Below are 101230 nucleotides of genomic sequence, written 5' to 3'. Positions count from 1 at the left end.
GCTTACAGACGAAGAAGAAGAACAAAATGAAGACTCTGGAGTGGCCTAGTCAGAGTCCTGACCTGAATCCTGTTGAGATGCTGTGGCACGACCTTAAAAAGGCAGTTCATGCTCGAAAACCCTCCAATGTGGCTGAATTACAACAATTCTGCAAAGATGAGTGGGCCAAAATTCCTCCATAGCGCTGTAAAAGACTCATTGCAAGTTATCGCAAATGCTTGATTGCAGTTGTTGCTGCTAAGGGTGGCCCAAACAGTTATTAGGTTTAGGGGGCAATCACTTTTTCACACAGGGCCATGTAGGTTTGGATTTTGTTTTCCCTTAATAATAACAACCTTTATTTAAAAACTGCATTTTGTGTTTACTTGTGTTATCTTTGACTAATATTTAAATTTGTTTGATGATCTGAAACATTTAAGTGTGACAAACATGCAAAAAATAAGAAATCAACAAGGGGGCAAACACTTTTGCACACCACTGTACATTTCTTTAACCCTTTACATAATCAAAGCCAAATAGACACACAAGTATTGTCTTTACTTTAGAATATTATAAAACAACATGAAATCTTTGATGATGGCTAAATAGACCAGTTTCCAGAGCATGACAGACTTACAAAAGATTTGTGTTTAGGGTTGATAACTAATATAGAACTACAGAACAGGGTGTGGGTTTAGAGAACCGATGTAATAAATCAAAGGTCCTCACTGGTTTCCAAAGACAAATGTGTGTGTGTGCAGTGGGAGAAGGACCAGAGGAGAAGCAGAGAGCACCCAGAGGACGCTGCAAGGGGCGGAACGGCCCCTGCCGGGCCCGAGCCTCAGGACGGATGGATGGAAGGATTGTGTTGACAAGGGGGAAAGACGAAGAGGAGGAGGAGAGGCAGCTACACATTCAGCAGGGAGGCTGAGAGCATCGGCCAGAAACTCATCAAACCAGTGGAAACACCTCCAACAGCCCAGCAACAGCAGGACGCGTGTGTGTGTATGATGTGGATGCTCATGTTTTAGGGAGCCAGCGGTGTGTGTGTTTGTGTGTGAGCTTGGAGAAGTCGGGGATGTTTCTGGGTGATGGATGGGAGTGTTGAGGGAGGCTTCGTTCAACCATTGTTCATTAGTAAAGTACACAACTGCCCTGCCTAATTGCTCAGCCATAATGTCAGACTGCGATGAATGATTACAACCAGCGCTGACCTATTCCTTCCATCAGTGCTGAGGAAGACTTCCCCTTATCATCCCCCCGAGGGACAAAGGAGGAGACAACATACTGTGTGCATACTTCAAGAGTGTAGTCTGTCTTTCTAAACAAAGTTGTAGGAACACTTTTTATTTACAAAATATAAATAATTACATCTTTAGTTTGATCCTTATGTCATTCTGACAATTTGTGGGGTCATACAAAATGGCATATGTTATATGATGTATAATTCAATTCAGGTTTATTTATATGGCGCCAATTCATAACAGAAGTTATCTCATTACACTTTCCTATAGAGCAGGTCAAGACCGTACTCTTTATATTATTTACAGAGACCCAACAAATCCCACCATGAGCAAGCACTTGGTGACAGTGGCAAGGAAAAACTTCCTTTAAGAGGCAGAAACCTTGGACAGAACCAGACTCAATGGTGGGATATATGGTGGGATATATATATATATATATATCCCACCATATATCCCACCATTGAGTCTGGTTCTATATATATATATATATATATATATATATATATATATATATATATATATATATATATATATATATATATATATATATATATATATGCAGGTTACTTTATTATTCATTTTGCATGTGTGTGTGTGTGTGTGTGTGTGTGTGTGTGTGTGTGTGCTGATATTCATGCCTTGCTCTTACACCTTCCTAACTATGATAAAGTAGGCCCGGTCCTGTCATGGATGCTGCCCTACTCCCACTGCCCAGGCATCTGCCTCCTCTGCCTCTGCCATCAGGACTGGATCTGGTTCAGATTGCCTAGGCTTCAGGGAGGATTGGAGGGGGGGGATCCAATGAGTGGGCTCTGGTTTGGGCTTGAAACCAGTCCTGGGGCCACTTTGGCTGGAGGAGAGGGAGGTTGGGAGGCCGCCATGCCCACATGGGTTATGATGAAGGAGGTGGAGGTGGATGAAGACAAGGAGCTGAAACATCAGGTGAAGTTGGGGGGCACATGCTGCTGTCAGTCTGCTTCCACTCTCTTACACACACACACACACACACACACACACACACACCTCCCACTCTGTCTTGGGAACAGTGGAGTGTCATCTGGGAGGGTGTGTGGATTGTGTGTGTGTGTGTGTGTGTGTGTGTGTGTGTGTGTGTTGGGGGGGTAGTTAGGTATGGGTGCACTGGGTGTCATCCCACGGAGGGAAGGCAGAAATCTCCCCTGCTAAATCCACTCATCTGATCTCATCTGTCAATCTTTCACAAGTCATGTGTTGGTGGAGGGGAGGCTGTGCAGGCTGCTGTGGATGTGTTAGTCATGAGTGATGAAACTGATATTGTCACATCCAGCACCGCAAATCACAGCATATAGGTCTATTTCATCTCCTTACAACTTAGTTTGATGCCCTACAGCCTTCAAACCATAGCAGGAAGTACAGATCAGCAGGGGCTGCAGGTACCACTAACTCACATCTCACTGCAGACTCTCGGGATATCTGTCAGTAGTACAGTTATTATCAATACAGGCTATGAATTTACTACATCTGGTACACTGGCTATGTGCAAGTAATGAGCCTCATTTGACCTTAACTTGTGCATAGAAATGAATAAAGTTGTCCCAAACTCGCAGAAACTGTGACGCACAAATTTTTGAACCTTGTGGTGAGTTATACGTTATATATGCTTCTTTTAGGCAATATTATTAGGAAACACTCCAGAAACTTTCATTGTTATATGGATGATACCCAATTATATCTATTGATCAAGCCAGGTGAAACTAATCAGCTAGGTCAAATTCAAGCATGCCTTAAGGACATAAAATCCAGGGTGACCTGCAATTTTCTGATGTTTAACTCTGACAAATCTGAAGTTATTGTACTTGGTCCCAAACACGTCATTATCTAAAGATATAGTTGCTTCTAGATGGCATTGCCCTGGCCTCCAGCAGCACCATAGGGAACCTCGGCATTATCTTTGATCAGATCCTTTAACTCCCACATGAAACAAACTTCAAGGACTGCTGAAAAATGAGTCCATGCATTTGTTATTTCTAGGCTGGATTATTGCAATTCCTTATTATCAGCTGTCCGAATATGTACCTTAAGACTCTCCAGTTGATCCAGAATGCTGCGGCATATGTACTAAGAAAAGAGATCATATTTCTCCAATATTAGCTTCTCTGCACTAGCTCCCTGTAAAATCCAGAATAGAATTTAAAATCCTTCTCCTCACCTACAAAGCCCTTAATGGTCAGGCGCCATTGTATCTTAAAGAGCTCATAATACCCTATTACCCCTCTAGAACACTGCGCTCCTAGAACACGTTATTACTCCACTCCCAGAATGCAGGGTTACTTGTGGTTCCCAGAGTCTCCAAAAGTAGAATGGGAGCCAGAGCCATCAGTTATCAAGCTGCTCTCCTGCGGAATCAGGTCCCAGTTTGGATTCGGGAGGCAGACACCATCTACACATTTAGGAGTAGGCTTAAGACTTTCTTCTTTGATAAAGCTCATAGTTAGGGCTGATTCAGGTGAGTCCTGAACCATCCCTTAATTATGCTGCTATAGGCCTAGACTGCCAGGAGACTTCCCATGATGCACTGAGCTCCTCCTCCCCATCTGTATGCATTCTTATCCCATTAATGCATGTTACTAACTCAACATCTTCTCTCACCCGTAGTTTTGTGCTTTCTCGTCTCTCTCCTCTCTCCTTCTGTTGCTTTCAGCAGGTATTTCTGCCTCTGGAGCTGCAGAGTCTGGATCTGTGATTGTGGGCCACTTGCTGCCCCCGTATTCCTGCTCGACAACTGCTACTACACTTATTATTAGTCTTATTATTATTAGTCTTATTATTATTGCTATCGTTATTATTACTATTATTATTTTTATTAATATTATTATCATTAACATTACTATTACTTGACATCTGTATGTGGAATTTGCATTGTGCTACTGTGCGCTATCTTACCTCCTGCTCTCTCTCAACCCAACCGGCAGCGGTGGATGGCCGCTCACCCTGAGTGTGGTTCTGCTCGAGGTTTCTGCCTCTTAAAGGAAATTTTTCCTTGCCACTGTCACCAAGTGCTTGCTCATGGTGGAAATTGTTGTGTCTCTTATAAAATATATTCCAACAGAGTAAGTTTTTTTTTAAATCCTCTACTGCACGTATTATGGTCTTTCATTAAAAAAAGTTTTATCCTATTTTGTTTAATGATTGATGCTGTCTGATCCTTGATAAAAATTTGTCACCGTGGATCAAAACGTGGATGACCTACACTCAATACTGTGCCTGAACAAATCCTGTGTAGACACAGAAGACTAAAGCCGTTGCTGCTCTGCTAATGTGCTGCTCTTGCTACGCCTACTGTGTAAACAATGTCTTTTTTGTTTTATATTCACTGTGTGCATCAATTTCCATTTTTTTGGAACCGTTAAGTTCCTGTTCCCATTACCTTAATACCATACTTGACAGCTGACAGATGTTTCTTGGTTACTAATTTAAATCAGACCACTTGTATTTTCCCATTTTCATGTGGATTCAGCAACATGCTACTGGCTCACCGGTGCCTGTCTGCCAGACCGTAGGCCTGGTGGAAGACAAGAGCCAAACTGTTATACAGTTTGTTCAACTATAATAATAATAAAAATAGTACTTTGATAATAATGAAGTGAAGCTGGTGAGCTAGTTAAGGTAAGTCAACTTGAGCTGTCACACCCACATGGAATACTCTTGGTGGTGTACTTTAGCCACCAGTGCTCGCTCTTTTGCGGCATATCTGCTGGCATACCACTCACCTGAAATCTAACTGTCACTTGCTACTGCGCTTCATATAGAATTTCCACCCCAGCGTCCACCTGTAGGCTTTGAGTCTACTGTTCCCTAGGGTCAAAGTTACAGTATTATTATTGTCACTTCCCACTCCCTGCTTTGCTTAACTTGATATTTCCTTGTGGGAAGGGATGAACTTTAACACTAGAACAGCCACGATGGTCATTTTGACCGTTTTGAAATTTATATGTGCAATAACTTTGTTGAATAAAAAAATACAATCTTGCTGGTACCTGACTTTTCCTAAAAGTGTTTGTATTTTTTATTTACAATAGGTTTTATATAAATTACACAAAAGGCAACGAAAATATGATAATTTTTACCTATTTCGGCCATACATGGTCATATTGACAGCAGTGAATTTCGCGCTATTCTATTGTTCTATTGTGCTGGCCCCACAGCACACACAAAGCGCAACATTGGAGAGGCGCTCACAGCCTTCTTGTGTGTGTTTGACGATGGCATGCTGAAACACATCAGGGACTGCACTGTGGCTGAGGCACATCAGCACCGTGGTGACAGCTCATGACCTGACAGTGGCTGAACTGAAAGCCTTCGTAGCCCTGTTATATATCCGTGGAACACAGGGAGCAAAAAACATGGAGTTGGACAGCCTTTGGTCGGAAAAATGGGGCTTTACGTTATTCATGGAAACCATGGCCAGAAATCGCTTCAAGGAGATAATGAGATTCCTGCGGTTCAATAAAAAAAGAGACCTGACGTGTGCGTTTGCAGGATGACAAGTTTGCCCTGGTATCAGCCACTTGGAGCATAGATGGATAACATTAAGCACCAAATCATTGAAAATAACTGAAAACAGCCCATAAAGCATCCTGTGTGGGCCCAGCACCTGCAGGCAACCCAGCTTTTTCTTCTGCTTTTACAGGAGTTTGTGCAACCATGCAGACCTCCTGACAGACACTTCCACACCTGTTTACTGTAGCTGTATGCACTGTGCTCAGTTGTTTCACATTGTATTGCTGTTGAATGTCTGCCTGCCTGTGCTTCTCAGCTGATTAATGCAGATGGAACTTGGCTGAGTCCATGGCTGCTACCAATGTCAGAGTAATGATGCTACATCCCTATACACACACACGCACATGCACAAATACACCCACACACACCTCTGAGGAGTGTCCCGCAATGCATCACTGTGGACATTAAGTGATGATGGAACACAAGCAAACAGGGATTTGCGACTAAGACACACACACACACACACACACAGCTCTAGTGTGAGTGTTCTAGAAAGGGGAGGAGGTGATGGTGGGGAGTTCAGAAGGGTGGGGTGTGAGGAGGGCAGTTCTCTTCAATTCTAGGTGATTCACGTTTGAAGTGGGCTTGCAAAATTGCTTTATGGAAAGTGGCGAGCAGCTCGGCAGGAACATTAGGTGGGAAGCAGCAGGGAGGCGGCCTTTCATTAGGGAGCTCTGCTCCGCCTTTATTACCGGGATTTGGAGTTTTATAGTTATCATTATTTGCGATAGAATTATAATTCGCATATATCTGCTAGTCAGCTCTTTAGGTTTGGGACACTGGGAGTCTGTGTGACTGAATCCCTGAGTGGTTTCTGAGGTGATCTGTACAAGGTTAACCATTTCCCCTCCTCTGTGTGCTGTGTGTTCAGAGCTCAGGCTGTGGTCACGCTGTCAGCTCATTCATCGGCCTCGGCGGGTAACGTCTCAGAGGTTTCCGTGGCCAGGTGGGAGCGGCTGGCATTGGCGAGGCAGTGCTGAGTGATCTCTGACTGAAGCCTTGTCTGAGTCTCCATCAGAAACTCATCCTGTTGATCACACACAAAAACACAACCATGAAAATCTTCAATATAGCATAGGATAGCATAGCAAATGCTAAAAAAATGTGAGGAGGAACCATTCATATACACACATACAAATGACACACATAACTACATCTCACAGGAAACCGGACTTCCTTTTCTTTGTTTTGTTCTGTGATGAATAATGAAAAAACCTTGATCCTTGATTTGTGTAATTCTTTTCACAAGGGTTCCCTTGACAAGGCAAAAGTTTCTTTACAATGCAACAATTGTACAGGGAACAACAATTTTAATTATTTCTGTTGTTTATGGATCAGACAACATCATATTTTTGCCTTTTGCATGGTCACTTGGTCAGATTGGGCAATCATAGAGTCATAAATTCTTGCTGTGACTTGGCAGACTACAAGTTGGACCCCTACCCATCTTTCACGACCTGCACATAGGTGATCAGAAAGGAGATGTCAGGGCCCAACTACACTTTTCGACCTGACAGCACCAACAAGATATTTACTGTTTCTCCTTTCTGTGTTTAAAATTGTGCTTGGAGGAGCGCTCTATGCTCCAATTGGTCAACATCATGGAAGTCAAACTCAGTAAGAGAAGGCAAAAAATGTTTGTAGCACTACTCTTTTTGTTAGGACTTTGCAAGGCGTCCCAGATACTGCAGTGGTTGTCTTGTCTTCCACTGTCTTCCACTACGACACATTTAACAGGATAAAAAGAGCAATAGTTGTGCTCATTTTCATTCCTAATGCCCCACATCTGTCAGATCGTCTGACTACTCGTGTTTCTTGTGCCGTGGAATGCTTTTTTAGTGATGTCACCATGTTCCCAGAACTCAGCAATTAATTTGATAAGTACAGTGTTATTATTACTAATATTGAAATGATGGCAGAAAATATGAAAATAAGACCGAAATGTTGTCCTTAGGAAAGGTCATTGCTTCATTAAAATCAAAATGCTTCATCCCACTGGGAGCATGAATGTGCTCAAATAACAATCAGCTCATCACATTATAAATCATCTTTTGCGCAAAACTGCCATTTTGTCCTGAAGGTGGCACTTAGGGAAACCCAAGAAAATGTGGTCTAAAATGGAAAGGGCTCATTCTCCAGGGAGAATATATGTGCATCAATTCCACGGCAGCCTGCCTGTTATATTTTTATATTTCTTGTGGAAATGTTCAAGGGACACGAGTGATCAAGTGTGCTTTTATATGTTGGCTAGTCACCCCAAATGACATTTGATTTGATACATTTATGTAACCGCCCCCGAGTTCAAGATGAGTTTTATTTGATTCTTTATTATAGTGACTAACTATCTGCTATACATTTAAACGTACACTAGTTCTGCTCAAGCACTCATAGCTCTCTCCTTCTTTTAACGACTTTCTCGCTAATCCCACAGTTTACACGCTATTCATTTTTGCTAGCTACCGTTCTTTAGGTTAGCAGCTAGCAATGGCTTTTCTCTCTCCCTCTCCCTCTCCTGCTCTCTCTTGTTCAGTGTGTCAAATGTTTAGCTATTCCTCTGCCTCCTTTAGTGATAATGGTACGTGTAATAAATGTAGTTTATTTGTAGCATTGGAGGCGAGGCTTAGTGAATTGGAAACACGGTTCTGCACCATGGGAACTCAATCATTAGCTGCTGTAGTTAGCCAGCCCCCAGTAGATGCGGACCGACCAGAGGTAGCTCTTGTTAGCTGTCTCCTGGCAGCTCCCGAGCAGCCAGGAAACCAGGGACGCTGGGTGACTGTCCGAAGGAAGCATAGCCCTAAGCAGAAGCCCACGGTTCACCACCAACCTGTTCACATTTCTAACAAGTTCTCCCCACTCAGCGATACACCCGCTGAAAAACCAACTCTGATTACTGGCAGCTCTATTTTGAGAAACGTGAAGTTAGCGACACCAGCGACCATAGTCAAATGTATTCCTGGGGCCAGAGCGGGCGACGCTGAATCCTATTTAAAACTGCTGGCTAAGGATAAGCATAAATACAGTAAGATTGTTATTCATGTCAGCGGTAATGACTCCCGATTACGCTAATCGGAGGTCACTAAAGTTAATGTTGAATCGGTGTGTACATATGCATAGACAATGTAGGACTCCGTAGTTTTCTCTGGGCCCCTGCCAAACCTGACTAGTGATGACATGTTTGATTTTATTAGTGGACCTAAACCAATTCTATTTGTGTACCACAAGCGTTTTTATCAAGTTAAGTCCTTAAAACAGATAAAGTAATTATTGTAGGTGATTTCAATATTCAGGACATTGAAAATGATGTCTTAGTACTGCGTTTATCTCATTATTAGATTTGATTGGCTTTTGTCAGAGTGTAGATGAAGCCACTCACTGTTTTAACCACACCCTCGATCTTGTTCTGGTATATGGCATTGAAATTGAACATTAAATAGTTCAAACTATCTAGTTCCACAGAATCCTTCATGATCAGGCCATTATTTAATAACTTTTGAGCTCCTATTGCAGGACTACACGCCATTAGGCAAAAACTCTTACTCTAGATGTCTATCTGATATTGCTGTGGCAAAATTCAAGGAAGCGATCCCATCTGCATTTAATTCAGTGCTATGTCTCAATATAACAGGATGCCTATGCTAATTTCAGCCCCTCCCAAATTGACCATCTTGTTGATAGCGCTGCAGGTTCACTGCGAACGACACTCGATTCTATCGCCCCTCTACAAAAGAAGATAATAAAACAAAGAAGGTTAGTTCCGTGGTATAACCCCCAAACCTGCAAATTAAAGCAAACTTCACCAAAACTTGAAAGGAAATGGCGTTCCAACAACCTGGAAGAATCTCGTTTAGTCTGGCAAGACAGTCTTAAAACATACAGAAAGGCCCTCCGTAATGCCAGAGCAGCTCATCATTAATAGAGGAAAATAAAAACAACCCCAAGTTTCTTTTCAGCACTGTACCCAGGCTGACAGAGAGTCATAACTCTATTGAACCATGTATTCCTATAGCCCTCAGTAGTAATGAGCTTAGAAACAACTGTAAAACCTGATATATATTTTGACTGCTCCTATCGACCTTCTTCAACTACAACGATTACGACGATACGCAACATTGCAAAAATCAGGCACATCCTGTCTCAAAATGATGCCGAAAACCTAGTGCATGCATTTGTAACTTCCAGGTTGGATTATTGCAATTCCTTATTATCAGGCTCCCCGAATATGTCCCTTAAGACTCTCCAGTTGATCCAGAATGCTGCGGCTTCTCTGCACTATATTAGCTTCTCTGCACTGGCTCCCTGTAAAATCCAGAATAGAATTTAAAATCCTTCTCCTCACCTACAAAGCTCTTAATGGTAAGGCACCATAGTACATAATACTTCTGTCACTTTCAGCAGGTATTTCTGCCTCCGGAGCTGCAGAGACTGGATCTGTGGGCCACCTGCTGCTCCCGTGTTGCTGCTCGACAACTGCTACTACAGTTGTTGTTATTGGCTCTGTTACTAATACTATCATTATTTTTTCCTATAGCTGTCATTCCTATTATTTATTATTAATTTATTAATATTACTACTACAATTACATTACTGTTATTTAAAAAAATTCTAGGTGGTATTTCCATTGTGCCTCCCTCTCCCCAACCCCACCACCCCTCCCCCAAAACCTCTCTCTCTCTCTCTCTCTCTAAACCTCTCTGTCTTTCTCTCTCTCTCTCTCTCTCTCTCTCTCTCTCTCTCTCTCTCTCTCTCTCTCTCTCCAAACCTATCTCTCTCTCTCTTTCTCTCTCATAACCTAACACAGCAGCGGCGGATGGCCGCCCACCATTGAGTCTGGTTCTGTCCAAGGTTTCGGCCTGATAAAAGGAAGTTTTTCCTTGCCACTGTTGCCAAATGCTTGCTCATGGTGGGATTTGTTGGATCTCTGTAAATAATATTATGAAGAGTACAGTCAAGACAAAGTGCAATGAGATAACTTCTGTTATGAATTGGTGCTATATAAATAAAATTGAATTGAATTGAAGTTTGTGATGGATGAGACATTTTACAGGAAAAGAGAGGTACGGTGATGTAGAAATACTCTAAATGTTTGTTTTTTGACATATTTGGCATGTAGCAAAAGATAAATGAATAGTTAACACAAGGACGCAGGATTAGAACTTCTCAAGCACACACAGTATAACAAATTAAACTAGCACAAACCTAACCTTAAATTACTCACTTTGTACTGTATTTCATGAGAGAAGCTGGGTTTTTATATAGAAATAATATAGTCAGTTCTTACAGCCACCATCTAGTGGCCATTAGAGGGACCATAGCTTTGCAGTTGGCTGCTGCTTGGACAAACAATCCATCAACCAGTGTCACAAATATACTCCAGTATTTCGACTCCACGTCAACCGGAGCCCTGGACTGTAGCCTGTAAGGACAGACATGGTTCAAATCGCCTGCTTCCTCTACCTTCACCTCAGGACCTCCTGCTGGCCAACAGGTTTGACATCCTGGATATGCAGGACTTTCCTACACTGGAGGGACGCTCCCTTTTTCCAGCGGTCAAGTCTTCCTCCTCCTCTCGCCGCAAGTTACTGAAATGAGGCCGTGATCAGGATAAGCTCTGGAGGTCTCATTTGTCCTGAGACGACAGAGAACACCTCTGCTAAGAAGGCCCCCTCTCTGCAGCTGTCCCCAGACACAACTATCCCAGGGACAGCTGATGGAACTCAGCGGCCTCCACGATCATCGACTCTGCCTCCTCTCACCCCCCCAACTATGCTGATAGTTGGAGATTCCATAGTAAGGAATATCTGCTTCGTTAATGCGGTGACACACTGCTTTCCCGGAACTACGACCCCCAACATCCTCGAAAACCACCACGGACTTCTGGCTGCACTCCCAACAACGATCACGAAAATCATAGTCGGCACCAATGACACCGCCCGTCAGCAATCGGAGCTGACCAATGTAGACTTCATCCACCTCTTTGACCTGCTCAACAGCAACGGAAGGCATGCTTTCATTTCGGGTTCAATTCCTACACTGGGTCGTGAAACTGGCCGTTTTAGCAGGATCCTCAGCCTTCATACCTGGCTCTAGTCTGTCTGTAGCATCCATGATGTTGGTTTTATTCACAATTTTAACTTATTCTGGGATTGTTCTTCCTTGTTTGCACGAGATGGTCTCCACCCAAACAAGTCATGTTGTTGCATGCTGGCGGCTAACCTGCAGGACGCTGTGCTGTCCTCCTCACGTAGTTGACTATTTACATCACCTGTTTCCCCTCACTCTTCTTCTTCTCTTCTCTGCCCACCATAAACAGCCACGCACCCTCTGTTGTCACTAACTCCCCCTTGTGGACTGTTCATAGTGCTGCTATTTAGAGCCCAGATCCCTCTAGTGCTACTTTTAAAATTCCTGTGGTAATTTGCATAGGTCCTTAATACGAAACAGACACAGCCGACACAGCAATAAAAATAACTTAATAAAGATCCGGGCCAGAACCCTACCTCCACTCTCAACCTCAAATCTGAACCAGCACAGACTTTTTAAGATGGCTCTTCTCAATGTGAGATCCCTCTCTAACAAAATGTTTATTTTAAATGATTTTATCTCTTCTACTGATTTAGATTTTATGTTCTTAACAGTATCCTGGTTACGTCCTGGTGATCACAGTCAGCTGGCTGAATTGTGCCCTCCAGATTATGACTGCTTTTTAGATATGGATCACCCGCTCAGGGATTCTTTGAACAATTTTTCTGCTGTAACTCACTCGCCTGAACTCACAGACATCATGTCTCTTATGAGAGTATCCCCCAGCCCTCTGGACAAAATCCCAACTCGGTTTTTATTGGAAGTTATGGATTGTATTGCGGCGCTTTTGCTAATTATTTTTAACAGCTCGCTGTCTACTGGCTGCGTCCCAGATTACTTTAAAACAGCTTGTGTTCAGCCAGTCCTAAAAAAACCTAGGCTTGATCCCACCCTCCTGGATAACTATCGCCCAATCTCCAAACTGCCTTTTATTTCAAAGATTCTCGAAAAACTTGTATCTAAGCAGCTTCTTGCTGTTGTGGAAAACAATAATACCTTTGAAAAGTTCCAATCTGGCTTTCGTCAACACCACAGCACTGAAACAGCCCTTCTCAAAGTCACTAATGACCTTTTAATGAATGCAGATGCAGGCATGTGTTCAATTCTTGTGCTGCGGGACTTAAGTGGTGCCTTTGACACAACTGATCATGGCATTCTTTTAGATAGGCTGAGACACTGGGTGGGCATATCTGGCACTGCACTAGACTGGTTCTCATTTTATCTGTCCAATAGGAAATTCTGTGTCAGCATTAATAACTTCATGTCATCCTTCTCCCATATCAAGTACGGTGTCCCTCAAGGTTCAATTCTGGGACCAATACTGTTCTCCTTATACATGCTTCTCTTGGGCGATGTAATCTGCAGACATGGCATTTCTTTTCATTGTTATGTGGATGACACGCAGTTGTACCTCCCTGTCAAGCCCACTGACCTTAGTACGCTGAGTTCTCTGCAGGACTGCCTGTCTGACATAAAAAATTGGATGTCGATAAATTTTCTTCAGCTCAACTCAAATAAAACTGAAATCCTTGTTATTGGGCCCCAACACATCACTAAACAAATACTAATCTACTGGTAACCTGTCACACAGCCTGTTGCAAGAAATCTTGGTGTCCTGTTTGATAACAATTTATGTTTTGAGCAACATGTCACTAAGCTTGCCCAATCATGTTTTTATCACCTGAGAAACATTGCAAAAATCTGATCTATTTTAAATCTTAGTGATGCAGAAACTGTTGTACAAGCTTTTATCTCCTCACGCCTTGATTATTGTAACAGCCTGTTCACTTGTCTTGATCAAAAAACTTTGACACGACTGCAGACTGTACAGAACTCAGCTGCTCGGCTTTAAACCAGGACCAAGAAGTACGACCACATCACATCTGTTTTAGCCTCTTTATATCGGCTCCCTGTTTGTTTTAGGATTGATTTTAAGATCTTACAGATTATTTTCAAGGCTCTTCATGGCCTGGCTTTTTTATCAGAAAGCAGATCCTGATTTTACCTGATTTTACCTTTTGGCTGTTTATTTTATTGCTTTTGTGTATTTTATGTATTTTATTTCTTTATATTTCATCATTCACTGTGATATTTTATTTTATTCTCTTGTTGTGAAGCACTTTGTACTTTATCGTAGAAAAGGTTTCAGTCGTAGTCATCTGGACACTGTTTTCAGAATCAAGACGTTTCGGCTCCCATCCGGAAGTCATTCTCAATAGTGAAAAAATTGGACGGGAACTGGAAATTTAAGCTACTCTGAGTTACATAAGCCCTGCCCTCAGGAAGGAATCTGCCTGAGTATCTGTTAATAGCTAGTTACACCTGAAACTGACCTAATAGTTTCAAGATGGCCCAGTAATCAGTAATCAGGCCTATTGTTCTCTGGCTGCATCTACTTCATTGCTGTTAATTATTTCCAGTTCCCGTCCCATTTTTTCACAATTGAGAATGACTTCCGGATGGGAGCCGAAACGTCTTGATTCTGAAAACAGTGTCCAGATGACTACGACTGAAACCTCCTGGACGAATGAGGGACTACACCGTCCCACTTTGTACTTTGTTTTGACAGGTGCTCTATGAATAAAGTTATTTATTATTATATAAACATTATTATAAAAACATAAAGGCATGAAATTAAAAGCAAAAAAGGCAAAATACTGTATATATACAATTTTAAAAGCTTATTGGAATTACATTGATTACATATCCCAGTTACATAACCTGTTTGGCTTGTGTAGACTATTATTTTCTTTCTACCGATAGTTCCTGACTCGGAAACTCACACCAAAACAATCTAGATTGATAAACAGCACTACAGGTAAGAGTAAAAATATGGATTTTTGATTTTGGGTTGAACTGTCCCTTTAAAATGAGGCAATGTCTATTTGTGAGCCACTCAAATTATTTTTAGAAGAAGCAGAAACCTAAAGCTAAAGTAGAAATAAGAAATAAAAATCAACCCGTCACCCCTCCGATTTATAATGTGACCTCTGTGGGGTTCCGACCCCCATGTTGGGAAACACTCCCATATTCCCTTTCTGTCATCAATAATAACTGACTATTCCTCACTGACTACAGTAAATTCGCTTTCAAAGATTTTTTTGTCATTAAGTGTGATATAGCCTTCCAAAATCAAATCTTTTAAAAACACTCCAGCTGCCTTAAAAATTAACCTTTTCCTTAGCACAAAATAAACTTAACTTTCTAAGCTGCAGCATGCTCTTCTCTTTTCTCCTCCCTCCCTCCTTTCTGTTCACCTCCCCCTCCTCCCACCCTCCTCCCCTCAGTGGCGGCGGTCTGCAGCAGAGCAGTTAATAAAGAGATTGATTATCGGCCTGTCAGGAAGTGACAGTTGGATAGGGCTGCTCTGCGTGAATGACAGGGGGCATGCTCACCACGCAGCAGCCTGCCTGACACACACACACACACACACACACACACACACCCAGATGCCTATGCCAACACTGGGGGTAGGTGAGGTGGTGGAGGAGGAGGATGTGGGGGTGCTGGATGGGTGAGAGGCGGGCGTGTGGAGAACAGAAATGCAGCCTTCTGCTGGTGGAAGAGGTTTGTCTGTGTGTGTGTGTGTGTGTGTGTGTGTGTGGGTATGGGAGTGGGGGGGGTCAGAGTTCACAGCCATTGCCTTCTGGACAGAGAGAAAGAGGGTTGCCAATGACACCATACACAGGAGCCAAAGGGATCAAAAAAGACTCAGGAACACACATTCACCCTCACATAAACACACACACACACACACACACACACACACACACACACACACACACACATGCTGCTGGGTATCTGTGAACACACAGTACAAACACACACAGAATACAAGACAAACCCAGGATACAGCTGATTTATACACTCACATCCTACAGCACACACACAGAAACACTGCTTGTTTCTCACCAGTGGGTGACCACAAAACCTCAAACACACAAACTCAGCTACCCAGGGACCAGGGACAGCTCTGAGCTGTGAGGTACTTTTGGTGTAGTGGCCAAGGTTGAATTTGCTGATCATGTGACCTGCTGGGGCCCAAAAGGTTTTCCTTTACACAATGACTATAAAAGAAGTGTCTGTAAAAAGATGAATCCATTTTTCGGAGCGTCACAAATACTCTGAAGTGAATCTTTGTAGTTTCACAAACTGATACATTAAGTCCAATAAAAATGAAAAAGTTTCAAAGAGTCATATCAGTCAAATAATTTCATGCAATTCATGTGTGCGGGGAGCCAGCAGGAAGTCAGCCCAGCCAGAGGAGGACTCTAATGCTCATGCTCTATGGGCCCAACAATGCAGAAGGCCGAAGAACTTTCTCGGCACACGCGTTTGGTGAGCAACTGTCGCTGGAATGAACTGAGCGCCATTTTGGAACACTTGATGGAGTTCTTTTAGTAGATCTACGGTCCACACACAAGAAACCAGTGATAACATGTGAAGGGCAAACATGGGGATCCTTCTCTAGACAGCTGTGTAACTAACATTACTTAGTCAGTTAACTGACTTCATGACTCAACCATTTTCCCATAATGCCACTTGTGGCCACAGTGCTGCTCATCAGCAAAAGCTACAGAGGCCTGCTTCAATTGTCATTTTCAATGTAACTTGAAGATTTGGGCCTTCAGGCCTGACGCGGCCTTCTTAAAGTTCTCTGCCTGATTTTGTTACAGCACTCCCAAAATCCAAAAGTAAAATCAGGAAGTGTACCTTTAACAGAAGTAGCTACTTATGTGCAGACATTTGTGTATTTTGCACACAGAATTTTATACAGTTCACTAATAACTGCATGTAATTATCAGAAAGGAAAATGCACAAAGGGTAAGCATATTATGACTATAGCTAATGACTATATTTGATATTAAACTTTCTAAAAGAAATGATGAAGATGAAATGATCATTTTCTGATTTTCAATTCAATTCAGTTTTATTTATACAGCGCCAAATCATAACAGAAGTTATCTCACTGCACATTTCCTACAGAGCAGGTCTAGACCGCACTCTTTATAATATTAATTACAGAGACCCAACAGATCCCACCATGAGCAAGCACTTGGCGATGGAATGTCTTTAAATCACCTTTTCAACCTGATCGATGAATCTTTCATTCTTTCAGTACGCTGCTTTATGTATGTATTCATTCTGTAAAACAGATGTGTCACTACAACCTTAACCCAAACCTTACATGCCTCACCCTACTCTTACCCTAACCCTATCTTAGCCCTACAAGTGAATGGCTAACCTGGGGGGACCAGTTGTTTGTCCACAAAAGGGAGGTGAGTCCCCATAATGTGTGTGAACAGATTTTGCCTCCACAACACAATTCATACACGTATACACACCTACTTACATATACATGCACAAACAACTGAATTAAACCTGGCCTCCTATGGCATCGGTGGCAACTGGTAGAAGCAGATCTGCCACCACTCCCACCTCTCCCATAGCCCTGAATGCTTCCACAGAAGAGGGGGCAGAGGTGGGGAGTGTGTGGTTGTTATACCTCATACCTCACTCATCGTTCAAAGGGAAAAAGAGTGGAGGAGGAGGGCGGGGTAGCTTTCCCTGCTCCTTGTCTTGGAGACGAGAAGAGAACTCAGCCAGGCTCTCCTCCTGGACAGTTGGTGGACTTTTTCTTTTTGCACTTATTTGTATAATTGCACATGAAGTGGAGAGAGCAGTATTAAATGTCAGTATGTCTCCAGCCTGTCTCCACAGTCACATGGGATTATTTTGGCAGTGCTACGGCTCAAAACAACCACAGTCAACATATAGCGAGTAGCAGTGAGGAGCATATGCCATGTAATGAGGCTGACAAGGTGAACACAAAGGAACAAGCTGCCCTCCCCCCTGTGGAAAGAGCCCCGGGTGCTTTAGCTAAAGGAAACATCTGACCAGAGTAAAGCACGAGATGTCAGAGGCCATTTTGGGTGGTAAAATGATCATATATGTGTTATATTTCATGCCCTATGTTAAATGTAATTTTGACATAGCACTATATCAGAATAAGTCTGGTGATATTCTATTTTTTCTTGTCAATAAATCTTGTGTGCAGATCCAAACCAGCAGTGAATGTATCTACCAACAAGTGTGTGAGTCACAGCTGATGGATCTTCTTCCTCCATTGTTATATTAAAACTCATCAGCGAGCTGCTCTGCTGCACTGGGTGACATGTTGCTTCATCACCATGAACACACACACTGTAGTTTATTCTGACTCAGTCCCACACACACCGTCCTGCTGCCCCAAACACTCACTACAGCACCACATGTGGATTCATCCGCCGCTGGAAATAGTCCCCAACAGATGCTCTGTTTCCTCCTGTTGGTTTGATAAAAACTACAGCGAGCAGCTGTTTGAGGAAACTACTGAGCCTTTAAAAAAACAACCATATATTTGTGAGCTGCTTTAAAGATTTACGTCTTCTGTAGGAACCAATGGGCTCGGAGCTGAGAGCCGCACACAGGGAAGGGAAGTCAGAATGTACTGAGAGATGGACTAATGCAATGGTTCTCAACCATTTTTGTTTGTGACTCTAAGTTAGCAATATTTACTCATGAGTTGTGAGCAGTTCAACCAAAGTGATTTTCCTTTCTTTCCTAGAGAGGTAAAAGTATCCAGCAGAAAATAGAAGTAAAAAAAAAAAAACTACATATACATATATATATATATATATATATATATATATATATATATATATATATATATATATATATATATATATATATATATATCATCTTGTGGTGCCTCATATTTATCTGCTGGTTGGGAACCTGTGGGCTAACACATTACTGATTTGTTTTTTTTCATGGGATTTATTGACAATAAAGAAAATAAAGACTATCACTAACCTTATCCTTTAAATATTAACATACACACCAGCAAGCCACCGTAGTAAAAAATGTTTTTGTGTAAATAGATATGGCTAGAAGATTTGAAAAACAACAACAATCAGGGGGTTCACACATCTGCTGTTGGAGATCATGTGATATGATCCAGAACAGCTACTAAATGGAGCTTGTGGTGAGACTATTCTCTCAACTGCTGTTTCTAAGGTCAATAAACTTCCAACCTCAGCATGTAATACCTGACAAAATAATCTTAACTCAGGGTCCACTAATTGGCTTTTTTGCATGCTTGTAAACTACTGTTCCCAAAGTCAAGAGTGAACCGTCACATTCATGTAATAAATGTAATAAACTGTGCTTAAGTGTAGCCATATCTACAGGGCACCACTGGTGTTGGCGTGAAAGCGTCAGGGGCCCAGAGTTGAACAGAGAATATACATTTTTATTGCGTCAAAACAAGACCTGTTTTCAAGGTGCCCAATATTTCTAGTGGAGTTTTTTTAATTTTTCATTATTCTTAATTAGGAATTACATTTATAACCTCCATCTGACATTGTGACAGACTGAACTCCACTGAACTCATTTGGCCGTTCAGTGTCACTGCTTTGTTTCTGCATTGACCCTTTCCCCCAGTTTCTTTCTTGCAGTTTTTGCATCAAGAAGCATCTTTGACACGGTCTAGTCATTGTGTATGTGCCGAATGTTCCACTTCCTCCCTATTAATGATATTTTGGCATCTGATTCCTTCTTGTACATTTTGATGTGTAAAATCACTGTACAGCTCATGGGAATGTCATGCCTTAATATCTTTTTTCCCTACATGGAGTAGAGGTGCCAGACTTTCAGCAAAGCAAAACTAATTTACTGATTTCACAAACACACCCACTCCTTCCCCCAATCCACACTACGGATTTTTTTTGCACTTGATCGGAAAGTGGAACAATCAATACCTCTATATTGAGACAGCGGTCTGCTCAGCCTGGAATCAAGATGTTTTGTTTTTTTCCTGACAGAGAGGCGGAGAGTGTTTCACACCCAGAGAGGAGGAATACGAGTGTGGGAGGAGGAGAAAGAGACGCAGATGGACAAGTGCTTTTACGGCTGAGTCTTCCTCTGGCTCGGTGCCACGGCCACAGACTCTCTTTGTTTGCCCGGCTACTAAACTAATAGAGATAAAGGCAGGTTCCTGCTGGCCCTGAATTAGAAAGTCATTAAGGGATTCAAACACACATGGGAGCGCACACACACACACACATTTAAATGTACACATGTACATAAGTGTAGAAATGCAAAAGTACTCATGCATGCATGCACAAAAACACTCTGTATGTGTGAACAATTTCAGCGTCTGCTTCTGCAAAATCAATACAGAGCACAACCTCAAAATGACACACACACACTTCCACACCTTCTGTCAGTGCTAGAAATCCAAACAAAGTCTTGTTTCCCAACTTGATGACAGGGGGAACTCCTTTTTTGTCACCACACAATTACACACAATCACATTCCTCTCCATTTTCTGCCTTGTCAAAATTTTAATGTGAGTGTCAAGGGCTCCATTTGACTGGTTGGTATGTGTGTGTGTGTGTGTGTGTTTTCTATTATTATATTTCAACCAGGGCTGAGAGACATCTTTGAAGGCCAATACTGAAAGTGCTGGTTCTCAGTGTACCAATATTAATTATCACCAATTATTTTTAAAGGAGCAATTACCAACCTGGGGGTCGAGATCCGGGGTGATTAGGAAAAACTAAATGCATCTAACACTGGTCACAAACCATAGACATGTACCTGTGACGAGGAGGCTGAATTATCTATGGCTTCATTCTATGGTCACTAGAAAAAAAGTTGGGCATCACTGCTTTAAAGGTGCAATGTGTAAGAATTGCAAGATGCTGATCACCTGTCAAATTCATACTTCAAACAAATAGGGGGCAGCATATCACCAGAGTAACTGCTAACTGCTGCTAACTGTAGCTGCCGTTAGCTAGTTAGCTCAGTTAGCCGTGGAGCTAGTAGTGGTCCTATTAGCTGACTGTGCCCGGACTGGGAGCTCGGAGCACCTGGGAAGTGTTGGTGTTTAGCACAGGAGCTTTGGGCCGCCAGAAGGAGGTTTTCAGGCCTGGGCTGAGGGGGACCCACCGGTGGGGAGTAGTGCTAGAATGGGCACCAGAACTGGAGCTGGGCGACCTTGCAATGGAACCGGGCTCAGCAGCCTCCCAGTAAACATGGCCGGACCGGAACTGAACACAGCCTCAGAGACCGACGGAGGCCAGCTATACTGTCAGACTTTCACCTCTTGAAGTACGAAGTGGTATTACACAGACAACATGGTTCGGGGCTAGCTGGTTAGCATGCTAACGTCAGTAGATATTTCTGCAACACAATACTTAGACGTCTTTGACATTAACGTCAAAACTGTTGAATTCTGTTGATAAATGTAGTCCATTTTGAATGTTTTAAACTAATACTCTTACACATTGCACCTTTAAAGGATAAGTCTGGTGTTCCATATTTCTCTTACTTACTCTCTGTGGCTTCAAGCCCATTGGTTCCCACTGAAGACGTATATCTTTAAAAACTGCTCACAATTATATAGTTTCATTTTTCGAAAAAGACTCAAACAGGAGGATTAATCCACATCTGGTGCGCTATATGTATATGTGGGATTGAGTCCAAATAAACTACAGTGTGTGTGTTTCACTTTACAGGTGGCTGTGGCTTAGTGGTAGAGCGGGTCGTCCACCAATCGGAAGGCTTCCCCCAGCCCACATGTCAAAGTGTCCTTGGGCAAGACACTGAACCCCAAATTGTGCCTTCGGTGTGAGTGTGTGTGACTGATCAGTTTCTTTCATTCGTACACTGATGAGCACCTGCCATCAGTGTCTGAATGGGGTGAATATGATACGTAGTGTGAAGCACTTTGAGTAGTCGGACTACTCAAGTACAGTCCATTTAAAGGAATGTGCGGCTCACTGATGTGTTTTAATAGTTTCTGGACAACAGTGGAGCTCTGCGGCTCAGAGGAAGAAGATATATCAGACTTTCACACAATAGTTGTTAGTAGATACATTCATTGTTGGTTAGGCTCTGCACGTGGGATTTGTTGACAGGCAGACAAATATAGAATATCACCAGACTGATCCTTTAACGGCATCCAAAACATAAATAACCTCCACCGATAAACAGTGATTTTACTTAGGTAAAAGTAACAATAAACTCTGTACTTGGTGAAAAATACAAAAAAAGTATTATCATAATAATGTACTATATATATAGTTGGGTAGACAGATCTACAACAACCCATCATATTTTAGAAGTTAATCATATGTTTAACAGTGCATGCAAAATTTGAATCTCTAGAGTAACGAGTAACTGAAGCTGTCAAATAAATGTAGCGCAGTAAAAAGTACAATATTTGCCTCCAAAATGTAGTGAAGTGGAAGTTGAAAGTGGCACAAAATGGAAATACTAAAATAAAGTGCAAGTACCTTAAAACTGTTAAATACACTACTTGAGTAAATGTACTTAATTACTTTCCACCACTGCCAAAAAAAATTCCACAGCATAACACATGGTTGTGTGTGTGTGTTACAATCCACAGTGAGCAAGGACACACCGGTAACAAAAAAACAAGACAAGGAAAGGAACAGCAGAGGAGTGATCAAGACAGGCAACAAGATGGCAGTAGAAGACAACTACAATCCTCATTTTCACATATTTGAATATTAATAGTGACCAGCTTTAAGTGAAAGAAAGCTAAGTGTTGAGTCTTCTAATGTGCAGTGAATGTCATACATTTTTTAGCATTTCAATCGTGGATCGTGCCATTAAAGTGACATTGAAAACTCTCAGATCAAAACCTTTATCAGCTTGTTACAAAAATGTATTTACCTGAATATCCTGGCATGTCAGGTATGCCAGGCCATATTTTCTGCAGCGGTGGTCGATATTGAACCCTAATTTCAACAAGACGACATTTGGGAGGTTCTGATGTGAAAACTCTGCCCCCTTCCTCCTCGCCTGATGTTTTGACGTGGGAGCGCCTCAGCCTCTCTCTGTCTCTCTGTCGTCTCAACATGAGTTAAGATGGCTGCGCGGTGGCTGCCGGGAACGAGCGTTTAAAGCTCTCCGAGGTCCAGGCGGCTTAAAGTAGCTCATTTGTTAGCTCTGCATTCCCAAAGACAACCTTACAAATGGAGCCACTATCCAATTATTATTAGCAGGGAGGAAAGAGGCAACGGCTCCAATCTGTTAGCCTGGCTCAGGACGGACCGGCACACTGTAACACACACGGAAGGGTCAACGGGGTCAGAGGAAAGCTGATGCATGGGGAGGCGTGTTTTCAATGTGGTGAATGTTGAATGAAGTCTTATTTTGAAATCAGCACAGAGATAAAATGATGAAGAAGATGGTCTTTGTCGAATGTGAACATGTGCAGGTTCAGAGGTGGATCAATTTTAACATTTACACACACACACACACACACACGCACAAAGCATAACAATACCTGTGCCTAAACCAGGGCTCACAGAGCATTAAAATGTGTTCGGAAAAAAAGAGAAAAGGAGAAGGAAACAGCATATGGAAGCCCCAGCAGAGGCATTCTTATTTCTATCTGTGAAAATTCATTACGGATTCTCACAATGAGTGTGTGTGAGAATTCGCCGTTTGTTCTCGTCTCGGGCTAAACAAAGGCACATGTGCTCGTTTTCAGAGCGGGATGCGGCGTGGCCTGATTTCAAAGGCACAACTTGAAAGACGACAGACAGCTATTTACAATATTTATACATTTAGGATGCTGATACTATGCATATTACATGTCTGTCTTCCACTGTGTGTGTGTGTGTGTGTGTGTGTGTGTGTGTGTGTGTGTGTTAGAGACGACAACAGCGGGGAAGGGAATCGCTGATGAAAAAAGGTTACTTTGGAAATTCTCTGATAATTGGTGCCTTAAAAGGAGCTCATTTTTAACTATGTCACCACGACTGCTCGATGACAATTAATCTGTTTGCGGCTGCTTCCTTGGCATCTGTGCCAATTACTTTATATGCTAATATATGTAAATGACATCTCAGATGCCAGTTTCAAGTGTTATGCGAGTGGCGTATTGTGTCTTTTTTTTTTTTAAGTCATATTGTTGAGGCTGATCAACAATGCAAGTGCTTTAAATTTGGAGGTGTGTAAGTTATTAATTTCCTCCCCGGCTCAGTAAAACAGAAAACACTGCAACCGACACATTTACTGACTCACATATGATACATTTCAAATGAATTCCAGGATTTGTCATTCTGTTTTTTCCCTGAATTTGCCTCCTGTCAGGCTGTAAAAGTCTTTAAATAAAATATTAATTTACACAGAAGATAATTGCACAGTTTGTACATATGAAATAAACAAAACGTGCAAAGCAAAAAAATGAAGAAAAAGTCTTGTCAGGTTTTGCAGAGCAGTCTTTATGGGAGAAACGGACCACACTAACAATGTGATATATTATTAAAAATGCAATAACATTCATTTTTAAATCTAATTCTGCAAAAAATGACGGTTCATTTGACAGTTTTCTGTTTTTGTTAAATACTAATAAAAACGGCCTCCCAGATTTTGGTTAGGTTTAGGTTTTGGTTGCATGGTGATTTTTTGTACATACAGTGACAAAGAAGACAATTTATTTTCCTATGTGTTAGTATGAATTTCTTTTGATTACACTGCTGGATGATACCGGTCCTAATTAAAATGCCCCAAACAACTCAAAGATTAGCATAAACCTAGCATGAAGGCTCTCTGCCTGGGTAACACTTTATTTTAACCCCCTCTATTTAGCACTTAACAGTTTATACACTACACACTACGATGTAGATGTAGGCAAATATAAGGACATTTTTGTAAGAGTTTATTCATGTATTTCTCAATGATTATAGCCCCCCCAACACCGTTAATCTACAAATGTATGTCGTTGTGTGCACATGTATAGATTCCTGTGGGTGTACTTGTGCATGCATGTAGTGTATGTTTTAAATTTCTATGTGGATAAACCTGTAGATGTTTGGAAGATGTCTGTATATTATGTTTATGGGTTGGGGGGGGTGTAACCAAATTCGGATAAATGATTTTGACATGAACAGATAATATGCAGAAGTCAGTCAAATCGAAACACACAGAAATCAGACACTGGCTGCAGAAATGATGTGAATTTACAGTAAGAAGTATACAGTTTCTCAAAATGTATTCATGTATTGAAATACTGCGCATACCTGTGAAAATATTCTTACAGAAAGTGAATCAAGAAATAATTGCAAAAAAATTAAAAATGTTGTCTAAACGTACAAAAACTTTGCCTCAATAAAATACAGTCTAAAACTGGCAAATGTAGGATTTACATCAGTAAATATCTCATTAAAGATAGAAACCACAAACCTGAGCAGGCATTTGATATCAGTTTTTGGTACTGATGTTTGATACCCAGCCGTGGAAGTCGCAGTACATTCCTCTGCATCAGAGAATCACAGTTTGACCCAGTTAGGTGTTTCGGTTAAAGCCTCCACACATTCTCACAGACTGTACATAACAGCATTAAGTCAATCAGCTGCGATCCCTCATCGGGAACCCTGAACAGCTCGTACTGTACAACAAACTGTGCTTCACTCTGTTATTCAGTGGAGGTGGAGTAACGCTGAGGAAATGTTAATGAATGCACTTTGAGCATATTCACAGAGCCCTTTTCTCTTTCTATAAATGGCAGTAATTACCAGCAGGCACACAGAGCTGCTTTAGATGCTTTTCTATTGTTCCGTCCCTTCCACGTCTCTTCCACGTCCTCTGCCCTGTCTGCAGCCTTCCATCACTCCAACTGAAGATGTCACTGTTGTATACCAAATATCTGCTCTCTGAAGTTGTGTGTGTCACATGAGAGAATATGTTTTCATGTTCATCAGTGAGAAACAAAGCTATGTTGTATTTAAGGCGTTTGACTGTGAAGTTTTGACAATGCAGGGGGTACAACAACAAAACAAAGAAATCCATTAGAATTAATCCAGCTGGGTGATCTTTAAATAAGAGATAATCACATTAATGTAAACTCAATACAACTAAATTACATTTTCAAATTTGAATGTTGAGCAAATAACGATAAATTGCGTTAAAGGGCAATTTTAAGGTATGAAAACTTATTTTCTTGTTATTTTGCACTTATTTAGTCCTAAAAATGACCTTCACTGTGCACTGCAGGTTCACATGCAGTACACAGGGATTTAACATGGCCTATGAAAATATTGAAAATAATAGGTATTATTCCAGAGCTGAAGTATTCAGTACAACAATTCCGAAAATGACGCGTGTGACTAGCGTTCAAGGGAGGGGGGGGGGTGCGCACACACATGCATTGTTATCCGGCTTCACTGCAGTCTGCTACTGTGCATGTTGGGGTGTTTTTTTGGTAATTACAACATCAACATATTTGGGAAGTTATGACTTGATAATTATATTGAAGTTCACCGAGAGATGATTAAAAAGAGAAAGAGTCAAAATAAGAGTCACAGGAATGGAAACAAGACGCTGAACATGAGACGCTCCAAATATGGTGTGTGAATAAAACAGAAACTATTCCTCTGACCCTGTATGCATACACAAAAACACACACCTTTGCACATTTTACTTTCACTCTTGTCAGGGTATTTGAGTAGATTTGACATCTTATGTGAGGTGACTGATTTTTGTTAAATTGCTCTGTTTTGTACTGCAGTTTGGTTGATGACTTTTGTGGAATTTATTCACAGCAGCTTGGCCTGTAGCCCGGTTGATGTCGAGCTTGCTTAAAGGGCTGAGGAATATTGAGAAATTGAGAAATCAGGAATAAAATATTGATACATATTGATATATTCATCGATATCAGTATTTAACAGATACATATTCAATTGTTGGTCACAGATCACAGATGTGTTTCCCACATTTTAGATAAGTTCTATTCAGTGTGCAGAATAGTGTTGTGTTCAGGACCAACTGACTTGACCAAAAGGATAGTCATCTATAATTAACACAATGACCACAGTTGTTTGGGTGCATGACAAGAGATACTGAATTATTATTTTCATGAATGAACCTGAGAATGAAACATGCTCCGGGCAGTAAATCCAGTTCCATTTAAAATGCTTTAATTGATCTCCACTTCATGATAATTCCAAAAAGTGGCACAGACTGTGCAAACTTAGGACCCATGAAAGTTATTCTGTCTCCTTGGTGCAACACCATGTCGTCCTAATCTTAAAATTACAGGTGAGACCGAGACGAGACACGACTGACTGTGATGAAGATGCATTAAAGGTATTTCAAGGTAAATGCACTGCATTCATAAAGCGCTTTATAGCGCATGCCACCCTTTCACACACACATGCATACGCTGATGGCAGAGGTGCTGACCTGCTCAGCAGGAGCGGTTCGGGGTTCAGTGCCTTACTCAGACAGTTGGACACTCTCTGGAGGAGCCGGGGATCGAACCAGGACGATCGAACCGCTCGACCTCCTGAGCCATATCTGACAGAGATACTGACACTGAGAAATCACTAAAAGGTCCCAGTCCTAGTGATGGCTGGATTAACCCAGCTGGGGACCCTGGGGCAAAAATAAGATATGGGCCCCTTTGACCCCCCCACCCACCTCACCCCAGAATCCTGATATATCGTATATATCTCTGAGCCGCAGAGCTCCACTGTTGTCCAGAAACTGTTAAAACACATCAGCGAGCCGCTCTGCTGCACTGGCTGACATGTTCCTCCATCACCACAAACACACACACTGTAGTTTATTCTGACTCCGCCCCACACACACCGTCCTGCTGCCCCAAACACTCACTACAGCACCACATGTGGATTCATCCGCCGCTGGAAATAGTCCCCAAAAAAATGTCCTCCTGTTTGAGTAACGTTTGCTAAAAACTATAGTGAGCAGCTGTTTAAATTACTGAAGCCTTTTGTAAAAATGAAACCATATATTTGTGAGCTGTTTGTAAAGCTGTACGGGAGCCAACGGGCTGAGAGGCGCAGACAGGGAAGGGAAGTCAGAAAGAGAGCGATTTGTTGACAATGACAAAAATATAGAATAACACCAGCCTTATCCTTTAAACAAATTAAACAAGTTTGTATGTGAATATATTCCATGTGAGCAGAATAACTTAACTAAATAACTTAAATAATAAAGATAGCAAAACTAGTCTGTGGTCCGGAGGCAGTTGCCCACTTTGTCTGGTTGGTGATCCAGCCTTGGTCGTATGCTAGTAGCAGCTGGCTCCTCTGTGGCCTCACAACGCCCCACTACGAGTACACACACCTACCTGCTCTTTCTCTCTCTCCAGCCGACCCTGCATTTATCAGGCTGTGTGACTTTCTAATCCCTCTCTTTAGCAGCGGTGTGTGAAAGCAAACACTCCCCCGTGTGATCATGGAGGGCCCCGGGCTGCTGATTATCTGGAGACCACCGCAGAGACCCCCGGCCATGCTCTCCCAAGCCAGCAGCGCTTTCATTCTGCCTAATTGATCTTTACACTTTTAAAACTTTTTCCCCTCCCTAAATCAACACAGGTAAAGCACTCTGCTTGGATGTCCTGATTACACTCCATCTGGTCCTTTTTTCTTTTCTTTTTTTAACTGGATGTTGCTGATGTTGACAGATTCTTCTTTCTTTCTTTCTTTCTTTCTTTCTTTCTTTCTTTCTTTCTTTCTTTCTTTCTTTCTTTCTTTCTTTCTTTCTTTCTTTCTTTCTTTAAATTGAACTCTTGAAATGTGGAAGCAGAATTTTGTGAAAAATAACAAAACAACAACCATACACCTAATATGTTCAGACATTAATGTTCCCCTCAGGATGAACCGTAATAACTTTGGTGAGCGCCATCATCAGGTCAACATTTTACTTTTCCAATACTTTGGTTTATGACTAAATACCTGCAAAACTAATGACCCTCTCATCAGACAACTGTTCTTTCTCTGTAGTGCTAATTAGCTCATTTCAGCTCGCTAACATGGTAAACAGTGTGTCCAGACCATAGACTGTATAAACGAAGTGGACGACGTCACTGTGACGTCACCCATCGGTTTGGGGACTACTGTTTTGAAGCCTCGAGGCTGGCATTTTGGCCTTCGCCATCTTGGTTTTTTGCAGCCAGTGACCGGGAGTGACCATATTTGGACGAGGGGGTGGAGCTGGGGAGCATAGCAAGTTATCAGCTAATGGTAGCGCTAGCTAGGTTAGCAAGGTCCATCTGTACTTCACGTTAACTGTGATGTTAATTGCGATGCTAATTTTGGCTAGCGAAAAACAGGCTTGGGTCAAATCGACACAAAGGGTCCAGCAGATCCACACAGATGATGAGGCGATTCGCTTCACTATCTGTCTGAACCCACGTTGAGCAAGATGGTGAGCATGGTAAACATTATACATGCAAAACATCAGCATTTAGCTCACAGCTCCACTAGTGTGGCTGTAGACTCTGAGTCTTCTGTATCTATCCGCCATTACGTCCATTAAAAACAATCTGACTGAACCACAAAGAAAAAATCAAAGGCACTTTTTATCTGCTCTCTTTCTTCTTTTCAACAAGCTTAAGAATGTCCGAGACTCCACTGTCACTCCCAAAGCTGTTTGAGTTTCCTCTTCAGCTTTCCTGACGTTCCTCAGTGCCACCTCTCTAAGGCATTTAATGACTTTGAGTGAGTCGACAGCGGCCGTGGCGCTACCTGTGATTGGGTCTTTACGCAGGTGAATATGCAATCCAGGGCTCTGTAAAAAGCCTCCGCGTCCGTGACTTTTCCCAAATGGACTCCCTGAGGGCAAACCCTGCAGACTGCCTCACCATTAGTTTTATCTCTGTGTTGTCTGTAAGAGTGGCTGAATTACAGACTGTTTCAAAAGTCATACTTCTCACGCAAAACAGAGCGCCACCCCCCAAGTCTTGTGCACTATGGCATTTAGTTCCACCCTAAAATTGGAATATGGAAGATGGGATTAAAGGTTGGTTTTCAAATGCCCTTTGTGTATGTTTTCTACTGTTAGGACAGAGCCAGAGGAGATAGTGTAGAGAGATATCATCAGCTGATGGCAGCTGGTATTCATCAGCACACAGCAATTATCTGATAAAGTCATTAGTAAATATATGCAAACATTTTTCATACATGTACTTGCAGTTTATGTGAGTACATGTATGTTGGTGGGTGCTATATATAGTATGTATGCGCACATGTATACAAATGTATTTCAAATGTAGAGGGACAGGCTGAGGAGAAAGGACTGCAGCCTGTGTGACGGAGTCGTTTCAGCAGCTTCCGTCTGAGCTGAGCTGCCACATGTACGCAAATGTTTCAGCAGACAACAGTCACCCTCGACTCATTCTCCCAGATTAACCAGCCAGATTCAGATAACATTTACAATAATCCACATTGCTTTCCCTTTTCTCCCGCACTGAAAACCTTTGGCTTTGATTGCTTAGTGAGAACAGTGCTCTTGTTTTGTGCCAGAAAGCAATACGGAACAAATCTGAAGTGGTCACTCACAACATAAACTAGTGTAAATATTAATAATAAAAATAATGACCTATTAAGGAAAATAAATAATAACATTTTGATGTAAAATGTTTGTAGCATATTGAAAAACCAACAATTACAGAGGGAAGTGTCTTTCTGTTGTTTTTTTACTTCTTTGGACTGTGCACTCGCCACTGAGCACCTAATAAACCAGCTATGACATTAAATGGACAGCAGCCTTCCCCTAGCTTTATGAAATGTGAAATACACTAAAAGGTCCTCCTTATTAATCATTTAAATTCATAGTACAGACAAAAGTAATAATGACAGACTACTCACTATTACAACCACATCGCTACCGTCACCATTCAGAATCAGAATCAGATCAGAATCAGAAATCCTTTATTGATCCCCGAGGGGAAACTCAGCTGACTGTCAGTCAGGGCACACAGGAAGAGAAGCACTGAGCCAATCAGAATATAATACACTATAATACAGGTCAGATACATTAAGTACAAAGTATAATAGTAAAATAAGTGCATGTACTGTCCAGTTAAGTGTAGCTTATTAAGATGATTATGAGACGGTGGATATTGCACAGCAGTAATAGAAGTATGAATAAATATCAATAAATTGATACAGAGTATATTGCACCGGAGTATTAAACAGTTTCCTTAGGGGCACATGCATTGCTCATGCAGCATTCATCTGACTTTCATATACATGATGATCAACTATGCTTTCTCAAAAGCTTGAGTGCAGTATATCCCTTCCAAAGCACTCATCCTCTCATTTCAGCAGATGCTTATTAGTTGGTTACATGCAACGCTTTCAAACTTTTAAAAACGTGGTCACATGGAGGGGTCATAGAAAAGTCTCTGGGAAAATACGCTTTCTTTCCAAGAGTGACATGGATATCAATCTCACGTCTCAAAGTCACTTCAGTACATAAACAGTAAGTGAACACATCACTGTTCATTTGGCCGCAACGTTCAGTGCTGATTCTTCTTCGTTCAGCAGTACGTTCAGTCTGTTTGAGGTCCAAGCGGTTACGTTCAGTTAGCACAAAACTCGGCCTGTACAAGCACTGTACGTAAGGTTAATAGCTGAGCAGCCTGGCGTCGATGACAGCGTTAGCAGACTATCACGCTCTTAATATGCTTTTAACGAGGAAGTAACGTACTGTGTGTCACGACAACAGCTCAACCTCACTGTGATGACACATAAGAACCACAAGAAGCTCCAGCATGCAACTCCCCCAAAAACCACAAGTTGGAGTTTTTACATGAAACATTTGAGATACAACTTGTTAATTAGTGAGCTTTAGAGCTATTGGTAGTTTTTTTACTTTGGACAGAGCCAGGCTAGCTGTTTCCCCTCTTAGCTAGCCATAGCTACAGTACGCTAGCCTAAATTCCTTCTGACTCCAACTCTGTACTTAATGCACAGACTTGATTGATATTGTACACAGGTACAGTACGTACTGAAGCTAGGCTTTGGGTTTACCTGAAAAACTCTGGTTTTGTGGTAATCTAAAGAACAACACACTGTCATCACCACCATGCTATCACCCATCCAGCCACACCGTCACCTTGCCGCAACCTCACTACGGACATGCTGCCACTGGCCCCGTTATTACAACCACATCGCTACCGTCATTAATGAATTTCACTGTCATCACTGCCATCTCATAATTAGTGCACATCCTATGTGGGATAGATGCCAGATCAGCTTCATACCCACCACGCATATTCATGCTCCAATATGACATGTGCGTGTGTAATGTGTTTCTGTATAGCAGTTTGCAAATATGTAATACTGTATATGCTTGCAAACTGCTATGCATGACATGCATAATGGCTGCTTTCTATTTCGTTTCTATTTTCCATTGTAACTAAAAGCCACCACCCCACACACGCATAATCTGCAAGAGGAAATTTTTCCCACCTCACCTTCCCGCTATCTAAGCTACACAGATTCTCAAAACTGTACAAGCATCTGTACTGTGCTGTACTGGACTGTTTAAAGAGTGTATAACCCATTGATCCCCGATGGGGTGAACCAGGGGCCGACTGCAGTGAAGCCTAAACTACAGACACTGAATTTGGCTAGCCTCCTGTCAGTGCTTTAATAAGCTGCCTAGCGACACAGTGCGGCACAGGGATTGCCAGGACGCTGGTGTCTGCTGCCAGGTGATTGGGGAGTGTTTCTCTGACCTGTCCAACAGAGCGAAGGGAGGACTGGCATCTGCTTTAACAAGGCTGCCCACTCTTCATTCACCATGTCACCCCCCCACTCACCAAGCTGTGGAATGGGCACTGGCACTGGAGGAAAGGTGGCAGAGGTAACAGCTGGCTGCAGCCATGGCAGCATGGCTGTGGCATGACCACAGCTTTATTAGTGGCATCCAGGACACCAGCTGATCCTCTCCTAGGGTCCCTGTCACACTGATGTCTTCATCACTAAGCTGAGCAGACAGGCCAGGCCTCCCAGCCAGTGGAGGTGACAACAAATCCAATTACCTCCCCTCCATGGTGCCTAGACCAGCCTTGTGGGGGGACAGACATAAAGCTTACTGTATTTCATATGCTGTAACACATCAAATTCGGGACAAAGAAATGTCTTTTTGACTTGCTACATTAAAGCCTTTCAGCTATGTGGGCTGAAAATGTAAAATCTGACCTAAGGACAGCAATGCAGACCAGACCACAAAACCAAACTCTAAACAGTTTTTCCTCTGAGGAGCATGAATGTGGACAGCATTTCACAGCATTTGTGAACTGCTGATTATATCATAGCAATCAATCTTGGATGCTGAAACTTTAATGTATGGCTGGTACCGGGTTTAAGATTCCAGATCCCACCTAATTCAGTAGGGTCCGTGGTCCATTAAAATATCAACAATACATTTAATGAAAATCCAGCCAATAGATACAGTATCTTGCGTACAAAATAACTCTGGGTGACACAAGAGAAAAGCTCATTTGTGTACACAATGTAAAGCATTCATCCTCTTCTGGTAGATGAATGTGCTCATTGAATTTTATGGCAACCCGGGTGAAGATATCTTGTAATAGACCAAAGTGTGTCTAGAGTTCTGCAGGGGCCGAAAACTGAGACCTGAACCTGGCTTGTTCCCTGCTTCTTTAGGACCAGATGCAACTGGATCTCATTGGCATTGCCAAATTTGAGACCTGAACCTGACCGGAGACCTAAAGCTATATGTTTGCATTATTTCAGCCATTACTGTACATTAGCTAGCTAGGCTAATACAACGCATTGGCTACACATCATCTTTTCCCCTTTCCAACAGGCATTCCGTGTATTCTTGCAACACATGACACCCATGGATACAGATGATTGGCACAGTCAGAGAGGCAAAGAGAAACATTTCTTAATAAATTACATTTGTATATAACCAGATCCGACCCTAACCTGAGCCCAAGTTTTACGCAACAAAGCGGTTCAAACTTGACCTGAAACCTGATACTTTGTCAGGGCCCGTCAGGTATGTGTCAGGCAGCAGAGCGCTAGTGTCGGCAGACATGCCATCACAAACTGTTGGTATGAGAGTATGATGCATGTCAAAACACCAGTGCCTATTGTTTTATATATAAATCCACACCGGCAGCATTGAGATGTCAATGTTTTAGGATATTTCACTGTCCTATTTTGCAGCATCAACTCTGCAGAGCTACTTCTGTTCAGCACATCCATTGTGTGCTATGGCAATGAATGATGAGCGTGACATTATGCAACATGGCTGGTGTGGAAAAAGAAATACAAAAAGATTTCTTTCTCAAACAAAATTGACACTTGTTCCGATTAACAAAGCTAGATTCTAGAGTATTATAGAGTACTCTAGTATCAAACAACCGCATTACTGTGTAAATATCCTGAAAGTCACTGCTGAGACACTGTCCAATAAAAGCATGTCCCTCCTTAAAGAGCCAGGTTTGACTGTGGCCTTGAATGTGCCCAAACTTGTTTCACCCCATTTAGGTCCTTCTTTTATTTCCACATCAAGTAGGGGGGATGTGGAGGTTGACAAAACACAAACCTAATGAGCTGACATTGGCCCAGTGTTCAAATCCAGCTAGTGTCCTGCTTTTAAACATTAATTCAATTAAATCTCCATAAACAAATTGGTTCCTACTGATGGTCGGGGACGGAACATGCTAAGTGCTGATCATCGCAGGCCAGTATTGATCTGCAATCGGCACAGCTGTCCTCTGTGTGGATTGAGGTGAAGGAGAGGGGAAACATGTCTGGCAGTGAGGATGGAAGCCTTGAATGGCGAGAAAAGCAAAAGGAGGCAAACCGCCAAAGCAGAAATCCTGAGCCGTTATGTTTTCCCTCACTCTGTCAGTCTCCTCTTTCCATCAGAGCCTTGCACTGTGTTGGAGTCTCACCTTATAATCCACAGAGCTTTAGTGTCGGGAGTTTCACCTTCAGTCGGTGACTTTGGTGCCCAACCGGAGAAGATCATTCATCACTTCCTCTCCTGACATCCCTCCATACAGGGATGGGATGATCGATCCATGAGTGAAAAAAAGAGGGGATACTTGGAGGGTGTGTGTATGCCGAGAGAGTTGGAGGGGCTCTCACTTTTAAAGGTGGTTGAAGTCTTGCCAAGATATTTCATATTCATGGTTAAATATTCAGCGCGCATGGTGGACAGGGGCAATTTCTGCAGTCAGCCCGCCATTCAAAAGTGAAAGGGATGTTGCTTGTGGATGAAGGGAGTGAGAGAGATAGACACGCATGGGGCTTCATGGTAGTCAGATGAGAGGCTGCCAGCTGCTGATGGGTGACTGTTTGAGCGTGGCGCCTCAGGACATGCCCGTTGAAAGGCGATGCGATCCGATACCCCCACTTATGCGGGGCTTATATACATATGCCCCCTTATGCAGAGGAGGCCCATATCAATTGCAGAACTTCCAGTGTTTTGGTCATTATGCCAAGTTGTTTGAGCGAGCGTCTTGCATGTCTGAATGGGGAATGTGGACTTACTGGGCTATGACCACTGAGAAAAGCCTCCTCTGCATAAAACGACCTTGTGGCTGCTCAAAAATGTTGAATCGCACTGTCTGGTGTGTGTCGGCAAAGCTGCTAAGTGAACAAAGTTTTGATAAAGCAACTTAGTTTCTCCACTGAAACTATACATTTGGTGTATTATAGGTATATGTGGCCTGGGCTCACTAGGGATTAGAGAAAAATAATGGTAAATGGTAAATGGACTGTACTTATATAGCACCTTTCTAGCCTTTCTGACTACTCAAAGCGCTTCATATAACATATACAATAACCATATTACTATACAATATTATACAAGCAGACAATGACCATATCTTCTGAAGTGGGAGTGGGTCGGATGAGCAACAAAATCCTTAGGTTAAAGGGTCCGCTAACCCAAATTACAAAAAAAACACGTTTCCTCACTTTTACTTCTAATGGTGTCTTACCATACGGATAGTTTTGTCCAGATTTAAAGCCATACGTCTATAAGATTTCTGCCTAAACCCAAATACAATGGAGGTGAATGGAATTTACTGGTCCCCACTATAGGGACTATTACTTCCGTTGAAAGTAGTTTCAATGAAAACTGTTCACAGCAAGATATGTGTATTATCCAGTGACCGGAACATTGTGCTGCTGTTACATTTTTTAGATGTAATTCTTCAATGCTGTGAGCACCACAAATTAAATTCTGTTAACCTCCATTGTGGAGGGGTGGGGCGAAGGCATAAGCCTAAGAGAGTGATACTGTATCGCATAGCTAGACACCACCAGAGGTAAGGGTGAGTGAAGTTTCTTTCTTTCTATTTATATTTTTTTTTTTCATTCAGGTGACCAATCCTTTTAATTAAGCTGTGCCAGTGGTAAACCAGTGTTTCAGTCTACACTCATCAGAGCTCATTGACACTTTGGGTTGATCAGAGGCATAAAGATGGTTGGACACAATAACATGAACAATTGTATAATATAATTACATATAATTATTCTAAAAAGATGGAGCAAGAATGAATACTACCTGTTTGAAGCTTATATTAGCCATATAATGTGCACAGCTAAAACCCCAACTTGTTGTTGATATCAATCTTGTTATGTCACCCTCAGAAAGAAAGCAAATAAGTGTATTTCCCAAAATGTTGATCTATTACTCTTTATTACACAGCTTTGTTGAATACTCGATTCTGACTGGTCATTTAAGGCATTCAATGTCTGTTATTTCTGAAGAGCAGACCGCTGCTATGAATTACAGACCGTTGCTATGGACGCAGTTCTGACTCTTGAGTCCAGTCATATCAATCCGCAGAAAGAAGTCCTGTGGCAAAATTAAAAGAAAAAAATGATTTTTAAATCAATATTTGGTGTCAAATTCACTCAATTCTTAATTTCTTTAGTAAGTATCCGTGTAATAAGCGGAATAATGTACAGCGAGCCAGTCATTATTGCGAAATTAACCAAATAATGACTTACATGATGTATGATTGAAACCCACAGAACCTTATTTTGAATTCTATTTGAGATCAAGTACATTACAGGGAAATAAAATGACGCATAAAACATCTAGAATTTCTCATTTCATGTAAAGGTGCAGCTTTAGGTTGATAATTTAACTTAGTAGTGTGGATCAGTTTCAGTGAATTACTGGAACAAGCATAAAGAGACTATATATGTAACATTTTTTTTTTTTTTACAGTTTTGTAACTTTAAGCTACTTGAGGGGGAAATTGAGGGACATGATCATTTCTAAAGAGGTTTCAAACGACACTTGTTAACACTATGTGGTAAGTGTGGATATGCAAAAGTTCTGTTACAGTTTGACTGTGACAATATGAACACTTTAAAAAGACTGAGTAGTGTTTCCTTGTTCCCACCTACTCTCCTGACTGTCAGCTTTCCATCACCTCCACTTACTGAGAGGATAAAAAACACATCCCTTCTTCCTGTGATAGTGCAGGTCACACCTCTTGGTTTGGAAGAGTGGAAGTGATTAAAAATGACAAGGAGACATGTCGAGTGTTATTCATCAAAGAGCTCCACCTCGCTCCGTATCAGAACCAGCCGGTCCACAGGGGGAACCGGGGCGGGAAGTGACTCCACTCCCCTCCGGCTCCAATCCAGACCTTGAAATGCTGTTTCCCCCCCTTCCCCTGACTACACGTCCAAGTGATTACACTACACCCCCAACCACTCACTCACACACAAACACACATGCAGGCGCACACACAAGCTCAGAGGGGCTAATTAAGGCTTAAATATGCAAATGAGAGCCGCAGTAAATTACACAGCTGGCAAATATGCCTGTTTTTGCCTGAAAATACATCAGGAGTGCAGCGAGGAGTGTGTTGCTGCTGTTGTTGTTGTGTTTGCAGAGAGACAGGGATTGCCCCCCAACACCATCTCCCCCTCAGCAACCCAAGCCCCCTTGTCTGCTGGAGTGACTCATCCAGCTTTGTCCCTTTCAGAGGTATCAGGAGGAAAAGTTGACTCTCTGCACAAGTAATGTTGCATTTTAGTGAGGGACACAACAGGAATTTCGTGGCTTTGAATATTAATGTTCTATAGACTGATAATATGACGCTCATATCAGTAAGTCTGTAAGGTCCAGCTTTGATTTAATAGCAGACTCACTGAAAACCTGACATGACACTTAATTTCCTTGGTACATTGTATTTACTTATTCAAATGTTCGAATATGGTTTTCAAAAATGTATTCTTTGTTTGGGAGACTATACAGTCTGCTACTCTTGAATGCTAATTAGGTGGACAGGTCACAATGTAATCCAAAAATGTTAAATAAAATTAAAACTAATGATAAACTTTTTAACATTAAGGGGTCAGTTCCCCCAACCACACAAATAAAGATTTCTGGTGTTATCCATCCAGGCAGATAGTTTCTGTTCGCCCAGGGTTTGAGATATCCGACTGAGATTTCTGCCTCCAGCCCAAAACAATGGAGGTGAAAAAAATTTTGGTTGTGGAGCTCAAAGCATTGAAAAATTACATAAAAAACAAAACAAACTGGTTTAATTTTTCAGAAACAGCATCCTGGTATCCTGGATAATCCACAGACCTCACTGTCAACAGTTTTCAATATTCGGTATTTGAATCAGGGCCATAGCTACAACTGAGGACACTGAGGTCATGTCCTCTGTATGTTTTTCTGGAAAATTTGTGATTTTACAAATTTGGGGGAAAGACTGGGTTACAAACCTGGCAAAGCATACAATGGCCCCAAGCTCCAGACCCCACGGGGCCCCAAAAACCCCAGGTTCAATTTGTGTGAATTGGTTGAAATTTGATTAATTGCAAATTTGTTTAGGGTTAGGATTAGTACAATGTAAGCACAACATCAACTAAAAGTCCAAATTTAGTTTTAAGACCTGAATTACAGTATTTTTGTTTATTTTGTGCTCACGAGTTACATATTCCAAAATAAAATTTTTTTAATTAAATTGCCCCACATTAATTGACACAAAGAAAACCTAGGGGCAAGTAGTATTCTTTGCAGGTAGTATACGACTTTTAACCACTTTTGTCCACTTTTAAGATTCAGTATCTGCCAACAAAATAATTATATTCCAGTCAGTGTTGAGAAGGCTATGCTAAATAACCACCATGAAATATAAAATAAAATAAAGGCCAATCCCAAATACAGGCCGGGTGGATAAACTCCTGGTGCCTGTCATATAGTGTACATGCCAACTAAGCATAATGTACATTTCCACCTCTTTAATTTAATAAATTCAACAATATAATCATGCTATTTTCAACAATGTTCTGGATTACTCATCAAGTGTTATTGTCCTATTTCAGTCACTGCAGGTGTACATGTGTTAATGTCCCAGCCTAACTGTATTTTGTAGTAACATACAACATACAAAGCATCAGGGTTCACTCAGTTGCCACAAAGGAGAGATAGAGAAATCTTTAGCCAAATAAATGTGATTATTCTGAGCAGCATGCATGGGAATCAATTACAATATACGAATATATTTCTCGCCTTTTCCCCGATGGCCTGAATAGACCACTAAATTTGTCGCTAGTCACTTTTTTAGAAATAAAGTCACTAAAAGGGTCTGAAAAGTCACTAAATCTAGCGAGAAAGTCGCCAAGTTGGTAACACTAGGAGCTGCCTGAGCCCCGCCCACGGTGAAACTCCTCACAGAAGCAGCGCGACCAGAAATGACAGCAAAATGTGTCTCAGCAGAGTTTTTCCTGTTCATTCAGCTTAGCCTCCGCGAAAACACGCTTAAGCACTGCGCCTCAAGTCTGATATTGGTAGGGAAAACCCTGCTGTTTATTCTGGCATCATGTTAGCAACATTCTTATGTAAACAAACACGCATGTAAACACAACGCGCAATATCGAGGTCAGCAAAAATGATCGAGGTCACGTCTATATCGTACAATAAGTCGATAACGTAATTATCGCTACAGGACTGGGTGAACTGACCCTTTAAAATGTTAAATAAACTACTTTTATCCAACTATAAAGCTGAATGGGGTAGAAATAGAGCCCCAATGGTCACGGACGTGTTATATCATCCAGCTGTTGCTTTTTCCATGACCTTGATACTCGTAATGATACCGTGTGTTAGGTTACAAGACAGTATACTTTAACTATGCTAATACAGATTAAGACCAGGATGTCATTTATCGTGTTTGTATGCACACATCACCCATCCTGTCTGTCGCTTGGTCATACATTTTGACTACAGTTTGGTCCAAGGTTGGGAACCATTCAGATACATCATAGAATACGACGTTTTCTATTTGTTGGATACTGTTGTGTAAAAAATTTTTACGTACTACAAGAGCACATATTTTAATTCTGGATTAAATAAGTGTTATTTAAGTGTTATAAGTGTGTAAACTCTCTTAACTTCTGTATCTCTTCCTGTCCTCCATTAAAGGGTGAATTTCTTTTCTTAGGTCATCAAAAATGAGACGTTCTCTGATTATTCACTTGGTTAAACAGTCTTTCCATTACGCTCTCCGAACTAGCTGTATTGTGTGGTGTGGTTCCAGTAGGCGACTGACTGATCTGGTAGCAGTGTGAACCCTGATCCCCCTGACTGCTCGGAGCCATTCCCCACTGGCCTCTGAGGCGTTGCTGAAAGGTTTGTTCTGCCTGGTTTCTGTTGTCTGCCTACGTACTCTGTTCCCCAGAGCACCGGTGTCATCATGATGCAACTGAAACCTGAGTGCCAACTGCATGCATGGTCAGGCCGTCCTGTCACCTAGCCACCCTACTGGGACTGACCGTGACAGGAAGGGTGCCTGAAAATATACCAAGAGACCGCTTTGTTTCGTGCTGTTCCTAAAATAAGAATCCATGCTCCTTCAAATGGTGCTCTCTGTGCAGTACATTTCCCACAGCAGTCTCTCCACACACCCATCCAAACACATGTATCTTTTCTCAGATGTCACTCCCGTACCGCTCACATTAACGGAAGTGTAATCTAAAGCCAGTACACTAAACTGAGGTGTGAACAGTCAAGGTTGTTGGATGAAATAAAGAATAGCCAGAGCTGATCCATTCAGGGATATCAACAGATATCAGACATCAACAGATCTGATTTCCATAGCCATGTTTCATTATGGCTACATATTCGAAGCTCGCTACAACCCTTATGTGGAAAAGTACTAAAGAATAAACATCACAAAAACAATGTGGAAAGAGAAGGGCTGCATCTCTTTTGGGGGTTGACAGTAGCCTTTGAAGTTATAGTATTGATTTTTTTCGTCTAGTTCTATTAAAGAAAGGTTGACTGTATTTCATCCTTAACCTTGATATATTGCTAATTGTCATTATTTGTATCCAAAAGTTGGCTGTTTCTCACTGGAGATCAATCATGGTCAAACAAGGCCAAGCTCTGTGAGTCTGTACTTAGGTGGTGCTTTGAGCTAATGCTAACATCCACAAGGTAACATGTTCACAATGACAATCACAATAACATGTTTAATGTTACCTGATCATGGCACTACATAGAAAAAATCAGGGGATCACCAAACGTGATTACAGCTCAAGACCTTGAATATCTGCACCAAATTTCATGGGAATTCTTCCAACAGTTTTCAAGATATTTTAATCTAAACTAACAAACCAATAGAGCAATACATTTCTAAACTAACAAAAACTAATCTCATCAAAGAACATTTCAGTACGATCTGGGTTGAAAAACAGTTAACCAGTCCGTTAATACAATCTAATTAGTGCTATATCAAGTGATATTTGCTACATAATTGACATATAATACTGTAGACATGAACTTACAGTTCAGCAATATTGCAGTGTGTCTGGGATAAATATTCAGAGATATGTTTGCATCTAAAAGCCAACTAAGACAACACACATTCATAATGAAAGTTGCAGTATTGTACACATCTATTGCTTGTGTTTCTTGTCAATGGCCCTCCAAATATTAGCTATGGCAAAAGGTTCTCACATTAACCTTAAAGTCTGTCACATTGTCAAGGCTGGATTACCAAAGTGGGCAAAGTGAGCAACCTCTCTGGGGCCCCAAAGGCCCCAGGTTCACTCTGGCAGTTAGCTTGTGGTTTATTTAATCAACTGCACATTTGTTTGGGAATTTGAACCACAAAAGTACACTGAAATGATAAGGGCTTTAATGCAGGTGTCACATTTTTACCTCATCTTCAGGCCTGTCTTTTAGAGGGGCCCTGAGTCAAAATTCAATATTTTCAATATTGTTCTTACAGGTGCATAATCCTCAATAACTTGATGTTATTTTATTTTATATTATATGAGCACAAGCTCATTGATAACACAACTGGGGCAGGGTAGAATCCCATAATAGGAGTACTGTGACCAATTATATAAACATATAATTGAATTGACACATTTCTGACAATGTCAACAAAAACTGAACATTCTAAACTTTGTAAAGGTAGAATTCATGGCAGGGCTGTTCCATTAAATTGCAATAGATTGTACAGGTGAACATAATTAAGTGGCGACCTGGTATGTGTAAAGGCTTTGTTCAACAAAGTAGAATAAAGTTAGTAAATATGCCATTACTCTTTAAGCATTAAAATACATTGTTGTCCCTTTGGCTTCCTCTCAAAGAACTGTAACCGCTCCTGTCATCCCCCTCCACAGGACCACTGAAACAAGCTACTGAACCTCCTTCCTGTTGCCTCCCCTTCCTGCGCGCGCACACACACACACACACACACACACACACTGCTGTAATTATCACTCAGTGAGACAATCACTCTCTAACAGCTACACCTTGCTGACATGCGACATTCAGGAGAGGACACTCTCTCTTATCACTGAACTCCTCTGCTGGAGAACAGCTGACAGGACGCTCACGTTGGCCAAATCCAAAACCAAATATTTAAGCATCAAACAGGTAAACAGGCTCGCTCGCCCAACGCACGATAAAGAGAGCGCTGGGCAGGGGGAAGTTTAGTTCATTAGCTGGGTTGACAGAGTCCCCTGATAAGGATGTATAAACAGCTCCACCTTGCAATGGCTACAGAGAGAACTTGCCCCTCGGAAAAGGCTGCGTTCCACTAGGGCCAGGGTGCATGAATATTTTAGATGGGTAAATAATTAATAATTAACAGCAAACAGGCCAGTGATCAAATGGAGCAGTGTGGCAACAGACATGAAAAATCTGACTCTTGTAAACAAAGACAAGAGGACCCAGATTTCCGCCCCTCTTGCCACCTTCTTCTCTCGCCTTTTAAATATGCGCATCTTCAATCGTCCCCCGCATCGTCGTAAAACCACACACATACAAAAGGCACATGTATGAACACACAAACTCCATATCAGCGACTCTGTCAAACACACACAAAGTACTGCCTAACCCCCTCTGTCACTCACTCACATTCATACCCACATTTATTTTCCTTCAGAAGAATGAAATTTTCACGTATTCCTTGGCGACCCGGGGAATGTGACTGAGCGAGAACACTTGATCTGGCCACCCGCTGTTTTCTGATGGAAAGATTTGCTTTTTAATACAATCGTCACTCCTCCCACCTGGATATGCCACGCCAAGACAAATCCCAGCTGTGTGACTCCAAAACCTGACAGAGCTTAAAAATTCCCTTATTACCATTCCCTTAAAATACCCAGCCACACTAACTCCCACCAATAGTGGAAATGCTAATCACGTCTCTTGGCGGCTTAGAGGAGCATGAAAACAGAGCCGCCAATATGGAGGCTTTAGTGCATGTGCAAAAAGTGAGGAAGAAGAAGAAGACGAAGAAGTCCCAGCTATAATGACACACATTCACAGAAGCGTCATGGCTCTTAAAAGCTGCTTCTCCAAAATCTGGCACATCTTGCCGCTTGACTTTAGCCAGAGGAAACATTTCATAAAAATCAGACTTAATCGTGTAAACAACACGCAGACAAACAGAAAACCACTGCAAACTAAAATAAAACAACTTTGGAAGCTGTGCACGGATCGCCTTCAGAGTTAATTTTAAAGTAAGCATTCCGTTCCTTGGAGATTTTAATTAATGCTTTAATATGCAAATAAGTTAGCAGAGATAAAATCATGACAAACAGATGGCAAGTGTGGGTAATTATTTTGTGATTCCAGCAGGGGCATGTATTAAAGTTATGGCATCGTTTTCCTCGGGCCTCTGCAGCCATGGATGGTAGAGAGAGAAAAAACAAAACAAGTATCACTGATGAACTGAGACACAAATGACTTACTTTTGTCTCCAAGTGACAAATCTGTGACCACAGTGCGTCTGAATATATCAAATGGTAAATGGACTGTACTTATATAGCGCCTTTCTAGTCTTTTCAAAGCGCTTCAGCTACATATCACATTCACACGCCGCTGGTGCCAACTGCTCATCAGTTCAAAGGAAGTAAATGATTCACACACACAGCCCTCAGGAGTAATTTGGGGTTCAGTATCTTGCCCAGTGTTCAGTGTCTTGCACTTTGACATGTGGGCTGGGGGAAGTTGGGATTGAACCACCGGCCTTCTGATTGGTGGACGACCCGCTCTACCACTAAGCCACAAAGGAACATTTAAATGAAAGCACCAATAGTCATTTAAATGACTGCAGAGCTGAAACACAGCGTGAATTTATTTTACTATGACAGCACTACCAGTAGCCCTTTCTGCTTCCACCAGGCGGGTGGAAGTCAATAACAGAAATCACCATTTATAAGACCAGGGCCCTGTTCTTCAAATGTGGCTTAACTAATTCAGGCTAACATGCTGTTACCAGGCTAAAATCATCCTATGTATTCTCATCCAGCTAATTTGGTTCTTTGAAAGCAGTTTGAGGATTGATTTGTTGATCCTGGATGAAATTATCTTGAATAACAGTGTGCTCTTATTTTGAAATAAAGCCAACCTGCGTAGAGAGTTGAAACCATGATCATCATTTATAAGATTGGCTGAGTGCTGATCATGTGATTGCAGGTACATAGGGTAGGTGTGTTGGGAACCCTCCCAACATGCTCTGGGGCAACAGATTCATGGACACAAGTCTCATTTTATGTGTTCCTGAGTTGTTACCGGGATCATTTGTTCTACATTGTGCTCCACAATGTTTCCACTGTTTCCACACTTTGATCACTGTTAAACAGCAGATATTACCAGTGAATGTTGTCAGACTACAGGTGATGCTGGTGCATGATTGGTGGGCGTTTCCAGTGGATGTTCAAGACACTTTTGCGCTCTTTAACAGCCTTTCCGAGAGTCTTTCTTTTTTAGGGGGCGGGGGTTACTAGGTTTATCTGCAAAATGATCACTAGGATAATGATTTTGGATCAGATTCAAACTTAGACATCCCACCAATATAATTTCATTTTGCATGTGTGGACTGGGTTTAGCAGCAGTAAATGACTTCTATTGCCAGTCCTGATGTCAATGATCTGCATTGGAAATTACACAAGGGGATGCCATGTCCCTCTGCTTTGTCAGTGAATTTACTACTACTGACTTTACTCTCTGTATGAAATGTGTTATGTAATAAAGTTGCCTTGCCTTCAATGCAATTCATTCAACACTTAATATCAGAAAACTTTTTAACTCCGTCCAGCTGATGCAACACCAGCGTAGGCCGGGATAGCAATCAAGTGGACCCACTATCGCGCAGTGATTCGCAGACAGTGGTGACGTTACTGGTACACTGTTAGCGTAAAGTGTATTTAGGGCAAGCAGTGAAATTTAGGCACAACGATAAGAAGAACGGCTTACACCAAGTACGACTCGGTTCCAATCGTATCAAAGAGCCGTTGAAAAGAATCGGATCGCTCGCGAACGAACAAAACATCACTAAAGTGAAACCTTACTAAAATTCTCTTAAATTGCAGTTTTAACTGAATGAACAATGTTCAGCAAAGTGAGTTATGCAGTTAATCATTGAATCTGAAGTTTTAGTGTTCAAATGACACATGCCACATGAACTGCCACATGTTCTGGTTTCATCTGTTTTCTAAGTTAGAGTCTTTTATTTGAGTTTATTTCTTTTGGCTCACAGTATTTCAAACTACATTTGGTTTGGTTCTTTTTGTTAACAAACTTTTATTTATTTTAAATGTTTATTTTATTTAGTTTTAGCATGTGTAAGTATAGGTAACTGTTCATTATGAAAACTGAATTGTGATAATTACAGATCACAGTGATCTTTCAATAACCTGCATGTTCTCTTCTAAAATCATAATTATATCAACAGTCTTTCATTATAAATCGAAGAAGGCAGCCATTTGTATTTGAAAATCACTTCATGAACGTGGTCCAGCCTATAGCCTCTTGGTCCTGATCCAGCTAAATGTCATTAAGCCTGCACCTTTGCAGCTTTGGGCTTAAGGACTTGTTGCTCTGACAACAGTTCCAGATGAATTTTAAACCAGCTTCAAAGACTCGTGCCAATTCGTCAACATTCTAATCTGGATAACTCGGCTGTCCACGTCTGAAGAGGCCCTGGTAATGTTTTTAGGCCTTCAATAATCCCGTTGACAAAACAATCTGCCCACAGGCTCTAAGTAGTACAGTAGCTGCTCTGGAGTTTTCAATCATATCACATGATCTTCAGCAGCAGATGGAGTTTGTCAGTTGTCATGGATGTCATAGATCCATGACAACTGAGCCCTTCAAGGACTTATCGTCCATGTTGACTTAAAAATCGAGATTGGAAGTTTATTCTTGAACTTGAAAACAGTGGTTGACAAAAATTTGCCAACAGGCACCCGTCCACACGTTGAGTGTCCATAAGCAAGACACTGAACCCCAAGTTAGTCCCTACGGGCAGGCCAGCGCCTTGCACCGGTGTGTGAGCCTGTGTGCAAAAACGCTTTGCTGGTTGGGTAGAAAAGCACTATATAAGTGCAGTCCATTTACCATCTGCAGTTCCTTGACAACTGGGCAAACTCCATCTGCGAATGAATATGATCAAAAGCTCCAGAACAGCTACTAATGGACCTTATGGTAATAGAAGACAGTATGTCTAAAATCATGGAACTAACCAGTACCCAAAATTACAGCTCTGTCTACATCACTGTATAAATGCTACAATTGTCTGAGAACAAGCCAGATGTGAACAACCATTTACAATCCAGTGATCCAACACATAACGAAGTTGGTGACTTAGCTGTGTTTTAACAGCAGGGGATTCCGATCGGTAACTACAATGATAGCTGCACCTACTTGCTCCTGTGGGGGTATGTGGTCCAAATCCAGGCTAGCAAGAGAGTGGTTGATCCTCAGGGCCAGACACAAGGCCATCAGGCCTCCAACCTTCACCTCATTCTGACGGAGGTCCAGCCGCTGAATCTGACGACTCTCTGCGAGGAACTCTGCCAACGCCACAGCACCTTCACCGCAGAAAACACGTGACGTCGAAATGTTAGAGCGGGCTAGCTTAGTAGCTTACCTGGGTAGTTGCAGGGCTAGTTTGATCTTGAAAACCTTACTTGGCTAGCTACCTTAAATCACCTACTTGACAGCAGTTTTTAGGATAGCTATGACTCCATAACATTTCTTTTACTCCCTGACTCTTTCACCGTGCTTTGGTTGAAAGCTCACATAACAAGAAAATCTATCGTTCGGCTTCAGCTACAAATTAGAGCATTACAGGGAGGCGACGAATTAAAATGATTCATCTGCGAGTCATTAAAGATACAGTATGTGCAGAGAGCAAAACGGCCCATTTTAGGGCAAACAGGCTAAAGGTAATTTAAAATGTCCCAGGGGAAATTACCAGTTTAAAAACACAAAATTGATTATCTCTTTTTAGATACGTTGATTGACAGAAATTAATTGGCAATTATACTGATAATTGATTAAAAATTTTGTAAGCAGAAATTCCAAATAATCGGTCCACCTTTTTCAAACGTGAATATTATCTGTCTTTTATAGTCTTCTACAATAGCAAACTCAATATCTTTCAGTTTTAGACTATTGGTTGGACAAAACAAACTATTTAAAAATGCACTTTTTCACTTTTTTTGACATTTTATATAATTATTAATCAGGGAAATAAATGGCAGATTATTTGATAATGAAAATGATTGTTAGCTGCAGCCTGTCTCTATTCGAAACTAAACAGGCATGCAAGTAGTTAATATGAAACCAAAGCTGTATCACTGATATCAGCATTTATTTGAACCCAGATTTAAATATGCTGCAAAACAAACAGAAATGCAACAGCATTAGTTTGTTAATTTGGTCACCAAATTGTGACAAAATTCAACATCATTATTATAAAAAAATCTATTTTATTAAAATCTGATTTAAAACAATAAAATACTAATTATTGTAACAGGCCTAATCTTGATGAAATGACTGTACTGTGTGTCTCCTTCAGCTGTAAATTCACAAAAATTGTGCTGCATATAAAAGACATGCTGCATATGTATTGTACCTTCACAGGTGATGTTGGCTTGGGCCAGGCTGAGCTGCAGCACTGAGCAGTTCACCATCAGAGGCTCCCTGATGACCTGGATCCCCTCGTTTCCCAGGAGGTTCTCACCCAAATCCAGGACCTGCAGGACCTTCAACACTGGCTGCAAAAAAGGTCAAAACCCGAGGTCACGTTGATAAGCATTCATCTCAGCTTTTACTTTGGATTAAACACAACTCAAACTGGATCCAGGGACTTTTGGTACCAACAAAAACTGAAGAATTTGAATCCCTGATTTCAGATTTTAAAGTATGTCACTCTAAGTGAGTTCAAATGACTTTAGCTGACAATGAAGCTTTGCAGGGCTGTTCAATTACAGATTCAACTGGGCCAGATTTTAAAACCAGGAAATGTAGATGGGCCAGACATCTTCAGGGCCTATTTAAAACCTTTTGTTTAGTTTTTGGTAATGACACATTTTAAACAAATGCAAATTAATGTAGTAAAAAATGGCGGTAAAATAAACAAGTACTTGCCGGTCCAGGCAGGGTTAAACTGACGGTTCAGGGTTGACAGAGACATATTTTCAGCAGAGCACTTCCTGCTTGTGACTGTCGGCAGCCAGATGTGTTGAAAAGCTGCTCAGCTGGTCGGAGCTCACGTGAGGAAACGCTGATCTGTGAAAGATGTGATCGGCGGCGGCGCTACATCCGTAAACAATCTGCCCGATCGGTACTGAGCATGTGCAGCTCTCAGCAGAGATGAGAAGGAAGCGAGATGGCTCACTCGTTAGCTGCTTGCATACACTTTATATGTAGTTTATTTATTTTGTCATATATCAGATTTATGTACGCCGGGCCACTCGGAGGCTGCTGCTGGGCCGGATGTGGCCCGCGGGCCGCCAGTTGAACAGGCCGGCTTTAGACTGTGTAGGATGCTACTTTCAGTGTGCAAGTGAGTGTAGAAAGGCTGAGAAGTTTATTCATTTATTATCATTATTATTATGCGGTGATTATTATTCCTTTTCAGAATGTTTCCTCTCATGTTCAATGCTCAGAACTTCTGTTTCCACTCTCCAGAGCCACATTAGCATTGAAGGTTGATTAGTTGGTGCATAAAGCTGGGGGTGTCTGGGGCACAAGAGGCCCATGTTGCCCAACAGCTTAAAGAGGAACATGCCACCCACTCCTCGGTTGCCCCCTCGCCTCGCCACCCTTGTTAAATTCCTCTGGTCAGAGGGAGTGCGGGGGAGGAAAGGAAGCCAGAAAAGGCAACCGACAGACCCGGAGAGCGTCTTCTTCTGAGTTAATTTGCACCGTGGTGACAACAAACACACTTGAGAGAGGCCCCCCCCCCCAAGTCGCAGTACACAGAGGAAACACTACATCCAACGCGTGGCGAGAAGCTTCTCCGGTGAAGAGGGGAGGAGGAGAGGGAGGAAGAGCATCTCGAATGGATATGCACAAGGGATAATAGCAGACAATTAAAGAGGCGACTGCGTGGTTGAGAGTGTGTGAGAGTCAAGCATGGTTGAAGCCTGTCAAACGTAAACCACGGGAGGGTTGGAGTGAGAAGTTTGAGGGGGGTAGGAGTGTGAAACCACCAAAAACACAGTATGCTTTCACACATGACATGCTGGCTTTAAACAAAAAAAACAAAAAAAAAACAGCAGAAGCACGACATATTCACCTCACAATAATCATTTTTAGAACTTTTTAGAACAATAAGTAAATTAGCTAAATTCTAGAATTGGAAGTCAAGTGGATTTTGGCCCACATTTGCTCCCCTTGTCCTAGGACTTCAAAAGACAAGCCAACAAGCCACGAGGATAGAGAGAAAAAGCACATACACCAACCAGAAAGGTTAATAACAGCTCTCCTCGTCATCATATTCGACACGACCAGCTACGGGTCTAATTATCATCATTATGGCCTGCAAGGACATCTACTTATCCTCGTGAGTGGCAGGCCGTATGAGCACCCCTCCTTAACACACATCTATTATTTAATCAAACTGTTCCTTCTTTTGGTAGCACTGGAGAAGACAGGGTGTGTGTGAGCGAACCAGGCAGGCCTTTAATTTCTAGCCTTTTGACTTCCACAATCGCCACTCACATGACAGGAAGGAACGCATGTTATTAGGAGTGTACAATGAAACATGTGGAGGCGGGACGTTTTCAGAGCGGGAATTCTCTGGATGAGGCTCAGCGCTCTTCATTTCCTCAGTACTGGATAGAGGAAAGCAGCTATCAGTCAGCCAGTGTAGCTCAGCTAGTGCAAAGCTAATAGGGCTGTTCCTATCACTTCATGCTCAGAAGTGGAATCAAGTGATGGTAAATGGTGAATGGACTGTACTTATATAGTGCCTTTCTAGTCTTTCTGACTACTCAAAGTGGATATCCAAGTTCCAGAGTTTTTCACTTGTGTTTTCCTGGAATAGTGTTTCCTTCGTGAGCTGTGGTGGAGGGACAGAAACACAAAGAGGGAATTCGGTACTAAAAAGACTGTAACTTCGGAAGATATCCACTTGATTTGTCCAGCTCAGACTGCTGGAGCCTCATGTCCTGCATCACTTACATTAGAAGCGCATTAGAAAGGAATCTCTTGATCATAGTGGTAACCTAGCTCCTGTAACTAATTATTTTACCTTAGAATTATAAGTAACAACTTATTTTAAGAATGAGTAATGATCCATGGTCCATGTGATAGGTAAGATAGCAAACACATTTTATCAGCCTACCACAGCTAAAGTTAGCGGTATTAAAGTTACCTCGTGAAGAAAATGTAGGCCTCATTATGCTTCCTGGTTGGATCCCACTGCCTGAACATCAACAAGCCCTCCATTTGAACCATACAGAGGCCTTTATATGCATTGCTGTTTGACACAGTGTCATTCTTAAAGTTACCACCAGATGGCACCAAAGTAAGGAATTATATATTATATAAAGTCTTACACAAAGTGGCCTTTATTTATTTATCGTACTTTTTGCTCTATTGCACCACTTAATTATAACGCAATGTGTTTCAACATGCCTCGTCCGTCCATTGTCCTACAGGCCGGGATCATGGCGCTGAGTATGCTTACAACACATGTGCCGCTGGTAGACAAAGACTGGAGACAACATTCAGTCTGCAGCTTCTGGCTGAAGGCATTTCTGCTTAAAGAAAAGGTCTGTTCTTTGGCATTGGAATATATTTATATGCTGACTGTTGGCATTAATTGATTTTGTTCCAAGCTAAAAGCTGCTATTATGTTCCTCACCAGAGCCTCGGCCAGATGGACCATGCCATTTGCAGTGATCTGGTTGTTCCTCAGCAGTAAGACCTTCAGACCTGCCGTCTGCCGCCTCAGACCATCACACAGCTCCTCCAAACCTGGATATTAATTAAAAAAAAACTCAAATGAAACATGAAAATATGGTAATTAGCAGAATGTGTTCACCTTCACTGCTTGTCTATGTTTGTGTTTGTAAGCTTAATGGCACTGACAGATGTTTAGTGGGAGTGTTGCTGCAGTGCTACTTATGACTTGAGCGCCAGTAACTATGAAGGAGGTTGCTATGTGCTTAACCTTTTCACATATCTAAATTAATTATATAATATTAAAGCTGGACTGAAAGTTTGCAAAGAGTGATGATCCCTCCCAACATATTTACCTATCCTGTTGCGTCGCTGTTTTTCCTTGTAAGCTGCTGTAATTAATAATACTTACATAAGATTATGTGTCACACTTGTAACCAACTTCTGCGAACATTTGCTCGGCCTCTTCTTCACACAATGTAAATTATGAAAATTTAGAAATGCATTTTGTGACGAAACTATTTTGCCTCAGGTTTAAAGGAATAGTGCGACAAACAAGAAACAATGTGTTAATTAGTGAGCTTTAGAGGTGCAGGTACAAGGAGGAAACAGCTAGTCTGGCTCTGTTCAAGGTTAAAAAGCAAAGCTACCAACACCTCTTTTTCCCTGCAATGTCTCAAACTTAGTATATAGCCTTATTTCATTGTTATTTTATGTCCACATCATTCAGCACTCACCACACCAGACATGTCCTCCATTAAATACATTTCATAAATAGGATGAACCCATGGGTTCTCAGTTAGACGAGTGCTCTTGTAGACCCACATAATGATGAAGACATGACTTTTTATATATCAATTTTTCACTGTGCAACATTGAATAAATACATATTTTTGTTCTGTAACAAAGATGAACATCCCACCGGCATCTGCTACTGCATTGTAGCTGAGCTCCAGTGTCTCTAAAGTGGTGTTGTAGCGTAGCAGGTCTCCTAGCTGCAGGGCGTCCTGGTAGCTGTTCAGCAGGTTGTTGGTAAGATGGAGCTCTTGCAAAGCCTTGTTTGACTTCAGTGCACCAACTACAAGCAGCAACAAAAGAAAAGAGTGCTCAAAAGATTAGGAACAGGATCCAAAATTGAAATTACTCCCTTAAAGTACAATTATTATCCTCAAACTTTTGAATTAGTTTGATATGGAAAGCTGCCTGACAATACTAGCAAACATTATTTTTGTAATTTGTAAATTTGTAATTTGACTTATAAGTACTTAATCAACTTTGTCAGTGCTTTTCCATTTAGAAATCAATATTAAAGGAAGATTCTGGTATTTTTCAGCCTTGGTTTTATTCTTAATTGTGGCTATTCTGACTATGAGGCATGCTAACTTTGCACTCACCACCTCCATTGTAAAAAATTCAACAAAGGCGGACTGCAAAAAATGCATTTCCATATGCAGTTACCTCCAACAGCTTATCTAAAAACTCAACAAACACAATTTCCTTTTTTAAAGATTTCTTTTTTGGCATTTGCTATTATTTCACAGTCAGTGTAGTGAGACAGGAACATAGGGAGAGAGAGGAGTATTGCGACAGTTTGACTTTTTTCTGTTTTTAGGAGTGCCAGACAGGTTAGTCAGTCCAGTCAGTCAGTGAACCCAGTGCTGGTTTTCCAGGATTGAGCTGCTGGTAGTGCGAGAGCTGGCTTCCGTAAACAAAGCGACTGAGAAGACAGGCGGATAGTGAGCTGTGGTGTGAACGAGCTGAGGAAAATGACAGCCTCTTGATGACGACGGATGGGTGAAAGATAACGATATGAGGGATTAAATGGGCTCACTTTTCTTTACTTTCGCACAATGAGGATTTTGCTCCGCCCAATATCACTCCTCTGCACCGCTGAATGGGTGTTTCCGGGGGTGTATGCAAGTGGCAAAGTATGATATGCAGCAAAGGTGCCCCGACCGAGAATCTATCCATGGACGTTGCGGTTATGTGGTGTGCACCTTAACCATTAGGTTACTAGGGGACCTTGCTAAATACAATTTCTCTGTTTTAATTATGTATGTACAATTTAAGTTTATCTGGAAAGCATTAGCAGCCTCTCACTGCTTGTCCCTCTAATTGTTTTTACCAGAGTCTGTGTTCTCTGAATCGCTGTAATGGAGTGCAAAGTAGGAATGACCCATGGCCACAATTATGAGAAAAAAACCTGGAACATTTTCTTTGCTAACAGTGCAAGAGACTAATGATTTTTGAAAATTATTCTGAGCTGAGTAAGTATCCTGAGTTGTAAGCTTTGTCCACTGATCCTAATTAAGATACGACAGTGCAGAGGTCGTTGGTGGAAGGCCAGTTGGGGACCAGGTCCTTGTCACAGGGATAATGTGAAGCTCCTGCATGTTACACACAACTGGTGACCCTCCTCTGTCATGGTGGTTGAGTGCGAGGCAACGGGGATAGGACCCAAATGCAGATGATGCACACAGACCGGTACCGTTCAATGATTTATTGCCACAATGAAGATATATACAGGCCTACAGGCAGGAAGGAACAGGTACAAGGTCTGAATCACGGTAAGGTTCAGGTTCTGGTGGCTTGAAAGCAAAGGTACAAAGCACATGGCAACTTAGACGATCTGGCAGAGTACTAGTGGAAATGAACCAGTATATGTCCTACTGGGCTGATTAGGGGGAAATGGGAACAGGTGAGCAGGTGGGTGGGGAAGGTCAGGTGACTGGGACTGGAGGGAAAGGGGTTATTGCAGGGAGTGGCTGGATGTGGGAGTGAGGTGACTGGGACAGGAGAAAAAGTCAGAGGGCGGTGGATAGGTGGAAAATGGCAATGAATGGGTTTGACGAAGTGGGAATATGGCTGGAGGGAGGGACAGAGAGGCAGAATTACTTCAGAACAACAGAGAAGCTAGCAGTGATGTGAGGACTGGAGTGTATGGAATTTTGCTCTTCTAAATTTGGATGGAACCACCTCCCCACCCCCCCAATTAAGACTGTTTTAAATTGATTTTAGATATGATCCATCGTACAAGCATGTCCTCTGAGTGCCAAACATGGGGCCTCCAGGTTGTAACTGCGATAGACTGATTGATGGTGAGCATGAAAACGAGAGCACAGCAGGAATCGCCGCCTCCTGCAATTACTGCGGTAAAGATCAAGTGGACTCCTTCAGCATTCTAACATGAAGGAGCCATTGTTGAAGCCAGAGTTGTGACTCTTCAGCGAAAGAGACCTTACAAAACACCTGTCAAAGACCCTCTCTTCAAAATGTCAGTGTGTACGCCATTGTTAGAATCTTTTCATTATGGCACTTTATCACATCTTTAATGGTGATATCTTGTATTTATATGTGTGTTGTGGGCATTCCCTGTGTATTTGTGTAATGTGTACTGTACTGTGGTACACATGTGTCCGTATTGCCTGGGCCCTAGTTGCCCTTGCATCCAGATCGATGCCGCAGATTTGATCAAGCCTGTTGGGCTGCATGTGGAATGCCAACATTGTCATCAGGCACAGTGGGAGCCAAATGTTGGAATCGGTGGGATTGATCCGGTCGACTCCACTGCGAGCGCCCAATCCCGCAATCAGAGGCCCCTCCGATCGAAGGCAATGATCCTCAGCTGGGACCCCCCGCCGGGAGAGAAGAAGGGGAGGTAGCAGCAGGCTCAGTAAAGGCAGAGAGGATGGGGTGGGATGAGAGATGTACGTGGGAGGAGGAGGTGGGTTGTGAGACCCCAAAATATCAAAGAGATCCAGGAAAAGGCTGAAAATGTTGGAGGAACAAGTTGCTGTCGGGAAGAGTGGGCAGCATACTGCGTCCATGTGGTTCTTTCTCTGCTCCCAGCTGAGACGAGATGAGAGGCTGCGTTCACTATTTAGATGTTTTTGTCCCAACGAGAAGTCAGAAACAGAGATTGTTTTAAGATGACATCTGGTCATGTGCTACAATTAAAAAACAGCATTTTATTATATTATATTTTTATTTATCTAATAATGAAAATGGATATAAAGTGAGAAAATGACTGCTCCAAAATTACTGCTACATCACTATGCAGCTGAGCACCTTCAGCCTATTATTAACTACCCCTTATGCACATGACTGTCCGTGTATGTGTGTGTGTGTGTGCATCTGCCCATTCATGTACAGCACTCAACCCCCCTCTGAGTGTTGGTTTCACCCATAGTAAGTGTATTTATGTGTGTATACTCATCTAGTAGTTGTGTATGTGTATGTGTGCATGGGGGGGGGGTCATGTGACCCCACCAGTATCCCACTCCCCCATTCCCCTTCTCCATCGCCATGGATACAGTTCAGAGATACAACAACAGGCAATCAATGAAGGTCAGAGAGCACAGACCTCGCCGGAGTCGCTGTACTTTGTTACTTTGTTTTTTCAAATGACATGTTTAATCATTTGTGGGTAACAAATAAGTGTTCATATGCTGTAAGTGTGTGTGTACAAGTGGTGTGTGTGTGTGGAGATCAACTGTACAATTTAAAAAAAATAAGTATGTATCTCAGGTTATACTTTTGTTTGAGAGAGTACACATGCCTACAGAGTGTATAGTAAATACCTGTGTGTGTGTGTGTGTGTGTGTGTGTGTTTGTGTGTCCTGGCTGCCAGAGCCTTTATAGATGTGTGCAGCGGTGTGTAAAGTGACAGGTAAGAGATTAGGCCTCTAATCCGGGTCCAGACCTGCAGAGAGGATCACCGGTCAAAATCTGGTCCTGCTGGCCACAGGACACACACACACAAACACACATTTACACACATGAATTGATACTCACAGTCCACACAGAAATTATTTAACAAACAAACATGATCTCAGTGTACCATGAGTGAGTATTCAGAAGCTGGCGTGCTCAGTGAGGAAATATTGCTTGTGTGTGTGTGTGTGTGTGTGTGTGCGTGTGCATCTTACCCAGTGTGTATAGTGGCATGCCGCTGAGCTGGGCATTGTGAAGGTGCAGCACTGTGAGCCGGCTGGTCAGCAGAGCTTTAGATAGAGACTGGGCCGGGTAGTCAACCAAGGGCACATTACACACATCCAGTCTGCACAGACGCACACTCTGAAACACACAAACACATTGTGCAGAAATACAGTGAATACAGACAAATGCACAAAGAAACAGCTCAAGATGCATCAAAATGTCTAATCTGCCCAAAAGCAGAGAACAAACAAAAGAAGGAGAGGATTAATGGTGAAAGAAAGAGAAAGAGAAAGAATGAGAGAGCGTCGAAAGAAAAGTGCAGGTGGTGGTGGTGAGTAGTTACACTCTAACACTGGACTGCCTGTCTGAGAGGAAACCAGGAGGAAGAACAAAACAAGCCTGAGTGATGGGACGGTCGGGCCGATACTGTAGGAACATATGGGCCGTCACGGGCATGGGTTTGGGATAGTGCTGGTGGTAGACGTAGGAGGTTTTGATAGGTGTAGAACGGTACTGGGAGTAGCTGGGGAGAGATCTGGGAGGTACATAAGTAGATATGAGGAGGTTTGGTGAGAAGAGTGGAATAAAGTAACTAAAAATCAAAATAATGAAATAACTAAATGTCAAAGTGTTTAACTTGAATGATGCTTCAGGTTCAATTTTGTCACTCTGATAAAACCTGCACTATCTTTCAGAAAATAATTTTATATTCTACTAATGTGCTGAGAAAAAATAATTGCTGCCTGGATTATTATGTTCAGTGGCAATGGTTTTTTTGTGTCCAGCAGTCTCCTCTCTGTTAGCTCTGTGTTTGGTCTCCAGCAGCTCCTGAGGGAAATATCCGGCTCTTCAGCTGCTAAATGCTCCACTATGTTCACCAGCTGCTCTCTGACTGCGTCTGTCTGCTGTTTGCTGCTCAGCAGCTCGTGTTCAGCAGCGTTATCACAGCTTCTTCACTGAAAACAGCTGCTGCTGCTGGAAACAAGGCTGATGAGAGAGGAGTTTGTGGGCCGATATCTAAAACAACAAACTAAAAGAGGCTAAAACAGTCTGCAGAGCTGAGGGGACCTGCAGAGTTGGTGACACCTTTCTCATGTAGTCATTTGATTCATTTTTAGACTAAAAAGTACTAATTAGTGCAGCAGCCAAGACAACGATCTTTCCCTAACATCACACAAGTGATTTAAGTTACCTAAACATAACCATAAAAAAACAGAAATACACTGGCAGTGAACGGTTTTCAGATTCAGTATTATAAAAACTGTAAAACTGGCAGTTAACTGACAGTTACAGTAGCAAGCCAGCTAGCTTGGAGGGCTATTGTGACTGGCATGTGCCCGGATGGCAGTTAGCTTGCCAGATGCAGCAGTCCCTACATCACCATTCCCGTACCACCAGTTTCACAGCTGAACTTTCGTTGTGCCACTCTCGGGTCTGACCGGGGATTTACTGTGTTTACCGTTGCTTTGTCTTTAATTCCATTCTGTTTTCATGAGACCGTGAGACGTGACTGTATTGCCCTCCGTAGATGAATTTCATCTTGGCTATATGAGCTCACAACATCAGACAGCACATTGTGTTGCTTTCCCAAAGAAATGTCAATTTTGCCAATTTGACAAGACAAATGTCAGTTCTCTTTTAAAGCATCAGAGCAGAGATGAGTCCTCACATTTCTGACTAAATAATATGAACTCGAAGTCATGCTCAAAGTCCTTACATTGTTTTCCCTCATCCCGTCCCGCTTTGATCACACAGAACACAAAAGTCAGTCAGTAGTAATATTTGGACTCAGACCGATTGCTTCTCACCTCACAGCTAATCAGTTATGCCTGCTAATGCTATCAGTGATGCGGCAGTAATGCAGCGTGTGTGTTTTGATGTGTTTATGCTCGTGTTCGCATTGGGGGAACTTCTCACCCTGTTTGCTCTGGCCTGCATCTTCAATCCATGTAATGTGCAACAAACTCACTTTCTAGGCTCTACATTATCCCCCGGAGAAAGCCCACAAGAAGAGATTACTATTCCACAGCGTCAGCCAACCTGCTTTATCAAATGAGCGAGGGCCCTCCAACACGATGTTCCCATACTGCTGTTGTCAGAAATGTCAAGATGCGTTGTAGATTCATAGTACAAAATCATATCCAGCAAGGACGATGCTCCCTGGAAGAAAAAAAAATAGTGAAGGAGAAAAAAATGAAGAAAGCAAGGCCCAAATTTGACAGGAATGTTATGAAGTTCTTTTGGCAGGAAAAAAATAGCCTCTAATCTGATACAGGGGAAGGCCTGAATATGAAACTGTGTTGGAATTGGAAGACGAAGATGAGGAAAATAAGTTTTGCTCATAAAACTCACATTTTCTTCCAGTTGGGCTGCCTGCAGATTGATGAAATCAAAGTGCAGCGATTTCAGGACGACTTCCAGAGCTTCACAGGAGCGGTGGTCTAATCGCTCACCTTGATAGAGGCAAGCAATCAAACGGAAGATAATTGGGAGGCTGTTTGCTAACAGGCAAAATTGCACGGCTCTAAATGTGTTTTATCCTTTTCCTGAAATGAACATTTCAGCAAAAATCACGACAAAACAACTTCCTTTATAGGTAAAGTTTATCTGTGTGTGTGTGTATGTTTTCTTTTAATAATGTGCTGAGACTTAATCAGAAACAGAGAAAGAGAAACAATGATGACAGCTCCAGTTAGAAGGAACAGGACGCAGTTTATCATGATTGGACTTCCAAGATGTGAATGCTCAAGTGTCCATTGATTACTGACTGTCTGCAGAACATTGTAATCAATAAAATAACTCACTTGTATACAACAACTGAACTCCCCAAACCTCTAAATGTAGTCTGATTACTTTACCTCCAAAAGTATATTGAGTATGGAATGAACAATTTAACAATATACATAATATAAATTATCTAATATATAACACACACATATATACATATATATATATATATATATATATATACACACACACACACACACATATATATATATATATATATATATATATATATATATGTATGTGTGTGTGTGTGTGTGTGTGTATGTACAGTGGTGTGCAAAAGTGTTTGCCCCCTTCCTGATTTCTTATTTTTTTGCAAAAATGATTGCCCCCTAAACCTAATAACTGGTTGGGCCACCCTTAGCAGCAACAACTGCAATCAAGCGTTTGCGATAACTTGCAATGAGTCTTTTACAGCGCTATGGAGGAATTTTGGCCCACTCACCTTTGCAGAATTGTTGTAATTCAGCCACTATGGAGGGTTTTCGAGCATGAACTGCCTTTTTAAGGTCATGCCACAGCATCTCAATAGGATTCAGGTCAGGACTTTGACTAGGCCACCCCAAAGTCTTCATTTTGTTCCTCCTCAGCCATTCAGAGGTGGACTTGCTGGTGTGTTTTGGATCATTGTCCTGCTGCAGAACCCAAGTTCGCTTCAGCTTGAGGTCACGAACAGATGGCCGGACATTCTCCTTCAGGAGTTTTTGGTAGACAGCAGAATCCATGGTTCTATTTATCCCAGCAAGTCTTCCAGGTCCTGAAGCAGCAAAACAGCCCCAGGCCATCACACTACCACCACCATATTTTACTGTTGGTATGATGTTCTTTTTCTGAAATGCGGTGTTACTTTTACGCCAGATGTAATGGGACACACACCTTCCAAAAAGTTCAACTTTTGTCTCGTCAGTCCACAGAGTATTTTCCCAAAAGTCTTGGGGATCATCAAGATGTTTTCTGGCAAAAATGAGACGAGCCTTAATGTTTTTTTTGCTCAGTGATGGTTTTCGTCTTGGAACTCTGTCATGCAGGCCATTTTTGCCCAGTCTCTTTCTTATGGTGAAGTCATGAACACTGACCTTAACTGAGGCAAGTGAGGCCTGCAGTTCTTTGGATGTTGTTGTGGGGTCTTTTGTGACCTCTTGGATGAGTCGTCACTGCGCTCTTGGGGTAATTTTGGTCGGCCGGCCACTCCTGGGAAGGTTCACCACTGTTCCATGTTTTCGCCATTTGTGGATAATGGCTCTCACTGTGGTTCGCTGGAGTCCCAAAGCTTTAGAAATGGCTTTATAACCTTTTCCAGACTGATAGATCTCAATTACTTTCTTTCTCATTTGTTCCTGAATTTCTTTGGATCTCGGCATGATATCTAGCTTTTGAAGATCTTTTGGTCTACTTCACTTTGTCAGGCAGGTCCTATTTAAGGGATTTCATGATTGAGAACAGGTGTGGCAGTAATCCGGCCTGGGTGTGGCTCGAGAAATTGAACTGAGCTGTGATAAACCACAGTTAAGTTATGTTTTAACAGGTGGGACAATCACTTTTTCACACAGGGCCATGTAGGTTTGGATTTTGTTTTCCCTTAATAATAACAACCTTTATTTAAAAACTGCATTTTGTTTTTACTTGTGTTATCTTTGACTAATATTTAAATTTGTTTGATGATTAAACATTTAAGTGTGACAAACATGCAAAAAAAAAATAAATCAGGAAGGGGGAAAACACTTTTTCACACCAGTGTGTATATATATATATATATATATATATACACACACACACATATATATATATATATATGTGTGTGTGTGTGTGTGTGCGCAAGTGTTGAGTTACTTGTAGTTTAATTGAGTAGTTCCATTTGATACTACTTTCTACCCCCACTCCACTACATATCAGAGGGAAATATTATATTTTTACTCCACTACATGTATATGATGATGATTTTTAACACAAAACATTTGATAATATTGTAAAATGTGAAGAATTATTATTGATTAAACAACCCGATGGTATATAAAGTAGCTAAAAGCTCCACCTTGACAAGCTACAACATTAAAAGACTGCTTAGATATGAGACAATATAATACAGACAGTAATCATATACAGTAACATTGACATGATCATGATGTGTTTTTTACTTTTGACTCCATATGTACAATATACACTAATATAATACCATTTTACTAGATTTTCCTACATACTGTATTTTCGATAGTATATTTTAGCTTAGTAAGATTTTGAATGTAGCACTTTAACTGAAAGTGAGTATTTTTTACTCTGTGGTATTGTGCCGCTCCCATCGTCCCCTGCAGTGTGATGCACCCCTTCGTACTGTTCACTGTTTTCTTTTTTCATTGTACTTTACATTTCTATCCTTGTAATTTATAACATATGTAACACAATAACACTGATGCACCTTTCTGTACACTTTTTACATAGAATTATTGTAATATACAAACATGCAACTTTTTTATTGATTGCTTTTCATTTGGAACTTTGTGACTGGTACCCTACACTTTTACTCATGTGTCACACACTTTTTTGTACCTTGCATCTCCCTTTTTTTTGTTTTTTTTTTACTTTTACTGCTGTTGTATTCTGCTTTATTTTAGCATGTATGTACATGTTAGGGGTGTAAAGGTGATACAGGGCGTTCAGTTCAGTCAGTGACTTTCTCTGCCCTGTAAACCAAATAATTACTGATATTACTTCTAATCCTATTCTTTTTAAGTGATCATCAGGGATCACTGTCACCATTTTGTAATCTGATTACTGTGATGTGTTGCTCCTTCATAGCTCATGTGTTTTTAAGTAATCTTATATGTGATGTGTGTTCATTAATGCATTTAAGGAATTACAGTTAAGATCTGGTAATCTGATTACTGTTGCTCCCTAACCCTGATCAGGAGTCACACTGTGACAAATCCATGTGACTTTTAAGACTCTCTCTCTCTCTCTCTCTCTCTCTCTCGGTTAATTCTTATCTCCCCAGCCAAGAAGGGGGGAATGATAATTACTATCATAATTATTTCCAAAATGACTTTTTTCCCGGTGTTTTAACAATAATCACTTAACTGAGCGATGGCAGAGGGTGTGTGGGGTGGAAGGGAGAGCCATCTGAAATCCCATTTTTCTAATCCGCCCTGCGTCGGGAAGATAATAAGGCAGCGACACCCGGAGTCAGATGTCATCATTGCGTGACGACAGAGACGCCCATCATGGCATCGCACACAACTTCACAGTGCTGCTGGATGCAGACACGCCTGCTGATGAACTTCTACACTCGTGAGAAGTTTTAAGACCTTCAAAGTGATAATATTCTGTCCAGCGCTCACATGTACAAGAAATCTGACTTTGGATTTAGGATTTAAAGGAGAATTAGGTTTAGTTTAATGTAAGAACCAGAATTTGAATTTAGTTTAGGGTTAGAATTTGGGTTAAGATTTGGATTTGAATTAGGATTAGTTTTAGTTGAATGTAGGGGATGCAATCAAATACATCTTAAATTGTATTAATTGGGTTTAGAGTAAAATGTACAGGATTACGTTTAATTTAATGTAAGGGTTACATTAAAATTTTGTTTAGGATTAGGAGTTATATTTAGGGTTAGCATTTGAACTGGGATTAGATTTGAGTCGGGGTAATGGTTATGACTAAGTGAATTTAATATCAGGCACTGATTCAGGTTTCACTTAGTGCTAGGGTTGAGATTAATGTAAGGCCAGGATAAGCATTAGGTTTACAGTTAAGATTTGGGTTAGGAAATCAGATGGTTTGAAGGATTTTGTTATTTTGTTATGGTGTTATTTTCTTCTTGGTGACCTGCCGTATTCTGTGGGCTTTCATACATTCACACATTCCTAGGAAATTCTTGAAAAATTTGAAACTGCATCAGGTAGAAGTGTCATTTTGTAAGCCAACCCAGCAGTTATCTCCACTCACGGTTTTATGGCAGATTGCCAATGGAAGCTGCATTGTGTTTTTGAGAAACACATGAAAATAAGTAATTAACTGCAGCAAACAAAGGATATGCACTCATTTTGGTTCTCACGATCATTTCAATAAATCCACACACTTGACTTGTGGATTTATGTTTATTTTATTTATTGTGTGTGAAGAACGTTGAGATACAGGATCAGAAATATCCCACCGAGGTTCGTTATTAACTGACGTCAGGAGTGTTTTCTTCTTTGTGTAAAAATTGTAAAATGATCTCAGATATTTTTGGTCTGTTATTACGTATTTTCTATAATTACACTTGAATATGTAAAACATTACAAACTCATTCTGTGTATTATGGATGTCACATAAAGTCCTCAATCATGTTTAATAATGACAGAGTGAGGCGTTCAGCTTACCTTTGAGATCCAGACATTTCACACTGCCACCTACACACACACCCTGCTGAGAGAGAGACAGAGAGGGGTAGAAGCAGGAGGCGCCAACACACACACACACACACACACACACACACACACACACACACACGGCCTCTCCATCCATGCCACACTGTACCGGTTTGATCAGGCAGGCTTATTGGACGCCAGAGCATGAATTATGAATTTCACACAGTTTACCGCCGCCGTTGATGGTGACACGCCGTCCTAATTAACCAGTGTATAATAATTAGAAACAGCTGGTCATCAGTTGATGTGTTCATTTGCCAGAGCCAGTGTTCCACATACATCTAATTTGACTGCATCAATCGCGGGAGGTGGCAGATTTGTGCACATGGTGGAAAACACAGATTTCTTTTTCTAGTGACAAGCAAAACAGGGGACGCTTCCTTTTCTAAAATGAGATTCTGTGACTGGGGTTGGGCTCATATATGGAGCTGGTTTTTGAACACCTCTGAGTGACAGCGACCAAAAAGTTATTTATGCTGGTGTTTAATGGCAGTAATGTGTCTGGAATGGACTCTTCATTGATTAGGGCAGGCTGAGGCCAGCAGCTGCTACCCTGAAAGAAGTTCACCAGTCTGGATTCAAATGAGGACTGCTGCCTGATGATCAGATGCTGTTTCGAAGAATTGGCCTATAAGAACACAGCTTTGGGAGATATTTGGATGTTTAGCATGAAAACTGAATATTAATTTAAAACAGCAGTTAGTGGAAGCATCGATTACCACCAGGGGGCCCTCAAAGTGAGCAAATGAAAGATATCACTGGCTTCCCCTGTTCATTTTCATTTTCTGCAGCTTTCACAGGAAGGAAATTGTACTAAACATATTGTTGAAGCTCTTATTGTGTTTATTTCTTTTATTTGAATGCGTTTAATTGTAGTAGATTGTTGTTCTACACATTACAGCTATTGTTGTGTTTACTTTGCTTTGAAAAACAACCAGTCAATCAGCCTCGTCTCTGAACACAGAAGGCTCTGCCACGGACAACCGCTGTGGCTGCGCACGCACACGTGTGTGTGCATGTGTGTGTGCGTGCGTGTGCGTGTGCGCGTGTGCGTGCGTGCGTGTGTGTGTGCGTGTGTGTGCGTGTGTGTGTGTGTGTGTGTGTGTGTGTGTGTGTGTGTGTGTGTGTGTGTGCGTGCGTGCGTGCGTGTGTGTGTGTGTGCGTGTGTGTGTTCTTGCCTTTCTCTTTAAAGTGGGAGGGGCTGAAAAAGGTGTTGTCGTATATTTCCGTGCACCAATCAGGATTAAGCAGCATTAAAATCAAAATGTGATGACAGTGGTGAGGCTGTTGGCTGCTGTTGCCAGGCCACGCCCACACAGCGGGCGGAGCAGATCAGCTGACTTTGTGATTGTTAAACTCCTAATAAATAATAAGCTCGACCTTTGATTTTTGCGTATTTTGCTAATAATCTAATAATTAATATGTAAGTACACCACATTTCTAGGGCCACTTCATAATATTAAATTAGACAGCCACTGACACTTTCTCTGGTTGTTTTTACCAACATTAAAGCAGAGGGGGTGTGAGGAGCCCGGGCCCTGCCGGCCCTTCATGTCAGTCGAACCCTGGCTTTCTGACTGGCTGCCCTACACCGACCCAGCTTGGCTGGCTTATTGAATTGCCGCCTTCTTATTTGCGAGCAGCGCCTTTTTTCCTCTCTTGTTGCTAAATATGATTCATTGTTCAAAGGGACACGGGGAGTACAAAAGGACTTGGAAGGCTTCCCTCGCTCGGCTGTCATGCTGCAGAGAGGAGAGCAAGGCGGGAGACAAAAAGACGGCGGCCATAATGTGCTCCTGTTGAAAGAATTAGACAGATCAATGGGACATAAACTGCACTGTTTATGTATACAAGAGGCTGGTGTGTAATTGGTAGAGGTGGCTGAATTTCCCTCTGTAATCATCTTAACTGACACACACACACACACACACACACACACACACACACACACTTACGCACTGAGCGAATGTGTGTATGCTTTAACACACAGAGCTTTATATATAAATAAAGCTGGTTTTCTGTCACTGTGCGCTCAGACAGGAAGGAGCGGAGGTGCAACATCACCTCACTTGAGATTGATTAAATATTTCTTTATTAATTTGATCCAAAATTATACCATTATACCAAAAATATATGATAAAGATATCATCAATCCGTTGCATGAACGCATGAATTCTGTTTGTTTTGGTTTTTAATATTTCAGCCTTTTATTTGGAAGATTGGCGTCTTTTAAAAATGTGCCATATGGGTAAAAAAAAATCTGATTTATCTACAATTATTAGGTGAAAACAAGCAACATATGCATTAGAAAAGCTGCAATTAACATACATATGGTCCCTTGTTTCTTTATATATTAATTCAATAACTTTTAAAATATCGGTTTTTATTCTGTGTAGCACCTGCTGTTTTTCAGCACTGCCTTTGCATAAGAAATAGGATCTGTACGTGTGCCTACAGGTCGCTCCCTCCTGCTCCTTCCTTCCACCCTACACTACGTGCACGTACACGGCAAATATTCTATTCAGTTCTGTGTGGTGGCTGTAGACTGCTGTTCCATGCCCTGTGTGAGTATTACAGCAAAAACACTGAGCGGGGACATCATTTCCCATCATACACATCTCCGTCATTGAGCATGGTGTTAGCCTGCCGTGAGATGACCAATGCAAAATCAGTTTAGGAATATATTCAGTATGGAAATAAAGTCTTTGAACCATCAATTATGCTCCATTAGACTTTCATGCAGATGTGTGTATTTTTTCCATTTATCTCCGCCTCTGCCACATATGGCTCTGCTTCCCCCCAAAATGCAACTTTACCCCCACTTCAGCTCCTTATTCGAGTCCTCATAAACATGTCATCAGTTATTACAATGTGTAAAAATTCAAATACATATACATGGGATCCAAAAACAGAAGACAACAGCATCAGAGGGCTGACTTATTGTGCTCGGGTGGAACGCCGTTAGTGGTTTGGTGCGGAGTAAAGGCATGTTTGGGTGGTGTTGGATGTCCAGCTTGCTCCGTCCGTCTCTTTCACTGACTCTGTATGCATCTCTGTCACTCAGGAGTTTGTGTGGTCTGTCTCAACAACAACAGTAAGAAGAAGAGCTCACTGTGTGCTGGCGTCCGGCTGGCGACTGCTCGGCAACGCGGCTTGTTTGTGGCACAGAGCCAATGAACGACGCTCAATAAGAACGTGCAAGCAACTGGCATATCACACTCCCAAACACACACACGCAGAGAAGGAGAAAGAAACACACACGCAGCACTTCCTCCTCCTCACTGGAAATACAGTGGCGGCTGTTTTTCATCTTAATGAATTTCTGAACTTGTTCGTTCCCTCTCCTCTCGCCGCTGCCTCGTGGTGAAAGACGGAAACCGAAGGCGCCGGCTGCCAAATCAATTGATGTGTCAGGAGGGAGAGAGGACAAAATGGAGTGATAAAAAGAAAAGCGTTCCCTCCCTCACACACAGGCAGCAGGAGAAGACAGAGAGGGGCGATCTGGTTTCCAAACTTGACTTCCACAGAAGTCATCTCTGGTGCATTCACCATTCTTCACTCAGCCGTCCAGAGCGGTTCTGCCTCTCCGGGTGGCTTTGTATTAAAAACTGTTTGAGCGCACCATTTTTCTCCTTAGCCCATTTAATTAACTGACAAAAAATATAAATAAATATATATTTGTATGTATTTTTCACGTGCATTTCCAGAGCTCTTAGGGGTTAAAAATCACCCCAACATTTTCCTTTCAGCATCTTTTCTGCAATAAAGGATAAATTATTTAAAATAACACGACCTTTTATCTCACACCCTTTGAAGGCAGCAAATTAAAAATGTAAATTGGGAGCTAATTAATATGCAAATGTATTCGTTCGCTGTTAACAATTAGCAATTAAAGCTGCAGTGTCTAGAAAGAGCACAGACAAAATTAGTAACTTAATTTATCATTTAAAAAAGAGATCTAAAAACGTACATAAAATTCTAATTGACTTTCACAGTATTTCCAACTGTCACTGCCTTTGTTCATCCGCACTGCTTTTGAAATATATGATAGCGTGCGTTTAGCGACTTAATTAATGCCACTTTGTGTAAAATATACTGGCCCCTTAAATGGCTGATGTCAAAAATAATGTACACATTCAAGGCTGAGTGGCGAGTGCTCGGGTGGAAGGGTGTGTGTGTGTGTGTGTGTGTGTGTGTGTGTGTGTGTGTTTTCAGAGGGTGTGCACGTCGCGTCGTACAGCTTTAGCAGTCTGATCTGTGCGTTTAACTGAATTAGCTGAATTTTAGATTTAGTTCTGCAAGTTCCTCACTATGTGATTCTGTCAGCGTTCATATTGGAGGGACAGGCTGTATCCATTTTGATGCACAATTATTTATGATTTTCTTTTAAAACATCATCTAAAATACGTAGTCAGTACAATAACTTGAATTAATTTAGACTTTTGGTAACACTTCTGAATCTGGGTCATGCGTTCATGTCCCCCTCTCGCAGGCTGGGGGCGTCACCAGGGTCCGTTCACCGATCAATCTTTGTTTCGCTCTAATTTAAAAAACCCTAAGAGCTTACATAGCTCCAAAATAATGAATCGATGGTAAAAAGAGAATATAGCAATGAATCCAGACAAGACATAAGAGCCAGTTATGCATCCGCAGACATGCACACAGGGCGGTAGCTGCAGCGGAGCCACTTTGCTGGGAATCTGGCGTTAGCAACATGTACAAGTAACACGCTGCCTTTTCCGTCTCTTCTTCCATGATGGACAGATCCATACCAAAGCATTCTACTTGGATCCTCAAATGCTGCTCATGTGGTTCCTCCCAGACATTCAGTGCACAAGCTGGGTCACTTAGTCACGCTCCACTCCTGGGTGCTCACACCTACTGTTCCCCACAAGTGTCAAATGTGTGGAAACGTCCAACAAACAACAGTGAGGACTGCGAGCAGCACACACTGCACTCCGTCCTCCTCCACACTGGGAAGGAGACACAGATCTGAAAACACAACGACTCCAGGAGGTACGTGAGAGAACACTATCTGTGTGTTTGGAATGTGGGTGAACTGAACCTGTAAACCTCTATGGAGCCTATACTGTATATGCTACAAATGCAGTCATTTGGGGGAGTTATGAAGTAAACAGGGGCAATCTACAGCAACTACAAATAATTAAAATCCCATCAACGTATTGTTTCCGTATGTTTCTGTAAACAGCAGGCGCCGAGCGTCTCCCCGGTGTGAACCCTCGGTGAGTCCAGGCCTGTAATATTATCCTACTTACAAAAGCACTCATATTACTTGTGCGACCACCCGACCATGCAAATTCAATTCAGCCTAATAGTGCACCACCAATAGTGCATCACACATGCCATTCAGTTTAACTGCAACTGCTCCGAATTCAATTAGAGGTAGAGAATGTAAAATAGACTATTTTACACGTCGACGAGGGTCTGCTCTTCTTCAGTTATGCATGCTGTTTCCCAAACGGCGTTAAAGCAAAATCATCTAAAAGTACAATGGAAAAGCTGTGGAGTCAGTGTGTTTTAAATAAAGCATGTTGTGGCTGTGTGTGTGTGTGTGTGTGTGTGTGTGTGTGTGTGGACCGTCTGAATGACAGAGTGGAGTGTGTTAGCGGCGGGTCCCGTGGTGTTCCTCTTCCCGACCCATACTCCCCGCTTCTCCCTTTTCCGTGTGATCGCCGCGGCTGCCGCTGTACGCCGTTTCATATGCACCACTGAGCGGCCCGTTATCGCCGTCTCGGCCTGTAATGAGAGGAGAGACATATGTCCGGTCCCCCTGCTGTTTCCTGATAAGCGCTCGCATTCAGACGCATGCAGGAACACTCCTCCACCTCCTCCACCTCCTCCTAGTGCTCTCTGGGCTTTTATTTTGCATGCAAAACCTGCTAACAACCACCAAGGTGTAAGTGTGGCACTTACTTAGTGACATTTACCTTGCTGCTGACTACTCGGGGGGGGCAATAACAATCAGCATGCATTAAATTTAAAAGAAAAAAATGTTCCCTTTAGAATTATGCAGGCTGGGAGAGCTATAGCCTTCTGTGAACACGCGTGTGTGTGTGTGTGTCGGCAGACTTCCGCAGTGCAACATTAATGCTAATCAGAAGAGCTGAGAAAGCAGCGGTGGTCTGTAAAAACACATTTTCTCTTGTCTTTTCATTTGTGGAGGGATTGGCTCTCTTCTCCCCCCTCCTCAGAGGGATTAATCCCAGGAAAATAACATTTGTGAGTATTGAATCTGACCCGATGAATGTGAGAGAGGCACACTGTCATGTAAGGCCGTTAGCTGTAGGATAAATAATGAAAGTTAAGTTGTGGTAATTGATTTCTCTTCAGTCCACTCAACTGAATAATCTGCAAGGGAAACATCCACTAAGCTATTCATTAGAAGATTTGCCAACATGCAACTAATTCCGAGCTTATTCTCCAAACATCATGGGAAGAATACAAACTCATCGTCGGAGCTTGCTTGATTTAGAGTCCTTTTGTGTTTGGAGGGTTGGAAAATACTTCACCTAAAACCTAAAAACTACAGGGTTTAATTCTCTGTAAAGTGAAACTAATCAATCAATAAATCAGTCATAAGAAGGAATCCATCGATTGAACGCCACGCCAACAGGTAGACAGATATATGTGATGTAAATTCTGGAGGATCATGTGTGAAGGAGCAGAGCGCACTGTGATAAGTCTGGGTAAAAAAGAGCTTTCTCTTAAATACATCCAGTGATTTCAGTGCAAAGTAAAAGATCTTTACTTTGGAATTAATCACAAAAAAAATCAGACTTTGGTCACATGACCAATGTCATGACATGCCCTCATGCTTTGTTTACAGGATAAATCCATTTTCGTTGATCTATTCTGTTAACATGATGATCTTCTAGATCTGGGGGGTTCTTTAAACGTTGCAGATGTTTGCTTTGGCCATCAGTGGGGGCGTGCTGGCGATGGGAACAGAGTGGTGAGGAAGATGCCTGGATGAGAGTAACAGAGTAACTGTGACGGTCAGCAGAAATGATTCCTTAAAGATGTATTCAAACCTAAAAATGAAGCAGAACTGAACCAAAAGTCGACATTACTGTAAGCTATTTCTCTGGATGTGATGATTTAAGAGCTTTGCTGCCGACTTCTTCTGAAAGGGTGATGAGCTGTGTCTTAGGAAGGGAGTGGCAGAATGTATCTGAAGTGGCTGAAACAGAGACAAAGTTTGCAACATAATGTTATATGTAAGAAGTTGACAAATGTTGTTTGACCGCTGCAGCGGTGTTTCTGGTGGACTCACTGTATGGCAGTAAACCCACGTGGGCACGACATAAACCACAAGCACAGCTACTGCAGTCATTGATGCACGCTACCAGTGAGTATATGCTACCGTGAGCATGTGCCTGTGCATATGTGTGTTTGCATACATACATATGTGCTTGTGTGTATGTGTGCATACGCGTGTGCGTGTGCGTGTGTGTCTGGGGAGAATCTTGTAAATGTGGGATTGTGGGAAGGGTAGGCGTAATAAACTACGGTTTCAGTCTTTGCTATAATCTCTGACACTGAGTCATTTTTTTGTCGCTCTGTAAGCACTTGGGTACTTTTCAGTTTTTATTCATTTTAACTTAAATACCAAAATAATGATCGATCAATCAATCGATCGATCAATCAATCAAAAAATGCCATTGTCTCCCTGGGGAAGCTTGAACCAACCTCATAGGACCACCTGTATTAGCTACTAATGTGTCTCACAGTTATTTTTCAATTTGAATATAAATCACTGCAGTTAAGCTCTTCCCTCGTGCCAAAACAGTCGTGTAGAGACGGAGCTTGATCATCTCAATTATGTTTCTAATCACAGAGAGAGCCAAACAGAAACAGAGCGGGGAGACGCAGACTTCACAGTTTGCACAGTGAAATTAGAGAGTTTAAGCATGGCGGCCTTAGACCCCGCTGGCTTCAACCTATTATTGTTTACCACTCCTATGAAGATGTCACCACCAGCAATACTGTTTTATCCACTTACAACATTTCAAAGGAGTGCAAAGGGGCCCAAGGGTGCAATAAAAAAAGCTTTAAATATTCTATAATAACACTGGTCCTCGGGGGAATTGCCCCTCGCCTGAAGAGACCTAATTTAATAAATTTACTCTTTAGGCGTTCGTCTTTTCGTTTTGCATCGTCTTATTATGGATTCATTCGCATGCAGCCCTTTTGGTCTAAATATTGCCCCTCTTAGCTAATGCTTAACCATACATATTTTACTCTTTCAGGAGGACCACCTACATTAGTTTCTAATGCAACTGGGTTCATTAGCACCTCGGAGATAATACAGCGGCTGTATGCTTAATGTAAGCACTGCTAAGTCTCTAATTTTCCACAAATAATTCCCCTTGATCTCAAGTAAAATTTATGCGGGGGGGGCAGGCGTGCTTTAACATGGCTCGTCCAAGTAAAGTAAGTAATGAATTATAAATGGCAGACTGTTTCAAGTGTGGCTAAGAGAGAATAAGTGAGTTTATTTTATTGGAGAGGGAGAGAATATGTGTGTGTCACTGAGAAAGAGATGTTTTTTCATGCTTGCACTAGAGACTAGTGTATGCAAGTGTGACTGTGACGTATGTGTGAAAAATAATAGACCAATATGCGATTTCTGATATCAGTATGACCTATGTAGAATTAACCATTCTGAGAGCAACAGCTGCAAATCTTTTTCTTTTCATTTTATTTCAGGGGAGAATAAGCAATAAAGACAATTAGAAGGCTTTTATTTTAGAGGTGGCACTATCGCATGCAAAGTCAATAAAAGACGTGAGAGGCCATGACGAGATGCGAATTAGCATCTAGGTAAGTCAGTACATTGTTGAACTTCTATTGTAGAGAATTGGGAAGCTGTTGACCACATTCAATTTTTCCTACGTTTTGTTTGAAGTTCCCTGAACGTAGTTGTGTGCAGTAGAAAATATTATGAAAACTAACTATCTTCTGTTTGATGAGGGAATCAAATTGAGTGTGACTGGTTGTGGCCAGGTTGTTGCTCCTGAGCATTAGAGGACATTTGCATAAAGTGCCCCTGGGTGCCGTTTGAGTCTTTGAGGTTGCGTTGGGTGGTGCCAGCATGTTTTAGAGAGTTCACTTCACAATGAATGTTATCCTTTGACATCTCCAGTGTCTGAGTCGTATGAGTGAACTTACTGTGCGTTCAGACCAAAAACAGCCTTGCATTAAAAAAAGCAAGGGGTCGTGTTGCTTCAGGCACCGGTGAAACAATGAAATACGATCCGGGAAGTCTGAATAACAGATCCGTGGATTTGAAGGCTTATCAGACGCCTACAAGTTATCACAGTGTAGAGCTGCAATAAACGATTTTCATTATTGATTAATCTGCCGAATGTTTTCTCGATTAATCGATTTGTCTATAAAATTTAACAAAATAGTGAAAAATGCTCATCATAATTTGCCACAGCCCAAGGTGACATCTTCAAATGTCTTAAAATGTCACTTTACTATCATGTATGACAAAGAAATGCATCAAATCCTCACATTTCAGAAGCTGGAACCAGTTTGTCACTTTTGCTTAAAAAATGACTGAAACAAACATTTGATTATCAAACAACAGTTGCTGCTTAATTAACTGCTGCTAACTGCCACTAACTAGTTAGCTCAGTTAGCTGCGCAGCTAACTTAGCAGCCCTAGTACAGGAGCTTTGGACCGCCAGGGTGGAGGAGGATTTCAGGCCCAGGACGGGGGGGGGGCACAGCAGGGAATTCTGGCGGGCGCCGGGATGGGCAGCAGAACCGGAGCGGGGCGAGCGGGCAATGGTACCGGGCTCGGCAGCCTCCCAGTGAACAAGGCCAGAACGGGACCGAACACAGCCAGTCTGGGACAGACGGAGGCCAGTTTGACGACAGGGAACACGGCACCGGGATGATTTACTCCGGACTCTGACTCCGGGGCGACGAAGACACGGCGGGTTCAGGAAGGTACAGGAGAGGCGTCAAGCGGGAGAGGAGCGTGACGGAGGTCGGACATCAGAGAGGCACAGTTCGCTTGTGGAGCCAGAATATTTTTCACATCTAACATGGTGAATTAGGATTTATTTCGACCAAACCAGAGTTGGTGACTGTTGGAACAGTGGACAGACTAACTAAGACAGTTCTGGCGAGTTTGAATTTGTGTTTAACGATGAGAACAAGGCAATTAAGCTGCTCTTAGTTCAGTAAAAGAGAGAAACTTTAGACTTTTTAGACTTAGAATTTAGAAGGTGTACGGTTGTATTTTTCTGTTTAATAAGGAAAATAGGTGTACAAATATTTCCTCTTCTTGACATTATATGAGTTTATTTTGTTTATTTATTAGACTAAAAAGCTAAAAAAGCACAAACCAACTGATAAAAGAAAAAAGTATGAATCACAGAAAGGAAAGTGATTATCATCAGGTCAGTCAATGCTACAATAAATGTGTAAATGAATAATCACCTCCCTCAATATTAATTTACAAAAAGTGTCGTACACCGTTGTGCATGTGTTGTTTACGGCTGTGGATTATTCGCATTGACACTACCTCGAGCCCTGCAGTGAACCTGCTCTTGGCCTCTTGCTTGGAGAGGCGATGCTGTTATGCTCTGCAGCAATAAGCCTGATTGAGGCTGATGGACCCAAATTATTCAAATTATCCAAGGAATTTCAGTACGTGTGTGTACTGTGTCACAGTGAGTATGTATACGTATATTATGTGTCGGGGCTCCAAAATCAGTGTTTCTGTGTGTTTCTGTAAGTGCCGTTACATGAAGGTGCCTTTGTTTCAGAAAACCTTGAGTTTGCAGTCAGATATGCTCTGACAGTGCATGCGGCCTGAGTTGCACTGGGTTATATTGTTGAGTTCTGAAATATCACTGCATGGTATAGTTATTTTATGAGCAGAGTTGCTGATGTTGCATAGGCTTACACACACTTCTTTTAAAGATGTATTTCACTTTGCAGGTTTCATCAGGTTGGAGTTTAGACCTCTAGCATGAGGATCTGTGGTCACTATTTGTATTAAAACAAGTTAGCAGTTATGGTCGCATTTTAGTCTTTTGGTCATTTGGTGATGGTGGCACGTGCAGATGCGGTGGCCAGTAGTGGTGACTTTGCTACATTTTTGTTTTAATTTGGTGTTGTTTGGCGCCTTTATTGCTGAAGCCTGTATTACCTATGATAGAAATACACTCATCAGCATTGGAAAAGGAAGCGAGGGGATTGGATTAAGTGAAGCGGACCCTGGAACGATCACTGCCCATCTTGACCAACCAGCCAGGTTCCAGCCGGACCAAGCGCCACAGCGGCCACTGCCACCGGCCCAGGAAGAGAGCCGGGATAAGAGCTAAGCTAACCCAGCTTGGACCTAAGGCTGCTCAAAATGGGCTAACTCAGCAACAGGGTCTCAGAGACTGTTGTGCCCACATCTTACAGAGACCTGGCTCCACCACAACATCCCAGATCAAAACCATTGCACTCGACGGGCGGACCACATTCCACGCTGAAAGAACGCTGGACTCTGGCAAGACGAGGGGAGTTCAATCTGATTGGAGTTCAATCCAGAAATAATGGTTTCCTACCTGGGATGTCATCTCGTTACCTATTAGATTCATTTTGTGGCCCCTTGTGGGGGGGCCCTGAACCACTGAGTCACTGAGTGGCTATAATCGCCTGAGCTACTAAAGGTGTGCCTGTTAATGAACAGAGATCGCGTTTGTTTATTACTGTATCGTTTCAACCTACCAGTGTCCATTAACAAGACTAGTACAGACCGCACAGCCTGAGCCCAGTTTGCCTGCTGCAGACATATTTTGGAGATCTGACACAGATCAGCACAAGCTAGATTATTTTTTTTTTTTTACAATATTTTCATAATACTGCTCTATCCTGCATTTCTGCTCACACTTTATATCCTGCACTTGTACATGTGTAATGACAATAAAGTTGAACCTAATGAATCTAATCTAGTTCATGCCACGTTTTGAGCCTTGTTTCGGACCCTCGGTTCAAGGACGCGACGTTGGAGCTGGACAAGCCCTCGCTTTATCGTAGCCAAAAACAAGACGCGCTAGTATTGGGAGGACCTTGAGACGAGTCTGAAACGGGATATACGCTGTACCCAATGAGAGCGCAACAGCAAACAGGGGCAGGAAGGAGGGAGGCAGCAGACACACACACACACACACACACACACACACACACACACACACACACAGTGACTTCTCATGTTTTCACTGACTATCAAAATCACTTGCTCCAGTCCCCAGGTCATCATGATAACATGTATCATGTTACGCTAACATGATACTATAACTGATAACTGACTGATAGTATGAGTAATACAGCAGTCTGATTTTGTAGCACAATTACTGTTCTTCAGCAGGGATACACATCTTGGCACAATGTTGGGAAATACAGTAACTTAGTGTGCAGCAGAATGAACAGAACAGCACCACCCACAGAAACGCAAACTTTACAGTACCACCTCATGCTGTTTGACTGACATGTACAAAGCCCAACCCTGATCTGTGAAGCAGTGTACCTGGAGCTGTTGCAGGATGTGCGCTCTAGGCTGGACCCGGTGTCTGGTGCAGCTCTGCTGGTAGGCCACCATTACCTCTGTCAAGGTGAGGCAGCTGTCAACTAAAATAGAAGAATCCACTCATTCAGTGCTTTAATGTGCCTGCATCCCAGTGAGCCACCAGCAACCATTCACAAGTGCTTCAGGGGCTCACAAATGCCATACGGTAAACTGTGCTGTGCTTTGTGTGTGTGTGTGTGTGTGTGTGTGTGCTACAGGGAAGATGGCAGTCAGTGAGGAGTGACAAGGACATGAACGTCTGTCTGAACAATAAATCAACCAATCAGGCATCTCGATTTATCAACCACAGCCTTATGGGATGGAAGATTCCAGATGTGAGAGACTACAGAGGATTTTACAACTGAAACACTTAAAGATTTTGATCCTTGTGTATCCTTCCAAAGCTGGATTGCATTGCAAACGGTTTTAGCTTAATACGTTTTAGGGGTGATTCAACAAAGATAAATAAATAATAAATACATTGAAATTTCAGTTTTAGCTGTGACTTCAGGTCAGAAGAACTAGTTATGGAAATGATACCTAAAAAGATTAAACTAACAGTGGATCACAGTATGTTTTTAATTATTTATCTAGGGGCAAAATAAAAGAAAGGATGTGTTGTGTTTTAAGGAGGATAGTTTGTACTTTGTATTTCTAATTCTCTTCACTAGAGCGGGACTCATTTTAGGAGGTGATTATCTTAAAGACTGGAAGCAGGGGGAACAGCTACCCTCTGTTCAAAGTTCAAAAATAAACCTAACAGCTCTAAAGAGCACTAATTAACACATTTGGTCTCGTGTGTTTATATGTAGACAGAAATGGAAAAATGACAGTTTGTGGTTTTAGGGGAGCTATGTTGTGTAATGCTTTCTTGGTGAGGAACAGCTTATCCATCCACCCAGCTGCGTCAGGTCTGTGTGCTAAGTGAAGCTAATCGCCCTGACTCATCATGTATTTATTAAATGTCTAACTAGGCCTTAGGCATAGGAACAGTATTTAGTAAATGTGCTTCTTTATTATTTTACCCAGTCAGATGTAGAGACTGATATCGATTCACTATTTATGTCCCGGGACGGTCCCGGGAAGTGCTACGGCAACGGCTGCACATGCAGCTGCAGCGGCCTGTAGCTCCTTCAAACTCCGCGACCTTTGAGTTTTTATCTGTTATCTTATGTTTTTCCAGCTTTATTGCTGAAACACGGATTACCTATCCATCGGAAAAGGAAGCCGGGCTTTGGACGAAAGAGCTGCGGCGCAGACACCACCCGCCCCGGGAGGAGAGGACGAGCCGGGAGAGCAGCCAAATGGGAAATCAGACACTGCTGTGCCCACATCTCTGCAGAGGATCAAGCACTCGACTGAAGGAGCGCAAGACTCCGGCGGGGTGAGGGGAGGAGGACTGTGTGTCAGGCGCAGTCAAAGTGGACGGACGCGGTTTCCAGATGCAGATCCAGAACATGTTATGTGACGATAACAACCATATTATTACCGTCGCTATCTTGTTGCTGCTGCCTTGCATTCCCCCTGACTTATTTCCTGGGGGTATCCGTGTATGTACACATGGAAATAACTGTAGGATATATATATGTTGTATGTGTGTAGCATGAAGGGACTACTAACTTCATTTCATTTTCCAACCTTGTGTTGTATAAGGATCAATAAATGACCTTGTGCCTTGGAACAGTTCTGGGACATGGTAGCCTAGCTTAGAACGTTGCTGTTGCAGTTATTAGAGTTCGTTCTGCAAGCATCTCAAAAGCGTTGTGGCAGCTTTGAGCACTCCTGGATGTCCCGGGGTCGAGCTAGCTAAAAAGATGGTAAATTTGACAACTTTTATACTATATTTCAACTGGTGATTAGCGGTCAAGGGGTCATTTCAGCCTGATGGTGGCCCTTGCGGAATAGTCGGAGGGGTCATCAAATACAATGTACGCAGCAAATGTCAGAGCAGTCTGCTCTGCAGTAGTCGAAATAGCTCTCACGCTTTACCAAAGCCTTGGACCAAATGACCAACTCTGTGCCCTGCTGGCAACCAGTAGTGTGGGAAAAACTATAAACTGTTGCATTTATGTAGAATTTAATTATGAAACTAATATCAGCTTTTATTGACCTGATATTAATCTAAAACAAGCCACACACTATCATCCAGTAAGACGCAGTCAGTGAGAATATAGACAATGAGGGAATATAGTGAGTGTTCACCAAAAGTACTAGTGGTGAAAAGGTGTTCATATTATATAGGAAAATGCAGACACTTTAAATATTTAGCATTTTTTGTTAAACGATGTATAGGTGAAACCCTCAGATGCAGATACAGACCACAGGTCTCCAAAATGCCATCACGACATCATTATGATGTTAAATCAGACTTACCCTTTCTGTCCGCGCTCCTGTGCTCGGCAAAGCCGGAGACTATCTGTTCGTCAGGGGGGAAGGACACACGCTTCTCCCCTCTACTGCTCTTCTTCTGGTGCTTGGTGGGCTTTTCTGCTGCCTCATCATTGGCACTACAGCTGGTCATCCCTCTGTTCGGGACTCCACCGCCGAGCTTTCAATGGGACTTTGAAAGCAAAGGGTCGGTTCACTTCAAGCGGTGAACACTCGATGTGTCGACAGCCGCCGTGGCCTATGACCTCCGGGAGCCATGGCAACAGTTGCTGAAGTGATACGAGCTTAATGATGGAGCAGAAACGAGTGCAACAGCTGATCGGCCCTCTTGAACGTGAAGTGCAGCTCTCTCCACTCTGTGATCACTTGGAAAGACAAGACACTAAAGGAACAATATCTTATTCATGAGCTGTGCACTGGGTTGCAAGTGAAACCCGATATGTTTGGATCAAATTACACATTCAAAATAGGTAAGGCTGTGCACATTTCCAGCAGCACTGAGGATAGCATGCAATCAGATGGGCAGGTAGTAAAGGCATATCGAGGTCTGTCTGGCACCAGGGTTGTTCCTGAAGGAGGCCGCATATACGCGAGCGTGCGCAGGCGTGCGCGCAGCGTGCGCAGGCGTGCGCGTGCGCGCGCGCGCGCAGGCGTGGCGCAGGCGCGCGCGCGCAGGCGCGTCGCGCGGCGCGCGCGCAGGGCGCGCGCGCGCGCGCAGCGTCGCGCGCGCGTCGCGCAGAGCGTGCGCAGGCGTGCGCAGGCGTGCGCAGGCGTCGCGCAGGCGCGCGCAGGCGTCTTGCAGAGCGCGCGCGAGCGCGTGCGCGCGTCTTGCGCGTCGAGGCCCAGGGTGGCATACGTGTTACGTTGAGGCGTGATGTCTTGTTTAAAAAACACGCTGTACTTACCCTGACTTTGATATTTCCATACCACCTTTATTCCTGTTTAAAGCTGCACCACTCAATATTTTCATATTAACAGTACATCAAATGACTACTGTATGTGTAATGTGAAATGAAGAATCAGATAATTATCTGCAGTTCCCTCAGCGCTACTGAGCGTTTTAGCCTATTTTAGGTCTTTGTTTTGGTTTTCTGGAACTCCACTCTTGTTTTTGGCTACAATCAAATCAAACATCGTAGCCGAATCCGTACGTGATAACTTGTTTGATATTTTGGGACCGCTGTCGCCGAGGTCAAGATGTGTCTGAACCCCCCAAACAGTTATCACCTGACAGCAACCTGACGCCTGATACATGCCAAAATAATAAGAATGGAGCTCGTTCCCCTAAGGTTTGCACTGGGAACACGCTTACAGATGGAGCTATATTCCTCTACTTTTCTCCTTTTTTATCCGCTGTTGACATGCCAAAGAAAATAACCTGAGGCTACAATCACATCAATCAAAAACTCTGGAAGCATGAAGGACAAGTCAGCAGCAAAAGAAGTAAGCAATCCAAAATCTACACAAAGTGGACTGTCCAAGAGCATTCTGAACAGGGAGCCAGATGTTTGAGGCATTAACAAATTCCAAATGTAGTCACATAACTTGCAGTGCGGTGTTATCTTGTACTGATCAACAATTTTGGACATGAAGGAATGAGAATGATAGTCAACACTTCTGTAATCTGTGAAAGTGTTCTGAACTTTTTCTTTCATGGCAGTAATGATGTCATACTCTGTGCCACATCGGGGGCTTTCCTCAGCGGTCCAGCTGGCCTGACTCACGTGACAGTGTGATGCCCAGCTGGTCCTTGCTGAACTTCCTGCAGCTGCACTTGTGTCTGCTCAGTATCTGACTAAAGCAAGCGTCTCAGACACAGCAGCGCTTTCAGCTAAAGGCCAGTCAACGGCAGCGTGAGCGTGCTGACGTTTACCTCTGCTGGGTAAACCGGCTCAGTGTTCGCATGCCATAAACCAAGTACTGGACAAAAGTTAAGCTTGGACCTGACGATAGAGAGAGATCACCAAAGTGATTACAATTCACCCTGAGGGGAACATGAATGTCCTAGCAATCCATCCGACAGCTGTAGAGCTGGTCCGACCCGGCCGGACCCACAGCGGCGGACCGGGACGGCCACCGCGTCCCACTGCGACTTTTCAGCACACACGTTTGGCAAAACCTCTGTCGTAATATACGCAGCGTAACCGACCAATAGAATAGCAAAGTGCCGTGACGCCACTTCCTGACCGGTAGTTTTGCGGGAAGTTTGGTCCTCACACATCTGAACGTGCAGTCAACACCAAACAACAAAGTCAAGGTGTGTATTCATCTCATAATTTAACGAAACGTGTAAGACGTGTTTACTGACAACGTCGCAGATATCCACGAGCTTCTGTGCTAAACGTCGCCATGTAACCTAGCAGCTAACGAGACAGCGCGGTTAGCATGACAACCAGTTAGCTCATCAACATTTAGAAAAACGGAGCGTTAATTTACCCGGTTCACCACGTAGCGTGGCGTTTCTCGACCCACTCTGCCCGTAACCGCTGTTTTGTTTTAAGGCAGGGGCTGTTACCTTTGCACTAACGTTACACCCACTGGTAACTCCTGGTAACTAACGTTAAAGCGATGTTGAACTCGGGGTGTGGTTAACGTTAGCTAACTTCACTGGTAAACACAAGAACATGATATCCATGTAGCATCGCAACATCATATGAGACCTCGTTGGTATGCTCACAGAGTACAGTTTAGCTCTATGCAACGTTAACTAACGCTACACTTTAAAAACCATACATCTACGATGCACTCGCCTACAAAGCGCAGAATAGCACTAAAGCTACAGATGACTGTGCGCCGCAGATGCCTCCTAAAGCCAAGGCGGCGGGGAAAGGCAGAGCTCCAGCTAAGAGGCAGCTGGCAGAGGAGTTCCCACCCGGAGAGGTCCTGACAGACACTGGGAAGAAGGCCTGGAAGCTGGGGGCTCCAGTCGGCCAAGGGGGCTTCGGTCTCATATATTTGGGTAAGACTAGATGGAAGGCTGATGACGCAGTTCAAAGGTCAGACTATAAATGGTTTGACTGCATTTGTATCACTCATCAGACTTCGGTTTTCTTAGGCAAAACTCAAGACACCAACATTTGTAATGCTTAGCTATTTCATGTATTTAAATGCAACGTTGTACAGTGCAAGATAAAACCTGCAAAGTCTGACATTTCAGCATTTTTTTGAGTGCTACTACATCTTGAAATGATTCCTTTTCTTGATCCCCAGCTGATGAGAATTCTGCAAAAGCCGTGGGTGCGGATGCTCGCTATGTCATCAAAGTGGTAAGACTCTGAGCAACCTCAAAAACATGAACTGAAAAGGTTTTGTTTAAAATGTTTTTTTCTTTCATATACTAGACATCACATGTGCACTTCCGTAAAACGGCAAATACTGCCTCCTAGATATGAGCACAGCCCACTTAGTTTCAGTTACATGCTGTTCACAGTTTCTGCTTTGCTTTACGAAGTTGCCAAATCAGTTTTGCTCTTTGCAGTATGATAATACTGCAACAATTACCCAGTTCACGTACATTTTTCTCTAGTCACAGTGTGAGTGGACCATAGATACCGTGGGATAGCACAAGCAAGTGGTCAGATTGTGCTTTGGCAAGATCAAGTACATCATTTGACTGGAAAGAGTTAAGACCAGTCAGACCCTGACGGGATTTCTTCAGAAGTGTTACTTAGTTAAACCAGTCTGGCTGGCTCATCTACTGTAAAGATCAACACTCAGAGTGAAAGGTGCCAGTGAATTCAGCACAGTGCCACTGAGTCAGAAGATAAATCACATTTAATAATGGCGATCTCCTAGTTTATTGATATTTAAGGCAGTGGACTTATAATATCCTTAGATTCTCAACTTTACAAAAATGGCCAAATCAAGTGAAAGAAGAAAGAAGTTTTATACAGAAATATTCCTCAATGTTAGTATCATCAGTATCAGGGCCAATCGAGGCATATTTTCATGGATCGATATTAGCTAAGATATAGCTCAGAAAATCGGATCCTTTCTTTAATGTACTCTACTGTGTTTTGTCCACCTCAGCCTGCTCTCCGTAATGACAGCCGGGCTCTACAGTGCAGTGTTTCACTGCATATGTGAGTGAAACTTGTTTGGTTGCACCGTTGGTTGACTCTGTGTTGGCAAAATACACAGATTCTCTCAACTCTGACGGTAGCAAATCTGCATCGCTCCTCTCTTATTAGCAAAGCTTAGAGTACAAAACATTCAGGTAGCTGCTTCTCAGTTTTAAATTAAAATGACAAACGTCTCCGGCGGCAGGTCCCATCAGTTGTCACTAATTAACGTTGATTCAGTGGATAACTCGAGGACAGAACAAAATGAAACGTAGCTGGTGTCGGGTTTGCGTGCTCTCTGCAGCCGGTGTCTGTCCTCCTGTCCTCCTAAAGAATCCCTCTGTAGCACCACTGTGCAATCGTGTTTCTGTAGTTCCAACAAAGTCACACGTCTTCTCTCAAGCTGATCGCTTCACGTCAATTTCAGGAGCCGCGCCCTCCCAATGAACCTTTCCTCAATATCACATCAGTAATTTAAGCCTAAGCCTTCGATACTCGGATCAGGATCAAGGCCACAAAACTGGATTCGGAGATGACAGTGTCACCTGGCTGATCAGTGTAGTGAATCAGTGATTTCACTCATTTAGTGCACTTTCTCCTTCATTTTTGCCTGTGCCTTTTCTGTTGTCATTTTCACCGAGCAAAGACCGTGGCGTGCATAACCAGCCTGTTCAGTCAGGTGGCTTTACGGCCTGTACAGCGTAGGGTTGGCCAGTGTGGCGAATCAATTTGTCAGCCGGCAGAGATTTTGCCTCATTGTTTATGTCGTCGCAGTACATCCGAACTGCTTCATCTTTATAACTTGAATAGGGCTATAACTATTATTGTCATTATTGATTAATCTGCCGATTATTGTCCCAATTAATCATTTGATCTATAAAATAGTGAAAAATGTCCATCACAAGTCCCAGGTGTCCAGGATTCTGATGTCGATTCACTAATTAATTGACGAATTGTTTGTTTGGATTACCTTTTACATGAATGCTGTAGTTCTACTGTTTACTTCCCAGTTGTTGAGCCAGTGATACGTTTCCAGAGTTGTCAAAACACGTCTCGTGCTATCAGAAACCGCTGTGTCTGATAAACCTTCAAACTCATGAATGTGTCAGTCACACTGGACTTTCTGACTTGTTTCATCTGTATACCTGCGCCTTGTTTCTGCAGTGCTATTTCTGATCTAAACACCTGGACATAAACGTACCTGTTCTTTTGTCCACAGGAGCCCAGTGATAATGGACCACTGTTCTCTGAGCTCAAGTTTTACATGAGAGCTGCTAAGCCTGATCTGAGTAAGCCACCTCATCATTCCTAATAAACACACACACACAAACACCTAGAAGTATGTCACTAAGCCAGAGTTAGCCTTGTGATCATAACACAACATAGTCTCTCACCACCAGGGCAAACAAATAAAAGAAAGCCAACTTTCTTAATTAAAAAAGACAATCTTGTAGCTGAGGCACGGAGGGGCTCTGCAGAGGAAGGGAAGCTTTTGGTGGCAGCGCCGCTGGCCCCCGGGCCACAGCTTTGCATTTTATATAATAACAATTCAAATGTCAGTCTCCCCTGACAATTAACTGTTATATTACTAAGGAACCAAAGGCTCATATTTTATTCATGCTGGAATCTCACGTTGTTGGTAAATATTTGTCCCAGCAGCAGATTAGCTTGCGGCTGTGCCCCCCACCACCACACACACAGACACACTGAATTATACTCGTATTACTTTGAGCATCACAGCCATCACCTACTTACACCAGCACCAGTTAGCATTGTGTTCACAGGAAGTTGTAGTAACCAAACTGCCTGGGATTTACATGGTGTGCAGTTCATTGATTTATACACATAGTTTTAGGACATTGTGGCCAGAGAAAGGACTTAACACTGATAAGTTTCCTCTTCTCCTGCAGTTCAGAGCTGGATGAAGTCTCACAAGTTGAAAAATCTGGGAGTTCCCAGGTACTGGGGCTCAGGTCTGCATGAGAGAGGGGGGGGAAGGTAAGACTTTGAGCAGGGGTGCCACACTCAATACCCATTCCCATTCACTCTTTTTGCTTTTTAGTTTTAGTTTCATGAAGTTTTTCCCGGTATAAATGCGCCTTGTATTGTGCTACTGATTTAATACCAGCTTTTATTTAAATAACCAAACAAGTGCAAAATTCCTGCAACATTCAAAACACATAGAAAAGTTCCATGTTCTTAAGTGTACAGAAAAAGAGTTAACAGTTTTAGGCTTAGGGGCAGTTACATTTCACAAAGCTGTGCCAGTAGGATTGACTGATTGTTATTACGGGAATGCAAAGACAAGCAAATGTTTCCTGCAGGAGTATGCACTTGAATAAGAAAGGGAACAAATGCTGATTAACCTCTTGGTTGCTGCCTGAGTAGGGACACACATACCAGAGACAATTATGTCCGAAATGTTTGCGTAGTCCCCAGATGTTAAACACCAGCTGATGGCGTGCATTTGCATTTTAGTGGCATCACTCTGTCAAGTGGCAGTGACAGGGTGTCTTCAGGTTTCATCAAGGTAGTTCTCTGATTTTCTTGTACGCATATGAAGGCCAGCTACATCAATGTAAAAGTACTAAAACGAGAGGTAAGTCACACTGTACTGGCTTTCTCTCCACAATAACAAGTGATCATTCAAATATTTGTAAGAACTATAAAACTGATCATGAAGACTCAAAGGTTCTCGTTAACATTTCATTAGGTGTTTAAGATCTTTATATAGGTAATAATATTTACTGTATATTTTTTGCAAGGCCTGCACACATTGCCAGATGTTTTGGGAATTGGATTAACATTTTTGTCTCTGGCCCAAAAAAGGCCTACCTTTTGAGAAACCTGAAATCGTATAGCCTGATCAGTGTGCTGTTCTGCAGTGCCATATGTCTGCTGCTTTTACTGTAGATGATAACAGTTACACCAACAGTTTAGTAATAGACTTGTCTGACACCTCAGAGGTACTAAAGAAGCATTCTTTGTTCCTGCCAGGTATAGGTTCATGGTTGTTGACAGGCTTGGCACAGACCTGCAGAAGAAGTTTGAAGAATGTGGAAGGAGGTTCCCCAGAAAACTGGTCCTGCAGCTCGGCCTTCGACTGGTTGGTTATTTCATGATCACATGGTTTCATTTCACTTGCATGTTTTCCACTGAATTGCAATGAAGTGGCAAACACCCGGTTAATGGCACGGTAGGAATGTCGCGTCATTTTGAGGGAATGTGTTGCAGACAGAGAACTACCAATGTCCTGTTTAGTAATAATAATTTTATAATGACTGTGAGGACATCATATGAAACGGAATGCGGTGGTAAAACCTCTTCTAGCTCTAAAATCTTCCCCTCACACGGAAAACCCAAAAGCTGGTTATGTTACTACAGTTTTTGACATTTACACATCCCCCACAGTGTCCAGTACTAACTGTGGATTTGAAGTAATGCTCTATGGCAGTCTCATATTATCCCTGTAGTCTTTACTGGCTTGTGATCTGACTGCAGGAGGATAGGGGTGTTCCTGGTCCTGCTACAGTCAGATTGTATCTGGATAATGACATCTGATCATTGGGCCATTGCGTTTGCACCTCATATTAATACACGTTTTCGTTGGCTCTATTATGACACACATGACAGACGAAGACAGATGGGGGTATCCTTAAAGGCTGTGTTTCGGTAACCTTGCTAACCAGGCTAACTAGAGCCAGTGGAGAAGCATGCTAGCATTAGCACTAGAGCCTGACAGATAAATCGACTGGGCCGATATTTGCTGAGTAACAGGAAATCGGAGTAATAAATACTACTATAAAACTTTATTTATAGAGCACTTATCAAAACAAAGTGCTTCACAGAGAGAGAAATAAAAAAACCACAGTGAAAGATAAAACACGTAAAAACAATAAAATAAACAGTTCAGGTAAAATCAGGATCTGCTTTCAGATAAAAATGTGTTTTGAGACGAGACTTAAATGAAGACTCTGACTCAGACAGCCTGATGTCTTCGGGCAGGTTGTTCCAGAGCCTCGGGGCCCTGATGGCCAAAGCTCTGTCCCCCTTAGTTTCCATCCTGGACTCAGGAACAGACAGGAGACCCCTGCCCGAAGATCTCAGACTACGTGAAGGTTCATAAGGGATTACAAGGTCTAAAATACAGTCTGGAGCCATGAAGAGCCTTAAAAGTAATCAGTAAGATCTTAAAATCAGTCCTGAAACCAACAGGGAGCCGATGTAAAGAGGCTGAACCAGGTGTGATGTGGTCGCACCTGGTGAACATGTAAAGAAACAGAACTGACACTTCTACTCTTCTCTACAAAGAAGAATGGTAACACTTTTTACAACACATTTTAAGAGACCCTTTTCAAAAATGTTTGTTTAAAAAATTAATATTGGTTGGTATGTTATCGGACTTTGAAAGCTCAAATAAAAATGTGAAAATACTGTTATCTGCCAAAAATAATAATTAGTGCTAGTTCAGCAACCCCCATTTGTCACGTGTCTCCTGAAGTGATGCTGATGTACGGGTGCAGGAAGAGGCGGAGTGAGGCGGTGACCTTTCAACATGTTGGTGTTCAAACTGAACACGTCATTCACTCTGGGCTGAGATCGGATCACAATGCAAGCCAGCTCCAGACGTGGTCTGGCAAATGCATTCTGATTACAATGTACGTTCTGCATTAACATGTGTTTTTCTTCTTTTTCAATACTAATATTAAGGCATATCACTGTTTTCTCCTGGTTTAGCTGGATATTCTGGAGTACATCCATGATCATGAGTATGTGCATGCTGACATTAAGGCATCCAACCTTGTACTGAGCCACAGCGATCCCAACCAGGTCAGTAGAAGATCAAGCATCATATGTCTAAAATCATAATGTTCTATTAGGGAAATGAAAAGGAAATGTGCTTCCACAACCTTAACATTTTCAGCACTTTTTCCATTTTTTAATGTTGGGAAACTAAAGTGCTGGTCTGACCCCAGCACTGCTCCCTGAAAACAGGGAGATGATTGTGTTTATGATCATAACACACTTGTGCTGCTTCATTAGATTCAATTAAGGCCAGGAGTGTGTGTGTGTGTGTGTGTGTGTGTGTGTGTGTGTGTGTGTGTGTGGCATATTAGATAGCAGCAGCTAAGAGCTTTTTCCAGCAAACAAGGCAGGGGCAAATATTTAATTTGAAGATTAATAATGTATCATTGGTGGTGTTATTAAAGTGCTATTTATAAATGACAATTTAAAAATTGGCCCCTCAGGATTTAATATTAGGTAGGGTTGTTTTTATTTTTTGTAGCTGTGCTTTGTTGATGTTTTCTCCTGGAGTTAGTGGGATGGAGGTTTTTGTTGGTTTTATTACTGTGTGTTTCTTTATTAAAGGGACAGTTCACCCCTACATCAAAAACCCATATTCCTCCTCTCACCTGTAGAGCTGTTGATCCATCTGGATAGTTTTGGTGTGAGCTGCTGAGTTTTGGAGATATCGGCCGTAGACATGTCTGCATGTTTGGAATATAATGGGACTAGATGGCTGTCGGCTTGTGGAGCTCAAAGCAGCAAAAAAACCAAAAACCTTGTGAGCAGTTTCATGTAGGAACTATTTTCTTTCTACTGATAGTTCTTCCATGAAACAGCAAGGTCTGTGGATTACCCTGAGAAACCAAACCAGTAACCAAAACTCGGCAACAATCTAGATGGATAAATAGCACCACAGGTAACTTTGGGGTGAACTGTCCCTTTAAGGCCAATAACCAACCGTAGTATATGAGCACAACGCAGACTAAACAGTAATCATGAAGCTTATGTAGGTGTAATTACAATTTAAATTCCAAAAGGGTGGAATCATCTGCCTCCCATGCTTTCAGTCTTGGTGCTAAGCTAGACTTAGCATGTCCCAGACCTCCCTGTCTATATTGCATGAACACAGAAGAAATTTGTATTTTCAATTATAAAGTTTTATTCCTGCAAACATTACAAATGTATTTGTATACAAGTGTTAAATGTGACCTTGTTCTTGGTCTGTGCGTGTCTGAATTGGTGTGTTTGTGAATTGCAGGTTTACTTAGTAGATTATGGCCTGGCATATAGGTACGCACCCGACAGCGTCCTAAAAGAGTACAAGGAAGACCCCAAGAGATGTCACGACGGTACCATCGAGTTCACAAGCATTGATGCCCACAAAGGAGCATGTAGGTACAAACACACTGCTAGTAGTTTTACGACCCCAGATACACCTGTTTTTAACCAGGCTGCGGGGCTTTAATTCTGTGATGTAGTGAACATTTAGTCAAAAAAAGAAGAAAGCTTTTACTGTTCTGCCACTAGATACTGAGGCAAACAGGGAAGGCCACACTGGATCAACAGTATTGGCTACTACATTGAAACAGATTCGTGTAGCACATAGCAGGTGTGTCTCCTCACATTTAGATAATCTCCCGAGTACTTGAAACTGGCTTCCAACTACTTAGCCTTTAAATGTTATTTTAAAAGTTATTTATTGCCTTCTTTGCTCGTAGTGTGTTTTCATTATTTATTATCTATGGTTATGTTGAAAAACACTCTATAAATAAGATGTCATTTTGTTGTTATTATCATTATTATTATTATTGAACATTTTGGTAAATGCACTTATTCACTGAGTGAGGTGAGCAGATCAATGTCATTGTCATCTGTCTGTGTGTTAAGTACAGAGTTGGAGTCGGGTGGTAAAAGGTTGTTTATGCATGGATCACACAACGTGTTGGAAGGTGTATTTTTTCCCCTGCTTCCACTCTTTATGCTAAGCTAGGCTAACCATGTCCTGGCTCCAGCTTCATACTTAACACACAGACAGGAGATTGATGTTACTCTTTTCATCTCACTCTCGGAAAGAAAGCAAATAAGTGTATTTTCCAAAATGTGGAACTAGTCCATTAATGAATGTGTTCTAAGCTAGAATGGTATTATATTAGGTACATTGTGTTCACAACTGGAAAACAGTACATTTCCACAGTACCTAAAAGAAGCTGCTGCCAGTGTTTGCTGCTGCTGATGTGGTTGTTGGGCTCCAGATGCGTGTAGGCGGAGCGACCTGGAGATCCTGTGCTACTGCATGGTTCAGTGGCTGTGTGGACGCCTGCCCTGGGAGGACAAGCTGCAGGACCCCCTCTACGTCAGAGACTCTAAAATCAGGTGGGAGACTGCACACATCATCTCTGACAGAGTTCTTTCAGTCAATGCATGAATCCAGGCAGGAACACGTTTGGAATTTGGAAAATTCATTATTATTCAAGACAGTTGTGCAGTTTTACCTTTCAAGTAGAGTGAGCTGTGTTAAACTGAGAATCTTTTTTCTCCCTTACAGGTGTCAAGAAAACATCTCTGAATTTCTGACCAAGTGTTTCTCCCCTCAAGACAAGCCAGGTAAGAAAGACACACACACACACACACACACACACACACACACACAAACACACGGCACTACACTCACCCGGCAAACACACGGGTGAGTGTAGACTCGGCCTATTCATTTGGCGGCCAAAATAAAATAATTATGTGCATGCAAAAATAAAAAATGATGTGCATGCACTGTGTTCTGTGAATCCCCTGTGTGTTGCTGCGCAATGTGAATCTCGTGGGAATGGTGGACTCTAGCACTAACAATAAAAACTACTATATAGGGAGGTAATTACAGAATGTAAATACATTTAACAGTTATTGATAAAAACATTTTGACTATTAATAGTAGTGTAAATGGGGTTTGATGTAATAGAAATCTTCAGGCTTATAACTTCAAAGTGAAAGATACCTTGAACAGTATCCTACGGGTGTTTATCATGTGTGTGACTTCAGTGACAGCTGCTTCAACATGGAAAGCCATTCTCCAGCAGTACAAAGCTTCGCACGGCGCACTGTTGATAATGCCCCTCGTGTGGAAGGGCGGGATTGGTTAAAACTTTGTGATTTGTCTGTGTGTCTGCATACACCATGAAGCAATTATTAAAGTTGGACTAGTTTCCAAGAAATAATAATGGGATTCTGATATAAACATACAAAGAAACACAATAATGTTTAAATATTTAGGCATTTATTAAAGAGGTGCATACGATGATTTTGAAAATTAGCCACCAATGGTGTTGGGGTATGATAGCATCTCTGGTTGTTATAGGCCATTGTTAGCAATGTTGCAAATCAATGAGCAGAACCGCTTTCTGCTGCTTTAAACTGACACTCCTGGCTGGTTATTTCATCTATTTATTGTTTCTCTGTTGAATTTCCAGAATGTTTACTGTATCACTTTTCTTAATCAAAAAACTGCGACAGACTGCAGACTGTACAGAACTCAGCTGCTCGGCTGTAAACCAGGACCGAGAGCTGCGACCACATCACACCTGTTTCAGCCTCTTTACATCAGCTCCCTGTTGGTTTCAGGAGTGATTTGAAGATCTTGTTGATTACTTTTAAGGCTCTTCATGTCTCCAGACTATATTTTAGACCTTGTGATCCCTTATGAACCTTCACGTAGTCTGAGATCTTGGGGCAGGGGTCTCCTGTCTGTCCCTGAGTCCAGGATGGAAACTAAGGGGGACAGAGCTTTGGCCATCAGGGCTGCTGCTGCTGTTCAGGAATTATCAGCAGGTCAGAGTCTTACGTGGAGCATTGCTGACATTTGTGGTGTTTATTTTTTCTTATTGACAGTATGACAGTATCTGAGTGCATTAACTGTTACAGTAAGGATTATGGCTAATGAGCCACTGTTTAATGTTTCATAACATTTAATAACATTTTTCAAAATAAATTGCAAAAAAAATGTTTTCTTTTCCCCGCTGCACCAAAAACGTACCGAACTGTGACCCTAAAACCGAGGCACATCCCGAACCGTGAAGCTTGTGTACCGTTACACCCCTATATTTTAATCATAGCGCATATCCCATTCCTAGCTATGAAAGCGAATGACATCTTTCATTTATATTCATTCACGTCTAATTTCTAATCCTTTAAACCGAGACCTACTTGGTTCCCATTAGGACAGAAGTCCAATAATACACACCGCAGCAAACATTTATAGTGCAGACTGTAAATGGCAACTCTAACATTTGTTGTCTCACTGTGGTGAGAGTTGCCATTTTAATGTTGGCACTTTGACCCGAAGGCAGTGTGTCGGTTCAGGCAGAGGAGACAAACACGAAACGTCACACCTTCTTCCTTCTGCTCTGCTGAGCACAACCAAACTGTTGTTTACAACTCCATCTGTGTGTGCGTTTGTGGCCATGTGTCAAGTCTGAGGAAAGTCACACCAAACAGAATTAGGCGGGACGCTGTGACCGGAGTATAACATCATGGTGACGACAGTGTGTTGGAACAAAGATAAGAGTAATCGTTTAATGTAAACATTCGGAGGGAACATTTATGATTGTGACCATACAGTGTGTTTTACTTTTTTTTTTTTTGCAACTATGGAACAAATATAGTCAAAATAAAGGCAAGGGGAAAATACAGAACAACATTTGACATACTGTAGCATGTAAGAAGATATAACGGACATACCTCACCTGCCGCTCTGTTGCGTTGCAGATGAGATCCAGAGGTTCATGGAGGAGGTTAAATCTCTGGGATACCAAGACAAACCGCCATATGAGAAGTTACGCTCCATCCTGCAGGCTGGACTGAAGGCTATCCAGGCTAAAGATGACGGCAAACTGGAGTTCACGCCTGTCAGTGGGGCCGTATCATCTCCTGCCAAGGTCAGCACACACACACACACACACACTGAAAAAACAACTTGAGTAATAGGAATGCTCTGCTTCTTTCCAGCTTAATTTTGTTGTAGAACTATTATATAGCTGATGAGTGTGCGGACCATGTAGGACCACGTAGCCATGAAAGTCTCGTATTTAGCTGTGGCTGGCCCTGTAGCTAGGCTACCGCAAATGTGTCTGTTGTATTAGTTACTGCATGTAGGGATCAGTATCAGTGCCTTACTAGTTCTAAAGTACACCTGCCAATGGGAAGTGGTAGAAAATGGGCAGTTGTGGAAGAAGTACTCAAATCTTTTATTTATGTAAAAGTAGCAATATCACATTTACAATGTTACTTAAGTAAAAGTACATTACAAAGTATTATCAGCAAAATGTACTTAAATCAATAATTTCATTAATATTTTTACTATAACAACGTATCAAGTCACAAATTGAAAACACGGACAATGTCAAACGGGTTGCTTGTAGTGATGAACCTACAGGGAATTATCAGCTCAGCTGAAATCCAATTGTTAGAGGTTTTTATTTTGGTATTCAGGGACATGTTGCTTTGGCTCTGAATGTCAGTAAAATGTACATCTTGTCTGTTGGATCCCTGGAGTCGTAGGTGCCACTCTTAAGTCAGTTACTGCTTAGCTAGCTATCAAGTTTTTCATCAGCTTCCGAACAGAACCGAAACTCACCGAAGCTAACCGAAGCCCACTGATTTTTTAACTTTGATTGTTAATTACAGTGCAAATCCTTAAAGCTTCACAAATCAATATTTTTATCTGAACAATGACTTTGTGTAAAAGTAAAGGTGTCACTAAAAGTGATGAATCCACAGAGAATTATTGCACATCTACTGAGAATTGTAGTGTTTTTCAGCTAATTGTTTTGGCTGTTTTCAGTGAAAAGGCTCTGATTAAGCCACTGTACTCTAGGGCTGGACCCAAATATTCGACTATTCGGATATTCACTCGTTGGGTAGGTATTCGATTTTTCAATTTGGGATTCAGATATTCGCGCACACACCTACACCTCTGTCTCTTAATGCACACTGGTGCGCACACACACCGGCTTGACCCGCCTCTTTCTGTTTCTCCGTCGCTGTGTCATACAGGGACAGACACCTTCTTCGTCAGCAGTGTTTTAAAACTTGACTGACTGACTGACTGACTGTGCTGCCTTGTCGAAAAATGCTACCTGTTTCCATTTCAAGTGTATATCCCATAAAGGTATAACTCTGACAGTATTATGACATCTTTATGTTTTTTGATTACAGTTTTCAGTATTACTGTAAGAATACGGGAGCATATTTTCATACTCTATTATAATATCTTTTGTTAAGATTTCAGGGGTAGCGTATTTCGATAACCCCTATCAAATAATGCTCCCACTACAGAATCATTTTATATTACACCACTACTCACCACTACTCACTCCATGTATACTGTAAGAATATGTGGAGCATGTTGAAATACTCCATTATAATATCTCTATTTAAGATTTCAGGGTGTGAGTCATGCACATGCGCAGAACCGCTAAGCAGCACATCTCGATAGGGAGCACATATCGACAGAACGCCGCTTAATAAAATGGCTGGTAAAAAAATTGAGTGGCTGGTAGATTTTGGAATCCACCTGCCACTGTGGTGGGGGTTTCCAACACTGGTGATAACTGAAAACAACTATTTGGCATCTGACATTCATTCAAAGAGACTAGAAGGTTTGAGAGTATGAACACACACACTCGCTTCAGTTCTGGGCGACAGAGATGACTTCACTCACAGCTGCTTTCGACATATGAGTGGCTGAAAAAGGCGATAAATCCGCAGCTCGTGCAAAACCAAGGTGGTATTAGAAGCTCATCAATAATAATAATAATAATAATAATAATAATTTATTTGATCGCGTGCTAGCCTACATCACAGTAGATTGTATGTCTATACAAATCAGCTACCTGTCACCTGTACGTTCCTAAGTCCTGTACGTTTTTTCCCTTCGAATCTACACTCATACATGTCCTCTCTGGAATCCGATTGATCGGCCTGTAGCGATAATTACGTTATCGCCTTATTGTACGATATAGACGTGACCTCGATCATTTTTGCTGACCTCGATATTGCGCGTTGTGTTTACATGCGTGTTTGTTTACATAAGAATGTTGCTAACATGATGCCAGAATAAACAGCAGGGTTTTCCCTACCAATATCAGACTTGAGGCGCAGTGCTTAAGCGTGTTTTCGCGGAGGCTAAGCTGAATGAACAGGAAAAACTCTGCTGAGACACATTTTGCTGTCATTTCTGGTCGCGCTGCTTCTGTGAGGAGTTTCACCGTGGGCGGGGCTCAGGCAGCTCCTAGTGTTACAAACTTGGCGACTTTCTCGCTAGATTTAGTGACTTTTCAGACCCTTTTAGTGACTTGATTTCTAAAAAGTGACAAATTTAGCAGTTTATTCAGGCCATCGGGGAAAAGGCGAGAAATATATTCATATATTATCTTGTAATTGATTTCCATGCATGCTGCTCAGAATAATCGCAGTCCTCGGCTCTCGTCTCTCCTCTTGCGCCGTGTGCAGACAGTCTGTCCGGTCCGTCTCTCCGGATCTCTGGATTACAGTGGTCCTAAAGCTTGTAAATATTTAAATAGTTCGTGGGCCCTTCTCCCTCCATTTTGTAGATTTAAAAAAAAAAAAAACTTTTTCACTTCAAATATGCAATGTTATACAGAGTTTGTGATTATTTGGCTAAAGATTTCTCTATCTCTCCCTTGCTGCAACTGACACAACCCCGATGCTTTATGCAAATGAATGTGGCAGAATGAGACTAGATGCCCTGATCGTGACAGGCCTAGCGACTGAACTTGAATCCCATAAAGCTCAAATGTAGCTGCTGTCATCTTGTGGCACTTATTATTATTATTATTATTATTATTATTATTATTATTATGTTTTATATAGTTTTATACATTCTTCATTCTACACTGTGGGCTGTTTTAGGTGAATGAATAGATTTGTGGTACTGCTGGCTTCAGTGGCAATCGTTTTGTGGTACATTTTGCAGAGGATAGTAGTTCACATCTGCCCTCCAGATCTCCATATGATCGACCCGCTGTTATCTTTGTTTGGAACTGAAGTTAACTCAATCAGGAGGCCAGCGATGGTTAATTAGTTTGGGCAGTCTGTGACTGTGTGGGAGTGGGAGAGTAAGTCTCCTGCATGTAAATGCTGCCTGCTTTTCATGCAGAAATAAATGACTAAAATGTGCAACGAATAGCTCGAATATGATGATATGGTCATCTGCCATATCGCTAATTGATATTCGATATATTGCCAAGCCCTAGTCTGAGGGGTAGCATGTAAAGGATAAACAAAAGGAGGCCTAGACTTGATCCCTGTGGCACTCTCCTATCGTAGCTCCTATCATGCAAATATGACTTAAACCAATGTAGCTCTGCCAGACAGTCCCACCCATGTCCCAGGCTTTCTAAAAGGATTGTGTGATCTACAGTGTCGAATGCAGCACTGAGATCTAGAAACACAAGAATGGACACATTCTTTGAGTCTGTACCTAGACAGAGATCATTAACAACTCTGTTGAGAGCTGTTTCGGTACTGTGAAGAGGTCTGAACCCAGATTGAAAATTATAAAAAGGCCGTAAGCAGTAAGATAAAGATTGTAGAGTTAATCATAAACAACTTAGCAACCCCAAGTCCACACAAGTCAGCTCCCAAAGTATCCTAGATAAAACAGGTGGAGCAAGAACACTTCAGGTCATCTGGACTGTACTGGGCTGGATGTGGACTTTGAATTGGAACAGTACTTGGGCTGTGACAGATCATGTTTCATAAGAACACAAGTACAGACAAGAATGCAGATTGAGAAAGACCGTCTGTCTCCTTCTGACTAGTTCTAAAATGAGGACCATGTAAAAGGGCTTAAATATGCATTGATGCCTACATATACACTACCGCTCAAAAGTTTGGAGTCACCTGTTGTGTTGATGTGTTTCATTTTTCCTTCAGTAGTGGCTATTTTAACACAGATAAAAACAGTATAATTATTCATCAAATGTATTATTTACATTTGAAAGAGTTGTAGAATAATTAAACGATAAAAACGGTTTAGTCGATGTCCCCACAGCGTTGCATGACAGGGAAGAATACTGTTGTAACAATTTCCCCCCAAATACTTGAGTCCAGAAAAGTGAACGTGACCCTGGACCACTTTTGAACCACAACTGTGCAGCTGGGCTGTAAATATTTTGGGAAGCCGTTTGTCTCTGGGCCCTCTGCAGTCTCCTCAGTGGTCAGACTGAACAGGTTTAAAGTGTGACTGTCTGTCCTCAGTATGTTCGGCTGCTGTTCCGTGACCCTGGACTCACCTGCTGTTTCTACTGTGAAGTTTAAGAATAGCTTTGCTAAAGCAGCACCCTGTTAATTGAGCTTGTTAGAGGCATTATTGTGCTTTGCCATTGAAACAGGAAGCTGTTCCTGTTTAAATGTGCACAGATTTGAATGCTCAGCTTCCAGTTTCTTTCACCAGTGACTGCTGATTTCTTATATTCGTATTTAACTGTTGCTCATAGCATCTGTGTCTCTTTCTGCCCTTTCAGTCCTCAGTCTGGTTGAACCATTGTACAGCGTTTTGGTCTCCACGTGCAAAAAATAACTTTTTTTGCAAACCCGTCATACAAACTAACATCTATGTGTAAAGAGGACTTTCTTCTACCTAAAAGCATGAAGGACCGTTCAGACATACAGAGCATTCCTCTGAGCAGGCTGACTGCACCGAATCAAGCTTTTGTGGCAGACTCCACACTTGTGAGCGGTAGTGTAAATGATATAATGGTAAAAGACTGAGGCTGTCCCTGAAATCTGTTGGATTATAATTTAACAACAGTCAATTAACAGTGCTGCAAATTTTACTGCTTCCAGTGAGAAATAATGTTAGTTTCAGTTATTTACAGCCCAGACTTATATTTGTCTCCTGCTTTCCATCTTCCTATTTGTCTCTTCATCTCTTCTTCTCCAGTCTCTCTCTCTCTCTGTCTCTGTCTCTCTTGCTCTCTCGCTCTTTGTGCATATGGAAGATGCCACTGGGGACGTGGCGCAGCCAGCCGAAGGGTTAGCGGACCCCGCCGCTGGTTATTGTATGTAATTATCCCGCCAATCTGTTCACCTCAGCAGGCGCCGCATGGTGATCATGAGGTAGCAATTGTCAAAATGGAGGCAAAAATGGCAAGGAGGGCAGGGGTGTGAGTGATAGTTCAGGCTCAGAGTGGAGCTTCATTATAGAGGCCCGGGAAGGAGGAGGACGGACGGAGGAGTTGATTGCCTACATTAAGTGCATGACTCTCTCAGAGGCCACTATTTCTTTCTCTTTCCTCAGCAGACCCCATAGTGGCTTTGGTTTCTGTAGAGAGGACAGAGATTATAGTCATAATTTATGGAAAACTCTGATTCTGAGAAACCTTCATCTTTGTTGACCCCACTGTTTAAATGCACTTCACGAGCAGAAGAAAGGAAAGCCAGAGTGTTTGTTTGGCGCTCTGTGGTCGAAACGGCGGAGCGCATAATCGAACGTTTGAATGGATTCGTGTCTGGGAGGTCTTGGTGGCTGGTGAGATGGCAGAGCGATAATTGCATTTGCTCACACTTCACACACAGAAGGCTGGAAGCTCAGAAATGTTGGGTCGCCTCATCTCCAAGTCAAGGCCTCGCCTCAGTGTTTGTCTCTTCATGCCTCTCTCCATCAGACCACGCTGCAGGCCTTGACAGCTTCGACAAACTCTGCTTCTTGATTTTAGTTCAAAACAAAAATGTCTTCATTTAAAGACATTTAAACAAAGCTGTGTTGTACTTTGCATTTGGGTCCCTTTTTGAAAGTTTAGTCTTATTTCGATGGATAACTTTCAGACTGTGTAATGTCCTTCAAGACATTTCCTGCTCAGCTACAGTAATAGAAATTGAAAACAAAATGTCAGGTTGTTGTGTCACTCTCTTAGAAGTTAGAGAAGGCCTCTATGTATTCTGAACAACAGGTGCAGCAACAAACATGACTCTCAGCTGGGTAACACATTTAAAGTAACTTCTGCATACAGTATGTCCACCTTCACCCACCTTCCAGCTGTCATCAACAAGTTGATGTCCCTTCTCTCCATTTCCTCCAGAAGACCACCAAGAGAAAGAAAGCGGCAGACGAAGCAGGAGAGAGTGAGACTGATGGAAGTGTCATCAAGAAAAAGAGAGCCACAAAGAAGAGAGGTATGTATTTTTCTGTTCTCTGCCCACTTTGTTGCTGACTTAGTGATACTAAAGTTCTAGGTACTTTCAGGGGTTGCCAGCAGTGCTGTAGCCATTGTATGTCTGCATCTGCATTGACTGGGACTACCTTACAAGGTTCAAAAAAGAAGAACAATGGGGCACCACGGTGGCCTAGGGGTTCAGACGTATCCCATGTAAACTCTGCCCAGGAACCTTTGTTCCGTTTCATCCCTCTGTCTCTCCCCACGTTTCACGCCTGCCTCCCGACTGTACACTGTCAACAGAAATGCCCACAAATAAAGGATTGTTGGCCACATGATGTCCAGACCCACATTAGTATCTGGGGAGAGGTGGCAGTGCTGTCCGGCAGAAATGGGGACACAGCACACGGCCGAACAGTCCAGGGAAAGAAATGAAAGAATGAAACAAGTTTATAGAAAAAATAAGGTTTGCAGTGCAGCAGACAAAAACTACAGTGGCTCTGCCCGCTGAAGGACGCTTGTGAACAGGAGTACATACATACTGTATACACATATTGTACTGTAGTGGTTGCATGCAGTGCATGCCCAGTTGCATAAAATATGTTTAAACTGACAGAAGTTAAAGACATGAATAATAGCAAGTGGTGTCAAATAATTGTATATTAAGAAGGTAGTGTCTTTTAGGGGCGAAAGCTTTACTGCCCTCTTAAACATAATGAATTTTCCTCTGCAGAAGTGAACGGAGTGAAGAAAAGTTCCCAAAAGACTCCTAGACCAAGGAAAGTACCCAGCACTGGAAAACAGGGTGAACCCAAATCCAGACTGGTGGAGATGGGCACCCAGACCTCACCTGGACTTGCCCTGAAATCCAGAGGCAGGACCAAGAAAACCAGCTCCTAAGCACCCTCCGGTGTCTACACTCCCCCTCCCTCCTTGTGTCTCCTCCGCTTCTTAAAAAGATCACTTTTTGAAGTTTTGTATAGGTTTTTCTATCTGTTACGCACTGATAGATGTTAACGTTTGACTGTATTTGGTGTGGTTGAAGCCAGATCCATTGTAATAAAGAGGAAATGAAATTGTCCATCTTTTGTTTGTAATTAAAGGTTTCAGGGTAGAAAACGAACCAATCACTCCCTTTTATTCCCAGTGTTACTCTCAGGAGTGACTATAGCCATTATAACAGCGTCTTCAGAAGCGTGGGAGGAAGCCCTACCGGCTGCTGGATTAAGAACTAAAGACACCTTGACAGAATAAGGGGCGGACCCACTCCTTGCTAGGATTGGGGGGTGTCAGGGGAGTGCGACTGACTGCCCTTTTGGAGTTTATCTCGATGAGGCCACTCCGAGTAAACCTGTGTGTGTGTGTGTGTGTGTGTGTGTGTGTGTGTACAGAATAACTCAGCCTCCTTGAAAATGTTCTACTGAAGGCTCTATGAAGTGACTCCATGGGTTAGGGTTGGGGACAAACTCTCACACTGGCAACAGCTGCAGAGAGTGGAGGGGCGGGAATAGGAAATGATTAGCTGTAGTTTTATGGAGTGCCCATCCACAAATTAGGCTTAAGTGTGATTTGGAGTAGTAGTTTGACCAGAGCTGTAGCCACCTGAAGTCAGCTGTCCACCTTCTGCTAATGGTATAATTAGATGTTTGGGAATGTTACCAGACGTGTCCAATCAACATACAGTAAATTACGCTTTGCTTTCTACGTTGAAGCGAAACACAAGAATGAGTAAAAATGGTCTGTTTCTTTCCATTCCCGGGAAGAAATCCTTCAACAAAGTTCACTCCCATTACCTCTGATCAGTTTACAGTGTGTTACGTACACCTAGCTAACACTAATGCAGTCTAAAACAACAGCTCTGCAAACCTTCATCAATGTTGTAACGAGTTTTTGTTGAAACCGTTTTAGAGAGGTGTTGATTCAACTTTCTGATCGTTTTGGAGCATGTTATGTTTGTGGTGCTGTTGACATACTGCGACAGATATTTTTCAAGTAGTTGTGAAACGTGTCAAATCATCAGTTATACTTCTATCACAAAGAGTGGACAGGAGAACATTTCACACATGAGAAGCTGCTGACAAGCTGTCCATTTCCCCTCCATCCACTGTTGTCCTCAAGCTTCTGGGCCGTCCCCGATGGGACCCCCCACCTCTCTCATTAACTCCCAACAGGCTCCCCTCCCCTCTCTCCCCCTGGAGGAAAACATCTCCACTAATATCAGTGTTGAGAGGGCCTCCGGGGGCCCCTGTGGCGGGTGGTGGCTTGCCATCGATTGTTCCAGCCTCTTCAGGAGTAAAGAGCCCCCCCTGCCAGGCTTTCTTCCCTACCTCCCAGACACTGACCTTGGGGGCGCCACAGCCACGGTCCCGCAGTAGGGGGCAGTAGTACATAATGATAGCAAATGGATGTAGGTCGGGGGCAGGTTGTAGAGATGGAGGGTGAAAAGGGACAGCACTTAAACACAACACAACCATCGTTTCTGCTTGCAGAGAGAGGTGCACAATTTCACCCAGCCGGCCTTTTTCATTTAGCATGGATGTGTTATCCACTGGCCGGCCTGGCAGGCAGTTGTTGCCCGTGTGTTTGCTCTGGGCGGCCTCCGATCGGCGAGCCGGCGGAGCGTGAAATTCTCGCAGCAGTGGCCTAACAACCACTCTCACGATACAGATGCCAGCCCTCCCCGGGCCCACGCGCCAATAACTCGATAACAGTTTCCCCGGCCGGTGGGTTTCCT

General features: G+C 42.3%; 2 protein-coding genes and 1 long non-coding RNA gene across 5 annotated transcripts; 2 read left to right on the top strand and 1 right to left on the bottom strand.

Annotated features, from left to right (window-relative positions):
- Positions 1-4330: 4330 nt before the first annotated feature.
- On the bottom strand, positions 4331-79043 carry si:dkey-288a3.2 (protein phosphatase 1 regulatory subunit 37). 2 transcript variants are annotated; one of them, XM_044167818.1, is made up of 11 exons: positions 78465-79043; positions 76053-76153; positions 63446-63491; positions 58656-58756; positions 58344-58463; positions 56294-56441; positions 52288-52443; positions 51328-51440; positions 48088-48229; positions 46872-47038; positions 4331-6789 (listed from the first exon to the last, which is right to left on the bottom strand). In XM_044167818.1, exons 1-11 carry the CDS (start codon positions 78610-78612, stop codon positions 6661-6663), a joined length of 1371 nt encoding a protein of 456 aa, XP_044023753.1. In that variant the 5' UTR covers positions 78613-79043; the 3' UTR covers positions 4331-6660. The 2 variants fall into 2 exon arrangements, with proteins under 2 accessions (XP_044023753.1, XP_044023754.1); XM_044167819.1 differs by having other exon boundaries at positions 63446-63488.
- On the top strand, positions 49404-51444 carry LOC122862368. The gene is made up of 3 exons (XR_006374681.1): positions 49404-50022; positions 51122-51235; positions 51331-51444. It is a non-coding gene; the product is annotated as an uncharacterized LOC122862368 (long non-coding RNA).
- Positions 79044-80583: 1540 nt separating the features above from the next.
- On the top strand, positions 80584-99577 carry vrk1 (VRK serine/threonine kinase 1). 2 transcript variants are annotated; one of them, XM_044167821.1, is made up of 13 exons: positions 80584-80736; positions 81279-81438; positions 81690-81745; positions 83760-83829; positions 84451-84538; positions 85538-85646; positions 87278-87370; positions 88587-88719; positions 89581-89701; positions 89874-89932; positions 92084-92253; positions 98425-98515; positions 99230-99577. In XM_044167821.1, exons 2-13 carry the CDS (start codon positions 81279-81281, stop codon positions 99394-99396), a joined length of 1317 nt encoding a protein of 438 aa, XP_044023756.1. In that variant the 5' UTR covers positions 80584-80736; the 3' UTR covers positions 99397-99577. The 2 variants fall into 2 exon arrangements, with proteins under 2 accessions (XP_044023756.1, XP_044023755.1); XM_044167820.1 differs by having other exon boundaries at positions 98422-98515.
- Positions 99578-101230: the final 1653 nt, after the last annotated feature.

Source organism: Siniperca chuatsi, linkage group LG15, assembly GCF_020085105.1.
Source record: "Siniperca chuatsi isolate FFG_IHB_CAS linkage group LG15, ASM2008510v1, whole genome shotgun sequence".
Lineage (NCBI taxonomy): Eukaryota > Metazoa > Chordata > Actinopteri > Centrarchiformes > Sinipercidae > Siniperca > Siniperca chuatsi.
Note: the sequence above shows the minus strand (reverse complement) of the source record. Positions and strands in the feature narration are given on the sequence as shown.

Excerpts from the sequence above, each read along its gene's own strand:
- si:dkey-288a3.2 (XM_044167818.1), bottom strand. The coding sequence starts at position 78,612 with ATGACCAGCTGTAGTGCCAATGATGAGGCAGCAGAAAAGCCCACCAAG. Across the intron at positions 56,442-58,343 it reads TCGCTCATTTGATAAAGCAG|AGTGTGCGTCTGTGCAGACT; the intron begins GTTGGCTGACGC and ends TGTGTGTTTCAG. Across the intron at positions 48,230-51,327 it reads TCCATCTGGCCGAGGCTCTG|CCAGTGTTGAAGGTCCTGCA; the intron begins GTGAGGAACATA and ends CCTTTTTTGCAG.
- vrk1 (XM_044167820.1), top strand. The coding sequence starts at position 81,279 with ATGCCTCCTAAAGCCAAGGCGGCGGGGAAAGGCAGAGCTCCAGCTAAG. Across the intron at positions 88,720-89,580 it reads TGATGCCCACAAAGGAGCAT|ATGCGTGTAGGCGGAGCGAC; the intron begins GTAGGTACAAAC and ends GTTGGGCTCCAG. Across the intron at positions 89,933-92,083 it reads CTCCCCTCAAGACAAGCCAG|ATGAGATCCAGAGGTTCATG; the intron begins GTAAGAAAGACA and ends GTTGCGTTGCAG.